Source organism: Nerophis lumbriciformis, linkage group LG11 (assembly GCF_033978685.3).
Source record: "Nerophis lumbriciformis linkage group LG11, RoL_Nlum_v2.1, whole genome shotgun sequence".
Taxonomy (NCBI): Eukaryota; Metazoa; Chordata; class Actinopteri; order Syngnathiformes; family Syngnathidae; genus Nerophis; species Nerophis lumbriciformis.
In genome coordinates this window covers 4,733,530-4,870,827 of record NC_084558.2, presented here as the reverse complement: position 1 = coordinate 4,870,827, position 137,298 = coordinate 4,733,530, and the positions used below count along the sequence as shown (strand labels likewise).

The window sequence follows — 137,298 nt, the reverse complement described above, 5'->3', positions numbered from 1 at the left end:
GGGAATAATTTTTGGTGATTTAACCCCCAATTCCAACCCTTGATGCTGAGTGCCAAGCAGGGAGGTAATGGGTCCCATTTTTATAGTCTTTGGTATGACTCGGCCGGGGTTTGAACTCACAACCTACCAATCTCAGGGCGGACACTCTAACCACAAGGCCACTGAGTAGGTTATAAGTCGGTATCCATTGTTGTGTACTTTAGCTTGTTTTCACATCTTACATGGAAGTAGAATTACTTGTATACGTTTTTCATAAGAGTGTTGTACCACTTTGTGAGACTCCTCCTGGATGGCACCATCAAGACCCAGCTGCCTCGTTCCCACCTTGTCCAGAGTGCTGACTATGATGGCAGACGTAAAGCCCAACACACACAAGAAGGCCCCTATGAAAACCAAAAGTCATGTGACATAAGCACCTAATCATGGTACTGTTTTATGACACAGATTCCTCCACTACTTACCTCCCCACAGGGTCCACTGCAAGCCAAAACTTTCTTCAAACCTTTGCGTAAAGAAGAAGTTGAGCACAGATCCCAAGCGAGAGAACGTTAATGTCAGCCCAAAAGCGAAGGCCAGTTCTTTCCCCTTGAACCAGAAGGCAGTGATGCAATTCTGAACAACTAAAGAGGATCAAAATAAACATATTACATATAGCTTTCAGCAAGTGTGGTTTTAACATTACACGCTTACTGGTCAGAGATCCGTTGCCGGATCCGAACAGAAATCGTCCTGTGAGCATGAGTGGCAGCAGGTATGGAGTTCCTCTGAAGTGGGAACCAAGGGCGAACAAAGAGGAACCCGAAACGCACAAGAAAGAGAAGAGGAATACCCCGACTGTGGAAAGAGAGAGAATTATAACTATAACCAAGTTGTCTACGAGCACAGAGTGTCCAACCTTGTCCACTGAGGGACGCATCCTGAAATATCAAAGAACTTGGAGGGCCGGTTTTCTTTTCTAATTGTGTTTCTAAAATGTGGCACAGGACAACAAAAAAACAGATTTTGGATTCCCCTGCACTTTAGACACTCCTGCCCTAGAACTAGTATGCTTTCTAGTAGCTGTGACCAGTATAGAGCTTTGCATCATTGTTTTTTCTCACAGATCTCATCTTGAACCTTATAGTAAGAGGTGGGTAGTAAGGCGCTTTTACATACAGTGCATCCGGAAAGTATTCACAGCGCTTAAATGTTTCTACATCTTGTTATAATACAACTTTATTCCAAAAGGGTGTGAAGTGAAGTGAATTATATTTATATAGCACTTTTCTCTAGTGACTCAAAGGGCTTTACATAGTGAAACCCAATATCTAAGTTACATTTTTAAGCCAGTGTGGGTGGCACTGGGAGCAGGTGGGTAAAGTGTCTTGCCCAAGGACACAACGGCAGTGACTAGGTTGGCAGAAGCGGGGATCGAACCCGGAACCCAATCCAATCCAATCCAACCAACTTTATTTATGTAGCACATTTAAACAACAAAATGTTTCCAAAGTTGCTGCACAACAATATTAAACACAATTAAAAACAATATAAAATAACTATGACTAAAAACGATTTTAAAGGGTAAAACCAATTAAAACAGTAAATAGAAATCAACATTTTAAAAACACAGAGGACAACAGAGGACCACACAACTCACGTAGTGTTAAAAGCCAGAGAATAAAAGTGGGTCTTAAGATGAGACTTAAAACACTCCACTGTGGGAGCAGTTGGAACATGGAGGGGCAGAGTGTTCCAGAGCTTAGGGCCGACCACAGAGAAGGCCCTGTCTCCCCTGGTTTTAAGTCTCGTCTTGGGCACCACGAGCTGGAACTGGCTCTCGGACCTCAGAGCGCGCGCAGGATTGTAAGTTTGGATGAGGTCCGAGATATAATGAGGTGCCAGTCCATGTAAAGCTTTAAAAACAAACAGCAAGGTTTCAAAATCAATTCTAAAATGAACAGGGAGCCAGTGCAAAGTCTCAAGAATTGGGGTTATGTGCTCGCGTCTCCTGGCCCCAGTTAAAAGTCGTGCTGCCGCATTCTGGACTAACTGCAACCGGGAGAGAGCTTTTTGGCTAATGCCAGCATAAAGTGCATTGCAGTAGTCCAGGCGACTACTGCAACCCTCGAGTTGCTGGCACGGCCACTCTACCAACCGAGCTATACCGCCCCCATGTGAATTCATTTTTGTCCTCAAAATTCTACAGACAATACTTCATAATGACAACGTGGAATTTTTGTTTGCAATTGTTTTGTTTTTTTTAAGTAAAAAAAAAATCACATGTACATAAGTATTCACAGTCTTTGCTTAATACTTTGTTGATGCACCCATCCATCCATCCATTTTTCTACCGCTTGTCCCTCTCGGGTCATGGGGGGGCCTTTGGCAGCAATTGCAGCCTCAAGTCTTTGAATACGATGCCACAAGCTTGGCACACCTATCTTTGCGCAGATTTACCCATTCCTCTTTGCCCATTCCTTTGTTCAGCACCTGTCAAGCTCCATTAGGTTGGATGGAAGCATTGTTTTTTATCCAGGATGTCTCTGTACATTGCTGCATTTATCGATCCCTCTATCCTGACTGGTCTCCCAGTTCCTGCCGCTGAAAAACATCCCCACAGCATGATGCGGCCATCACCATGCTTCACTGTAGGGATGGTGCTGGCCTGGTGATGAGCGGTGCCTGGTTTCCTCCAAACATGACGCCTGGCATTCACGCCAAAGAGTTCAATATTTGTCTCATCAGACCAGAGAATTTAGTTTCTCATGGTCTGAGAGTCTTTCACGTGCATTTTGGCAAACTTCTTTGGTGGAATGGCTTCCGTCTGGCCACTTACCATACAGGCCTGATTGGTGGATTGCTGCAGAGATGGTTGTCCTTCTGGAAGGTTCTCCTCTCTCCACAGAGGAATGCTGTAGTTCTAATACAGTGACAATCGGGTTCTTGGTCACCTCCTTGACGAGACTAAAATGAATGCAGCAATGTACAGAGACTTCCTGGATGAAAACCAAAACTTCCCATCCAACCTGAAGGAGCTTGAGAGGTGCTGCAAAGAGAATTTGGGCGAAACTGCGCAAAGATAGGTGTGCCAAGCTTGTGGCATCGTATTCAAAAAGACTTGGGGCTGTAATTGCTGCCAAAGGTGCATCAACAAAGTATTGAGCAAAGGCTGTAAACACTTACAGTATATACATGTGATATTAGTTTAGTTTTAATACATTTGCAAAACTTTTTACATTGTTATTATGAGGTATTTTCTGTAGAATTTTGAGAACAAAAATGAATGTATTCCATTTTGGAATAAGGCTGTGGAAAAAGAGAAGCGCTGTAAATAGTATCCGGATGCACTGTAACCCTCAGAGTTTTTACAAAGGTTGCTGGAATGACTGATCAACCTCCCCCCAGAACGACGGCCATGACCAGGATTTGACAAATACAGAGGTAAAAAAAAAAAGGTGTTCCAAGAGGAGCTTTGAAAAGGCTAAAATCATGGGTTTCCCCAGCACCATATAAATAATATTACCTTGAGCAACACAATGAACAATCCCCTGTTTTAATTACTATGCTCAAGTTAGGCGTATTAAAAAATGTCAACATCATCAAAACATAAGTTTGGGTACTTTACTTAAACTCGGACATGGATTTTAACTCATGACCTTCTGCTTTGAAGCGCATGTCCTAGTCACGCGGGCCACGAGGGCTACCGTAAGAGAAATGTATCTTAATATTCTAAGTGACAGAGCATGATGTGTCTAGGAATACTTTTGGTCTTAATTGTCATAAGAATGGCCTTGTCATTGAATATTTACATTTGACATGCGCTTCTTCACACAAAACGCCCCCACCCTGCGGTTAACGAAGCTCTATGCACAGCGAACCGAACGGGCACCTTCTCTCTCACACACACACCACTATGGTTGCAGTGCAAATACCAATTAAAAACAGCTACTGAATAAATTAGAAGTTGAGTGAGTGAAGAATGCTTGAAGAATGCACTACTGAACTGATAAGTTTGGAAGAGAAAGAGACGATAAAGTATCATCTGCTCACAGATGCTACCTGGTGGTTGTTACAGCACACTGCAGCTAGACCTGTAAATCCCACTCCTTAATGCTTCAGTCACACGCAGGATTCTCACAGGAGTGATGCAAAAATACAACCTTACCTACTCTACTCAGTACTCTTACTTTAGTGTTTTTTTGGCTACACTACCCACCTTTGCTTATAGAACAAAAAGATTAAAAATTGCATAATACATCCCTGTACTCAGTTTTTTTTTTTGGTTTTTTTAGAAATTAAGTGACACAATTTGTAAAATAATGTGAAAGCATCTTACAGCGGTTTCCCAATTTGTCAATAAGGAATCCAGCTAGGATCACCACTACTGCATTCCTGATGATAAAAAGTAATAAAGCCAAGTTTACGGTTCACACATAGCATTGCGTTCAAGGCATGTCAAAGTCTGCGTGCACTTACGTCCATGCACAGATAGCATAGAGAAGATTGTACTGCTGAGGGGTCATCCCCAAGCCCACCACACAGTCCACCGTCCCATTGATCACTGTCGCATTGGGACATGTCAGGTTCTGAGAGAAGAATGAGGACAACAATAAAGGTTATTATCGCGTGAGTAAAGTGTTAAAGGGGAACTGCACTTTTTTTTTTCCACAATCCCTATGTAAGACAAGAATTCTAATTCGTAAAATACGGCAAGTAAAAGGTGGCTAAGAATGCAGCGAATGGGAGCAGTCTATTTCACCCATAAAGCCCTCCAAAAATACATCCAAACTGCCAACAATACTCCATTTACATGTCATGACCTGAATACTAACCAAATATTAGCATTATTGTTATTGAACTATTTTTTAGCAGCGCCGTGATCACAGAGAGGTAACTAGCTCACGCAGCTACAGTATTGAGATACTGAGCTGCTGCTGCATCGCCTCTGAGTTGATGAAAGTAATTCTAGATTATAAATCATGCCTCTCACTTACATAGTAGAATGTTGTTGCCACAACCCGAGACGTTGGTCCACTTTGACATTCAATTTATACCCAACGATGGCGAGAAAGACACAAAGAGGCACTTTTTTTTTTAAACCTTATCATCAATTTTTCAACTAAACAGGAAGTAATAAACATACCATCAGTCGGCATCCCAGTAAGAGCAGACATTGTACAGTAAGGGCCTGATTTACTAAGATCTAATTACCCTGCACTAAACTGAGTTTACTTAGTGGCCTAGTGGTTGGAGTGTCCGCCCTGAGATCGGTAGGTTGTGAGTTCAAACCCCGGCTGAGTCATACCAAAGACTATAAAAATGGGACCCATTACCTCCCTGCTTTGCACTCAGCATCAAGGGTTGGAATTGGGGGTTAAATCACCAAAAATGATTCCCGGGTGCAGCCACCGCTGCTGCTAACTGCTCCCCTCACCTCCCAGGGGGTGATCAAGGGTGACGGGTCAAATGCAGAGAATAATTTTGCCACACCTCATTGGTACTTTAACTTTAGTGTGCAGTCAATAAAATAGTGAGTATTTGACCACAGAACATTCCTCCAGAAGGTCTTATCTTTGTCCATGTGATGTCAGATGAAACAAAAATTGAGCTGTTCGGCCACAATACCCAGCAATATGTTTGGAGGAGAAAAGGTGAGGCCTTTAATCCCAGGAACACCAAGCCTACCGTCAAGCATGGTGGCGGTAGTATTATGCTCTGGGCCTGGTTTGCTGCCAATGGAACTGGTGCTTTACAGAGAGTAAATGGGACAATGAAAAAGGAGGATTACCTCCAAATTCTTCAGGACAACCTAAAATCATCAGCCCGGAGGTTGGGTCTTGGGCGCAGTTGGATGTTCCAACAGGAAAATTACCCCCAAACACACGTCAAAAGTGGTAAAGGAATGGCTAAATCAGGCTAGAATTAAGGTTTTAGAATGGCCTTCCCAAAGTCCTGACTTAAACGTGTGGACAATGCTGACGAAATAAGTCCATGTCAGAAAACCAACAAATTTAGCTGAACTGCACCAATTTTGTCAAGAGGAGTGGTCAAAAATTCACCCAGAAGCTTGTGGATGGCTACCAAAAGCGCCTTATTGCAGTGAAACTTGCCAAGGGACATGTAAGCAAATATTAACATTGCTGTATGTATACTTTTGACCCAGCAGATTTGCTCACATTTTCAGTAGACCCATAATAAATTCATAAAAGAACCAAACTTCATGAATGTTTTTTGTGACCAACAAGTATGTGCTCCAATCACTCTATCACAAAAAAAACAATAAGAGTTGTAGAAATGATTGGAAACTTAAGACAGCCATGACATTATGTCCTTTACAAGTGTATGTCAACTTTTGACCACTACTGTATATAATGCCGAATTTGTCCCGCTTCATGCATCAGTGATGCATGGGGGCCATATAAATCTCTTTCCTACTGTACTTACATGTATACAAACCATTGATGGAGGTTTTTGGAGCGCTTCACAGGTGGAATAGCTCTAATCATATTACCTCCATTGTTAGCTGACTCTTGCTAGCAATTATTTATGATTTATAATCAGTGTTGGGTTAGTTACTGAAAACCAGTAACTAGTTACAGTTAATAGTTACTTTATTTCAAAAGTAACTCAGTTACTAACTCAGTTACTTACACCAAAAAGTAATGCGTTACTGTGAAAAGTAACTATTTAGTTACTTCTTTTTTTCTTCTTTTTTTTTTTAAAGCTCCCATTAATGCCCTTTTTGCCTTCATTTCAGTACTGTTATTGCACTGGAGAATAATACAATCTGTTGATCAACTTGACATACATTTTTATTTTCCTTTTAACATAATTAATGAAAAACAGTGCAACATAAAAAGGCATTCCTCCTTTCTTTAAACTTGGACCAATGACCATGAATAAAAAACAAGTTAAAGTGCAACATAAGAAGGCATATCATCTTCCTTGAAACATAAAGCCTGACATCTGGAGTGATGCTGCTGTCTTCCACACTTGGAGCCATGGATTGTAGAATCCTTGTTTTCAGTGGCAGGATCATTGACACAGATGGTGAAGTTTCAGTGCTCAGTAGAGATGGAACACTTTTGAGGGGTTTAAGCACCTGGAGGACCTCCTCTGCCACTCTCACATCATCATCAGACAGGGTGACATTTGTCTTCAGGGTGTTGTGGGTCAATGCAGAGTATATAGCTGCCTGCTGCTCCAACATATAAGTGGAGTTCCACCTCGTTGGGACATCATGTATGAGCAGGCAGCTTTAGCATTTCTTGCTTTGTCTTAAGCACATGAGCAGCTGTTGTGCTTGGGTGGAAGTAAGAAACCTTCCTTATCCTCCCAAAGAGGCGCTCCATCCTATTGACTGAGATTCCCTTCTGTGATGCCAAATTCACTACATGTGCAAAGCACCTATCTGTGGTCCCAGTCCTGCCTCATTCTCTGTAATTATTTGATTTTTGGCATTATCACGTGTGACTGGGATATCTTTATCTTCCATTCCTCCACTGCTTGTGTCAGTACCTGCGCAAGGTGACTCTCATAGAGGGGGCGTGTCTTCTCATCTCCCAGTCTGCTGTGATGAAGTGAGCGCTTATAGTTCCGCTGGACGTCCACCCGTCTGTCGTGAGCGCAACAGATGATGCTCGGGATAGTTTATCAACAACTTTTTTCTTCTCCTGCTCATAAAGATCTGGCACAATCTTATTGCTGAAGTGGGTGCGCGACGGGATGTCGTAACGTGGTTCAAGCACGTTCAGCATGTGTTTAAAACCCTCATTTTGCACAACCGAGTCTGCACTTATAAACACACCGATTCAATGGCGGGGCCGTTCAAGCTCCTCCGTTACTCCGCTCGCCATGACCACGCTGTGTGTGGACTGAACGTGCCAACAACTTTTTTTGTTTGTTTCATATATCAAACCGCGGATCAATTGTGTGCCTCATCCCCTCCCCACACCCACACACACACACACACATAGACCGCACCTCTTTTATTCTCTCCGGCTTGTGACAGAGGAAGATTCAGAAGAACGACACCGCAGCGCTTCTGTTTCTAGCCGATACTACATCAAAAGTAACGTAAAATAACGCAGTAACGCATCATGTAGTAACGGTAACTAAATTACTGAATAAAAAAAAATAACGCGTTAGATTACTAGTTACCGCCGAAACTAACGGCGTTACAGTAACGCGTTACTTTGCAGAGGTGGGACCAAGTCATTGTTTTGCAAGTCACAAGTAAGTCTCAAGTCTTTGCCCTCAAGTCCGAGTCAAGTCCCGAGTCAAGACAGGCAAGCCCCGAGTCAAGTCCAAAGTCAAGACTGGAAAGTCTCAAGTCAAGTCCTAAGTCCTGCATTTTGAGTTTCGAGTCCTTTCAAGTCCTTTTAACCACAGACTAATATATTAACACAGATTGTGTATGCTTTTCAAACGCTGTATTTATTTATTAAAACAAGTGCATTTTAAATTGCAGGAAAGAAAATTGTGCTGACATTGCACTTTATAATAGCACTATTAACCAGTCATTTTAAACATTAACTCATTCCTTTACAGAACAAACACATTGAAAAATAAAGTGCAAATGTACTTATTTGCACAAAAGTGTTAACATTGAAAAAACATGACATATACCTGAACATAACAAAAAAGTTGTACTTTTTATATGTCAGAGCCCTATGCTGCATTGCATTTGCAAAAGACCAAATTAGCCAAGAGTCTGTCAGTCATTTGTGCACGATGGGGGCGTAGTATGATGCCACCATGGCTGAAAACTCGCTCCACTGGAGCACTGGAGGCAGGCACTGCCAAGACTCTCATGGCCACTCGGAACAGTGAAGGAAGAGTCTTCATGTTCAATGCCCAGAACAAAAGGGGAGAGAGAGTTGTTTTGGGTTGGTGCACTACTTGTAAGTGTATCTTGTGTTTTTTATGTTGATTTAATTAAAAAAAGAGGAAAAAAATGTTTTATTTCTTGTGCGGCCCGATACCAATCGATCCACGGACCAGTACCGGGCCGCGGCCCGGTGGTTGGGGACCACTGAGGTAAACAACCAACAGTGTGTCAGAAAGCTAGCTAAAACGGTACACATATTCATAATATAGTATACATTTTAACTGACCTTTATTTTACTATTTTTGTCTTTTTTTAGGTGGCTAAAATACGCGGTGCTGCTGACCGCCGTCTAACGTTACGTGTGATATATTGACTAACGTAACCCTGCTTAAAAAAAATCACTGAACAAAAAGTATGAATAAGGTAGTGAACTGCAACAGATTCCCGTGTTTGCAATAACGTTATAACGTTAGCAGTGAGTTTACAGCCTCACTGATTTAACTACACAGCAAATAAAAGTCACGTTACTTAGCCAATAAACGTTATCTTACATTCAAAACTTACCGTTCTTTGTGCAACTTCAAATGCCGGACGAAGTTGGAAGTTGTTGCCTCTCCATCAGTAATTTTCGAACCGCATGTGTTGCATACTGCAAACCGTTTTGTGTTGACCACCTCGTAATTTTTATACCCAAACGAAATTATTTTAGGTATCATTTTTTGTTCACTGGCGTGTGGTTTGGACATGTCTTCTTTGTTGGTTGTCCTGCAATTTGATTGGATGAATGCTGTGTGATGAAAACAAATAGTAGATCTAATTTGATTGGCTGTTGTACTGAGACCACACCAGCTGACACACGCAACGCTGATAGACAAGTACACAATGAAAAATACGGAGCGCTCCCGAATAACTTTTTCATCTTTGGGTTTTGGGGAAAGTAGCAAGTCATGTCAAGTCATGTCAATTCAAAAGGCTCAAGTCCAAGTGAAGTCACAAGTCATTGATGTTAAAGTCTAAGTCGAGTTGCAAGTCTTTTTACATTTTGTCAAGTCGAGTCTAAAGTCATCAAATTCATGACTCGAGTCTGACTCGAGTCCAAGTCATGTGACTCGAGTCCACACCTCTGTTACTTTCTAACGCGTTAGTCCCAACACTGTTTATAATGCTTTAAAAAAGAAAGACATGTGTGTGCTTGTCTTACCTAAAGATTGTGAATGATGGGCAACCCCCCCCCCCCCCAAAAAAACGCAGTTCCCCTTTAAGGTAAAGTGGAAACCTCCACATACCCCTTGAAACTGATCCTGCAGAACACTGGGGATGTCAAAGCAGAAGTAGGAGCCAAACGACAGCAGGCAGTTGAAAAACAGCACCAAAAAGCGATAGCGTTCTAAAAAATAAAAATAAAAAGACACAATTATGACCTGTGATTTGCTGTAAAATGAAGATAACATGGAAAACATTACTCCTGCCAGAACAGTCAGTCTGGACTTCATTTCATTGTCAGTGTAGTTCAAGTTCATGCTGACTTTACAACAGAATTGCAGACAAAAAGCTTTAACATTAGCATGTACCCAGTCAGACATTAAACAAGCTAAACATGCTAATCGAGTGATGATGTCATGCCATTGATTGACCCACTTCTAGAAGAAACAGTAATGTCTGGCAGGTGAGTCCACGACAATTCAGTATTAAAAAGACAAAAGTTGTCATACTTACCGTTCAAAGCCATGCTCGGGACATGTACCTCAAACACAAAAACTGTTCATTCACATGATTGTGTGTTCTTTATCGTGGACATGACAGGATACGATTGTGATGACTGCGTGTCAACAGCACGATAAAAAAAAAAACAGATCTACAAAGCATGTGGATGCAGCGTGACAATGGAGCAGTGCGTGTACAAGTCTGCGCAGGCGGGGACTGAGCACAGGCAGCGCTCACGTGAACGTTTTCAATAATAAAACTTTATTGACAATTCAATTTGTATTGTTTTACTTTCTGTCGATGTGTATCAAACTAAGTGTTATCCGTGGTAAAATAGTTTAATGAACATCTGATAACTTTTTTATAGTGTAAATAGGGTCATGTTTAGTTGCTTTTGGTAATATGTTCAATATGTTGTTGTTGTTACAAGCACAACCACACGCGCAAATAGTCTGTAAAAAAAAAAAAACAGCATAAAAATAGGGAAAAAACATGTTTTCATGGTTTATTACAGGGGTCTGTAAACTACTCACAACAACAACAAAAAAATTAATTCTTCTTGGGAACATTTTTCAACCTGAGGTAGTAAAAAAAGATAGCTAAAAGATATATATATATATATATATATATATATATATATATATATATATATATATATATATATATATATATATATATATATATATATGTATGTGTGGGAAAAAATCACAAGACTATTTCATCTCTACAGGCCTGTTTCATGAGGGGGGGTTCCCTCAATCGTCAGGAGATTTTAATGGGAGCATTCGCATACCATGGTTTATATAGGGCACAGAGTGGGTGGGTACAGGCTGGCCTAGGGGCGTGGTGATTGGCTTATGTGTTACCTAGGAGGTGTTTCCGTCTATGGCGGCATGCTGTTACAATTTCGCTGCGCTTGTTGAGGGATGACAGGTCTGGACGGTAAATAATAAACAGTTTCTCTTTCAAGCATAGGTTGCATCTTTTATTACCACTATTGTAAGGTGTGCTGGATGCAAGAATTTGCCATGTTATTGAATATTCAACATTATTGTCTTTGAGGTCCCAAATGTGTTTGCTGAGTTCTGTGGTATTTCGCAGGTTTTTGTTCCTGAAAGAAGCCTTGTGATTGTTCCATCTGGTTTTGAATTCTCCCTCGGTTAATCCTACATATGTGTCGGATGTGTTAATGTCCTTGCGTATTACCTTAGATTGGTAGACAACTGATGTTTGTAAGCACCCCCCGTTGAGAGGGCAGTCAGGTTTCTTTCGACAATTACATCCTTTGTTGGTTTTGGAGTCGTTCTGTCTGAGGGCCGACGGCTCATTTGCAATTGTTTTGTTGTGGTTTGAGATGATTTGTCGTATATTGTTCATGCAGCTGTAGCTCAATTTAATGTTGTTCTTGTTGAATACTTTTCTTAGGATGTTGTCTTTGGGAAAGTGTTTGTCAATCAGATTGAGGAATTTGTGTCCAATGTTCGTTGAGACGTTTTTGCTGTATGGGGGGTTGTACCAGATGATGTCGTTCCGTTTTCTGTTCTTTTTTGGCTGGTTTCCTGGCGTGGGTTCATAGGTGAGGGTGAAATTGTATCCGCTTTCATCAAGGGCTTATTGGTACGGGGGGGTTGCTTGGTCAAATTCAGCTTTGCTAGATGACAGCATCGATAGCCTTTTATTGATTCCGGTAGGTATTCTTTTCGTGGTGGTGGGTGGGTGGTTGCTGTCATGGTGCACGTATTGGAGTGTTGTGTTGGGTTTCGTGAATGGTTGGTAGCTGTTATTTCTCAGGTTGAAAGTGACGTCAAGGAAGTTGACGGTTTGCTTGTTGGCTTCAATCGTGACATATATATATAAGGTAGATATATAAATAGATATAAGGTAGTTAAAAAAAATAAAAAAAAATATATTTTTTTTAACTTGGGACTTCCCGCTGGCCGGATTTTGGACGCTGGTTGCCAATCAAACAGCTTAACCTACTCAGTGGCCTAGCGGTTAAAGTGTCCGCCCTGAGATCAGTAGGTTTTTAGTTCAAACCCCGGCCGAGTCATACCAAAGACTATAAAAATGGGACCCATTACCTCCCTGCTTGGCACTCAGCATCAAGGGTTGGAATTGGGGGTTAAATCACCAAAAATGATTCCCAGGCGTGGCCACCGCTGCTGCTAACTGCTCCCCTCACCTCCCAGGGGGTGATCAAGGGTGATGGGTCATAATATTGCCACACCTAGTGTGTGTGTGTGACAATTATTGGTACTTTAACTTTTTACTGTAAGGTCGGCCGCCGCCTCCTTCCTGAAGCTTCTTTTTGGATCTACCTCAAAAAAAAAAAGTATTTTTATTTTATTTTTAAAAAATCTGTCCTGTCTAATCCATTTTCTACTGCTTGTTACTCTCGGTGTCTCCTAGCCGCTCAGGCAAATCATAGTCTAAAAATGCATTTTCCCATCGATAACGTGACATCATCGCGCCGCAGTGTCAGCAAGTGCGCGCTCTTTCTGTTAATTAGTGCGCGAGAAATATATATATATATATATATATATATATACAGTGGGGCAAAAAAGTATTTAGTCAGCCACCGATTGTGCAAGTTCTCCCACTTAAAATGATGATAGAGGTCTGTAATTTTTATCATAGGTACACTTCAAATGTGAGAGACAGAATGTGAAAAAAAAAATCCAGGAATTCACATTGTAGGAATTTTAAAGAATTTATTTGTAAATCATGGTGGAAAATAAGTATTTGGTCACTTCAAACAAGGAAGATCTCTGGCTCTCAGAGACCTGTAACTTCTTCTTTAAGAAGCTCTTCTGTCCTCCACTTGTTACCTGTATTAATGGAACCTGTTTGAACTTGTTATGTGTATAAAAAACACCTGTCCACAGCCTCAAACAGTCAGACTCCAAACTCCACTATGGCCAAGACCAAAGAGCTGTCAAAGGACACCAGGAACATAATTGTAGACCTGCACCAGACTGTGAAGAGTGAATCTACAATAGGCAAGCAGCTTGGTGTGAAAAAATCAACTGTGGGAGCAATTATCAGAAAATGGAAGACATACAAGACCACTGATTATCTCCCTTGATCTGGGGCTCCACGCAAGATCTCCTCCCGTGTGGTCAAAATGATCATGAGAACGGTGAGCAAAAATCCCAGAACCACATGGGGGGACCTGGTGAATGACCTGCAGAGAGCTGGGACCAAAGTAACAAAGGTTACCATCAGTAACACACTACGCCGACAGGGAATCAAATCCTGCAGTGCCAGACGTGTCCCCCTGCTTAAGCCAGTGCATGTCCAGGCCCGTCTGAAGTTTGCCAGAGAGCACATGGATGATACAGCAGAGGATTGGGAGAATGTCATGTGGTCAGATGAAACCAAAATAGAACTTTTTGGTATAAACTCAACTCGTCGTGTTTGGAGGAAGAAGAATACTGAGTTGCATCCCAAGAACACCATAACTACTGTGAAGCATGGGGGTGGAAACATCATGCTTTGGGGCTGTTTTTCTGCTAAGGGGACAGGCCGACTGATCCGTGTTAAGGAAAGAATGAATGGGGCCATGTATCGTGAGATTTTGAGCCAAAACCTCCTTCCATCAGTGAGAGCTTTGAAGATGAAACGTGGCTGGGTCTTCCAGCATGACAATGATCCCAAACACACCGCCCGGGCAACGAAGGAGTGGCTCCGTAAGAAGCATTTGAAAGTCCTGGAGTGGCCTAGCCAGTCTCCAGACCTCAACCCCATAGAAAATCTGTGGAGGGAGTTGAAAGTCTGTGTTGCTCGGCGACAGCCCCAAAACATCACTGCTCTCGAGAAGATCTGCATGGAGGAATGGGCCAAAATACCAGCTACTGTGTGTGCAAACCTGGTAAAGACCTATAGTAATCGTTTGACCTCTGTAGTATAACCTTTGTTGGCAATAACAAAGTATTGAGTTGAATTTTTGTTATTGACCAAATACTTATTTTCCACCATAATTTACAAATAAATTATTTAAAATTCCTACAATGTGAATTCCTGGATTTTTTTTTCACATTCTGTCTCTCACAGTTGAAGTGTACCTATGATGAAAATTACAGACCTCTGTCATCATTTTAAGTGGGAGAACTTTCACAATTGGTGGCTGACTAAATACTTTTTTGCCCCACTGTATATATATACTGTATATATAGTCAAGGTTTCTGTGGTTTATCTGTTATACAGTGCTCAATACCGGGGTAGAGCGAAATATACGTTAGGTCAGGAAAAAAACACAAGAAGCTATATCATCCCTACAAGCCTGTTTCGCAGGTTTCCCAGGCTTGTAGGGATGATATAGCCTCTTGTGTTTTTTCCGGGTCAAAAAGTTTGGGGACCCCTGGTTTATTCAGTGGGGAGATGTTCTGTTTAGCGCAATTGTGCACACAATTCCAAGTAGATAAGAATGTATTAGTTACAACTGGACTTTCTACTGTTTAAAAGTTTTACACATTGAAATGTTATGAGAAAAAAATATATATATTGACTGTTGTCGACTATGAAGCTATTTTACATAATTATACAAATAAATAGCAAAGGAGAATGAGGAGGTGGTGAGCCGCAAGGCAAAGCTCTCCAATTACCAGTCGGTCTACGTTCACAACTTCACCTATGGTCATGAACCTTGGGTTTATGACCCAAAGACAAAATCACGGGTAGAAGCGGCCGAATTGAGTTTCCTCCGTAGGGTGGAGGAGCTCGAAGTAAAGCCGCTGCTCCTCCACATAGAGAGGAGCCAGATGAGGCGGTTCAGGTATCTGATCAGAATGCCCCCAACCCGGATGTCTCCCTGGGAAGGTGTTTGGGGCACGTCCGACCAGTAGGAGGCCACTGGGAAGACCCAGGACACATTTTGGGAAGAATATGTCTCCTGGCTGGCCTGGGAACGCCTCGGGATCCCCCGAGAAGAGCTGGACAAAGTCGCTGGGGAGAGGGAAGTCTGTGCTTCTCTGCTTAGGCTGCTGCCCCCGCGACCAGACCTCGGATAAGCGGAAGAAAAAGGATGGATGGATGGATGGACGAATAGCTCAGATATATGTTGTTTCTTTTTTTCTTTTTTAGCATTTTTTAACTACCGTATTTTTCGGAGTATAAGTCGCACCGGCCGAAAATGCATAATAAATAAGGAAAAAAAACATAAGTCGCACTGGAGTATAAGTCGCATTTTTTGGGGAAATTTATTTGAGAAAACCGAACACCAAGAATAGATATTTGAAAGGCAATTTTAAATAAATAAAGAATAGTGAACAACAGGCTGAATAAGTGTACGTTATATGAGGCATAAATAATCAACTGAGAACGTGCCTGGTATGTTAACGTAACATATTATGGTAAGAGTCATTCAAATAACTATAACATATAGAACATGCTATACGTTTACCAAACAATCTGTCACTCCTAATCGCTAAATCCCATGAAATCTTATACGTCTAGTCTCTTACGTGAATGAGCTAAATATTATTATTTGATATTTTACGCTAATGTGTTAATAATTTCACACATAAGTCGCTCCTGAGTATAAGTCGCACCCCCGGCCAAACTATGAAAAAAACTGCGACTTATAGTCTGAAAAATACAGTACTTTGGATTGCTTTTCGCAGGTTTCATAAACAAAAAGGTGAAAAACATCAAATCTGCCCCCAGTCTTCCATTTTTCAACAGATGTCATAACTTTACCTAGTAGCAAAGGTATATGCTGACATACATAAACACACCAAATTAGTCAGTCTGGATGAATAAATAGTCCTTAAAACAGCATCTCTGCATAAAAGTTCAGTAAAATAATATCGTCGCAACTTTTTTTTAAACAGATGTATTTTTCCAAGAGTTATGGTTGCAAGAAATGTGTACAATACAAAACATTAAGTCCGTTTGTGCCTACAATACATGTGTGTAGTGTCCTACTTGGCCCAAATTATTTGGGCTACAAATGTTATGACAAATCCCTTCTTCAAAGACATATTTAAAACATTGGCCACGGTTTTAAAAAAATTGTCTTTAAAAGCCAGATTATTAAAAGAAAGATAAAAATCTCTCTAAAACTGGCATCGCGCTTAAAAAAAGCGGTATAATGAAACTTAAGACAACTTGGAGAAGTTAGGAGTTGATGGAGTGGGACGGGAGTGCTTCATCCCCCTCATCCTCGCTTTCCTCTTCCTCTTCTTGGTTGAGGGGCTCTCTGTCAGGCTCTCTCTCCGCCTGTCCTGATCTTTTGGTCATCTTGTTCAGCATCCCTCCCTAAACAAAAACATCAGTGCCAAATAGAATACGATTGAGGGAGAAAAACGGTGGCAGATGTGTGACCTGTCTGTGATCGACCACGTTGAGCAGCACTGAGGTGACGATGCAGCCGACGGTGTTGGCCAACATGAAGATCATCATCCTCTGCCAGCGCCACAATGGAATCTTAGTGTCACTAAAGTAGGCAGAAAATAAAAAAATAAAAAAGTCAAAAGACTGCGAGCGCTTACTGATGAGAGATATTTCCTACCTGGATTTTGTGCCTAAAATCTGCCCGACGACCAGATTGGAGATGCCGATCCCAACCATCTGGACGGAGGTAGCAAGGCCCATGGCGGTGCCGATGGTGGCTTGAGGCACCACGAGAGGGATGGAAGGCCACATGCTCGCCTGCGGTACAGCGCAGGAATTGAATGTACAAACTCCTCTCACAAATTGTGTTCCGATATAAAAAGGCAAACATTTCCAACTCACGGCAGCAAAGGAGTAGGTAACTCCCAGCCAGATGGTGGAGACCAGAGGAGGGACGAAGGTGAAGGCCAGGAGTCCAAACACGGGCAGCGTGAACACGGCGCAGGCCACGGCGAAAACCCCCCGTAGACCAACGTAATCCTGAAACACCGCGACTTTTTGTTTTGTGCTTTAAATCAACACTTCGACTGGCGTCAGGAGTCATGACTTACTATGAGGATGCCGACGCTGGCAGAGAGGACAAGGGAGCTGTCGTAAACGGCCCCGGCGATGTAAGCGGCCTCCTTCTGAGTGTAGCCAGTGTATTTATCCTGAATGAACTTACTGGACAGAGAATCACATGATTTACTCATCAAGTCTTCAAAAGCACATTTGCTATTTTACTGTTTACTACCTGGCATCGGCAATGAAGGGGAAGATTCCGTTGTAGAAGAACATGATGGTGAGAACCAGCAGCCAGTATCTCAGCGACAGCAGTTTTACATCCTGGATTTTCTGCGGACAAAAAATTCAGTACAGAGTGAATAATCACAATGTGGGAAGGCGGTTTTACGGAGACTGGAAGAGTGTTTGTACCACTTTGCGAGACTCCTCCTGGATGGCACCGTCAAGACCCAGCTGCCTCATTCCCACCTTGTCCAGACTGCTGACTATGATGGCAGACGTGAAACCCAACACACACAAAAGAGCACCTGCAAAAAAAAACAAAAAAAACAAAAGGTCTGCTATTATGCAAAATTTATTTTTAAGGATGCTCTAACAGAAACATGTTTATGAACACCAAACGTAAAAATAACAAAAAATCCAGAAAAAGGCAGGCTTCGCTACACGTCATAAATAAAGCCTTGCGCTCTGCCAAGTATCTTTCAGCCAGTTACAGCCTGGGAGCTGTAAGCTGTATCATTTTGTTCTTTGTCATTAAATAGGTTAATCGAGCACGATGTTGTTAGGACCCATAGAAGATAGATTGTTTTTAATGTATTTTTTGCTGCAGAAACTTAACCTGACCAGTCAGTTCTTATAATATTAATTGGTTTTTGAGTAATAGGTAGATAACTAACTCTACTTGCAAAGCCCCCTTTCCATTGCCAGACTGGATATGTCGCCCTGTGTTGGTGTGATGTCGTCTACAGAACTGGAGCCCATTTCCCCGCATAGACAGTGTGGATAAAGGCATACAGTATACAATTATAATTTTTCATCACTTATTGCATGTTTTTGTCACCCTGGTCCATGATTATTTTAAAACTAATATGGTTAACTTCATGACAAACGTACAAATATTAAAGAATTGCCATTTTCAGACATCCCTGCTCTTCCATCTTTTCTTCCGCTTTCAGCATTTCCTCAATCATCTTGAGGGAAAACATCAGTAGAAGAGGACGCAAAATAGAATACGAGCGGCTTACCCTCTTTTTCTCTCATTTCTGTTTTTCTGCAGGTTGTAACTCAGTCTTTCTCTCCTTGATGGTGCTTCCGATTTACAGGATCGCATTCGCTTGAGTCTTTTTTAATTTGTTACATCCGAAATCAGATCGAAACCCTTAAAATGATCGCTAAAAATTACACTCTTCTCGCTTGGTGCGTCCCATTTTGCGTGGAGAGGTCCATACATTCCTCATATTGCCATCATTTGTAAATGTATGCAAGCTGACCCCTTCTTTAGTTGTATTGCTATGACCTGCAACAATGCGTCTGGCAGACATTATTTGATAAATCCTTAAAAGAACATGATTCGGAATGAAGATGCCAAAACCCAGACTATGCAATATGAAATTGCCTCCAAAAATGGGCTGAACCTTGTTAGAAAATAAGCATGAAGTCACTACTTTATATATTTTGCAGGGATTTTTACCTGTGGACAATATTTGTAGGTGCATAACTGTGAAATAAGTGCCAATGTTGTCAGCATTAGGGGCCCTTTAGTAGAATGTACATACTGTAGCTATTCTAGTGCCGTCTTGTCCCGCTCCATTACGTTACGTTGTGGTCCATGATATATTTAATTTATAACGTTTCACAAAGTGTATATGTAAAAAGGCTAGAGATGTCCGATAATGGCTTTTTTGCCGATATCCGATATTCCTATATTGTCCAACTCTTAATTACCGATTCCGATATCAACCGATACCGATATATACAGTAGTGGGATTAATACATTATTATGCCTAATTTTGTTGTGATGCCCCGCTGGATGCATTAAACAATGTAACAAGGTTTTCCAAAATAAATCAACTCAAGTTATGGGGAAAAATGCCAACATGGCACTGCCATATTTATTATTGAAGTCACAAAGTGCATTATTTTTTTTAGCATGCCTCAAAACAGCAGCTTGGAATTTGGGACATGCTCTCAGCATGGGGAGGTTGAGGTGAGCGGGGTTGGGGGGGGTGTATATTGTAGCGTCCCGGAAGAGTTAGTGCTGCAAGGGGTTCTGGGTATTTGTTCTGTTGTGTTTATGTTGTGTTACGGTGAGGATGTTCTCCCGAAATGTGTTTGTCATTCTTGTTTGGTGTGGGTTCACAGTGTGGCGCATATTTGTAACAGTGTTAAAGTAGTTTATACCGCCACCCTCAGTGTGACCTGTATGGCTGTTGATCAAGTATGCATTGCATTCACTTGTGTGTGTGAAAAGCCGTAGATATTACGTGATTGGGCCGGCACGCAAAGGCAGTGCCTTTGAGGTTTATTGGCGCTCTTTACTTCTCCCTACGTCCGTACAGCGGCGTTTTAAAAAGTCATACATTTTACTTTGTGAAACCGATACCAATCATTTCCTATATTACATTTTAAAGCATTTATCGGACGATAATATCGGCAGTCCGATATTATCGGACATCTCTAAAAAAGGCTACTACATTTTGGACGACACAGTTTGTGGGACCTCTGAGACTTATGAAAAAACTGTTGATAAATAGTCTAATATTGCATTTTGCATCGGCTGGGAACATCTCTACGCTGCTGACCCGTCTCCGCTCGGGATGGTGTCCTGCTGGCCCCACTATGGACTGGACTCTTACTATTATGTTGGATCCACTATGGACTGGACTCTCACAATATTATGTCAGACCCACTCGACATCCATTGCTTTCGGTCTCCCCTAGAGGGGGGGGGGTTACCCACATATGCGGTCCTCTCCAAGGTTTCTCATAGTCATTCACATCGACGTCCCACTGGGGTGAGTTTTTCCTTGCCCGTATGTGGGCTTTGTACCGAGGATGTCGTTGTGGCTTGTGCAGCCCTTTGAGACACTTGTGATTTAGGGCTATATAAATAAAGATTGATTGATTGATTGATTTTTAAGCGCAGAGACCTAATTTTGACAGATTCCTCCACTACTTACCGCCCCACAGGGTCCACTGCAAGCCAAACCTTTCTTCAAACCTCTGCGTGAAGAAGAAGTTGAGGACGGACCCCAAGCGAGAAAACGCTAAGGTAAGCCCAAAAGCTAAAGCCAGTTCCTTCCCCTTGAACCAGAAGGCGGTGATGCGGTTCTGGACGACTAAACAGGAAGTTGATAAGAAAGGAGTTAAACAGTAGTTACTCAGAATGGAGAGTACGGCGGTAAAGTAACGTAATGCACGGCACTTACTGGTCAGAGAACCGTTGCCTGATCCGAACAGGAGTCGTCCTGTGAGCATGAGCGGCAGCAGGTATGGAGTTCCTCTGAAGTGGGAACCCAGGGCGAACATGGAGGAACCCAAGACGCACAGGAAGGAGAAGAGGAACACTCCGACTGTGGAGAGACAGCAAGAAAAATCAAATACAGAAAAAGCTAATTCATAGCAAACCTTGGATATCATAAAAATATGTACACACTTTGAATAGTTCAATATGTGTATTATCTATGGATGTTCTGATCAAGGTTCTAGGCTGCCGGTTCCAATACCAACCATATGTATCAATTGTACATTTTCCAATTTATGTATGGTGAGTGCTATTGACAGTTTAACAATATCAAAACAATATTTAAACCACTTCCTTATTGTCTTTTTTGGGGCGGTATAGCTCGGTTGGTAGAGTGGCCGTGCCAGCAACTTGAGGGTTCCAGGTTCGATCCCCGCTTCCGCCATCCTAGTCACTGCCGTTGTGTCCTTGGGCAAGACACTTTATCCACCTGCTCCCAGTGCCACCCACACTGGTTTAAATGTAACTTAGATATTGGGTTTCACTATGTAAAGCGCTTTGAATCACTAGAGAAAAAGCGCTATATAAATATAATTCATTTCACTTCACTTTTATTTCATACATTTTTTTCGAGCACTTGCCATGTTTATCCTTGTTCTCCAGTGATAATGATACATTCTATACTAAGAAATGCAGTTTATATGCTGTAATGGAGGTGATTGTTATTCGCTTAGGGGAGCGGCTCCACACTGTGTATGGACACACATAATTAGCTGCTAAACGCTCATCAGCCAAAGGACTAAATATTAATAATGTCAGCCAGAGGGGATTGGCGAATGTGATTGGCTTTAAAAAGGCATTCACAATGGCAATCACATACTTTCCAACCGATACTTGTGGTCGACCAATCAGCACATCCCTAGTATTATTTGATTTAGAGTTAAAAAAGAGACAGAAATTGACATTTATTTTAACAGTTTTAACAAGCAAATTGCTCAGGTGATTCAGTGATTCACCTGCTCTGTGGCCCAGTGGTTAGAGTGTACACCCTGAGATCGGTAGGTTGTGAGTTCAAACCCCGGCCGAGTCATACCAAAGACTATAAAAATGGGACCCATTACCTCCCTGCTCAGCACTCAGCATCAATGGCTGGAATTGGGGGTTAAATCACCAAAAATGATTCCCGGGCGCGGCTATCGCTGCTGCTCACTGCTCCCTTCACCCCCCAAGGGGTTATCAAGGGTGATGGGTCAAATGCAGAGAATATTTTCGCCACACCTTGTGTGTGTGTGAGACAATCATTGGTACTTTAACTTTAACTTTAAGGGTCCAAAAGTATTTGCACACTTCTCCTGCACCGGTTTGCTATGTTAAAATTAACAAGCATGACAAAAAATGTGAGCACAACCCCATTTTGTACTGTGAGATTGAAATGGCCTTACAGCGATTGCCCAATTTGTCAATCAGGAAGCCAGCTAGGATCACCACCACCGCGTTCCTGATGATGAGAGAAACATGATTAGTTTAACACTCTTGAACACCATTTACATAACAATGCGTGCACTCACGTCCACGCATAGATAGCATAGAGAAGATTGTACTGCTGGGGGGTCATCCCCAAGCCCACCACACAGTCCACCGTCCCATTGATCACCGTCGCATTGGGACATGTCAGGTTCTATCAGAGGGGGCAACACAGTAATTAGTGTTATCATTTGATTATATACATTGAATATATAAAGGGAAAATATCCAAAATAATTTATATGGTGTGGGCATTAAGGGCGCCGCCCTCAACTGGTTCCGGTCGTACCTAACCGACAGGAGTTTTTGTGTAAAAGTAGACAGTTTTATGTCGTCCACAGCTCCTTTACCACATGGGGTCCCCCAGGGCTCAATCCTTGCCCCAATTTTATTTGCGCTTTACCTTCTCCCCCTTGGTTCTATTTTTAGGAAGTACAGTATTGCATTTCATTTTTATGCCGATGATTGCCAGATTTATTTTCCCATGGCACAAAATAACACGGTTCAACGTCTTATTGACTGCCTGCACGACATCAAAGTCTGGCTTTCAGCTAACTTCCTGAGCCTAAATGAAGATAAAACAGAAGTTATGTTGTTCAGTCCAAGTCGCTCTCCCTCCCCCAACGTTGACCTCGGCACTCTGACCCCGTATCTCAGCGACTCTGTCACAAACCTGGGGGTAAAGTTTGACTCAGATTTTAAATTCGAAAAACAAATCAGCAGCGTCGTTCAAAAAAGCTTTTATCAATTACGCCAAATAGCGAAAGTGAAACCGCTTCTATCAAGACATGATCTTGAGAAATGAATCCACGCTTTTATCTCGACTCGTCTTGATTATTGTAATGCCCTGTATGTAGGCATTAGCCAGGCCTCCCTCGCCCGCCTGCAGCTCGTGCAGAACTCTGCTGCTCGTCTGCTAACACAGACCCGCAGACGTGAGCACATCACCCCTATTTTAGCGTCCCTTCACTGGCTCCCTGTGCGTTACCGAATACATTTTAAACTCCTTTTATTTGTTTTTAAATGTCTAAACAACCTCGCGCCAACCTATCTCTCCGACCTCCTTCAGCCTTACTGCCCCACCCGATCCTTAAGATCAGCCGATCAGCTGCTGTTGACGGTCCCTGACACAAGGCTGAAGCTTAGAGGTGACAGAGCTTTCGCCGTTGCTGCTCCCAAGCACTGGAACGACCTACCCCTGAGTGTTAGACAAGCCTCCTCTCTTCCTGTTTTTAAATCTCTCTTAAAAACATACTTTTATTCCATGGCTTTTAACACTGAGTGATATCCATCCTGCAATGGCGCCCCATAATACACCTGCTCTGATCCTGTTTTTATGTTTTTATTAATTCTATTTTAATTATTTATTTTTTATCGTGTTCTGTTTGTGTTGTGTTGTGTTTGCTCGGTACTTTTAACCTGCTCATTGTACAGCACTTTGGCTACCCCTGTGGTAAATTTTAAATGTGCTCTATAAATAAAGTTGATTTGATTTGATTTGATTTGATATTCTTTATAAAGTAAGACACATGCTGAATAAGAAATGTCTGCATGTTATATTATTCTTTTATTTTTCCATATCTAACATATTGTGTTGACGTTTGGGGAAATGTTTATAAAACAAACATAGACCCAATAGTTAAACTTCAAAAACGGGTAATTAGAATAATACACAAAGTGTGCTACTATGAACCTCTTAAAATGTTCAGATATTGTGTTTTTAGAAACAATGGAAAATATGTTTCGGGTAAAGAACAACAGCCTTCCAGCTTGTAGGTTATTTAAATTAAGAGGAAAAAATGATAATTTACGGGAGGTATTGATTTTTGAAATATGTAAAGTAAGAACGAATATAAAATACAAATGTATTTCAGTTTTTGGAGTTAAATGGTGGAACAAGCTCAGTGATGAGTGGAAGACAGGTCGTTCTTTCTTAAGGTTTAAGAAAGCCTTGAAAGGTGAAATAATGGAAAATTATCAAATACAGCAAAGATTACTTTCATTCAATTGATCTTTTCAACGTTGATGTTCCAGGCAATCTAATTATCAGTGAATGTATAGGATAGGCAAATATAAGCCTTGGCTTCAGCCTATTCCTTTTTCGGTCATTCTTTTTCTTTTTGTGTGTGTATGGGTATGATTGTCAGAGGTGGGTAGTAACGCGTTACATTTACTCCGTTACATCTACTTGAGTAACTTTTGGGATAAATTGTACTTTTAAGAGTAGTTTTAATGCAACTTACTTTTACTTTTACTTGAGTATATTTATAGAGAAGAAACGCTACTTTTACTCCGCTACTTTTATCTACATTCAGCTCGCTACTCGCTACTAATTGTTATCGATCTGTTAATGCACGCTTTGTTTGTTTTGGTCTGTCAGACAGACCTTCAAAGTGCCTGCGTTACTGGTGACGTTTCACTCCGTTCCACCAATAAAATGCAGTCACTAGTGACGTTTGACTCCGTTCCACCAATCAGATGCAGTCACTGGTGACGTTAGACCAATCAAACAGAGCCAGGCGGTCACATGACCTGACTTAAACAAGTTGAAAAACTTATTGGGGTGTTACCATTTAGTGGTCAATTGTACGGAATATGTACTGTACTGTGCAATCTACTAATACAAGTTTCAATCAATCAATCAAAAGTGTGAAGGAAAAAAGACACTTTTTTATTTCAAACGTACATCTCGTCACAAGCCTAAAGACTGACTGCACAGTTCCTGTCTTCACAATAAAAGTGCCGCTCCATCGCGCCTGCGCTTTCAAAATAAGAGTCTCCGAAAGCCAGCGCAAACAAGCTAGCAAGCTACGGAATTTGCCGCCAATGTATTTCTTGTAAAGTGTGTGAAAACGAAAATGGAAGCTGGACAAATAAGATACCAAAAACCAACCACTTTCATGTGGTATTAGACAGAAAGGAGGAACTTTTTTTCTCCTGCATTTGAAAACGTGGACGTTAAGCACTGCTGTCTGATTACAATCAATGCAAGTCATCAGAATCAGGTAATACACCAACTTATATTCTTGTCAACATGAAAGAAATGTGTTAAACATGCATGTATATTCATTAAAACACCTTTAACATGTAAACAAAAACTGCAAAATAAATACATATAAATGATATACTGTATATATCAATGTATGTGTATATATATATATATATATATATATGATATGTGTGTGTATGTTACTCATCAGTTACTCAGTACTTGAGTAGTTTTTTCACAACATACTTTTTACTTTTACTCAAGTAAATATTTGGGTGACTACTCATTACTTTTACTTGAGTAATAAATCTCTAAAGTAACAGTACTCTTACTTGAGTACAATTTCTGGCTACTCTACCCACCTCTGATGATTGTTAATATGTATTTTTTGATTGAAACTTTATTAGTAGATTGCACAGTACAGTACATATTCCATACAATTGACCACTAAATGGTAACACCCGAATAAGTTTTTCAACTTGTTTAAGTCGGGGGTCCACGTTAATCAAATCATGGTAATCATGGTATCATCTGTGCTGTTGAATTGATCACACAAAATTGTTGATTGTATGATCGAATTAAACTCATTTCATTCATTCATTTGATTACATTTATAATCTATTGGAAAGAACGTGATAGAAACAGGCACTATCTTTGCCATACTAACCCCTTGAAACTGATCCTGCAGAACACTGGGGATGTCAAAGCAGAAGTAGGAGCCAAACGTCAGCAGGCAGTTGAAGAACAGCACCAAAAAGCGATAATAACCTGCAAAATGTCAAAATGGAGATTTCTGTATTAGCAATAAATACAGTCACTGTCAAACACATTTATGGTACATTGATTCACTAACACAATGACTTAGTTTCATAAGTCCTTTCAGAATCAGAATCAGCATAGTTTTTATTAATATATTATTATTTAGATCCATTTTTTGTCTGAAATAATGACTGACTTGATCAGATATACAGTGGGGCAAAAAAGTATTTAGTCAGCCACCGATTGTGCAAGTTCTCCCACTTAAAATGATGACAGAAGTCTGTAATTTTCATCATAGGTACACTTCAACTGTGAGAGATAGAATGTGAAAAAAAAACTAGGAATTCACATTGTAGGAATTTTAAAGAATTTATTTGTAAATTATGGTGGAAAATAAGTATTTGGTCACTTCAAACAAGGAAGATCTCTGGCTCTCACAGACCTGTAACTTCTTCTTTAAGAAGCTCTTCTGTCTTCCACTCGTTACCTGTATTAATGGCACCTATTTGAACTGGTTATCTGTATAAAAGACACCTGTCCACAGCCTCAAACAGTCAGACTCCAAACTCCACTATGGCCAAGACCAAAGAGCTGTCGAAGGACACCAGGAAAATAATTGTAGACCTGCACCAGACTGTGAAGAGTGAATCTACAATAGGCAAGCAGCTTGGTGTGAAAAAATCAACTGTGGGAGCAATTATCAGAAAATGGAAGACATACAAGACCACTGATAATCTCCCTCGATTTGGGGCTCCACGCAAGATCTCATCCCGTGGGGTCAAAATGATCATGAGAACGGTGAGCAAAAATCCTAGAACCACACGGGGGACCTGGTGAATGACCTGCAGAGAGCTGGGACCAAAGTAACAAAGGTTACCATCAGTAACACACTACGCCGACAGGGAATCAAATCATGCAGTGCCAGACGTGTCCCCCTGCTTAAGCCAGTGCATGTCCAGGCCCGTCTGAAGTTTGCCAGAGAGCACATGGATGATACAGCAGAGGATTGGGAGAATGTCATGTGGTCAGATGAAACCAAAATAGAACTTTTTGGTATAAACTCAACTCATCGCGTTTGGAGGAAGAAGAATACTGAGTTGCATCCCAAGAACACCACACCTACTGTGAAGCATGGGGGTGGAAACATCCTGCTTTGGGGCTGTTTTTCTGCTAAGGGGACAGGCCGACTGATCCGTGTTAAGGAAAGAATGAATGGGGCCATGTATCGTGAGATTTTGAGCCAAAACCTCCTTCCATCAGTGAGAGCTTTGAAGATGAAACGTGGCTGGGTCTTCCAGCATGACAATGATCCCAAACACACCGCCCGGGCAACGAAGGAGTGGCTCCGTAAGAAGCATTTGAAAGTCCTGGAGTGGCCTAGCCAGTCTCCAGACCTCAACCCCATAGAAAATCTGCGGAGGGAGTTGAAAGTCCGTGTTGCTCGGCGACAGCCCCAAAACATCACTGCTCTCGAGAAGATCTGCATGGAGGAATGGGCCAAAATACCAGCTACTGCGTGTGCAAACCTGGTAAAGACCTATAGTAATCGTTTGACCTCTGTAATATAACCTTTGTTGGCAATAACAAAGTATTGAGTTGAATTTTTGTTATTGACCAAATACTTATTTTCCACCATAATTTACAAATAAATTCTTTAAAATTCCTACAATGTGAATTCCTGGATTTTTTTTTCACATTCTGTCTCTCACAGTTGAAGTGTACCTATGATGAAAATTACAGACCTCTGTCATCATTTTAAGTGGGAGAACTTGCACAATCGGTGGCTGACTAAATACTTTTTTGCCCCACTGTATATGTTGGCATCACAAACAAATGAGGCAACATTGAATTGAGGATTTATTACTGAACGAAATGTTGCCATTAAGTCATTTTGGTCACTTTAATAGCCGCGAAATCTGCTAACTTAACCATTGTTGTGAGCCAATTCTTAAAGGAAAAGCGAGAAATTCGCTAATATCACATAGCAGAATCGAGTTTTGTGGATAAAAACGTTAACAAATTGGAACAATTTCCCTTGTGGAGCTATAAAGCTCGTCTTAAATCTAAGTTGAGTCTAACAAACGTACCTTTCTCTGCGGGTTGTGCCATGCTGACGAATGCTTGAAGAAAAGTCAACACATTTAGTTTTGTTTACATGCGGACAAGCTAAATTAGCATGGGAGTTTTAAAAAAAACAACAACAAATCTGTCAAGTATGCGGATGGATCTTTTGTAGTAACATGGCTGGGCAGCACTTGTATACATCTGTTAAAACCGCGCAGGCGCAAACATGGCTGTTCCGGTCACGCGCTACCTTTTTCTCTTCGCCGAACTTTATTGACAATTTGTATTTGTTTTACCACATTTATGCCTCTTTGATGAAGAGTATCAAACGATTGGTGAATATTAGTGGATTACCCTTTGGTAGTTGGCTTATATAAGTATGTTTGTATAGTTTTTGATTGTATTAAGTGTTTTTATGCTGGTTTGTATGCTTGTGAATCATTAAGTAAGACTACTTATTATGTTGAAGGGGGCAGGGAATATAAGATTTTCTTCTTCCAGTTCCTTCTCAAGCATGGGTGTGTAAATGTGTGTTTATTTGCTAAAGTTTAATTGTCTATTGATCAAAAATGCACATCAATGAACGAGATAAAATTAAAATACAAAAATCACAGCTTTTGGACCCTCACCGGACACCGTCACCGGATAATGCTGCGTTCAGGGACAAGCGGTTGCACACACGTCGCTGGGAAGTGTGTTAAACGGGTAAAAATGACCACTTTGCCCACTCCTAAAATATGGGAAATATCAGATTCTGATAACGACGGCGACGAAGGGGCTCAAGGCGATTTAAAAGGTAGCAGTTGTGTAAAGTTCGCTTTAGCTCCGCCGCTATCTGATGGCTGTGAGCGGCCGAGTCCGTCCAAAAAACGCCGCTCCCGGGAGGAGCTGGAGGCGGACAAGGAGAAAGCGAGGGAAAGGAAGGACGCTAGGGAGAAGAAGCGAGCTGCAAAAGTGCTAGAAAGGGAGGAGAAGAGGAAGGAACTGCAGAAGAGGAAAGAAGCCGCAGAACATGTCAATAGTTTGAAGCCAGAAAATTTCATTAAATGTTTCACCGTCTGCATAGATCCAGGTATGATGCATTCAGGTGCTGACAGAAAGTTTGCATTGTTGTTTTAAACAATCTTTCTTTTCAGTTGTTCTGCAGCAAGAAGGCTCTGACATTCTGCTGGGCACCTTGTCGTCAAATGAGTGGAAATACAGAATTGAACAACAGCAACTTCCTAACAGCATCACCTGGACCAGGGATTTACCTCAGGTGAGTTTATCTCATTTGTGCTTACATTGCTTTTATGCTTATGTCACTGCTTCTTATAATTAGACTTCAACGTAAAAAATATAATTTTTAAATCTTCAATACATATTTTTTTCACATACACTACCGGTCAGATGTATTGCAACCGCTCATATACAGCAATACGAGTTTTACTTAGTTAAGTATGGTCTCTTGGCTAGTTATGATTTAAGTTACGAGCAAAAATTTGAGTTACCAGCATTAGTTGGCGTAGCGAATGTCACAGTGAAGCCTGTGAGATCCGACCAAAACATCCGATCTTACTCGCTAGCATTAACTTACAGCTATGTTTTCCAACCATGGGAAGGAAGGAAGTGAGTGTAAAGGACAGTGATGACAAGAAGAAGTGGATAATATTTATTGAATTAAAGAAAGAAATCATCAAAAACATGACCGAGTGTGTTTGGTCGAACGCGTCACCGCTAGTCTGCACCAGACTGAAACATAATGAGTCTAACACCAGCCAAGAATGTTAAAAATAATATTCAAACCACGGACATTTATCCATAAAAATATGGAAAAGCTGCTGATGGTGTGTTTGACTGCAAAGTAGCTGCAAGGAGATCTTATAAAAGTCCACTCTCCAAGGTAAATCTGTACATTATTATTATTAAATTACTTCAAAAACAGTATTGCATTGTTTTCATATTTATTTAAAAGTGTGTTTTTCGTTTTAAAGGGCATGTTACATGTTAAAATTGTGCTGTTTTTCAATTAAATTAATTTAAATTCATTTCAATAAGAGACGTTGATTTGAGATACAAGTGTTTTGAGTTAAGAGCTCCGTCACAGAACCAAACAAACTCGTAAGTTGTTTGGTTCTGTGTAAAGAACCAAATATAACCATCATTTTAATGCTGAATATCCACAGCTGTCAATGTTATTGTTTTGTAAACTCGGCTACTGCGAGGACCGCAAGTATTTGGACAGTGACAGTTTTTTTTTTTTTTATTATTTTGCCTTTTACAGTAAACACCACCACAAAGAATTTGAAATAAATCAGCATGCAAATGAAGTGGACACTTCGGCTTGAATTCAAGAACTGTGAATATAAATAACCATATCTAAACACTGACAAAGCTTAACCTATTGTTACTATAACAATCTACAAGGTTTTTATAGTTGGCTTCTCTTTCTTTCCCTCCATTTATCTGCTTTCTTTTGTATTTCAAGTTATCATTACATATATGTATTGTTGCATTTGAACAATTGTATTGTTGATAATAGAGGTAATTATTGTTTTGGGACAATAAGTCGCAGTTTTTTTCATAGTGTGGCCGGGGGTGCGACTTATACTCAGGAGCGACTTATGTGTGAAATTATTAACACATTGCCGTAAAATATCAAATAATATTATTTAGCTCATTCACGTAAGAGACTAGACGTATAAGATTTCATGGGATTTAGCGATTAGGAGTGACAGATTGTTTGGTAAACGTATAGCATGTTCTATATGTTATAGTTATTTGAATGACTCTTACCATAATATGTTACGTTAACATACCAGTTGGTTATTTATGCCTCATATAACGTACACTTATTCAGCCTGTTGTTCACTATTCTTTATTTATTTTAAATTGCCTTTCAAATGTCTATTCTTGGTGTTGGATTTTATCAAATAAATTTCTCCAAAAAATGCGACTTATACTCCAGTGCGACTTATGTATGTTTTTTTTCCTTCTTTATTATGCATTTTCGGCCGGTGCGATTTATACTCCGGAGCGACTTATACTCCGAAAAAAAACGGTATTTATTATCAAAAGTGCTATTTCTATTGGTATTTGTATTGCTCCATTTGTAGTGTAATAATGTTCATTGTCATTTCTGTATTATTTGTTTCACTAACTGCTTCTTTGCGATCACTTTTACTATCATATTTGCTGATGATGTTGTTATTAGGGCCCGCAATGGCCCATTGCAAAAGGACTCCCACAGGGAGTCCTTATGCAATGGGACATAAGGACCTATTGTTTTTCGTAGGTTTTATTATTCTTTCTTTCTTTCTTTCTTCTTCCGCCGCCTTTTTGAGCACTAATTTGACCCACTTAACATGCTTCAAAACTCACCATATTTGACCCACACATCAGGACCTGCGAAAATTGCCTTTTTTAAAAAAAACGAACCTCAAAAATTAAAATTGCGCTCTAGCGCCCCCTATAAAAACACAAAAAGTAGACTGCCTGTAACTCCCACTAGGAATGTCGGAAAAACATGAAACAAAAACCTTTATGTAGGTCTGACTTAGACCTACATTTTTCAATTGTACATCTTCGGGCTAAAATCAACAGGAAGTTGGCAATTCCCCCTTCAAGACAAAAAAGTACTAAAAACAGTCACTTTTGCCTCTTTGAGCTGTAATTTGACCCCCTTAACATGTTTCAAAACTCACCAAACTGAACACACACATTAGGACTGGCTAAAACTGTGATTTAATGAAAAAACCTAACCCCAAATCTAAAAATTGTGCTCTACAGCAATTTTTTTATAAAACGCACAAAAAACTGCTCCTCGGATGAAAAATCTGACTAAACTGCCTGTAACTCACACTGGAAAGGTCGGAGAGAGATGAAACAAAAACCTCTATGTAGGTCTCACTTAGACCTACATTTCATAAATTAACAACCCCCAGCAAAAATATACAGGAAGTTTGCTATTCCCCCTTCAACACAACATTTTTGTAAAAACCCGTCACCTTTCTTCAAAATCTATCTCCTCTGAGAGCGTTTGTCGTTTCGCCTTCAAACTAACACAGGTGAGAGATAAAACCCTTGTGATTAAAAGCATAGATGGGATTTTTAATACCTGCTCCGGTTTGGATTTTATGACCCTTCAAAGACCCGCTGCGCTGATGCTGCTGCAATGCTGTTTTTTTAAGATGGCTGCTTAAAAGCAGGAAGCACCAACGTGCCCACACAATGCAGACAAGGTAGGTACACTAGACAAAAGTATTGGGACACTTCAGACTAAAAGTAGACAAAAGTATTGGGACACTTAGGACTAGCACCTGCCAAATACGCGGGCCCAAACAACGCTGCTTGCAGCTTTAATTATTGTTGTGTTTGCTGTTGTTGTTGTCTCTCTGTCTTATTCTATCCTGTCTCCACAATTTCCCCCTCTGTCGTCCTTTTTTTGTCTTTCTACCACCTTCTGCTCCGGCCCGGCTGCACCAAATAATAATATAAATCCATTTAATAAAGTCAAATACAAATAAGGCAACAAGAGAAGTATCTCACACTTCTCTTTTGTAAAGTAAAATTGTACAGCAAATATGGGCATCTACATCAACTATATGATTTGCCTGAGTAGCTGGACAGGATAAAAAAAATAAAGAAATAACTAAATACATAAAAATATCAATATCATCATACACAATCTCAACACAGTCATGTTCACATATTTTTTTCATGTCATTTTTTAAATCTATATTTGTCGAATGACTAATGTGCTCTGTGTCAAACTAAGCTATTAGCATAAATATTTAATGTATCTGATCATTCTATGCTTAAAACTTACTCCGTTACTAAAATGGGTCAATGTTGCCACGGCAACCTAGTCCAAATAAAAAAGTGGCCTCACCCGTTTTGAGTTGTTCAATGTGTGCATTATCAGATTTAGAGTGGGTGATGAGGGGAGACAGGAATTTATTTTGAGAGATTTATAACATGCAAATTGCTGAAATGGTCGCTTTTATGAGCAAGCGTGTCCTCCGCAGGGTGAGGAAGGCGGAGAAACAGTGGAGGAGGACCAGGTGGTGCAGGTGTTAGGTGCAACAGAGTTCTTGGACATGCTTATCTCTGTGAAAACTGTAAGTTGCCCTAAAAATGGTATTTTGTTGAATGTCACATTTAATGTTTCAATATTGTGCATGACAGATTATTGACAGTAAAGGGGAGGATTCCACTCTATGTCGGGATGCTGCCAAGGTGCTTTCTGTCTTAGTAACAGATGCTCGGTCCAGTTACAAGTGGGTTTGTCTACCAGTAGAGATGTCACGTGTCTAATTGAATCATTTAATCATCGTTTATTGCATTCAGCAGGAGGCGTGGTTATGAAACAGTACAGTCCAAATATGGCGGGGAGAATGTGAATGTCGAAGAGGTGAGTGTACTGTAGCGCAGTGTTTTTCAACCTTTTTTGAGCCAAGGCACATTTTTTGCGTTGAAAAAATCCGGAGGCACACCACCAGCAGAAATCATTAAAAAACGAAACTCGGTTGACAGTAAAAAGTCGTTGGCGTAATTGTTGGCTATGACTTTAAACCATAACCAAGCATGCATCAATATAGCTCTTGTCTCAAAGTAGGTGTACTGTCACCACCTGTCACATCACGCCATGACTTATTTGGACTTTTTTTTCTGTTTTCCTGTGTGTAGTGTTTTAGTTTTTGTCTTGCGCTCCTATTTTGGTGGCTTTTTCTTTTTTTTTTGGTATTTTCCTGTAGCAGCTTCATGTCTTCCTTTTTAGCAATATTTCCCGCATCTACTTTGATTTAGCAATCAAGAATATTTCAGTTGTTTTTATCCTTCTTTGTGGGGACATTGTTGATTGTCATGTCATGTTCGGATGTACTTTGTGGACGCCGCCTTTGCTCCACAGTAAGTCTTTGCTGTCGTCCAGCATTCTGTTTTTGTTTACGTTGTTGCCAGTTCAGTTTTAGTTTCGTTCTGCATAGCCTTCCCTAAGCTTCAATGCCTTTTCTTAGGGGCACTCACCTTTTGTTTATTTTTGGTTTAAGTATTAGACACCTTTTTCACGCTGCCTACCGCTGTTTCCGACATCTACAAAGCAATTAGCTACCGGCTTCCACCTACTGATATGGAAGAGTATTACACGGTTACTCTGCCGAGCTCTAGACAGCACAGACACTCAACAACAACACATCATTTGCAGACTATAATTACTGGTTTGCAAAAAAATATTTAGATTAGATAATATCTCACGACACTAGTGCGCCGTGGCACAGTGGTTGAAAAACTACTGCTCAATGCTTAAATCCTCTAAAAGTCTTCCTGTGGTCTCTAGCGCAGTGTTTTTCAACCTTTTTTGAGCCAAGGCACATTTTTTGCGTTGAAAAAAATCCGGAGGCACACCACCAGCAGAAATCATTAAAAAACAAAACTCGGTTGACAGTAAAAAGTCGTTGTCGTAATTGTTGGCTATGACTTTAAACCATAACCAAGCATGCATCAATATAGCTCTTGTCTCAAAGTAGGTGTACTGTCACCACCTGTCACATCATGCCATGACTTATTTGGACTTTTTTTTCTGTTTTCCTGTGTGTAGTGTTTTAGTTTTTGTCTTGCGCTCCTATTTTGGTGGCTTTTTCTTTTTTTTTTTGGTATTTTCCTGTAGCAGCTTCATGTCTACCTTTTGAGCAATATTTCCCGCATCTACCGGTACTTTGATTTAGCAATCAAGAATATTTCAGTTGTTTTTATCCTTCTTTGTGGGGACATTGTTGATTGTCATGTCATGTTCGGATGTACTTTGTGGACGCCGTCTTTGCTCCACAGTAAGTCTTTGCTGTCGTCCAGCATTCTGTTTTTGTTTACGTTGTTGCCAGTTCAGTTTTAGTTTCGTTCTGCATAGCCTTCCCTAAGCTTCAATGCCTTTTCTTAGGGGCACTCACCTTTTGTTTATTTTTGGTTTAAGTATTAGACACCTTTTTCACGCTGCCTACCGCTGTTTCCGACATCTACAAAGCAATTAGCTACCGGCTTCCACCTACTGATATGGAAGAGTATTACACGGTTACTCTGCCGAGCTCTAGACAGCACAGACACTCAACAACAACACATCATTTGCAGACTATAATTACTGGTTTGCAAAAAAATATTTAGATTAGATAATATCTCACGACACTAGTGCGCCGTGGCACAGTGGTTGAAAAACTACTGCTCAATGCTTAAATCCTCTAAAAGTCTTCCTGTGGTCTCTAGCGCAGTGTTTTTCAACCTTTTTTGAGCCAAGGCACATTTTTTGCGTTGAAAAAAATCCGGAGGCACACCACCAGCAGAAATTATTAAAAAACGAAACTCGGTTGACAGTAAAAAGTCGTTGTCGTAATTGTTGGCTATGACTTTAAACCATAACCAAGCATGCATCAATATAGCTCTTGTCTCAAAGTAGGTGTACTGTCACCACCTGTCACATCACGCCATGACTTATTTGGACTTTTTTTCTGTTTTCCTGTGTGTAGTGTTTTAGTTTTTGTCTTGCGCTCCTATTTTGGTGGCTTTTTCTTTTTTTTTTTGGTATTTTCCTGTAGCAGCTTCATGTCTTCCTTTTGAGCAATATTTCCCGCATCTACCGGTACTTTGATTTAGCAATCAAGAATATTTCAGTTGTTGTTATCCTTCTTTGTGGGGACATTGTTGATTGTCATGTCATGTTCGGATGTACTTTGTGGACGCCGTCTTTGCTCCACAGTAAGTCTTTGCTGTCGTCCAGCATTCTGTTTTTGTTTACGTTGTTGCCAGTTCAGTTTTAGTTTCGTTCTGCATAGCCTTCCCTAAGCTTCAATGCCTTTTCTTAGGGGCACTCACCTTTTGTTTATTTTTGGTTTAAGTATTAGACACCTTTTTCACGCTGCCTACCGCTGTTTCCGACATCTACAAAGCAATTAGCTACCGGCTTCCACCTACTGATATGGAAGAGTATTACACGGTTACTCTGCCGAGCTCTAGACAGCACAGACACTCAACAACAACACATCATTTGCAGACTATAATTACTGGTTTGCAAAAAAATATTTAGATTAGATAATATCTCACGACACTAGTGCGCCGTGGCACAGTGGTTGAAAAACTACTGCTCAATGCTTAAATCCTCTAAAAGTCTTCCTGTGGTCTCTAGCGCAGTGTTTTTCAACCTTTTTTGAGCCAAGGCACATTTTTTGCGTTGAAAAAATCCGGAGGCACACCACCAGCAGAAATCATTAAAAAACGAAACTCGGTTGACAGTAAAAAGTCGTTGTCGTAATTGTTGGCTATGACTTTAAACCATAACCAAGCATGCATCAATATAGCTCTTGTCTCAAAGTAGGTGTACTGTCACCACCTGTCACATCACGCCATGACTTATTTGGACTTTTTTTTCTGTTTTCCTGTGTGTAGTGTTTTAGTTTTTGTCTTGCGCTCCTATTTTGGTGGCTTTTTCTTTTTTTTTTGGTATTTTCCTGTAGCAGCTTCATGTCTTCCTTTTGAGCAATATTTCCCGCATCTACCGGTACTTTGATTTAGCAATCAAGAATATTTCAGTTGTTTTTATCCTTCTTTGTGGGGACATTGTTGATTGTCATGTCATGTTCGGATGTACTTTGTGGACGCCGTCTTTGCTCCACAGTAAGTCTTTGCTGTCGTCCAGCATTCTGTTTTTGTTTACGTTGTTGCCAGTTCAGTTTTAGTTTCGTTCTGCATAGCCTTCCCTAAGCTTCAATGCCTTTTCTTAGGGGCACTCACCTTTTGTTTATTTTTGGTTTAAGTATTAGACACCTTTTTACCTGCACGCTGCCTACCGCTGTTTCCGACATCTACAAAGCAATTAGCTACCGGCTTCCACCTACTGATATGGAAGAGTATTACACGGTTACTCTGCCGAGCTCTAGACAGCACAGACACTCAACAACAACACATCATTTGCAGACTATAATTACTGTTTAGATTAGATAATATCTCACGACACTAGTGCGCCGTGGCACAGTGGTTGAAAAACTACTGCTCAATGCTTAAATCCTCTAAAAGTCTTCCTGTGGTCTCTAGCGCAGTGTTTTTCAACCTTTTTTGAGCCAAGGCACATTTTTTGCGTTGAAAAAATCCGGAGGCACACCACCAGCAGAAATCATTAAAAAATGAAACTCGGTTGACAGTAAAAAGTCGTTGTCGTAATTGTTGGCTATGACTTTAAACCATAACCAAGCATGCATCAATATAGCTCTTGTCTCAAAGTAGGTGTACTGTCACCACCTGTCACATCACGCCATGACTTATTTGGACTTTTTTTCTGTTTTCCTGTGTGTAGTGTTTTAGTTTTTGTCTTGCGCTCCTATTTTGGTGGCTTTTTCTTTTTTTTTTGCTATTTTCCTGTAGCAGCTTCATGTCTTCCTTTTGAGCAATATTTCCCGCATCTACCGGTACTTTGATTTAGCAATCAAGAATATTTCAGTTGTTTTTATCCTTCTTTGTGGGGACATTGTTGATTGTCATGTCATGTTCGGATGTACTTTGTGGACGCCGTCTTTGCTCCACAGTAAGTCTTTGCTGTCGTCCAGCATTCTGTTTTTTTTGTTTACGTTGTTGCCAGTTCAGTTTTAGTTTCGTTCTGCATAGCCTTCCCTAAGCTTCAATGCCTTTTCTTAGGGGCACTCACCTTTTGTTTATTTTTGGTTTAAGTATTAGACACCTTTTTCACGCTGCCTACCGCTGTTTCCGACATCTACAAAGCAATTAGCTACCGGCTTCCACCTACTGATATGGAAGAGTATTACACGGTTACTCTGCCGAGCTCTAGACAGCACAGACACTCAACAACAACACATCATTTGCAGACTATAATTACTGGTTTGCAAAAAAATATTTAGATTAGATAATATCTCACGACACTAGTGCGCCGTGGCACAGTGGTTGAAAAACTACTGCTCAATGCTTAAATCCTCTAAAAGTCTTCCTGTGGTCTCTAGCGCAGTGTTTTTCAACCTTTTTTGAGCCAAGGCACATTTTTTGCGTTGAAAAAATCCGGAGGCACACCACCAGCAGAAATCATTAAAAAACGAAACTCGGTTGACAGTAAAAAGTCGTTGTCGTAATTGTTGGCTATGACTTTAAACCATAACCAAGCATGCATCAATATAGCTCTTGTCTCAAAGTAGGTGTACTGTCACCACCTGTCACATCACGCCATGACTTATTTGGACTTTTTTTCTGTTTTCCTGTGTGTAGTGTTTTAGTTTTTGTCTTGCGCTCCTATTTTGGTGGCTTTTTCTTTTTTTTTTTGCTATTTTCCTGTAGCAGCTTCATGTCTTCCTTTTGAGCAATATTTCCCGCATCTACCGGTACTTTGATTTAGCAATCAAGAATATTTCAGTTGTTTTTATCCTTCTTTGTGGGGACATTGTTGATTGTCATGTCATGTTCGGATGTACTTTGTGGACGCCGTCTTTGCTCCACAGTAAGTCTTTGCTGTCGTCCAGCATTCTGTTTTTGTTTACGTTGTTGCCAGTTCAGTTTTAGTTTCGTTCTGCATGGCCTTCCCTAAGCTTCAATGCCTTTTCTTAGGGGCACTCACCTTTTGTTTATTTTTGGTTTAAGTATTAGACACCTTTTTCACGCTGCCTACCGCGGTTTCCGACATCTACAAAGCAATTAGCTACCGGCTTCCACCTACTGATATGGAAGAGTATTACACTGTTACTCTGCCGAGCTCTAGACAGCACAGACACTCAACAACAACACATCATTTGCAGACTATAATTACTGGTTTGCAAAAAAATATTTAGATTAGATAATATCTCACGACACTAGTGCGCCGTGGCACAGTGGTTGAAAAACTACTGCTCAATGCTTAAATCCTCTAAAAGTCTTCCTGTGGTCTCTAGCGCAGTGTTTTTCAACCTTTTTTGAGCCAAGGCACATTTTTTGCGTTGAAAAAAATCCGGAGGCACACCACCAGCAGAAATCATTAAAAAACGAAACTCGGTTGACAGTAAAAAAGTCGTTGTCGTAATTGTTGGCTATGACTTTAAACCATAACCAAGCATGCATCAATATAGCTCTTGTCTCAAAGTAGGTGTACTGTCACCACCTGTCACATCACGCCATGACTTATTTGGACTTTTTTTTCTGTTTTCCTGTGTGTAGTGTTTTAGTTTTTGTCTTGCGCTCCTATTTTGATGGCTTTTTCTTTTTTTTTTTGGTATTTTCCTGTAGCAGCTTCATGTCTTCCTTTTGAGCAATATTTCCCGCATCTACTTTGATTTAGCAATCAAGAATATTTCAGTTGTTTTTATCCTTCTTTGTGGGGACATTGTTGATTGTCATGTCATGTTCGGATGTACTTTGTGGACGCCGTCTTTGCTCCACAGTAAGTCTTTGCTGTCGTCCAGCATTCTGTTTTTGTTTACGTTGTTGCCAGTTCAGTTTTAGTTTCGTTCTGCATAGCCTTCCCTAAGCTTCAATGCCTTTTCTTAGGGGCACTCACCTTTTGTTTATTTTTGGTTTAAGTATTAGACACCTTTTTCACGCTGCCTACCGCTGTTTCCGACATCTACAAAGCAATTAGCTACCGGCTTCCACCTACTGATATGGAAGAGTATTACACGGTTACTCTGCCGAGCTCTAGACAGCACAGACACTCAACAACAACACATCATTTGCAGACTATAATTACTGGTTTGCAAAAAAATATTTAGATTAGATAATATCTCACGACACTAGTGCGCCGTGGCACAGTGGTTGAAAAACTACTGCTCAATGCTTAAATCCTCTAAAAGTCTTCCTGTGGTCTCCGTCCAGGTTCTGGTGTACCTGCAGTTGTACAAGAACGTGTCCGTGGTCTTCCTAGACGGCTGGCAGGAAGTCACCGATCACATCTGTGCTGTCACCAAGTCCTTGTCCAAGCGGCCGTCAAAGTACGCGTCTACCGCGGTTGGAAGCGGCACGTTTCGCTGCGTGATAGAATAGAAAGTACTTTATTGATCCCTGGGGGGAAATTCAGCACCGCAGTTCGCTCACAATAGACAATAAATACTATACAGCATTATTCACATAATATAAATATATTATGTCACCTTTTCCCGTCTCGCCAGGTTGCTCTCGGAGAAAGTGGAGCTGCCCTTCTGTGTGGACGGCTCCTGGGGCAGCGGGGCCCGCGTGGAGAAGGACGGCTCCGGGTTGAAACACGTGTGGAGCAAACAGATCCAACAGCTGAACAGAGTGAGTCCGGCTGTGGCGTCTTGTGTGAGCGCCGCCTACCCGTCGCCTCAACTGCTGCTGCAGGTACGTCCGCACCCCGCCGAGTCTTTGAAGCTGTTTTATATACTTTTATCTCTTAAAAAAACTATATGAGCCTAATAAACATATCATACATTCTTGTGAGAATTAAATAGAGTGGTATTACTTTATGGACACCAATATAAGACAACCCCCTTTTTTTTCTTCAATTGTTTTAAAAATAAATGTTTTCCAAAGTATAACTAAACATTTTTACATAAAGAGAAGTGTATAACTGTATGAATATAGGACGACAACTTTTTGATCTTGATCTGTTTTTGGGAAATTATCTTTAAAAGACTAAATCAACAGTATCACACAGAGTGGTATTATATAGATCCGAATATAAGACAATCACCTATTTTTGTTGAATTGTTTTAAAAATAAATGTTTTCCAAAGTATAAATAAACAGTATCACATAGAGAAGTATAACTATTGACCAGACTGTGAGACCACACTAAATATAGGACGACAACTTTTTCATGACCCGCTTTTGCAAATGGGTATCAACTTTTAAGACAAAATCAACAGTCTTCCAAAGAAAGGGATGCATTACCGTGCTGCCCCGAATATAAGACAATGTTGAGTGTAAGACAACTGTTTTTCATGACTGGTTTTTGAGGAATTATCTCTTAAAAATAAAATCGACAGTATTACACAGAGATAGGTATTATCGTATCAGTCCGAATATAAGACAACCACTTATTTTCTTGATCTGTTTTTGGGAAATTATCTTTAAAAGACAAACCAGCAGTATTATATCGATCCGAATATTAGACAACCCCCCCCCTTTTTTTATTGTTTTAAAAATAAATGTTTTCCAAAGTATAAATAAACAGTATCACATAAAGAGAAGTATAACTGTATTGACCAGACTGTAAGACCACACTGAATATAGGACGACAACTTTTTCATGACCTGCTTTTGCAAATATGTATACAATTTTAAGACAAAATCTTCCAAAGAAAGAGATGTATTACCGTATTGCCCTGAATATAAGACAGTGTTGAGTGCAAGACAACACCTGTTTTTCGGGAAATTATCTCTTAAAAATGAAATCGACAGTATTACACAGAGAAAGGTATTATCATATCATTCCGAATATAAGACAACCACTTTTTTCCCTTGATCTGTTTTTGGGAAATTATCTTTAAAAGACAAAATCAGCAGTATCACAGAGCGGTATTATATCAATCCGAATATAAGACAATCCCCTTTTTTTCTTGAATTGTTTTAAAAATAAATGATTTCCAAAGTATAAATAAACAGTATCACATAAAGAGAAGTATAACTGTATTGACCAGACTGTGAGACCACACTGAATATAGGACGACAACTTTTTCATGACTCACTTTGGCAAATATTTATAACATTTTAAGACACAATCAACAGTATTCCAAAGAAAGGGATGTATTACCGTACTGCCCCGAATATAAGACCGTGTTGAGTGTAAGACAACTCCTGTTTTTCGGGAAATTATCTGTTAAAAATAAAATCGACAGTATTACACAGAAAGGTATTATCATATCAATCCGAATATAAGACAACCACTTTTTTTCTTGATCTGTTTTTGGGAAATTATCTTTAAAAGACTAAATCAACAGTATCACACAGAGAGCGGTATTATATAGATCCGAATATAAGACAATCACCTAGTTTTGTTGAATTGTTTAAAAAAATAAATGTTTTCCAAAGTATAAATAAACAGTATCACATAAAGAGAAGTATAACTGTATTGACCAGACTGTGAGACCACACTAAATATAGGACAACAACTTTTTCATGACTCACTTTTGCAAATATATATATAATTTTAAGACAAAATGAACAGTATTCCAAAGAAAGGGATGTATTACCGTACTGCCCCGAATATAAGACAGTGTTGAGTGTAAGACAACTCTTGTTTTTCGGGAAATCATCTCTTAAAAATAAAATCGACAGTATTACTCAGAGAAAGGTATTATATCAATTTGAATATAAGACAACCACTTTTTTTCTTGATCTGTTTTTTGGAAATTATCTTTAAAAGACTAAATCAGCAGTATCACACAGAGCGGTATTATATCGATCCGAATATAAGACAATCCCCTTTTTTTTCTTGAATTGTTTTAAAAATAAATATTTTCCCAAAGTATAAACAAACAGTATCACATAAAGAGAAGTGTAGCTGTATTGACCGACTGTAAGACCACACTGAATATAGGACGACAACTTTTTCATGACTCACTTTTGCAAATATGTTTAAGATTTTAAGACACAATCAACAGTATTCCAAAGAAAGGGATATATTACCGTACTGCCCCGAATATAACGCAATGTTGAGTGTAAGACAACTCCTGTTTTTCATGACTGGTTTTTGGGAAATTATCTCTTAAAAATGAAGTCGACCGTATGACACACAGAGCGGTATTATCATATTGATCCGAATATAAGACAACCGCTATTTTTCATTACATGGTTTTTTAAATATGTGTTTTTAGGACAAAATCAACGGTATTACACAGAGGGTAGTATTACCGCACTGAGCCAAATATAAGACAACCCCTATATTTTAAGATAAAATAAACAGTATTGCACAGAGGTATTTTATCAATCCAAATGTAAGACAACTACTCTTTTTTTTTAATGACCTGTTTTTATAAAATTGTCCTTCAAATACAAACCCAACAGTATTACACACAGGATAATGTATCAATACGAATATAAGACAGCCACTATTTTCCGGACAACATCAAGAGAAGGAAGTATTACCGTACTCACCCAAATATAAGACAACGTGGATTGTAAGACAACACCTATTTTATAAGACAAAATCAGCAGTATTTTTTTCTTTTAAATAGACAACAGTGTTACACAGAGATGACTTGTCGTATTGAACTAAATATAAGACGACCTCTCCTTTGCACGACCAGTTTTTTTTCCCAGAAAACATTTTTTTAAGTTCAAATAATAGTATTACGCAAGGAGAGGGATTACCGATTACCCTCTTTTTCAAGACCTGTTTCTGCAAAAATATTTGTCATTGATAAAATCAACAGTATAGCATCACGCTATTGATTTGAATATAAGACAACTCGTTTTTGGAACATTATATATTATGCATTTTAAGTAATACCAGTGTTACACTAAGTATTACCGTATTGACGACCGGAATATAAGACGCTGAATAAGACGACACTTTTCCACAACCTGTTTTTTGTTTTGTTTTTTTAACAGTCAACAGTAGTACACAAAGAATATTACAGTTTTAAACCAAATATAAGACAGCATCTCCTTTCTAAAACCTGTATTTGGAAAAAAAAATTGGAAGTAAAAATAGTATTACACAAAGAAAAGGATTACCGTGTTAAATATATTTTTTAAAGTAGTAATACTGTTATACTGTATTGTCGACCGGAATATAAGACAACTCTCCATGTTTTTTTATAAGCAACATTACACGGGGAGATGTATTACTGTACTGACCCAAATATAAGACAATGCTGACTGATGATAGAAATAAGCCCTATTTTTCATTCCTTTTTGTGTAAAAAAATATTGAAGTAAAAAGAAAGTATCATATCTGTAATGATTCGAATATAAGACGACCTCAAATGTTTTTTGTTAAAAAAAAAATCTCATTGTGCAGATGTCCTGAGTAAAATATTCAAAGCCACGACACAAACATGAATTGTTTAGTGACTTCCTGCGTTGTGTTGCAGGCGTACACAGCCTCAAGCTCGGAGGAGGACAAAAAGAAGCTGCTGGCCGATCTGGTAATAAAGGGCGAAGGAAAAGACCGGCGGATCGGACCGGAGATATCTGCCAGACTTTATCGCTGCTTCACTACTCAGAACCCTGAGCTGGTCCTGGACTAACTGGAAACTCTGCTCTTATGGCTGCTGAACGTCAAAAGTGGATTATTTGGCGCTAATGTAAATGTACACACAGATCATGTGACCAGGAAGTCTAATAATCATGAATAAATTAATAATACATGTGGAGCAGAGCTTGTCTTTAGAGGCCTACTGAAATGCGATTTTCTTATTTAAACGGGGATAGCAGGTCCGTTCTATGTGTCATACTTGATCATTTCGCGATATTGCCATATTTTTGCTGAAAGGATTTAGTAGAGAACATAGACTATAAAGTTCGCAACTTTTGGTCGCTGATAAAAAAGCCTTGCCTGTACCGGAAGTAGCAGACGAGTAGCGTGACGTCACAGGTTGTGGAGCTCCTCACATCTGCACATTGTTTACAATCATGGCCACCAGCAGCGAGAGCGATTCGGACCAAAAAAGCGACGATTTCCCCATTAATTTGAGCGAGGATGAAATATTCGTGGATGAGGAAAGTGAGAGTGAAGGACTAGAGGGCAGTGGGAGCGATTCAGATAGGGAAGATGCTGTGAGAGGGGGGTGGGACCTGATATTCAGCTGGGTAAATAAACACAAGACATATACAGGTAAAAGCCAGTAAATTAGAATATTTTGAAAAACTTGATTTATTTCAGTAATTGCATTCAAAAGGTGTAACTTGTACATTATATTTATTCATTGCACACAGACTGATGCATTCAAATGTTTATTTCATTTAATTTTGATGATTTGAAGTGGCAACAAATGAAAATCCAAAATTCCGTGTGTCACAAAATTAGAATATTACTTAAGGCTAATACAAAAAAGGGATTTTTAGAAATGTTGGCCAACTGAAAAGTATGAAAATGAAAAATATGAGCATGTACAATACTCAATACTTGGTTGGAGCTCCTTTTGCCTCAATTACTGCGTTAATGCGGCGTGGCATGGAGTCGATGAGTTTCTGGCACTGCTCAGGTGTTATGAGAGCCCAGGTTGCTCTGATAGTGGCCTTCAACTCTTCTGCGTTTTTGGGTCTGGCATTCTGCATCTTCCTTTTCACAATACCCCACAGATTTTCTATGGGGCTAAGGTCAGGGGAGTTGGCGGGCCAATTTAGAACAGAAATACCATGGTCCGTAAACCAGGCACGGGTAGATTTTGCGCTGTGTGCAGGCGCCAAGTCCTGTTGGAACTTGAAATCTCCATCTCCATAGAGCAGGTCAGCAGCAGGAAGCATGAAGTGCTCTAAAACTTGCTGGTAGACGGCTGCGTTGACCCTGGATCTCAGGAAACAGAGTGGACCGACACCAGCAGATGACATGGCACCCCAAACCATCACCCAACCATGCAAATTTTGCATTTCCTTTGGAAATCGAGGTCCCAGAGTCTGGAGGAAGACAGGAGAGGCACAGGATCCACGTTGCCTGAAGTCTAGTGTAAAGTTTCCACCATCAGTGATGGTTTGGGGTGCCATGTCAACTGCTGGTGTCGGTCCACTCTGTTTCCTGAGATCCAGGGTCAACGCAGCCGTCTACCAGCAAGTTTTAGAGCACTTCATGCTTCCTGCTGCTGACCTGCTCTATGGAGATGGAGATTTCAAGTTCCAACAGGACTTGGCGGCTGCACACAGCGCAAAATCTACCCGTGCCTGGTTTACGGACCATGGTATTTCTGTTCTAAATTGGCCCGCCAACTCCCCTGACCTTAGCCCCATAGAAAATCTGTGGGGTATTGTGAAAAGGAAGATGCAGAATGCCAGACCCAAAAACGCAGAAGAGTTGAAGGCCACTATCAGAGCAACCTGGGCTCTCATAACACCTGAGCAGTGCCAGAAACTCATCGACTCCATGCCACGCCGCATTAACGCAGTAATTGAGGCAAAAGGAGCTCCAACCAAGTATTGAGTATTGTACATGCTCATATTTTTCATTTTCATACTTTTCAGTTGGCCAACATTTCTAAAAATCCCTTTTTTGTATTAGCCTTAAGTAATATTCTAATTTTGTGACACACGGAATTTTGGATTTTCATTTGTTGCCACTTCAAATCATCAAAATTAAATGAAATAAACATTTGAATGCATCAGTCTGTGTGCAATGAATAAATATAATGTACAAGTTACACCTTTTGAATGCAATTACTGAAATAAATCAAGTTTTTCAAAATATTCTAATTTACTGGCTTTTACCTGTATATACTCTATTAGCCACAACACAACCAGGCTTATATTTAATATGACACAAATTAATCCCGCATAACAAACACCTCCCCCCTCCCGTCCATATAACCCGCCAATACAACTCAAACACCTGCACAACACACTCAATCCCACAGCCCAAAGTACCGTTCACCTCCCCAAAGTTCATACAGCACATATATTTCCCCAAAGTTATGTACGTGCAAGCGATCAAATGTTTGGAAGCCGCAGCTGCATGCGTACTCACGGTACCGCGTCTGCGCATCCAACTCAAAGTCCTCCTGGTAAGAGTCTCTGTTGTCCCAGTTCTCCACAGGCCAATGGTAAAGCTTGACTGTCATCTTCCGGGAATGTAAACAATGAAACACCGGCTGTGTTATCCGGCACAACAGTCAAGGGGTGCATTCTACGGCGGGGGTGCGTTATCCGGCACAACACCTGCCGCAATACACCGCTTCACACCTACAGCTTTCTTCTTTGCTGTCTCCATTGTTCATTGAACAAATTGCAAAAGATTCACCAACACAGATGTCCAGAATACTGTGGAATTTTGCGATGAAAACAGACAACTTAATAGCTGGCCACCATGCTGTCCCAAAATGTCCTCCACAATTCGTGACGTCACGCGCTGACGTCATCACACCGAGACGTTTTCAGCAAGATATTTAAAATTGCATTTTAGCAAGCTAGCCGTATTGGCATGTATTGCAATGTTAAGATTTCATCATTGATATATAAACTATCAGACTGCGTGGTCGGTTGTAGTGGGTTTCAGTAGGCCTTTAGGCTTTTATTTTCTTGGATTGCCTGAGTAAGAAAGTTGATAACAAACTTGTCAGATACAAAAAGTATAGTATCAAAAAGCTTTTGATTTTCTTAGTTTTTGGTATAAACTGTCAAGTACGCCTTATACTGTACAATTATTACAAAACATGAAGATGTGGCCTAGCTATAACCGTATTGACCCGGATATAAGACGGTCTATTCCCTTAGAAAAAAATATTTTTTTTAAAACCGCAAACCCACCGGCAGCCACGACGTATCTCCAAGAAAGTGAGCTTTTCTTCCTGTCACATTTTTTTTTTCTTAAAAATATTTTTTGGGTCGTCTTATATTCGGGTCAAACTGGTAGCTAGTATTTGACATTGCAAGTTCAGATGTGCCATAAACATAAGATTGACCGTCTTAGTTCCAACAGAGTTTAAAAGGTGCAGTTCATGTAGGTCGTGAGTTCAAACCCCGGGCCGAGTCATACCAAAGACTATAAAAATGGGACCCATTACCTCCCTGCTTGGCACTCAGCATCAAGGGTTGGAATTGGGGGTTAAATCACCAAAATGATTCCCGGGCGCGGCCACCGCTGCTGCTGCTCACTGCTCCCCTCACCTCCCAGCGGGTGAACAAGGGTGATGGGTCAAATGCAGAGGATAATTTCACCACACCTAGTGTGTGTGAGACAATCATTGGTACTTTAACTTTATGTCCATCGGCATCGTTTGCTCTGGTAATCTTCTGGCTCAGAGCCGCAGCTGTCGTAGCCGCAGCTAGGGGGCGTCGGGGGGCAGCGGCAAGTACAAGAGGACGTAGAACAGGGACACGGCTGAAGGGCGACGTCAGGGAGCGGACTGGGGGGGCGTGTGTCGTCGCTGTGTCGCTCAGAAGCTTCCATGCTGCTGCTGCTGCTGGCGCTTGCGACGGTGTTGGAGATGGCGAAGACCCAGCCGAGCTGCGAGCGCAGGAGGGTGCACAGCCCCGGCGGTAACTCCAGAGCAGCTGCTATGTCAGGGCAGGCGGGGAACATTTGGCGAAGCCGCGTGCAGCAGAGGTACTGCAAGGAGGTGGGCGTGTAACAGGCGCGGATCACCTTCATGCTGCTCTTGGCTGCCGTGGAGCACACCATGGGGTACAACTTCTTGTTCTGCAGCCTGGTGGCAGCCACACCTGTGCACACGTGCCAGCCAACAATGTTCAATTATCTAAATGCAGTACATTTATCAAGGAAAGTATGAAAAAAGCTGCTGATGTCGTGTTTGACAGAAAAGCAGCTGAAAAGAGATTCCTTAGAAGTCTTCTCTTCAAGGTGAATGCTGTACAATATTAAAATTACTTGATCAAACTACTGTAGTTATTAGTAGCACATTCTATTGTATTGTTTGCATACAATATTTATTTTGTTTTTTTCTTTTTAAAGGGTATGTTAATACCAAAATGGTGGCGTTTTGGGGGCCCGACACCAATTACATGGATTTCCATTGATTTGACATACAAGTGTTTTAAGTTAAGTCCCATAACCAATTAAGCTTGTAAGTTGAGGTACTACTGTAATACTTCTACATCCATGGTGGCCATTGCAAAAGTACACCGCACATACAGGTAAAAGCCAGTAAATTAGAATATTTTGAAAAACTTGATTTATTTCAGTAATTGCATTCAAAAGGTGTAACTTGTACATTATATTTATTCATTGCACACAGACTGATGCATTCAAATGTTTATTTCATTTAATTTTGATGATTTGAAGTGGCAACAAATGAAAATCCAAAATTCCGTGTGTCACAAAATTAGAATATTACTTAAGGCTAATACAAAAAAGGGATTTTTAGAAATGTTGGCCAACTGAAAAGTATGAAAATGAAAAATATGAGCATGTACAATACTCAATACTTGGTTGGAGCTCCTTTTGCCTCAATTGCTGCGTTAATGCGGCGTGGCATGGAGTCGATGAGTTTCTGGCACTGCTCAGGTGTTATGAGAGCCCAGGTTGCTCTGATAGTGGCCTTCAACTCTTCTGCGTTTTTGGGTCTGGCATTCTGCATCTTCCTTTTCACAATACCCTACAGATTTTCTATGGGGCTAAGGTCAGGGGAGTTGGCGGGCCAATTTAGAACAGAAATACCATGGTCCGTAAACCAGGCACGGGTAGATTTTGCGCTGTGTGCAGGCGCCAAGTCCTGTTGGAACTTGAAATCTCCATCTCCATAGAGCAGGTCAGCAGCAGGAAGCATGAAGTGCTCTAAAACTTGCTGGTAGACGGCTGCGTTGACCCTGGATCTCAGGAAACAGAGTGGACCGACACCAGCAGATGACATGGCAACCCAAACCATCACCCAACCATGCAAATTTTGCATTTCCTTTGGAAATCGAGGTCCCAGAGTCTAGAGGAAGACAGGAGAGGCACAGGATCCACGTTGCCTGAAGTCTAGTGTAAAGTTTCCACCATCAGTGATGGTTTGGGGTGCCATGTCATCTGCTGGTGTCGGTCCACTCTGTTTCCTGAGATCCAGGGTCAACGCAGCCGTCTACCAGCAAGTTTTAGAGCACTTCATGCTTCCTGCTGCTGACCTGCTCTATGGAGATGGAGATTTCAAGTTCCAACAGGACTTGGCGCCTGCACACAGCGCAAAATCTACCCGTGCCTGGTTTACGGACCATAGTATTTCTGTTCTAAATTGGCCCGCCAACTCCCCTGACCTTAGCCCCATAGAAAATCTGTGGGGTATTGTGAAAAGGAAGATGCAGAATGCCAGACCCAAAAACGCAGAAGAGTTGAAGGCCACTATCAGAGCAACCTGGGCTCTCATAACACCTGAGCAGTGCCAGAAACTCATCGACTCCATGCCACGCCGCATTAACGCAGTAATTGAGGCAAAAGGAGCTCCAACCAAGTATTGAGTATTGTACATGCTCATATTTTTCATTTTCATACTTTTCAGTTGGCCAACATTTCTAAAAATCCCTTTTTTGTATTAGCCTTAAGTAATATTCTAATTTTGTGACACACGGAATTTTGGATTTTCATTTGTTGCCACTTCAAATCATCAAAGTTAAATGAAATAAACATTTGAATGCATCAGTCTGTGTGCAATGAATAAATATAATGTACAAGTTACACCTTTTGAATGCAATTACTGAAATAAATCAAGTTTTTCAAAATATTCTAATTTACTGGCTTTTACCTGTACTGCTCTAATGTAACAATATTTGTTATCCTTGTACAGAACCTGCATCACAATCCCCACTTCACGTTTCAAGTTTTGATTCTTTACTTTAACACGTTTAAAAAAAAAAAAAAAAGTCATTACACGTCCTCTGTTTTTATAAGTGAACAATCTGCATATATTTATATATACAAACCCCGTTTCCATATGAGTTGGGAAATTGTGTTAGATGTAAATATAAACAGAATACAATGATTTGCAAATCATTTTCAACCCATATTCAGTTGAATATGCAACAAAGACAACATATTTGATGTTCAAACTGATAAACATTTTTTTTTTTTTTTGCAAATAATCATTAACTTTAGAATTTGATGCCAGCAACACGTGACAAAGAAGTTGGGAAAGGCGGAAATAAATACTGATAAAGTTGAGGAATGCTCATCAAACACTTATTTGGAACATCCCACAGGTGAACAGGCAAATTGGGAACAGGTGGGTGCCATGATTGGGTGTAAAAGTAGATTCCATGAAATGCTCAGTCATTCACAAACAAGGATGGGGCGAGGGTCACCACTTTGTCAACAAATGCGTGAGCAAATTGTTGAACAGTTTAAGAAAAACCTTTCTCAACCAGCCATTGCAAGGAATTTAGGGATTTCACCATCTACGGTCCGTAATATCATCAAAGGATTCAGAGAATCTGGAGAAATCACTGCACGTAAGCAGCTAAGCCCGTGACCTTCGATCCCTCAGGCTGTACTGCATCAACAAGCGACATCAGTGTATAAAAGGATATCTCCACATGGGCTCAGGAACACTTCAGAAACCCACTGTCAGTAACTACAGTTGGTCGCTACATCTGTAAGTGCAAGTTAAAACTCTCCTATGCAAGGCGAAAACCGTTTATCAACAACACCCAGAAGCGCCGTCGGCTTCGCTGGGCCTGAGCGCATCCAAGATGAACTGATACAAAGTGGAAAAGGGTTCTGTGGTCTGACGAGTCCACATTTCAAATTGTTTTTGGAAACTGTGGACGTCGTGTCCTCCGGACCAAAGAGGAAAAGAACCATCCGGATTGTTATAGGCGCAAAATTGAAAAGCTAGCATCTGTGATGGCATGGGGGTGTATTAGTGCCCAAGACATGGGTAACTTACACATCTGTGAAGGCGCCATTAATGCTGAAAGGTACATACAGGTTTTGGAGCAACATATGTTGCCATCCAAGCAACGTTACTATGGACGCCCCTGCTTATTTCAACAAGAGAATGCCAAGCCACGTGTTACATCAACGTGGCTTCATAGTAAAAGAGTGCGGGTACTAGACTGGCTTGCCTCTAGTCCAGACCTGTCTCCCATTGAAAATGTGTGGCGCATTATGAAGCCTAAAATACCACAACTGTTGAACAACTTAAGCTGTACATCAAGCAAGAATGGGAAAGAATTCCACCTGAGAAGCTTCAAAAATGTGTCTCCTCAGTTCCCCAAACGTTTACTGAGTGTTGTTAAAAGGAAAGGTCATGTAACTACTTTGGCACGTGTTGCAGCCATGAAATTCTAAGTTTATGAGTTTGAACATCAAATATGTTGTCTTTGTAGTGCATTCAATTGAATATGGGTTGAAAAGGATTTGCAAATCATTGTATTCGTTTATATTTACATCTAACACAATTTCCCAACTCGTATGGAAACAGGGTTTGTATATAAATGTATCTTCTTCAAGCATAAAATGGCTAGATTACCTTAAATGTAAGATACTGTATTGCACAGCAGGTCATTAAAGAAGTTGCTATATTTTCACAGGTTAGTGTTCTAGTGTGTGTGACGAAGTGAAGTGAAGTGAATATTTATATAGCGCTTTTCTCTAGTGACTCAAAGCAATTTACATAGTGAAACCCAATATCTAAGTTACATTTAAACCAGTGTGGGTGGCACTGGGAGCAGGTGGGTAAAGTATCTTGCCCAAGGACACAACGGCAGTGACTAGGATGGCCGAAGCGGGGATCGAACCTGGAACCCTCAAGTTGCTGACACGGCCACTCTACCAACCGAACTATGGCGCCCCGCCACGTTATTGTACAGTATGTCTTAAATCAGGGCGGTGTAGCTCAGTTGGTAGAGTGGCCGTGCCAGCAACTTGAGGGTTCCAGGTTCGATCCCCGCTCCCGCCATCCTAGTCACTGCTGTTGTGTCCTCGGGCAAGACACTTTACCCACCTGCTCACAGTGCCACCCACACTGGTTTAAATGTCACTTAGATATTGGGTTTCACTATGTAAAGCGCTTTGAGTCACTAGAGAAAAGCGCTATATAAATATGATTCACTTCACTTCACAAAATGTATTACAGTACGGTATTGGTCTTATTTTCTAGTATGTCTACTATACAGTAGGCCTTCTCAACACAGTTTTCATCACCAGGGTCGAGACCAGTGATTCTCAAACTGGCACGTGGGCTCCATCTAGTGGTATGCTGAAGATTTGACTCATTTAAGTACAGTGTTATCCATCCATCCATCCATTAAAATATTAAAACGCAGTGTTACTGTTCGAATTGTGTGTAATGTTGCAGTGGCCAAAATCTAAAATATATTAGTTAAATAAAACCTCTGCCTTGTTTTTAATAAATACTTAGGCCCACTACTCTACTGTATTTTAAAGGTGATACTTGGGGGGCCAAATGTTTTCTCAGGCGATACTTGGTCAAAAAAGTTTGACAACCACTGTGTTAGACGTTAAATAACACCCTTTAGTCACAATTTTACACTATTTTCATCCAATATTATAATGCTGTCTGAGGCTGAGCCAATCAGTGGCCACAATACTGAACAGTGCATCTTTATTGGTTTGGGTTCCCCTAGTGGCCAATACAGTACTACTGTAGTGTTGATATTTTTAATTTATTGAACCATTTTGTGCATGAAAATGCTTAATTCAGTCCAAAAATGTTTTTTTTTTATTTTTTTAAATACTGGATGTTATGAAGCCGCAATATTTAAAGCCAGATGTGGAGAGGGATGAGTGTAAAGGTGCCAATAATATAATAATGTATCTACGACGGATACTGCAATACAAAATAGTCTCTCTCTTTTTGATGAAATAACATTAGAGGAACTATTACAGCGTGTAAGTGGGATAAAACAAACAACATGTTAACTTGACCCACTTCCTGGGAAACTTATCAAGGAGCTTTTTGTATTATTAGGTCCATCAGTGCTAAATATTATAAACTTATCACTTTCCTCTGGCACTGTTCCCCTAGCATTTAAGAAAGCGGTTATTCATCCTCTGCTCAAAAGACCTAACCTTGATCCTGACCTCATGGTAAACTACCGACCGGTGTCCCACCTTCCCTTTATTTCGAAAATCCTCGAAAAAAATTGTCGCACAGCAGCTAAATGAACACTTAGTGTCTAACAATCTCTGTGAACCTTTTCAATCCGGTTTCAGGGCAAATCACTCTACGGAGACAGCCCTCGCAAAAATGACTAATGATCTACTGCTAACGATGGATTCTGATGTGTCATCTATGTTGCTGCTTCTTGATCTTAGCGCTGCTTTCGATACCGTCGATCATAATATTTTATTAGAGCGTATCAAAACACGTATTGGTATGTCAGACTTAGCTTTGTCGTGGTTTAACTCTTATCTTACTGACAGGATGCAATGCGTCTCCCATAATAATGTGACCTCAGACTATGTTAAGGTAACGTGCGGAGTTCCTCAGGGTTCGGTTCTTGGCCCTGCACTCTGTAGTATTTACATGCTGCCGCTAGGCGACATCATACGCAAATACGGTGTTAGCTTTCATTGCTATGCTGATGACACCCAACTCTACATGCCCCTAAAGCTGACCAACACGCCGGATTGTAGTCAGCTGGAGGCGTGTCTTAATGAAATTAAACAATGGATGTCCGCTAACTTCTTGCAACTCAACGCCAAGAAAACGGAAATGCTGATTATCGGTCCTGCTAAACACCGACATTTATTTAATAATACCACCTTAACATTTGACAACCAAACAATTACACAAGGCGAATCAGTAAAGAATCTGGGTATTATCTTCCACCCAACTCTCTCCTTTGAGTCACACATTAAGAGTGTTACTAAAACGGCCTTCTTTCATCTCCGTAATATCGCTAAAATTCGTTCTATTTTATCCACTAGCGACGCTGAGATCATTATTCATGCGTTCGTTACGTCTCGTCTCGATTACTGTAACGTATTATTTTCGGGGCTCCCTATGTCTAGCATTAAAAAATTACAGTTGGTACAAAATGCGGCTGCTAGACTTTTGACAAGAACAAGAAAGTTTGATCATATTACGCCTATACTGGCTCACCTGCACTGGCTTCCTGTGCACTTAAGATGTGACTTTAAGGTTTTACTACTTACGTATAAAATACTACACGGTCTAGCTCCGTCCTATCTTGTCGATTGCATTGTACCATATGTCCCGGCAAGAAATCTGCGTTCAAAGAACTCCGGCTTATTAGTGATTCCCAGAGCCCAAAAAAAGTCTGCGGGCTATAGAGCGTTTTCTATTCGGGCTCCAGTACTATGGAATGCCCTCCCGGTAACAATTAGAGATGCTACCTCAGTAGAAGCATTTAAGTCCCATCTTAAAACTCATTTGTATACTCTAGCCTTTAAATAGCCCCCCTGTTAGACTAGTTGATCTGCCGTTTCTTTTCTTTTCTCCTCTGCTCCCCTTTTCCTTGAGGGGGGGGCACAGGTCCGGTGGCCATGGATGAAGTGCTGGCTGTCCAGAGTCGGGACCCGGGGTGGACCGCTCGCCTGTGCATCGGCAGGGAACATCTCTGCGCTGCTGACCCGTCTCCGCTCGGGATGGTGTCCTGCTGGCCCCACTATGGACTGGACTCTTACTATTATGTTGGATCCACTATGGACTGGACTCTCACAATATTATGTCAGACCCACTCGACATCCATTGCTTTCGGTCTCCCCTAGAGGGGGGGGGGGGTTACCCACATATGTGGTCCTCTCCAAGGTTTCTCATAGTCATTCACATCGACGTCCCACTGGGGTGAGTTTTTCCTTGCCCTTATGTGGGCTTTGTACCGAGGATGTCGTTGTGGCTTGTGCAGCCCTTTGAGACACTTGTGATTTAGGGCTATATAAATAAAGATTGATTGATTGATTGATTGAATAAGGGGGATAATTGCTGTCTCGAGGGCTCTAATCGTGTTAAAAACATATTTAGAATTTCACCTGCAAGTTTGTGTTTCCTCTAACAATGACAATTTTTCATTTATCGATAAGAATCATATTTCACAGAAATTCACTTTTACACACGCACACACCTCATTGCAATGTGTTTTCTTTATTTACATTGTAGATTGTCACTGAAGGCATCAAAACAATGACACCTGTGAAGTGAAAATCCTTTCAGGTGACTACCTCTTGAAGCTCATCAAGAGAATGCCAAGAGTGTGCAAAGCAGTAATCGGAGCACAGGGTGGCTATTTTGAAGAAACTAGAATACAAAACATGTTTTTAGTTATTTCACCTTTTTTTTGTTAAGTCCATAACTCCACATGTGTTCATTCATAGTTGTGATGCCTTCAGTGACAATCTACAATGTAAATAGTCATGAAAATAAAGAAAACACATTGAAGGTGTGTGCAAACTTTTGGCCTGTACTGTATATATAAAATGTAACACTTTTTGGACCATTGCTGCTGTAACAGTAATTCCTGAAATAAGGGTCAATAAAGTGTAATTTTATAAAGTCCCCTGGAAGACCACTCACCTATGCATCGCCGATTTTTGTAGAAGGTCAAAGTACCGTGCCAGGTGTCCAGGTGCATTCCAATGATGGAGCCTTGGCCGAACTGCGAGGAGAACTTGGTTTTGTTTCCTTTGTGCTGGAAGAGACCTTTGAAGAAGACAGAATCTTGAAGAACGATGCAAACGTCTACGCGAGCATGCCAGCACTTTACGGTACAAAACCAGTCAAGTTGGCACATTGTGTAATTCGTAAATAAAAATGTAATACAATGATTTGCAAATCCTTTTCAACGTATATTCAATTGAACAGACTGCAAAGACAATATATTTAATGTTTGAACTGAGAAACGTAATTTTAAAATATAATAAAATAAAACAAATCGTTAACTTAGAATTTAATGGCAACAACACTTTGCAAAAAAGTTGGCACAGGGGCATTTTTACCACTGTGTTACATGGCCTTTCCTTTGAACAACACTCAGTAAACATTTGGGAACTGAGGAGACCAATTTATGAAGCTTTTCAGGTGGAATTATTTCCCAATCTTGCTTGATGTACCGCTTAAGTTGTTCAACAGTTGTGGTATTTTAGGCTTCATAATGCGCCACACATTTTCAATGGGAGACAGGTCTGGACTACAGGCAGGCCAGTTTAGAACCCGCACTCTTTTACTATGAAGCCAGGCTGTTGTAACACGAGCAAGAATGTGGCTTGGCATTGTCTTAATAAATAAGCAGGGGCGTCCATGATAACGTTGCTCCAAAACCTGTATGTACCTTTCAGCATTAATGGTGCCTTCACAGATGTGTAAGTTACCCACGTCTTGGGCACTAATACACCCCCATACCATCACAGATGCTGGCTTTTGAACTTTGCGTCTACAACAATCCGGATGGTTCTTTTCCTCTTTGGTCCGGAGGACACGACGTCCACAGTTTCCAAAAACCATTTGAAATGTGGACTCATCAGACCACAGAACTCTTTTCCACTTTGCAGCAGTCCATCTTAGATGAGCTCGGGCCCAGCGAAACCGGCGGCGTTTCTGGGTGTTGTTGATAAATGGCTTTCACTTTGCATAGTAGAGTTTTAATTTGCACTTACAAATGTAGAGACCAACTGTAGTTGCTGGCAGGGGTTTTCTATAGTGTTAAAGAGCCCACGTGGTGATATCCTTTACACACACGCTTTTTGATGCAGTACCCCCTGAGGGATCGAAGGTACGTAATATAATCGCTTACGTGCATTGATTTCTCCAGATTCTCTGAACTTTTTGATGATATTACAGACCATAGATGGTGAAATCCCTAAATGATTTGCAATAGCTGGTTGAGAAATGTTGTTCTTAAACTGTTCGACAATTTGCTCACGCATTTGTTGACAAAGTGACATACTTGCCAACCTTGAGACCTCCGATTTCGGGAGGTGGGGTGGGGTGGGCGTGGTTAAAAGGGGAGGAGTATATTTACAGCTAGAATTCACCAAGTCAAGAATTTCATATATATATATATATATATATATATATAAGAAATACTTGACTTTCAGTGAATTCTAGCTATATATATATAAATGTATATTATATATATATATAAGAGAAATACTTGAATTTCAGTGTTCATTTATTTACACATATACACACACAACACTCATCTACTCATTGTTGAGTTAAGGGTTGAATTGTCCATCCTTGTTCTATTCTCTGTCACTATTTTTTCTAACCATGCTGAACACCCTCTCTGATGATGCATTCTGCTTCGTCTCCTTGTTGTGTGCGCAGTTGTGCACTGCACTCTCTAAAAGCCCTAGATGTTATTGTCACATATGCATGTACAGTAGATGGCAGTATTGTCCTGTTTAAGAGTGTCACAACATTGCTGTTTACGGCAGACGAACTGCTTTACGGTAGACGAAAATATGACTGCTGTTGTTGTGTGTTGCTGCCGCGCTGGGAGGACGTTAATGAAACTGCCTAACAATAAACCCACATAAGAAACCAAGAACTCGCCCTCGATCATTCTACAGTTATAACGTCATTGGGCAGGCACGCTGTTTATATTGTGGGAAAGTGGACGTGAAAACAGGCTGTTGACACGTCACTCAGGTCCGCCTGAATTTCGGGAGAAAATTTGTCCCGGGAGGTTTTCGGGAGAGGCGCTGAATTTCGGGAGTCTCCCGGAAAATCCGGGAGGGTTGGCAAGTATGCAAAGTGATGACCCTCACCCAATCCTTGTTTGTGAATGACTGAGCATTTCATGGAAGCTGCTTTTATACCCAATCATGGCACCCACCTGTTCCCAATTTAGCCTGTTCACCTGTGGGATGTTCCAAATAAGTGTTTGATGAGCATTCCTCAACTTTCTCAGTCTTTTTTGCCGCTTGTGCCAGCTTTTTTGAAACATGTTACAGGCGTCAAATTCCAAATGAGCTAATATTTGCAAAAAATAAAGTTAAGTATCTTGTCTTTGCAGTCTATTCAATTGAATATAAGTTGAATATGATTTGCAAATCATTGTATTCTGTTTTTATTCAGCATTTACACAACGTGCCAACTTCACTGGTTTTGGTGTTTGTAGATGTAGGATTCTCACCTGTGTAGGAGAGCCCCCAGCTGTCTTCATCGTGACCCAGCAGGCTTCCAAAGTTATATTTGAATTTCTCCAGGTTGACCTCGGAGGTTCCTACTCCCACCATCTATGCGAACAATGCAAATCAGACGTGGAAAAAAGCCGGCATATTGTTTGCAATCGCCGCTTCCTGTGTACCATGTCCGTTCCATAGACGGGGGACGTCATCTTGACTTCCCAGAAGTGTTGCCCGTCGCTCAGCTCCCTGGTGCCTCGGATGGCGGCGGTGCCGCAGCTGTAGTCCGAGTGGAAACTCACCTTCCTGTCATCGCAGCTGAGGAAGGCGCCTGACGACTTGACGTTGCCGTCCCACACCCAATGGAAGCCTGAGAGCGACATGTTTGTTATTTAGGGCCGCCCACTGAGACCAGGTCACTCGTGCTCTCCTGACCGTGGTCCTCCTCGCCGCACAGGCATTCTGTGGTGATGCCCGAGCCTGGTCTCAGCTCCTCTTCTTGGACGCACTTGCAGAAGGACTCCCCGACCACCGGCACCAGGCTGGGCGGGACCTCCGCCGCCTCCTCCTCCGCCGCCGCCTCCCTCGTCACCTCAGGGACAGTCTGGGAGCACGTCAGCTGATCCGCCTCAGACTTGACGCAGAATAAAAGTGTAACCATGATCCAGAGAAAGCAGGACAAAAAGACTTTTCTCATAGGATATTTTGGAGGCGTTCTCTTATTGGTCGAGAGTCACATTTAGACCCCTTCCAAAAATATCAATCAATCAATCTTTATTTATATAGCCCTAAATCACAAGTGTCTCAAAGGGCTGCACAAGCCACAACGACATCCTCGGTACAAAGCCCACATACGGGCAAGGAAAAACTCACCCCAGTGGGACGTCGATGTGAATGACTATGAGAAACCTTGGAGAGGACCGCATATGTGGGTAACCCCCCCCCTCTAGGGGAGACCGAAAGCAATGGATGTCGAGTGGGTCTGACATAATATTGTGAGAGTCCAGTCCATAGTGGATCCAACATAATAGTAAGAGTCCAGTCCATAGTGGGGCCAGCAGGACACCATCCCGAGCGGAGACGGGTCAGCAGCGCAGAGATGTTCCCAGCCGATGCACAGGCGAGCGGTCCACCCCGGGTCCCGACTCTGGACAGCCAGCACTTCATCCATGGCCACCGGACCTGTGCCCCCCCCCCCCTCAAGGAAAAGGGGAGCAGAGGAGAAAAGAAAAGAAACGGCAGATCAACTGGTCTAACAGGGGGGCTATTTAAAGGCTAGAGTATACAAATGAGTTTTAAGATGGGACTTAAATGCTTCTACTGAGGTAGCATCTCTAATTGTTACCGGGAGGGCATTCCATAGTACTGGAGCCCGAATAGAAAACGCTCTATAGCCCGCAGACTTTTTTTTTGGGGCTCTGGGAATCACTAATAAGCCGGAGTTCTTTGAACGCAGATTTCTTGCCGGGACATATGGTACAATGCAATCGACAAGATAGGACGGAGCTAGACCGTGTAGTATTTTATACGTAAGTAGTAAAACCTTAAAGTCACATCTTAAGTGCACAGGAAGCCAGTGCAGGTGAGCCAGTATAGGCGTAATATGATCAAACTTTCTTGTTCTTGTCAAAAGTCTAGCAGCCGCATTTTGTACCAACTGTAATTTTTTAATGCTAGACATAGGGAGACCCGAAAATAATACGTTACAGTAGTCGAGACGAGACGTAACGAACGCATGAATAATGATCTCAGCGTCGCTAGTGGATAAAATAGAACGAATTTTAGCGATATTACGGAGATAAAAGAAGGCCGTTTTAGTAACACTCTTAATGTGTGATTCAAACGAGAGAGTTGGGTCGAAGATAATACCCAGATTCTTTACTGATTCGCCTTGTGTAATTGTTTGGTTGTCAAATGTTAAGGTGGTATTATTAAATAAATGTCGGTGTTTAGCAGGACCGATAATCAGCATTTCCGTTTTCTTGGCGTTGAGTTGCAAGAAGTTAGCGGACATCCATTGTTTAATTTCATTAAGACACGCCTCCAGCTGACTACAATCCGGCGTGTTGGTCAGCTTTAGGGGCATGTAGAGTTGGGTGTCATCAGCATAACAGTGAAAGCTAACACCGTATTTGCGTATGATGTCGCCTAGCGGCAGCATGTAAATACTAAAGAGTGCAGGGCCAAGAACCGAACCCTGAGGAACTCCGCACGTTACCTTAACATAGTCCGAAGTCACATTATTATGGGAGACGCATTGCATCCTGTCAGTAAGATAAGAGTTAAACCACGACAAAGCTAAGTCTGACATACCAATACGTGTTTTGATACGCTCTAATAAAATATTATGATCGACGGTATCGAAAGCAGCGCTAAGATCAAGAAGCAGCAACATAGATGACGCATCAGAATCCATCGTTAGCAGTAGATCATTAGTCATTTTTGCGAGGGCTGTCTCCGTAGAGTGATTTGCCCTGAAACCGGATTGAAAAGGTTCACAGAGATTGTTAGACACTAAGTGTTCATTTAGCTGCTGTGCGACAATTTTTTCGAGGATTTTCGAAATAAAGGGAAGGTGGGACACCGGTCGGTAGTTTACCATGAGGTCAGGATCAAGGTTAGGTCTTTTGAGCAGAGGATGAATAACCGCTTTCTTGAATGCTAGGGGAACAGTGCCAGAGGAAAGTGATAAGTTTATAATATTTAGCACTGATGGACCTAATAATACAAAAAGCTCCTTGATAAGTTTCCCAGGAAGTGGGTCAAGTAAACATGTTGTTTGTTTTATCCCACTTACACGCTGTAATAGTTCCTCTAATGTTATTTCATCAAAAAGAGAGAGACTATTTTGTATTGCAGTATCCGTCGTAGATACAGTTGTATCTACGACGGATACTGAATATGTCTTTCAAACAGCCATGCTGCCACACAAGGAGCTTTCAGCAAGCATCTTATCGTCCTAAGGTATTTTAGAGTAGTCTGTGTACAGCATCTATCAATTTACTAGTCACTGAAAAGGGGTCAGCATCACAATTTTGGTCTAAATGTCGGTAGGTCGTGAGTTCAAACCCCGGCCGAGTCATACCAAAGACTATAAAAATGGGACCCATTACCTCCCTACTTGGCACTCAGCATTAAGGGTTGGAATTAGGGGTTTTGGGATTACTACATGATTTCTTATATAAAAGTTTTTCTTTTTAAAAGACATGTTACATTTTAAAATTGTGCTGTTTTGGGGACCAAGCATTGATTTAAATTCATTTCAGCAGGGGACGTTGATTTGAGGTACAAGTGTTTTGTGCCCTGAGATGGGTAGGTCGTGAGTTCAAACCCCGGCCGAGTCATACCAAGGACTATAAAAATGGGACCCATTACCTCCCTGCTCGGCACTCAGCATCAATGGTTGGAATTGGGGGTAAAATCACCAAAAATGATTCCCGGGCGCGGCCACCGCTGCTGCTCACTGCTCCCCTCACCTCCCGGGGGGGGAGGGTAATGGGTCAAATGCAAAAGATAATCTCACCACACCTAGTGTGTGTGTGACAATCATTGGTACTTTAACTTTAACTTAAATCAGTGGTTCTCAAACTTTTTTTCACCAAATACAACCATTGACATACAGTAGCGTAGTAGGCCCAAGTATTCATTAAAAACAAGGCAAAGGGTTTTATTACCATACCATGCCAACTTTATTTATAAAGCCCTTTAAAGACAAGCACAGTTGAAAAACAAAGGGCTGTACACCACAATGAAATGGAGGCAAAGGACAGACTAAAAAAATAACATTTAAAACAGAAATAAAAATACACATTTAAAAAGCAAATATAAATTACCCTAAGAACAGTTTGTTAGATAAAAACAGTTTAAAAGTTAAAAACAGTTCAAAGTCTCATGCTGGGTTAAAAGCCAGTGAATAAAAATGGGTTTTAAGAAGGGTCTTAAAAATAGCCAAAGAAGGGGCCTGTCTCACATGGAGAGGGAGATCGTTCCAGAGTTTTTAATTATTCAACAATTATATTTAATATTTTGCCCACTGTAACATTACACAGTTTGAACAGTAACACTGTGTTTGATAATAGGAAAGTAAAACACTGTACTTTAATCAAGGGATTTTTTTTGGGCATACCACTAGATGGAGCCCGTGTACCACTACCACAGAATCTCACTGGCCTAAATTGTTGGCAACGCAGGTGAATAATGTGTCCAAATTTAGTGTAAGCATCACTATGTGGCCTAGTTTTTCTTTTAATGAACCACAACTACATTGTGCCGGCAGCACTCATGTAGCCCCAGACTAGACAATAATGACTAGGAATTAGGGGTGTGAGAAAAAAATCGATTCGAATTCCATTCGCCATTCTCACGTTGTACGATTCAGTATCGATTCTCATTTTTCAAAAATCGATTTTTTTATTTTCGTTTTAATTAATCAATCCAACAAAACAATAATATCAACCACAGTATCAATATTAGTAACTATTTCAACATAGCAGTGATTAAAAATCCCTCATTGACATTATCATTAGACATTTATAAAAAAAAAATTAAAAATTAAATATTTTGTGTCCAATATTTTCACAAAGACAAAATAAGTCATATTTTTGGTTCATTTAATAGTTGAAACAAATGTACATTATTGCAATCAGTTGATAAAACATTGTCCTTTACAATTATAAAAGCTTTTTACAAAAATCTACTACTCTGCTTGCATGTCAGCAGACTGGGGTCGATCCTGCTGAAATCCTATGTATTGAATGAATAGAGAATCGTTTTGAATCGGAAAAATATCGTTTTTGAATCGAGAATCGCGTTGAATCGAAAAAAATCGATTTATAATCAAACCCTGACCCCAAGAATCGATATTGAATCGAATCATGGGACACCCAAAGATTCGCAGCCCTACTAGGAATCAGAGGTGGGACCAAGTCATTGTTTTGCAAGTCACAAGTAAGTCTCAAGTCTTTGCCCTCAAGTCCGAGTCAAGTCCCGAGTCAAGACAGGCAAGCCCCGAGTCAAGTCCAAAGTCAAGACTGGAAAGTCTCAAGTCAAGTCCTAAGTCCTGCATTTTGAGTTTCGAGTCCTTTCAAGTCCTTTTAACCACAGACTAATATATTAACACAGATTGTGTATGCTTTTCAAACGCTGTATTTATTTATTAAAACAAGTGCATTTTAAATTGCAGGAAAGAAAATTGTGCTGACATTGCACTTTATAATAGCACTATTAACCAGTCATTTTAAACATTAACTCATTCCTTTACAGAACAAACACATTGAAAAATAAAGTGCAAATGTACTTATTTGTACAAAAGTGTTAACATTGAAAAAACATGACATATACGTGAACATAACAAAAAAGTTGTACTTTTTATATGTCAGGGCCCTATGCTGCATTGCATTTGCAAAAGACCAAATTAGCCAAGAGTCTGTCAGTCATTTGTGCACGATGGGGGCGTAGTATGATGCCACCATGGCTGAAAACTCGCTCCACTGGAGCACTGGAGGCAGGCACTGCCAAGACTCTCATGGCCACTCGGAACAGTGAAGGAAGAGTCTTCATGTTCAATGCCCAGAACAAAAGGGGGGAGAGAGTTGTTTTGGGTTGGTGCACTACTTGTAAGTGTATCTTGTGTTTTTTATGTTGATTTAATTAAAAAAAATAAAAAAATAAAAATGATTTCTTGTGCGGCCCGATACCAATCGATCCACGGACCAGTACCGGGCCGCGGCCCGGTGGTTGGGGACCACTGAGGTAAACAACCAACAGTATGTCAGAAAGCTAGCTAAAACGGTACACATATTCATAATATAGTATACATTTTAACTGACCTTTATTTGACTATTTTTGTCTTTTTTTAGGTGGCTAAAATACGCGGTGCTGCTGACCGCCGTCTAACGTTACGTGTGATATATTGACTAACGTAACCCTGCTTAAAAAAAATCACTGAACAAAAAGTATGAATAAGGTAGTGAACTGCAACAGATTCCCGTGTTTGCAATAACGTTATAACGTTAGCAGTGAGTTTACAGCCTCACTGATTTAACTACACAGCAAATAAAAGTCACGTTACTTAGCCAATAAACGTTATCTTACATTCAAAACTTACCGTTCTTTGTGCAACTTCAAATGCCGGACGAAGTTGGAAGTTGTTGCCTCTCCATCAGTAATTTTCGAACCGCATGTGTTGCATACTGCAAACCGTTTTGTGTTGACCACCTCGTAATTTTTATACCAAAACAAAATTATTTTAGGTATCATTTTTTGTTCACTGGCGTGTGGTTTGGACATGTCTTCTTCGTTGGTTGTCCTGCAATTTGATTGGATGAATGCTGTGTGATGAAAACAAAGTAGATCTAATTTGATTGGCTGTTGTACTGAGACCACACCAGCTGACACACGCAACGCTGATAGACAAGTACACAATGAAAAATACGGAGCGCTCCCGAATAACTTTTTCATCTTTGGGTTTTGGGGAAAGTAGCAAGTCATGTCAAGTCATGTCAATTCAAAAGGCTCAAGTCCAAGTGAAGTCACAAGTCATTGATGTTAAAGTCTAAGTCGAGTTGCAAGTCGTTATACATTTTGTCAAGTCGAGTCTAAAGTCATCAAATTCATGACTCGAGTCTGACTCGAGTCCAAGTCATGTGACTCGAGTCCACACCTCTGCTAGGAATGTCCCCATACAACTTTTTCACACCGATATTGGCGCCTTGAGTGTTGGCCGACACCGATACGTTATCAGCACGGATCATAGTACATACTTTTATTATTTTGTAGAGTGGAATGTCAGAAAAGGTTTGATCAAGTGGAATTACTTAAAAAGGTAGGTATGGAAAAACATTAACCTTATGAAAGATCTATGCTTTTGAATTAAAGTGTAGCCACAATAATTCATGGCGTTAAGCTCATGGTGGAGGAAGTTGAATGATGCGAACACGTTTGTTACTGGATACTTTCTAATACGCTTCTCCCTTGGAGACTTTGGATGTGTAGGTAATATGCAACTTCAATTTGATACTTGTTTATATTGACAAATGGTGTTTGACACTGCAATATTATTCAGTTAAGGACACTAATTACGAATGTCTGGCTTGTGTGCTATTGTTTACTTAGCTGTTGTGTAGCTCCTAGTAGCCTATAGGCCATACCTGGGCAAATTAAGGCCCGGGGGCCACATGCGTCCAGTTAAGCTTTTTAATCTGGCCCGCCGGACATTCCCAAATAATTGTTTTAGATCTTTAAGATGGAAAGTGTAGCTGCCATTATGATGTGCAGTGATGTTTTCTAATGACCGTAAGTCTTGAACTATACAAAGTATTTCAATGCTTGGAATCTGCAATTTTGCATGATATACTAGTTACTATGGTAATCTAATTAGTTACTATGGTAATCTAACTAGTAACTGAGTGTTTCCAGAGCGGCCAGCCTGAAATGTGGGTGTCAGGGACAGACGCGGAAGGAGATTTTTACAACAAAGTTCTAAAGCTTAGTGATGTATCAGATATATTAGATTGTAGGTGGGTTTACTTTTGTTATTTCGCGTTCATATTTCGCAATGTTTGTTGCATTTTTGTTGCGTTTCGCTTGATTGTAAAATATGTGGATGGAGAGGGGGGGTGACGTTCATATGTTGTCAATTTTCAGTGTTTTATCCTTCATAGTTAATATTGTAAATACCACATTATTTTCATGTACATTCTGGGTGTCTTATTCAGTAAAAAAAAATGTAAAATTCCATTCCGTTCTTTAAGGTGGTCTGTCATAACTAGAGATGCGCGGATAGGCAATTATTTCATCCGCAACCGCATCACAAAAGTCGTCAACCATCCGCCATCCACCCGAACTAACATTTAATCAAAACCGCACCCGCCCGCCATCCGCCACCCGCCCGTTGTTATATATCTAATATAGACGATGCAAGGCATTAGTGAGGTTATAAAGATTTTGCCTGTTAAAGAAAGGAGACTTATCCAATGCAGCAGAGACATTCAATGCGTGCCACGCTGTCACGGCCCAGACGGACACCAGTGCGCAATCATCTGGGAGCCGCGCTGAGCGCACCTCCAAGCGCGCTCGCGCCACTCAAACTGCTGCAGGCAGCTGCGTTCTATCTTGTTTTAACATCCTGTGGCACTCTTCTGGGATCACGGCGGACGAAACTGCTCATGCTCAGGGTGTTTGTGGAGGTTCGGGGTTTTGCACAAATGTGATGCACCATGTTAGATGTCCCGGTTTTGTGACTGTCGTAGACATAAACAGCGTCGCAGCTCTTGCAAATCACGTAGCCAGCATTACTATCATCCTGATTTACAACCTCATAAAAACGAGTCCACGCTGAACTTTTGTGGCCTTTTTTTCCCCTGGTCTTTAGTATTCCCTTTTTTAGTTTGTCGCGTACCATTTTTGCTGCCGGCGTTGCCATCTCTTTTTTTTTTTCTTCTTCTGTTGTGGCATGCTGCAGGTGCCTGCTCGTTTTTCGTATGTGGGTAACAACATTTAACTATGTATATATATTTCCGAATTGGTTTAACTGCCACCCGCCTGAATCTATTTAAAATCTAATTTTTTTTTTTATTTCAACCGCCCGACCCGACCCGCGGATAAAATCAAAAATTTTTTTATTTCAACCGCCCGACCCGCGGATAATCCGCGGACTCCGCGGTTGTGTCCGCAAACCGCGCATCTCTAGTCATAACATTTTTAGCATTCAATCAGACATTATTGTGAGGTTTTGTATTAGTCTTCCTAAAAATAAGATATACCGGCCCCCAGACACATTTTTTTCCTCCAAATTTGGCCGCCCCCAGTCAAAATATTTGCCCAGGCCTGCTATAGCCTACCATGTTTACCTTTTGCAAATGACTTGACTAAAATACAAGACAAGACCAAACGTGCTGCAGGACTGCTTGTATAAGAACTTAAATCTGAGATTTTACATGCACATTCAATGCTTGTTTTTTAGCTGACATCGGACCGATATCCGTTGACGCGTGTTCAGTGCATGTTCAATCAATATACAAGCTATACACCAGGGATACTCAACTAAATTTTTCTAGGGGCAACCTTTTTTAGAAAACTAATGACAGTGGCGCCAAGCTTCTCCCTTCACTGTTATTCTTACGTTGAGAACCAGTATTCTACGTAGTAGACATTCTTTTGGTCTGTTTCTTTAGTCAGAGTTACATATTTCAGAAAAAAAAATAGTCTTGTTAGCAGAGGTGGGACCAAGTCATTGTTTTGCATGTCACAAGTAAGTCTCAAGTCTTTGCCCTCAAGTCCGAGTCAAGTCCCGAGTCAAGACAGGCAAGCCCCGAGTCAAGTCCAAAGTCAACACTGGAAAGTCTCAAGTCAAGTCCTAAGTCCTGCATTTTGAGTTTCGAGTCCTTTCAAGTCCTTTTAACCACAGACTAATATATTAACACAGATTGTGTATGCTTTTCAAACGATGTATTTATTTATTAAAACAAGTGCATTTTAAATTGCAGGAAAGAAAATTGTGCTGACATTGCACTTTATAATAGCACTATTAACCAGTCATTTTAAACATTAACTCATTCCTTTACAGAACAAACACATTGAAAAATAAAGTGCAAATGTACTTATTTGTACAAAAGCGTTAACATTGAAAAAACATGACATATACGTGAACATAACAAAAAAGTTGTACTTTTTATATGTCAGGGCCCTATGCTGCATTGCATTTGCAAAAGACCAAATTAGCCAAGAGTCTGTCAGTCATTTGTGCACGATGGGGGCGTAGTATGATGCCACCATGGCTGAAAACTCGCTCCACTGGAGCACTGGAGGCAGGCACTGCCAAGACTCTCATGGCCACTCGGAACAGTGAAGGAAGAGTCTTCATGTTCAATGCCCAGAACAAAAGGGGGGAGAGAGTTGTTTTGGGTTGGTGCACTACTTGTAAGTGTATCTTGTGTTTTTTATGTTGATTTAATTAAAAAAAGAAAGAAAAAAAAATTATTTCTTGTGCGGCCCAATACCAATCGATCCACGGACCAGTACCGGGCCGCGGCCCGGTGGTTGGGGACCACTGAGGTAAACAACCAACAGTATGTCAGAAAGCTAGCTAAAACGGTACACATATTCATAATATAGTATACATTTTAACTGACCTTTATTTTACTATTTTTGTCTTTTTTTTAGGTGGCTAAAATACGCGGTGCTGCTGACCGCCGTCTAACGTTACGTGTGATATATTGACTAACGTAACCCTGCTTAAAAAAAATCACTGAACAAAAAGTATGAATAAGGTAGTGAACTGCAACAGATTCCCGTGTTTGCAATAACGTTATAACGTTAGCAGTGAGTTTACAGCCTCACTGATTTAACTACACAGCAAATAAAAGTCACGTTACTTAGCCAATAAACGTTATCTTACATTCAAAACTTACCGTTCTTTGTGCAACTTCAAATGCCGGACGAAGTTGGAAGTTGTTGCCTCTTCATCAGTAATTTTCGAACCGCATGTGTTGCATACTGCAAACCGTTTTGTGTTGACCACCTCGTAATTTTTATACCCAAACGAAATTATTTTAGGTATCATTTTTTGTTCACTGGCGTGTGGTTTGGACATGTCTTCTTCGTTGGTTGTCCTGCAATTTGATTGGATGAATGCTGTGTGATGAAAACAAAGTAGATGTAATTTGATTGGCTGTTGTACTGAGACCACACCAGCTGACACACGCAACGCTGATAGACAAGTACACGATGAAAAATACGGAGCGCTCCCGAATAACTTTTTCATCTTTGGGTTTTGGGGAAAGTAGCAAGTCATGTCAAGTCATGTCAATTCAAAAGGCTCAAGTCCAAGTGAAGTCACAAGTCATTGATGTTAAAGTCTAAGTCGAGTTGCAAGTCTTTTTACATTTTGTCAAGTCGAGTCTAAAGTCATCAAATTCATGACTCGAGTCTGACTCGAGTCCAAGTCATGTGACTCGAGTCCACACCTCTGATACTTAGGCCTACTACGCTACTGTATCTTAAGGTTGTTCACTATGGTGTTTGAGAACCACTGCTCTGAAGTATAAAAACACTTCTATAGTACCGTCCCTGCAGAAGATATTGCAGTAAAAATGGTATTGATGTAGGTTTATTTTTTATCGTGTTCTGTTTGTGTTGTGTTGTGTTTGCTCGGTACTCGTTTTATCTTTTAACCTGCTCATTGTACAGCACTTTGGCTACCCCTGTGGTAAATTTTAAATGTGCTCTATAAATAAAGTTGATTTGATTTGATTTGTTTTCGAACATGCAGAACAATTTACATGGACGTACATCCCATGTTTACAGTTACCTGTACACTATTCAAACGAAAAGGAGTAAGAGGAAGCGGATCTTTTTTTAATCCTGCCTCTTTCCTCCGTGTAGCAGTTAGTGCCAGTTTGGTGCCTTCCTGTGTTCAACATGTACCAGTTATTTTAATAGTAAAAGGATAACGATGCATAACCGTTGAAACCTTATTCAGTGATGAATAATAAACAGATAAATAAAGGAGTGTCGTTTACATAAATAAAATATTTGCTCGGTAAAAAAAAAAGCAAAATAAGTACAGTATTTGTAAAAACATTAGCCTCAATAAATACTGAAAAAAAAGAAGATGAATTAGTAAATACTGGATTATAACTATAATAATAAATAAATAAAAAGTATTATAGTATTGATAAAATGGACACACTGTACAGTAAACCAATGTTTTTCAACCTTTTTTGAGCGTTGCAAAAAATCCAAAGGCACACCACCAGCAGAAATCATAAACTCAGTTGACAGTTAAAAGACATTGTCACAATTGTTGGATATGACTTTAAACCATAAGCAAGCATGCATCAATATAGCTCTTGTCTCAAAGTAGGTGTACTGTCACCACTTGTCACATCATGCCGTGACTTATTTGGAGTTTTTTTTGCTGTTTTTCTGTGTGTAGTGTTTTAGTTCTTGTCTTGCGCTCCTATTTTGGTGGCTTTTTCTCTTTTTTTGGTATTTTCCTGTCGCAGTTCCACGTCTTCCTTTGAGCGATATTTCCCGCATCTACTTTGTTTTAGCAATCAAGAATATTTCAGTGACTTTTTATTAGAGATTTTTAAATGTTTTAAAATGTGATATCGGAAATTATCGGTATCGGGTTGTTTTTTTTTTGTTTTTGTTTTTTAAATCGTTATCGTTTTTTTTATTTTTTTATTTTATTAAATCAACATAAAAAACACAAGATACACTTACAATTAGTGCACCAACCCAAAAAAAAACCTCCCCCATTTACACCCATTCACACAAAGGGGTTGTTTCTTTTTGTTATTAATATTCTGGTTCCTACATTATATATCAATATATATCAATACAGTCTGCAAGGGATACAGTCCGTAAGCACACATGATTGTGCATGATGCTGGTCCACTAATAGTACTAACCTTTAACAGTTAATTTTACTCATTTTCATTACTAGTTTATATGTAACTGTTTTTATATTGTTTTACTTTCTTTTTTTATTCAAGAAAATGTTTTTAATTTATTTATCTTATTTTATTTTTTTAAAAGGACCTTATCTTCACCATACCTGGTTGTCCAAATTAGGCATAATAATGTGTTAATTCCACGACTGTATATATCGGTATCAGTTGATATCGGTATTGGTAATTAAAGAGTTGGACAATATCGGAATATCGGATATCGGCAAAAAGCCATTATCGGACACCCCTACTTTTTATCCTTCTTTGTGGGGATATTGTTGATTGTCATGTCATGTTCGGATGTACATTGTGGACGCCGTCTTAGCTCCACTGTAAGTTTTTGCTGTCGTCCAGCATTCTGTTTTTGTTTACTTTTTGTTTTTGTTTACGGCGTGGCGCAGTGGGAGAGTGGCCGTGCGCAACCCGAGGGTCCCTGGTTCAATCCCCACCTAGTACCAACCTCGTCATGTCCGTTGTGTCCTTGAGCAAGACACTTCACCCTTGCTCCTGATGGGTCGTGGTTAGGGCCTTGCATGGCAACTCCCGTCCTCAGTGTGTGAATGTGTGTGTGAATGGGTGAATGTGGAAATAGTGTCAAAGCGCTTTGAGTACCTTGAAGGTAGAAAAGTGCTATACAAGTATAACCCATTTACCAATATAGGAGTTTTCCTTTTAAAATAACATTGTGACAACTGACCCCATCACCTCTTTGTCACAATGGGTTGGAAAATAAGTGGGATAAACATTCCAAGCTTCAATTTCATGCAGGAATGACTAATGAAAGATGCTTGGATGATCAGCAATTCTCACTATAGACCAGTGGTTCTTAACCTTGTTGGAGGTACCGAACCCCACCAGTTTCATATGCGCATTCACCGAACCCTTCTTTAGTGAAAAATACAATTATTTTTTTTTTCAAATTCAAGACAAAGTTACATGTTGTTTTTTTTTACTGGTGCACAACATGAACAGTGCATGAACATCGCCTTGTTCAAAGAACAAAACCAACACAGTGCATGAACCCACAACAAATTACACACCTGCAAATCAGATGGAAAAGTAGAGGGAACATTGTTTGGTGGTATCCATAATACGCCGATAGGGAGAAGTTTTTATTTACACGATGAGTCGGGTGTGTCTTGACCTCCGGGGTGGAGGCTCCGTCGAACCCCTGAGGCCGACTCACCAAACCCCTAGGGCAGTGGTTCTCAAATGGGGGTACGCGTACCCCTGGGGGTACTTGAAGGTATGCCAAGGGGTACGTGAGATTTTTTTTAAATATTCTAAAAATAGCAACAATTCAAAAATCCTTTATAAATATATTTATTGAATAATATTTCAACAAAATAAGAATGAAAGTTCATAAACTCAGTGAAGCACAAGCTCAGGTTTCTCACAAAAATGTCTGTCAAAAAGAACTGTGAAAAGAAATGCAATATTCAGTGTTGACAGCTAGATTTGTTGTGGATATGTTCCATAAATATTGATGTTAAAGATTTATTTTTTTGTGAAAAAATGTTTAGAATTAAGTTCATGAATCCAGATGGATCTCTATTACAATCCCCAAAGAGGGCAATTTAAGTTGATGATTACTTCTATGTGTAGAAATCTTTATTTATAATTGAATCACTTGTTTATTTTTCAACAAGTTTTTAGTTATTTTTATATCTTTTTTTCCAAATAGTTCAAGAAAGACCACTACAAATGAGCAATATTTTTGCACTGTCATACAATTTAATACATCAGAAAGTGATGACATAGTGCTGTATTTTACTTCTTTATCTCTTTTTTTTCAACCAAAAATGCTTTGCTCTGATTAGGGGGTACTTGAATTAAAAAAATGTTCACAGGGCGTACATCACTGAAAAAAGGTTGAGAACCACTGCCCTAGGGTTCGATCGAACCCAGGTTAAGAACCACTGCTACAGACTAAAAAGTGTGACATAATCAGGGGCGCCGAAAAGGGGGGGTAAAGGAGACGGATTCTAGGGGCCCATGATGGAGGGGGGCCCAGAGAGGCCCCTAATGATGATGAAATTGTAATACAGAAAAAATAATGACACTGTGTTGGGGGCCCTGTAAAGATTCTTTTCATGGGGCCCAAAATCCCTAGCGGCGCCCCTGGACATAATAATGCCTTGTGTTGGTCTACCTGCGTTGTTGTCCGGCTTTCCCGGTCGTCCCCTCCGCATGTCGTCGTCATAACCGCCAAGGAATCCATCCCGCGCCGCATTTCAGTCCAGGCCAAATGTCGAGCCCGGCCGCTCCGTCCTCTCCTCAGCATGGAAGCTCTGAGTAACCAGCAGACCGTGAAGGCACCTCACGACCTACTTTCTCTGTGTTTTATTCTCATTGGTGTATTGTTCTTTATCCTGGATCAACTGTATGGATTTTTTTCCCCTTTACGTTTAGCCAGCATATGTAAGGGGAGCACCATGTGTACCGGGTAGGTCTATTTCCACCTCCCCCATATGCCACAATTGGCAGCAGGACGCGTGCGTATTTGTGCAACCTCTAAAGCCAACCTTCTGCTTTGCTACTGGGGCAAGATGTCTGCTAGTGCAAGTGCACATGTGCAGGAATGAGGTCAAGCGTGCATGAACAGCCATACTTTTAACTCTCATTTTAACTCTTTATGTTTGCATTTTGGTATACATGCCTGGCAATACACGCATGTCTTGCTCGGACAGCAGCTGGTGGCTGCTTTGCTTAACAGGTGCAGAAGATAATTGCCAACAATTTAGATTAGTTAGTCTGGAGCCAGTTTTGCTTTAAGTGGGCTTTGGCCTAAATACTCTAAATGCATCATCTGGACAGCTGACTCGTGAACAGGGAATATGAGCGAGGTAAATAATATAATTCAAAATAGTATAATATATGACTTTAAATAACCAAAACAAATGTGTATGCTTAGCACATGTTGCACTACATTGCATTATATATGAGACTAATGGCTGGTTGGCTTGTGCCGCATTTTAAAAGAGCGTTTAATTATTTAGAAGCAGTCCTACCTCACTGAAGTCTTCTTGTCGCCTGTCTTGCAGTGACTCATCTGACTATCCGGGTGCCTCTTCTGTGACAGGTGCTCTTTACACTGAGGTGGCCCACTTCTCAAGCTCTGCAGGCCAGACGTAAACATTACTTGGCCACGCCTCCGCCTTCACCTCATTGGATAACACCAAAGGGGTGGAGAGGGTGCGTTTGAGTGACTCGTTTTCTGCAATATTTCGGTTAGGTTAAATTCGATTTTTTTTTAAATAAACTAGATGAGGCAATTCCTGAAGGAATTGCGTGTGAATGCTCCAATGCTTAAGTTGAACTTGAAATCCTGGAATTTTTTTTAATTTTTTTAGAATTGTTGAAGTAGAGCAGTGTTTTTCAACCTTTTCTAAACCAAGGCACATTTTTTTCATAGAAAAAAAATCCCAAGGCACACCACCAGCAGAAACCATTAAAAATTAAACTCAGCACCCGATATTGGCAGTAAAAAGTCGTTCTCGCAATCGTTGTATAACAATTCAAACCATAACCAACCATGCATCTCAAAGTAGGTGTGCTGTCACGACCTGTCACATCACGCTGTGACTTATTTGGAGTATTTTGGTGTTTTCCTGTGTGTAATTCCTGGTTTTCCCGAAATTCTAGGAATTCCGTAATACCATTTTTCAATTCAACATACTTCAACATTTCTCGACCGATTTGACAAATTCCAACACCAACTACCCAGGTAACACCTAACGTTAGCGTAACGTTACTGTATGGTTCTCGTTTGGTTATGCAAGATGAGAACATTCTAAGAACATTCTCAGAACATATCAAAACCTATGACACACAAAATATTTGCCTGCAATGGAAACAGCAACCGTTAGGCTTTTCAAAGTGTTTTTTTTCGCAAATTTACTTTATATACATTATGTAGTAACGTTTCCCTAACGTTCCGCGAACGTGTTGTGTGACGCGCATGCGCGTAGAATCTTCCCTAAGACAAAGAAGGACTACCAAGCTCGACAACGTACGCTCGACAACGCTGCAAATTCCAGAATCCCGATAAATCAGGCAATTGCATTGATCACATGTAAGTAGATAGAAAGAGTGAAATACGAAGCACGTTTTTGTGTAACAATTTCTACCCTATGTAACGGAGTTAAAATACACCTTTGTTATTTATTATATTTTGTTTGTGAATTTTATCTCCAAATAGTTATCTTGTCTGCTCGTCTATGAGAGGGCGGTTTGATATCTTTTTGTCCCTCCTGAGCTCCTGTAGTTCTCCTGGGTTGTGTAGCCCCTCCCTTCTCCCCTCACACAAAAGTTCCACATGTTGAGGGTGAGTCTTGCTCGGACGGTGCCACCGACCTTCTCCTTGTTTTTCGGTAGAAATTAGGTCTTTAATTAATGAATGTGTGTACCAAGAATGTGAATATGTTTACCTGTGTTGTCCTTTAGTTTTAAGTTCAGATTACAGGTAACATGTGGAACTTTTCTGTGAGGGGAGAAGGGAGGGGCTACACAACCCAGGAGAACTACAGGAGCTCAGGAGGGACAAAAAGATATCAAACCGCCCTCTCATAGACGAGCAGACAAGATAACTATTTGGAGATAAAATTCACAAACAAAATATAATAAATAACAAAGGTGTATTTTAACTCCGTTACATAGGGTAGAAATTGTTACACAAAAACGTGCTTCGTATTTCACTCTTTCTATCTACTTACATGTGATCAATGCAATTGCCTGATTTATCGGGATTCTGGAATTTGCAGCGTTGTCGAGCGTACGTCGTCGAGCTTGGTAGTCCTTCTTTGTCTTATGGAAGATTCTACGCGCATGCGCGTCACACAACACGTTCGCGGAACGTTAGGGTGCCACTACGTTCTCCTAACGTTCTCATAACGTTCGCGTGTTACCTGGGTATTTCAACTCATTCAAACCATTGAAGTTTGTTTTTTTATCATTTTCAAAAATAATTCCCGCTTTTCCCGAAATTCCCACATTTTGGGGAAATTCCCATTGAAATCAATGGGACATTCTTCAAAGTTTCACAACTCCCCACGTTTTTCATCTGATTCAAACTGTTCCAACTTCAAAATATTCGGCCTGTTCAGGAATTGATCTACTTCAACAATTCAAAAATTCCCAGATTTCCCATAATTCCTTTTTTGAGGGGGCATTTTCCCCATTTAAAATGAATTGGCCATTTTTCAAACTTCCACAATTCCCACATTCTTCAACCCCATTATCCACCTTTAACACATTCCACCATTCTGGAAATTCAAACTACCCTTTTTCCAAGTTCCGATTTTTTTGAAATCCCCTAATACCATTTACTACTTCAACACTTCAACCAATTCAGCTCATTTTCAAAAAAATCCAACTTTTCCCAAAATTCCCAAATTTCCAGAAAGTTGCCATTGAAATGAATGGGACATTTTTTCCAAGTAGCACAATTTCCACATTTTTCAACCTATTCAAATCATTCCAACATTAACACCTTCCACTCATCCTGGACATTCAAACTAACACGGCATCTCTATCCTCCTTCAAAACCGCAATAAGAATATGAGTTTAAACATGCAGTGGTACGACCTCTACTTAAAAAACCCAGCCTCGACCCCTCTCTCCTCTCTAACTTCAGACCTATCTCTAATCTTCCATACATTTCCAAAATATTAGAGAAGGTTGTCTACAGTCAGTTGTTGCCCTTCTTAGAGGATAATGGTATCACTGAGCTGTTCCAGTCCGGTTTTAAAGCCCTCCACAGCACAGAGTCAGCGCTTCTAAAAGTTTTTAACGATATCCTCCTGTCCACTGATTCTGGTAAATATGTTGTCCTGGTGCTTTTAGATCTGTCTGCTGCGTTCGACACCGTCGACCACGCCACCTTAATCACTCGTCTTGAGAACTGTGTGGGCATTAAGGGCACCGCCCTCAACTGGTTCCGGTCGTACCTAACCGACAGGAGTTTTTGTGTAAAAGTAGACAGTTTTATGTCGTCCACAGCTCCTTTACCACATGGGGTCCCCCAGGGCTCAATCCTTGCCCCAATTTTATTTGCGCTTTACCTTCTCCCCCTTGGTTCTATTTTTAGGAAGTACAGTATTGCATTTCATTTTTATGCCGATGATTGCCAGATTTATTTTCCCATGGCACAAAATAACACGGTTCAACGTCTTATTGACTGCCTGCACGACATCAAAGTCTGGCTTTCAGCTAACTTCCTGAGCCTAAATGAAGATAAAACAGAAGTTATGTTGTTCGGTCCAAGTCGCTCTCCCTCCCCCAACGTTGACCTCGGCACTCTGACCCCGTATCTCAGCGACTCTGTCACAAACCTGGGGGTAAAGTTTGACTCAGATTTTAAATTCGAAAAACAAATCAGCAGCGTCGTTCAAAAAAGCTTTTATCAATTACGCCAAATAGCGAAAGTGAAACCGCTTCTATCAAGACATGATCTTGAGAAATTAATCCACGCTTTTATCTCGACTCGTCTTGATTATTGTAATGCCCTGTATGTTGGCATTAGCCAGGCCTCCCTCGCCCGCCTGCAGCTCGTGCAGAACTCTGCTGCTCGTCTGCTAACACAGACCCGCAGACGTGAGCACATCACCCCTATTTTAGCGTCCCTTCACTGGCTCCCTGTGCGTTACCGAATACATTTTAAACTCCTTTTATTTGTTTTTAAATGTCTAAACAACCTCGCGCCAACCTATCTCTCCGACCTCCTTCAGCCTTACTGCCCCACCCGATCCTTAAGATCAGCCGATCAGCTGCTGTTGACGGTCCCCGACACAAGGCTGAAGCTTAGAGGTGACAGAGCTTTCGCCGTTGCTGCTCCCAAGCTCTGGAACGACCTACCCCTGAGTGTTAGACAAGCCTCCTCTCTTCCTGTTTTTAAATCTCTCTTAAAAACATACTTTTATTCCATGGCTTTAACACTGAGTGATATCCATCCTGCAATGGCGCCCCATAATACACCTGCTGTGATCCTGTTTTTATGTTTTTATTAATTCTATTTTAATTATTTATTTTTTATCGTGTTCTGTTTGTGTTGTGTTGTGTTTGCTCGGTACTCGTTTTATCTTTTAACCTGCTCATTGTACAGCACTTTGGCTACCCCTGTGGTAAATTTTAAATGTGCTCTATAAATAAAGTTGATTTGATTTGATTTGAATAAAAGTACACCTCCAGGCAACTTCAACCCTAAACTTACACCCTGAAGTAAAAGTTAAAGTACCAATGATTGTCACACACACACACTAGGTGTGGCGAAATTATTCTCTGCATTTGACCCATCACCCATGATCACCCCCTGGGAGGTGAGGGGAGCAGTGGGCAGCAGCGGTGGCCGTGCCCGGGAATCATTTTTGGTGATTTAACCCCCAATTCCAACCCTTGATGCTGAGTGCCAAACAGGGAGGTAATGGGTCCCATTTTTATAGTCTTTGGTATGACTCGGCCAGGGTTTGAACTCACAACCTACCGATCTCAGAGCGGTCACTCACCACTAGGCCACACAATCCGGGCCACCTCCCCGGATTGTTAATAATCAAATGTAGATACTTTTTCTTATGCTTTCTGATCTGTCTCTCTCTCTCTCTCTATGTCCACTACTTGCTGTCCATATCCTACCAAGTCAGACCTACACTGTTTCAATGTCCATTTCTCTGTTCTCAATTGTTGATGACTGAAGTGATGATAATAACCAAACCTAACCCCCCCCTCTACATCCCACACCCCGAATTGTAAATAATGTAAAGAATTCAATGTATATACCCTGATGATTATCTTGTGTGATGACTGTATTATGATGATAGTATCTGAACCCGATAGGAGTCCTATCGGGTTCTTTTGGCTCATGGGACTCCTGAGGCAGCGGACAGGTACCGACAGGCCAAGCGGTGTGCGGCTTCAGCGGTTGCGGAGGCAAAAACTCGGACATGGGAGGAGTTCGGGGAAGCCATGGAAAACGACTTCCGGACGGCTTCGAAGCGATTCTGGACCACCATCCGCCGCCTCAGGAAGGGAAAGCAGTGCACTACCAACACCGTGTATGGTGCGGATGGTGTTCTGCTGACCTCGACTGCGGAAGTGGTGGATCGGTGGAGGGAACACTTCGAAGACCTCCTCAATCCCACCAACATGTCTTCCTATGAGGAAGCAGTGCCTGGGGAATCTGTGGTGGGCTCTCCTATTTCTGGGGCTGAGGTTGCTGAGGTAGTTAAAAAGCTCCTCGGTGGCAAGGCCCCGGGGGTGGATGAGATCCGCCCGGAGTTCCTTAAGGCTCTGGATGCTGTAGGGCTGTCTTGGTTGACAAGACTCTGCAACATCGCGTGGACATCGGGGGCAGTACCTCTGGATTGGCAGACCGGGGTGGTGGTTCCTCTCTTTAAAAAGGGGAACCGGAGGGTGTGTTCTAACTATCGTGGGATCACACTCCTCAGCCTTCCCGGTAAGGTCTATTCAGGTGTACTGGAGAGGAGGCTACGCCGGATAGTCGAACCTCGGATTCAGGAGAAACAGTGTGGTTTTCGTCCTGGTCGTGGAACTGTGGACCAGCTCTATACTCTCGGCAGGGTCCTTGAGGGTGCATGGGAGTTTGCCCAACCAGTCTACATGTGCTTTGTGGACTTGGAGAAGGCATTCGACCGTGTCCCTCGGGAAGTCCTGTGGGGAGTGCTCAGAGAGTATGGGGTTTCGGACTGTCTGATTGTGGCGGTCCGCTCCCTGTATGATCAGTGTCAGAGCTTGGTTCGCATTGCCGGCAGTAAGTCGGACACGTTTCCGGTGAGGGTTGGACTCCGCCAAGGCTGCCCTTTGTCACCGATTCTGTTCATAACTTTTATGGACAGAATTTCTAGGCGCAGTCAAGGCGTTGAGGGGATCCGGTTTGGTGGCTGCAGGATTAGGTCTCTGCTTTTTGCTGATGATTTGGTCCTGATGGCTTCATCTGGCCAGGATCTTCAGCTCTCACTGGATCGGTTCGCAGCTGAGTGTGAAGCGACTGGGATGAGAATCAGCACCTCCAAGTCCGAGTCCATGGTTCTCGCCCGGAAAAGGGTGGAGTGCCATCTCCGGGTTGGGGAGGAGATCTTGCCCCAAGTGGAGGAGTTCAAGTACCTCGGAGTCTTGTTCACGAGTGAGGGAAGAGTGGATCGTGAGATCGACAGGCGGATCGGTGCGGCGTCTTCAGTAATGCGGACGATGTATCGATCCGTTGTGGTGAAGAAGGAGCTGAGCCGGAAGGCAAAGCTCTCAATTTACCGATCGATCTACGTTCCCATCCTCACCTATGATCATGAGCTTTGGGTTATGACCGAAAGGACAAGATCACGGGTACAAGCGGCCGAAATGAGTTTCCTCCGCCGGGTGGCGGGGCTCTCCCTTAGAGATAGGGTGAGAAGCTCTGTCATCCGGGGGGAGCTCAAAGTAAAGCCGCTGCTCCTCCACATCGAGAGGAGCCAGATGAGGTGGTTCGGGCATCTGGTCAGGATGCCACCCGAGCGCCTCCCTAAGGAGGTGTTTAGGGCATGTCCGACCGGTAGGAGGCCACGAGGAAGACCCAGGACACGTTGGGAAGACTATGTCTCCCGGCTGGCCTGGGAACGCCTCGGGATCCCCCGGGAGGAGCTGGACGAAGTGGCTGGGGAGAGGGAAGTCTGGGCTTCCCTGCTTAGGCTGCTGCCCCCGCGACCCGACCTCGGATAAGCGGAAGAAGATGGATGGATGGATGGATGGATGGATGGTATCTGTATCATGGACGCCGACTTAAACAAGTTGAAAAACTTATTCGGGTGTTACCATTTAGTGGTCAATTGTACGGAATATGTACAACACTGTGCAATCTACTAATAAAAGTCTCAATCAATCAATCAATCGATCAATCAATTCCCAAGTTCCAAACCAAATTCCGCTTTTCCTGGAAATTCAAACTCTTCATCATGCAAACCATTCCAACATTCAAACTATTCTTACATTCATACTAAATTATGTCAGCATTTCAGTTAAACTCCAGCATTGGAGCGTTCACACGCAATTCCTTCAGGAATTGCCTCATTTAGTTCTTCTTTAGTTTGCATTTAAAATACGAGCATCTTCAGAGCACTTGAACGCACCGTAAGGCACTCTCTCATTGGTGGAGTTGGTGTTGCCTGCGCCATGTGATTGGCCGAGTCAGGCGACCATTTACGGAAGTATTCGGCTACTACTATAATGCGCATGGATGCAGTTTAATGGTGAAAATAACAGTTATGGAACAAAACAATGGTAGGTTGCTATTAACTTATTGATTTGTGTCAATATTTTGTGTTCCAGTAGTTAATAACATGAAAATAAGACGCACAACTTATAGTGTGCACAGTAAGTTAAGAAATCGGGTAGTGTTAGCTAACAGTAACAGGAAATGTGTTTAAATATATATTCATGTCAACCCAACGGATAAAATTAGGGTCATTGGCTGTGACACACTTTCACAAGGACTTGAAATAAACTTCAACCTACTTTTGTGGAACTTGTGGTGTCCGGTGACAAAAACGTGACGGTGGTGCTTCACTGCCTTCTTCAAACATTAAAAACAGGGGTGTCAAACTCCTTTTATAGTGAGGACCCCACTCTAGTTATGGCTGCTCTCGGGAGGGCCACTTTATAAATATAAATGTATAATAGCCTCGTTTGCAAAGGCAATTGTGTTTATTATCATTTACCAACAGTTTGATGGATAACTTGCTTTGAAATTGCAAGTCACGGTGACAAAAGCAGATATTTATGTATTTTGTTTTTTAATAACCCCCAAAATAATGCTTGGTCTATTTTGTTGCATGTGAGATAATTACAAAAATAATTGTATCAATTCCGCTTCTAAATCGATTCCAATTTTCGAGAATCGATACATTTTTATTTTTTTCGACCAATTATGCTTTTATTAAATAATCTTTTTTCTTTTTTTTTTGTCATTGAATTTTTATTGACATCCAGCATCAGACATTCCTATCCATTACATCATATTTGCATAAATCATATATCTACTGTCTGCCCTAAATGTCAAAATATTTCGACAATAAATAGAAAAAAAACAGCTAGAAAACAAAACAAAGTAATAATAATGTTTACAGATAAATCATTTAAGTAAATAAAAAATAAATAAAATTAAAGCTGCAAGCAGCGTTGGACGGGCCCGCGTATTTGGCAGGTGCTAGTCCTAAGTGTCCCAATACTTTTGTCTACTTTTAGTCTGAAGTGTCCCAAGACTTTAGTCTAGTGTACCTACCTTGTCTGCATTGTTTGGGCACGTTGGTGCTTCCTGCTTTTGAGCAGCCATCTTAAAAAAACAGCACCGCAGGAGCATCAGTGCAGCGGGTCTTTGAAGGGTCATAAAATCAAAACCGGAGCAGGTATCACAACTCTTTCACCAACTTTTAATCAGAAGGGTTCAATGTATCTCCTGTGTTAGTTTGAAGCCGAAACAACAAACGCGCTCAGAGGAGATAATGTTTGAAGAAAGGTGACGGGTTTTTACAAAAATGTAGTGTTGAAGGGGGAATAGCAAACTTCCTGTTGATTTTTGCTGGGGGTTGTCAATTTATGAAATGTAGGTGTAAGTGAGACCTACATTGAGGTTTTTGTTTCATGTCTCTCCGACCTTCCCAGTGGGAGTTACAGGCAGTTAAGTCAGTTTTTTCATCCGAGGCGCAGTTTTTTGTTCGTTTTATTAAAAAATTGCTCAAGAGCACAATTTTGAGATTTGGGGTTAGGTTTTTTTTATTAGATCACAATTTCTCCCAGTCCTGATGTGTGTGTTCAGTTTGGTGAGTTTTGAAGCATGTTAAGGGGGTCATATTACAGCGCAAAGAGGCAAAAGTGACTGTTTTTAGTACTTTTTTGTCTTGAAGGGGGAATTGCCAACTTCCTGTTGATTTTAGCCCGAGGATGTACAATTATGAGAACTAGGTCTAAGTCAGACCTACATAGAGGATTTGGTTTCATGTTTTTCCGACCTTCCTAGTGGGAGTTACAGGCAGTCTAGTTTTTTTTTTTCCTAGGGGGCGCTAGAGCGCAATTTAGATTTTTGCGGTTCAGTTTTTTTATTAAAAGACAATTTTCGCAGGTCCTGATGGTTGGGTCAAATATGGTGAGTTTTGAAGCATGTTAAGTGGGTCAAATTAGTGCTCGAAGAGGCGGCGGAAGAAAAAAAAAAATAATAATAATAAAACCTTAGAAATACAATAGGTCCTTATGTCCCATTGCATAAGGACTCCCTGTGGGAGTCCTTTTGCAATGGGCCATTGCGGGCCCTAATAATCCATCCATCCATCCATTTTCTACCGCTTATTCCCTTCGGGGTCGCGGGGGATGCTGGAGCCTATCTCAGCTACAATCGGGCGGAAGGCGGGGTACACCCTGGACAAGTCGCCACCTCATCGCAGGGCCAACACAGATAGACAGACAACATTCACACTCACATTCACACACTAGGGTCAACTTAGTGTTGCCAATCAACCTATCCCCAGGTGCATGTCTTTGGAGGTGGGAGGAAGCCGGAGTACCCGGAGGGAACCCGCGCAGTCACGGGGAGAACATGCAAACTCCACACAGAAAGATCCCGATGCCGGGATTGAACTCACGACTACTCAGGACCTTTCGTATTGAGAGGCAGACGCACTAACCCCTCTGCCACCGTGAAACAAAACAAAGTAATAATAATGTTTACAGATAAATCATTTAAGTAAATAAAAAATAAATAAAATTAAAGCTGCAAGCAGCGTTGGACGGGCCCGCGTATTTGGCAGGTGCTAGTCCTAAGTGTCCTAATACTTTTGTCTACTTTTAGTCTGAAGTGTCCCAAGACTTTAGTCTAGTGTACCTACCTTGTCTGCATTGTGTGGGCACGTTGGTGCTTCCTGCTTTTAAGCAGCCATATTAAAAAAACAGCAGTGCAGCAGCATCAGCGCAGCGGGTCTTTGAAGGGTCATAAAATCAAAACCGGAGCAGGTATTAAAAATCCCATCTATACTTTTAATCACAAGGGTTTTATCTCTCACCTGTGTTAGTTTGAAGGCGAAACGACAAACGCTCTCAGAGGAGATAGATTTTGAAGAAAGGTGACCGCTTTTTACAAAAATGTTGTGTTGAAGGGGGAATAGCAAACTTCCTGTTGATTTTTGCTGGGGGTTGTAAATGAATGAAATGTAGGTCTAAGTGAGACCTACGGAGAGGTTTTTGTTTCATGTCTCTCCGACCTTCCCAGTGGGAGTTACAGGCAGTTTTGTAATTTTTTTCTTCCGAGGAGCAGTTTTTTATCAGTTTTATTAAAAAATTGCTGTAGAGGGCAATTTTTAAATTTGGGGTTAGGTTTCTTTATTAGATCGCAATTTTTGCCAGTCCTGATGTGTGCGTTGAGTTCGGTGAGTTTTGAAGCGTGTTAAGGGGGTCCAATTACAGCTGAAAGAGGCAAAAGTGACGGTTTTTAGTACTTTTTTGTCTTGAAGGGGGAATTGCCAACTTCCTGTTGATTTTTGCCCGAGGATATACAATTATGAAAACTAGGTCTAAGTCAAACCTACATACAGGTTTTTGTTTCATGTCTCTCCGATCTTCCTAGTGGGAGATATAGGCAGTCTAGTTTTTTTTTCCCTAGGGGGCGCTAGAGCGCAATTTTGAGTTGTGGGGTTCGGTTTTTTAAAAAAAGGTAATTTTCGCAGGTCCTGATGTGTGGGTCAAATATGGTGAGTTTTGAAGCATGTTAAGTGGGTCAAATTACAGTTTGTTGTGGCGGCGGAAGAATAAAGAATAATAATAAAACCTTAGAATAACAATAGGTCCTTATGTCCCATTGCATAAGGACTCCCTGTGGGAGTCCTTTTGCAATGGGCCATTGCGGGCCCTAATAATAATAATCAGAAATAAAATACAACAATATAAACAGATAATAATAATTTCAAAAATATATATAGACCTATAGGGAGTAATCTATTTTCTTTTTTTTAAAACAGTACAATCACTAATTTGAGAAAATACAATTTTGCAACATAATTGACCCAGTTTTCCCAGTATGAAGTACATTTCTCCAATTTATAATTGATAAAAACAGTTATATTCTCCATTTGATATTTGTCCATTGTGATTTCCATCCATTGCTTCAAAGTTGGGATATCCATTTCCTAGTAATGCTCTTTTTACAAGCTTTTTACAATAATCCTTTTTTTTTAAATTAAAAACATTAAATAAATATTATTGATACTGTTGTTTAGCAAATTTAGTTTTTCCTTTTTTTAGTATGATATTTTTATGTTTTCTCAATAGCTTTGTAAATTTGTACCCTGAGTATTTTGAAGCTCGGATTGGGTTGGGAGTTTGGTTTGCTCTATTTTCTTTAATTAGATTAACATTCTGGAATTTTTGTAAATAAAAAAAATTCAAAACACATTTTTAAAAAGACGTTTTTAACACTGTGCGTATACATCATATGTCAGCAGCCAAGAGGAGCTTTTGTTTCGAAAAGGTTTGAGTAAAATGTAAATAATATATTACAAGAAATGTGTTGAATCGAATCACCATTCCAAAAATCGAATCGTGAGGTGCCCAAAGATTCCCGCCTCTAATATAATTGCAGTATTTTTTTTCTGTCAAAATTAAAATAACAAATACATTTAGCCAGAATGTACTTTAATACAGCACATTATTTCCAGCCTTTAGCAGGCCACATCTGGCCCCCGGGCCTTGAGTTTGATACCTGCGCATTAAAACATATTAATGATGCAAATAATAATAAAGACACAACCTGTGTTTATCTTCCAGATGGCAGCCTGGCCCAAGTGCGGCACATCGTCTTGGTTCTGTCAGGAAAAGGAGGCGTGGGGAAGAGCACCATAACCTCTGAGCTGGCTCTTGCCCTGAGGCATGCTGGGAAAAAGGTCTGTAATAGTTCATTATTTCACTCCAGGTGGTAACTAGCCATTCAATAACAACGAACATCTAAACTTCACAGGTTGGCATCCTGGACGTGGATTTGTGCGGCCCTAGTATTCCACGCATGCTGAGCGTGGGTCGACCCGATGTGCACCAGTGTGACTCGGGGTGGGTGCCGGTCTACGCCGATGCGGAGAAAAACCTCGCCCTCATGTCCATTGGCTTCCTATTGGATGACCCGGATGAAGCTGTGGTGTGGAGAGGCCCCAAGAAAACAGGTATTTACAGGTATGGATATGATGGCTAATAGAACTATACCTAATCCTAGTCTTTTGCCCCTTTAGCTATGATTGGCCAGTTTGTGTCAGATGTGGCATGGGGCGAGCTGGACGTGCTGCTGGTGGATACGCCACCGGGGACCTCTGATGAACATTTGGCCATCTTGGAGAACATCAAGAAGCACAAGCAAGTGGATGGAGCTGTTTTGGTCACCACACCACAGGTACACAGCGCATCTTACATGGCGTCTTCTGACATTATGACTATGTTTACACTGCAGGCTTAAGTGACGGGAATCAGATTTCTTCCTATACTGCAAGTAAAATGTGATCCGTATCACAATGTGGCCTCGACGTCACTTGCATGCGCTCTTCAATAAAGTAAAAACAAAGGAAGTTGACAGGATTCTGTAAATGATCAAGGAAGTCGCTACTACTACTTCCACAAAATAAAAGTTGCCACCATTGATATGATCGCCACACCTAAAAATAACTTTTTTTTTTAAATGTGAAAAGCAATTAAAGAAATATAATGTATGAATGGATATACAGGTAAAAGCCAGTAAATTAGAATATTTTGAAAAACTTGATTTATTTCAGTAATTGCATTCAAATGGTGTAACTTGTACATTATATTTATTCATTGCACACAGACTGATGCATTCAAATGTTTATTTCATTTAATTTTGATGATTTGAAGTGGCAACAAATGAAAATCCAAAATTCCGTGTGTCACAAAATTAGAATATTACTTAAGGCTAATACAAAAAAGGGATTTTTAGAAATGTTGGCCAACTGAAAAGTATGAAAATGAAAAATATGAGCATGTACAATACTCAATACTTGGTTGGAGCTCCTTTTGCCTCAATTACTGCGTTAATGCGGCGTGGCATGGAGTCGATGAGTTTCTGGCACTGCTCAGGTGTTATGAGAGCCCAGGTTGCTCTGATAGTGGCCTTCAACTCTTCTGCGTTTTTGGGTCTGGCAATCTGCATCTTCCTTTTCACAATACCCCACAGATTTTCTATGGGGCTAAGGTCAGGGGAGTTGGCGGGCCAATTTAGAACAGAAATACCATGGTCTGTAAACCAGGCACAGGTAGATTTTGCGCTGTGTGCAGGCGCCAAGTCCTGTTGGAACTTGAAATCTCCATCTCCATAGAGCAGGTCAGCAGCAGGAAGCATGAAGTGCTCTAAAACTTGCTGGTAGACGGCTGCGTTGACCCTGGATCTCAGGAAACAGAGTGGACCGACACCAGCAGATGACATGGCACCCCAAACCATCACCCAACCATGCAAATTTTGCATTTCCTTTGGAAATCGAGGTCCCAGAGTCTGGAGGAAGACAGGAGAGGCACAGGATCCACGTTGCCTGAAGTCTAGTGTAAAGTTTCCACCATCAGTGATGGTTTGGGGTGCCATGTCATCTGCTGGTGTCGGTCCACTCTGTTTCCTGAGATCCAGGGTCAACGCAGCCGTCTACCAGCAAGTTTTAGAGCACTTCATGTTTCCTGCTGCTGACCTGCTCTATGGAGATGGAGATTTCAAGTTCCAACAGGACTTGGCGCCTGCACACAGCGCAAAATCTACCCGTGCCTGGTTTACGGACCATGGTATTTCTGTTCTAAATTGGCCCGCCAACTCCCCTGACCTTAGCCCCATAGAAAATCTGTGGGGTATTGTGAAAAGGAAGATGCAGAATGCCAGACCCAAAAACGCAGAAGAGTTGAAGGCCACTATCAGAGCAACCTGGGCTCTCATAACACCTGAGCAGTGCCAGAAACTCATCGACTCCATGCCACGCCACATTAACGCAGTAATTGAGGCAAAAGGAGCTCCAACCAAGTATTGAGTATTGTACATGCTCATATTTGTCATTTTCATACTTTTCAGTTGGCCAACATTTCTAAAAATCCCTTTTTTGTATTAGCCTTAAGTAATATTCTAATTTTGTGACACACGGAATTTTGGATTTTCATTTGTTGCCACTTCAAATCATCAAAATTAAATGAAATAAACATTTGAATGCATCAGTCTGTGTGCAATGAATAAATATAATGTACAAGTTACACCTTTTGAATGCAATTACTGAAATAAATCAAGTTTTTCAAAATATTCTAATTTACTGGCTTTTACCTGTATATATAGTTAGATATATTTTGGAGGGTTCTAATCTTTTTATGGCTGTTAAGTAGATCAACGTTAGCTTTATTTTTCAACTCACATGTAAGCAAATGCGCCACAGCGTCAATTCCGGTCCTATAACAATCGCTATTTCTTCTGAATCAAAATATATATTCCTATATTACATGTAGCATATTATTTTTGCGCACTTTTGGTCTTTACCCTCGCACAATGACGTAGCTAGCCCAAAGCTGACTAAAAAGTCACATATGGGTCTCATTCAGGTCTCATTGTGTTGAGACTGAAGTTTGAAGGGATCAGATTACAAATCAGATCTGGACTACTTTCTGATGTGGTGTGAATCGGATGCAAACAGATCAGATTTGAAGCATTTTTGGATTTACCCTCGCACAATGACGTAGCTAGCCCAAAGCTGACTAAAAAGTCACATATGGGTCTCATTCAGGTCTCATTGTGTTGAGACTGGAGTTTGAAGGGATCAGATTACAAATCAGATCTGGACTACTTTCTGATGTGGTGTGAATCGGATGCAAACAGATCAGATTTGAAGCATTTTTGGAGAGTTTTGACTGGCTGTGTCGCTTGTGGGGGGAAAAAAAATCCCATTTGGTGTGCAGTGTAAAGGGGGCCCATGTTGTCTTACAGGCGGTTTCGACGGGGGATGTGAGACGAGAGGTCACTTTCTGCAAGAAAACAGGAGTGCGGGTCCTCGGCATCATAGAGAACATGAGCGGCTTTGTTTGCCCGCATTGCTCTGTGAGTTAGCTTTTTAAGGTCTTTGTCAGAGCATTTTTTTAATCTATTTGTTTTTATTTTATTTATTTTTTTAGGAATGCAGCAATATTTTCTCCAAAGGTGGTGGTGAGGAGTTGGCCAAACTCACAGGCTCAGTTTTCCTTGGTGAGATGTAATGTCAGCTTCCAGCCACTAAGTGTCACTACTCCTTAATTATTAGCCACACTTTTACAGTGCAGCAGTTCTCAAATATTTTTTGTTGTGCCCCCTCTCTCCACACAACTACAAATAGTATCATTTGTCTATAAAATGGGTTATAAGTACACCTCTGCAAAACATTAAAGAAAAAATAAATATAGATCAACTTACAAATAACTAAGACAGGGGTGCTCATTACGTCGATCGCGAGCTACCGGTCGATCTCGGAGGGTGTGTCAGTCGATCACCAGCCAGGCATTAAAAATATAGTCCTAAAAATGAGCGATCATAAATCTTCACTATGACGTCACTTTCGTCACTTGATTGACATTCACGGCACCCGAGGGTCTTCTGAGATGACGCTGGCTGCTGCCAGCTCATTAAAATTACCGACTGGAAGGCGAGAAACACTTTATTTCAACAGATTCTGGCGCCGTACCTGTCGTCAAAACTCCAAAGACCGACTGCACAGTTGCACAGTTGCGCTAACAAAATAAGAAAGCTGGCGTGCACAAGCTAGCAAGCTACGGAGTTTGCCGACAATGTATTTCTTGTAAAGTGTATAAAAAGGAGTACGGAAGCTGGACAAATAAAATGCCAAAAACCAACCACTTTCATGTGGTATTGGACAGAAAGGAGGACTTTTTTTCTCCTCCATTCGAAAATGCGGACATTATCATCACTACGGTCTGATTCCAATCAATGCAAGTCATCAGAATCAGGTAATACACCAACTTATATTCTTGTCTTCATGAAAGAAAGGAATCTATATGTGTTAAACATGCTTGTATTATCTTTAAACACCTTTAACTTATTAACAATATTAACTATATGTGTTAAACATGCTTGTATTATCTTTAAACACCTTTAACTTGTTAACAATATTAACTATATGTTAAACATTCTTGTATTATCTTTAAACACCTTTAAGTTGTTAACAATATTAACTATATGTATTAAACATTATTGTATTATCATTAAACACCTTTAATTTTTTAACAATATTAACTATGTGTTAAACATGCTTGTATTATCATTAAACACCTTTAACTTGTTAACAATATTAACTATATGTGTTAAACATGCTTGCATTATCTTTAAACACCTTTAACTTGTTAACAATATTAACTATATGTATTAAACATACTTGTATTATCATTAAACACCTTTAATTTTTTTTAACAATATTAACTATATGTGTTAAACATGCTTGCATTATCATTAAACACCTTTAACTTGTTAACAAAAACATATATTTCATAAATAAGTAAATAAAATTATATATATGAATGAGGTAGATCCCCACGACTTGATCAATTGAAAAGTAGCTCGCCTGCAGAAAAAGTGTGAGCACCCCTGAATTAAGATTTAATATTCATGGATTTGCCTGAAATTCCCCCAGAATATACTTTTTATTAAACTACAAACATGTTTGACCCACTTAAACCATTTAATACTGACAAATTCAATTAAATAAACTCAATAAAAATTCCAATTGATCAGCATCATTAATCAGGAGCGCAATATATAAAACACTTTAACCTACAAAACAAAAAGGAATAAAACCATCTGTGCTAACTTTTATTCATCAAAATAAGGAAGTCGGGATTAATGGCTACAACAAAAACGTTTTGTAGTGCACATCTTTTTGAAGTGGGGTGACACTGATAACACACCCCGAGGGTCACATGCGCCCCAGAATTTAAGGACTGCAAGGCAGCAACAACTTGGAAATGTATAAAAGTACATCCATCCATCCATTTTCTACCGCTTATTCCCTTTTGGGGTCGCTGGAGCCTATCTCAGTACATATATAATGTATATATGTTTATGTCTGCTGCTAAGGAAGACCAGTATTTATCCTTTTAAGTACAATAGAAATATTTTAATTATATGACGCTGTAAGAAATTAGCATCACCGTACTTGTTTTAAGTCATCACTATCCCATCCAGGTTCCGTGCCCTTGGACCCAAAGCTCAGCACCTGCATAGAGGAAGGCAAAGACTTCCTAAAGTCATTCCCAGACAGCGCCACCTTCAGTGCTATTAGCAGCATTACGCAGACTCTCCTCAGCAGCCTGCAGGCCGCCTAAGCAAGCGTCACTCAACACTGCATTGTTAATAATTGATGGACCATGACTACTGTGCAGATATGTCAATCTTAACAGTCTTGCTCACCAATAAATGTGTAATTAATTTATGTATTGTGTTGTAGAATTAAAAGGACACATTTAATTACTGCAAAGTGAAAATATAACTTGAAAAACTTAGATTCAATATAGTAATTTGATTACATTTTCACAACTGAATTATTTTTTTTAATATATTTTATTTCATTTTCTAAAGAGCTATTATCATGGCTATATATTACGTTTTGCTACCAAGAAACATTCTAATAGAACAGGTGCAGCTACAGTGCTAAAGGTGTGAATCACTACGGTGTGAAATCTAACAGATCCTACAATGGTGTGGAACAATTGCACTGTGGAATAGTCGAGCCTGAACAAGAACACAAAAGGGAATATTTAACAAGCTTTGACTGTGTTGGGAAGCCACGCAAATCTAAGTTGGATTCTTTAATTTGCTTGTGGACACATGAGGATAATAGCAGTGGGCAGTACAGGATTGTAATGACAATTGAGAACAGCTCCAAATGATCCAAACAGTTTTATGGGGGAGAGTAAACTGGAAAACATTTCCTGCAACCCTTCAGCTTTACATCCAATAATAGTAAGGAAACACTCAAATCCATGCAGGACAGCTGGAATGTAAGGAATAGAAGAAGAGGACAAGAGAGAGCGCTGAAGGGGAGATGCAATGTTTGGAAAATATGCTTGAGACCCAAAACTGGGCACACACCCCTTTAATGCAAACAGCAGTACTACAGCAACACACAAGTTTGGAGAATGTTTGCGTCAAAGATTTTGAATACAGCTACACACACCTGCCACCCAGACAGCGACACACTAAAAGGCATTTGTAATGATTTGAAGCAATTACATCCAGAATATTTCCAACCACTTAGCACAAATAACCCACAGTGCAGAAAATCTATCTAGTTATCTTTACGTTATTTATATATATATATATATCCTGGGAAGTTAAAGACTTGATGCATTTCAACAATTTAATGGACATTTTTTTTTATAAATAAAATCAGTGGCGGAAAAAAGAAAAGAAAAGGTCCATACATTTGTACAAATAGATCCTCAAGATTTATGCAACTCCCAGTTTGGAGGAGAAAAGCTGCACGGCCCTTTGGTCAGCTCTATAAGACAGAGCTGCCGCAGTCAGCCTCGAGGCCCCAAATAAGTGGTGTGGGGGGGAAAGGAATCTTTATCATACAACTATTTTGAAACAAACTTGCGCACGCACACACACACAACAGACAAATCACTACATTGCGCATTTACAAGTTGACTATCAAATTTGTACACATTGAGACCCTATCATGAGACATCTTCATTTAGTCCCTGCCAACATCTTCTCTTCTTCCAACTAGTGTTGCAGACATTTTACAATTTTTTTCTCCCCCCCCCCCCCCCCCCACACACACAATTTACACTTTTTATTCCCCGGCAGCGACACGTCAAGAACAGATCTTGTAGTGGAGATGTTGGGGCTGGGTTTATTTCGTGGACAGAATGAGGGCGACGATGAGCCCGTAGAGACCCAAGACTTCGGCGAAAATCAAGATGAGGATCATGCCCACAAAAAGCCGCGGCTGCTGAGCCGTGCCCCTGACGCCCGCGTCACCCACTATGCCGATGGCAAAGCCGGCTGCCAGCCCGCTCAGGCCCACGCTCAACCCGGCTCCCAAGTGGAGGAAGCTCCTTGAAGAGAGACAAGATATGCAGGAGGTCAAATCAGCCATTTTGAGAATTAGCAGTAACAGTAATATTGAGGGGACGGGTTGTGGGGTTAAACGTTATGACTGCCACAAAACTGACATTACATTCATAATGCAATATAGAGCGTTCTGAAATATTTAAAATATGTATAAACATTCATCCAGAATTCGATTCATAACATGCAGTATGTCATTCTGCTGTAAGTTATTTACTGTAAGTGCTCTTCTTATAGCCGGGGCATTCATTACCTGAGCTAAGAGGACGAGGGGTTTACTGGAAGCAGGCGATAATTGGAGTGATGCTGTTACCGTATTTTCCGCACTATAAGGCGCACCTAAAAACCACAAATTTTCTCAAAAGCTGACAGTGCGCCTTATAACCCGGTGCGCTTTATATATGGATAAATATTAAGATTCATTTTCATAAAGTTTAGGTCTCGCAACTACGGTAAACAGCCGCCATCTTTTTTCCCCGTAGAAGAAGCGCGCGGTGCATGCTGGGATATGTGACGTTTCATTTCCATTTGTGTGTTTATGTAAAGACCCCAAAATGGCTCCTATTAAGTGTGTTGTCTGTCTAATTATAAATAATGCAGACGAGGCGTGTTAACTGAGGTCTCAACGTTTACTCACAGCGTGCTCATAACCACATTCTAACTCCCAGCATACAACGCTTCTCAGGGCTACCGCGCATGCTCGTAACTATCGTTGCATGCTGGGTAGTGTAGTTGTTATATTTGCTAGCTCATAACAGCACATTGAGAGACACGCTTACGCGCTTAATTCAATACTCGCCGTCATTCCGGGTGGATTGACAAAAGACCTCCAGCCGCTAGATATTGGTGTCAACAGGGCATTCGAAGCTAGACTGCTAACTGCGTGGGAACAATGGATGACAGAAGGCGAACACACCTTCACTAAGACGAGGAGGCAGCGCCAGACGACGCCAACATCTGCCAGTGGATCGTAAATTTGCCCAACTTTTCACTTCGGACACCGAAGACGAAGGATTTACGAATGAAGAATAACTTCAGAAAGTGAGCGCTATGTTTATTTTGTGTGTTGTGACATTAACGTTCGAGCAACATTATGTTGCTATTGCTCTGCACTATTTTGAATTTGACTATGTTTGTGATTGCACATTTGCGTACATTTTGGGAGTGACCAGAGTTGTTAGAACGCTGGTTTTTAATATATTATTAAAGTTTGACTGACCTATCTGACTGTTTTTTTGACATTCCCTTTAGCGCAGCGTAGGCGCGGCTTATAGTCCGGGGCGGCTTATTGGTGGACAAAGTTATGAAATATGCCATTCATTGAAGGTGCGGCTAATAATCCGGTGCGCCTTATAGTGCGGAAAATACGGTATTTCCTAAAGTTAGAAACTCGTTACTTCTATTTTCAACTTTAATAAAGGTTTACAATGCTCTAACTAAAATTATTCCAATACAAATGGCTAATTAGAATTTATGTAACACCGGCAGAATCAAATATAACAACATATCCCTTATACCAGTTTTTAATATGCAGAAGCTAAAGGAACATTATTTCAGGTCATGTAGGGTGATTAAAACATTTTGGGAAGAGATACATTATGTAATTGAAGGACTTCTTTAAAAAAAAACTTAAGAAAATAAAATCACACTGGATCCAATTTTTTCTCTCTTGGGATTATATCCAGATAAGCGTAAATATAGTAAAAATTAACAACATAACTTGGTGTAGTGACTGCAAAGAAATGTGTTGCATTGATAATGAAAGTCTAGCCACAAACATATTAGGCAATGGATGAATCAAAAGTTAGTGCTACCTTCGGCAAGAGTAACATACAGTTTAAAGAACATATTGCATATAAAAGTGAACTGATAGTGTTTGATTTGTTCCCTCATTTTCTTGTCTTATGTTTGTTCAAAGAAAAAAAATGTTTTAACTACAACTATTTGTTAAATGAGAAATTTTCTTGTGTTTATTTTGTCTTATTTTTTCGTTGATGTGCTACAAACATTGTAAATAATAAATAAATAAAATAAATCTAAACATTGATGGGGAAAAATAGTTTAGAGTGCATGAGAAAGTTGTTATCTTGGAGCAACAGAAGCAATGTTGTAATAGCAGCAAGTAGCAAACTGCTCAGTCAGCATTCCTACTATGGTTGATGAGTTGATTCAAATATTGGCTGCACTACTCAAAGGTGTGTTACACTTGCACTGTTATAAAAGTTTTTTTTAATTTTGTCTATCATCCACAATCTTTATGTGAGACAAGGACACGTGTTTTTATTTGTTTATGTATTCTAGATAAATGCTAGCTAGAGTCAGCTAACAATGGAGGTAATGGGATTCGCTCTATTCTACGTATTAAGCGCTCTAAAAACCTCCATCAAGGTTTTTTATAGGTGGGTTGAAATCACGTGACCTGGAGGCACATCCGGGTAATTCCAGGTTTTAAGCGATGGTCAAAGCCCCATTAGGCTACTGTTTATCTGAATCAGTGCAGATTTGGGCATATTTTGAAAGGTTTAGAGGCAAATATAAAAGTGATCATGAAAAAATATTTAAAATGGGATGGAGTGGATTTTTACACTCTTAAGGAAAATATATTTTTTAAAGATTTAAATCATTTATCATCACCAAGAGGTTACTGCTACCTCACTTTGACACTTGTGGTATATACAAAAGAGAAGATTGGAGGCACATCATGTCTTCACAACTGGAGAGGTCCACAAATTAAGCAGTAATCCATGAAAGACAAAGGTGAACTTATAATAACGTTTTGATTGACATAACGATTGCTGAGCTGCTGTGATCGTGACGCTAATGAGAAAAATGATACGTTTGTTTGCAGTTTAATTCCTACGACAAATATTAGTCTCATCGACAATTCATGTCTGCAGTTTTTATGGTTTGAAGTTCATATTTTGTCTCATTTAGCTATAAACGTCCCTGTTGTTCAGCAATGTTTGCTAGCGATATCAAGATTCAGTATATGAATGAGCCCACGGTAGATTTATTCATCTACTTTATCAATACTAATGATATTTTCTTGATGCTAACAAATATCACCAAGGACGCTATAATGTGGTCTTCTGTGTCGAATAAAGCACTTGGTTTTCCTGCACAACAACAACTAAGCTTTTAGTTTCTGTTATGAAAATCGACAACAAAAATATGGTGTATTGGACCAACAATCACAATATTTATTACCAAGACTTAACATGACGTTAGTTTATTTGCACAACCAGGTCTTTCTAGTTATATTTAGGCATAGCAACCACAAAAGAACACAAACTAATGCGATCTATTGTCACTTCCTTAGATTTAATTCTGCTATCAAACACTAATATGGTAGAGAACAAACTTGATTGCATCACAGACAAATATTTTACAAAGTGATTGCTGTAGACACGAGCATGGTCTGATTGTATTCCACAAGATGATGAAAGTGATATTTTTAAGAGCAATTTCCTTCGACGCACTTTCGTTATTTCCTGACTTTATTACCTTTATGACCCACTTCTTTCGGGACTCTGTAAAAGCTATTTCCAATCTCTCTATCTGGACTGGAACACCTAAGAACAGAACAGCAATGCGGCATTTTCTGATCAAATTCTGCACTCTGACTTGTTTGATGCTACGCACAACCTGCTTGACCATCGTGTGAATTAAGCCGCTAAGAAGAAAAACGAATGTAACGTCATGCAACCCTAATATGTAATATTTACATATTTTGCTAATTTTAAGCATACGGTGGCGCATTCATTTCACAGACGCATCACAACGTTCGCTTTTTCCTTAAACAACAACACATCTGCTCATGACAGATTTCATGCGAGACAACAACGGCAGCAAGTAGCAGTATTGCCAAGTGCTAAACATGAAATGAAAACTTCGAACATAATAAAACAATCACTTACTCTACAATATGTGATCTCACTGGGATGTCGACTGATGCGATGTTCAATTCCTTTCCGTTTAGATAAAATAAGTTATCATAATCCTCACAGGTATCCAAAAAAAAGGTGGGCGCAAACAGGCGTCTTTTCGTCTTTCTCACCATCTTTGGGTCTAAGTTGAATGTCAAAGTTGAACAAATTCTCGGTTTATAGCAACAACCTTGTAGTATAAAAGTGAGAGTCAATGCATTAGCTAACTGTCTCAATATGTCAATATTGCAGCATAAGCTTATTACCTCTCTGTGATCACGGTGCCGCTAGAAAAAGTTCCTTAACGTTATCGCTTATAATAACAATATAGCTAATACTTGGCTAATATTTAGGTCACGACATGTAAATGGAGTATTGTTGGCAGTTTTTAGATGTTTTAAGACAGTTTTATGGGCACAATCGATGACTCCCATTAGCTTAATTGTTAGCCACCTCGTAATCAGAATGCATTAAAAAAGACAGACATGTGTATTCTTGTCTTACATAGGGACTGTAAATGATAGGCAACATTGTGCAAAGCTATTGGGGAGCTTTTTTATTCCATTATTTACAAACCAGACATAAAATTACATATTTACCTCATGTATGCTTTTTGTACACAAATGAACATGTTTACTGGTTTTAAAGGGGAACTGTACTTTTAAAAGGGCTTCTTTTGGAATTTTGATTAGCATTCACAACCCCCTATGTAAGACAGGAACACGTGTGTAGAGTGCCCTATAGGTGGAATAGAGCAAATATTACTACCTCCATTGTTTGTTGACTTGTTTTTTTAACGTTGATTTACTTGTTAAAATACATTTTTTTAAATTTAAAAGATGTGTTCTTGTCTTGCATAAGGATTGTGAATGATAGGCAACATTCCCCCCAAAATTCCCCCTTTAACAACAATACAAGGGTAACACAGTTGTGCAACCAATATCTTAAAGCGCACAGAAAGGAGCTAAATGCTGACCAGTCATGATAGCACCATCTTGTGGTGTTATTAAAAACACAAAGCAGCCGGCGACTCCTATGGTCTTACTTGGTGGTGAATTGACTTAAGGTGTTGATTGGTGCATTTTCAATAGTATCTAGTGTACGATGTGTGTTTTGTGTGACAGGAGTACTCACTTGTAGAGTGTGACCTGCTCGTTAATGTTGTTGGCAATCAGCACTGCTACAACGAGGCCATAGATGGCGATGATACCCGCCATGACCACGGGGATGATGGACTTCATGATGAGCTCTGGCCTCATCACGGACATGGCGGCGATGCCTGTGCCGCTCTTGGCCGTGCCGTACGCTGCTCCCAAGGCTGGCAGAGAGAGGGAAGCAGAAACACAGCGATGTGAAGTAACCATTATAGTTTCAATTCCCCTCAAAAAGTTGGTCATGACGACATATGGGACATTTTTCACCGCATCAGTCTGCGTCTCGTTTCCTCTATCGATTTTACTGTCAAAACTTAACGGACTTTACAGTGTGCTATAATATGAAGAATCGACAAAGATGAACTAGCAAACTGCCAGAAAAATACACACGCATGGATGAGCGAGAGCTGCTTCAACACAATTTTGTCATTAAATGGTGCCACAGTGTCAGAGCGACACTACAACAAAACCAGAAATAAGGTAAAGGGGTTTTGATCACATTTTCCATCATCTTTTTAAAGCAACAAGCAAGCAAACATGTTTGTATTTACTAACGCAGGCTGCATCATTTGCTTGGCATATGTACAAAAGAAGGTGGTTTGCGGTTTCCTCTTAATTTTATCTGAAAGGCCCCCGGAGACGTCTTAGGGAAGCAGCCTGAGGCCTGCTGTTGCCGGTTAACTCGTTTATTGGGACAACGTGCTGAGCGCAAGCTTGGACGTGTAGCAGAGTCGATGCTAAGATTAGCAATAAAGCTTTCTAACAAATGACGCACACCAAGCCTGCCAATCTATAAAATGTATGATTAAATTGATGTGGTCGGTAAAAGGCTGTCCATTTAGAAATGAGTAGGACTGGCCAATAATAGGAATATTGCCAAACGTGTCCCTGAACTACCCTTTTTTTAAACCGAGGTACCACGATCGTAACCTTGAACCAAAAGAATAGCCAAGATCTTCATTTTTATCCTGCAAGGTGATAAATTAGCTCGAAAATCCCTGCCACTCATTATTTCTAGGTATGTGTGTGCATGACAGGAGACAACACGGAGTCCTTAAAACATTTGTTCACGGTCTATGAAATGTGTCACGTCTGGCAGCTCCTGCAGTGGTGTGCAACTACAACCTCTGGATTTTTAATCCTAATCCCTTCAGATCAGGCTAAGAGCTTTTACATTTTTTACTCCGTGGCAATGATTTGCTATGTGGGAAGCCCCTGTGACGTCACGGCACGGGTGGTGCCTGGAGCTACACAGGCGGCCGGCTGTAGATTGGTCGGTAGTGCAGAGGCGGTTGAAAAAAGGGAAACACTGGTCCAAATGTAAGAATCAGTAGTAAAAATAAATCATTGTGCTTTTATTTAACGACGTGCTGCCGGCTGTGCAGAGATTAGGCTGCAGCATTTATGTGTCACACTGAACGCTTGCGTCTGAATCTGCTGCCACATGCATATTTTGTTTCAAACAAATAAAAAATAGATGCTGCACATCTTTGATGGAATTGTCAAATAGCTAAATAACTGATCGCCAAGACTGTTGATTGTGTGGATTTGACCGCATCATGAAGCCAATGAAAAGAAATGGAGTGCAGTTTTTGGCTGCAACCAGCAGAGGCGCTGTTGATTCAGCCTCAACAAGTTAGGATCTAAGCAGCTATGGATCTCTCTCTCTCTCTCAGAAAGTACCACCTCAGAAAACACTTGGCTCTCCAAGTACCACCATAATGACCAACATTAAAATACAGTAGTGTAGTAGGCTTAAGTATTCATTAAAAACTGGGCAGAAGTTTTATTCAACGAGTATATTGAATCTTTTCGCCACTGTAACACATGGTTTGAACTGTAACACTGTTTAAATATAGGAAAATAAAACACTGAACTTTAATGAATGGGCATCTACCACAACACAGAAAGTAACATTACCATAGCTGTGGCTGTATTGTGAGATTAGCTTGACATCAAAAGATTGTTTTGTTCCAAAGAAAATTTGACATGTAGGGACATAATCTTTCACAAACTATTCCCAGCTGTGCCAAAAGTCGTATCACCAAAGTGAGAATGAACGCAACACAACCTTATAATAAATCTAAGTGTAATAAAAACAAACATGAAACAAGCATTATTAAGTGTTACACATCAATGTCAAACTTGAAAACTTTGCTCTCATTGATAAATTGCCATTTTTGTGTGCGTCTGTTTTCTTCATATCAAGAGGGTTCACTCGTTGCTATCAGCACCTGACCGCGTTTATTAAAAAGCAGAATTAAATGGAGTGAATCGTCTTGTCAGCCATTTGCAATCTTTGTCTCTGGGGGAGGAGGTAGGACAGCAACAGAGAGACAGAAACAGAAGTGAGAAGCACTGCAAGGTAATTAAAATTAAGAGGGAAACAAAGTTGATTGCAACGCCAAATGTCCACTATTTATTGAAGTCTATTTTGTGCTAAGAGATTGAGAGTCAAATTTATTTGTACTGTTTGGTTACTTATTTAAGATAATAAAAGTTGACGTTCCAATTACAATGGTAAAAATACTCATTCAAAATCAATGTTTATTGCATTTGAAATACATAGTTGCATTATAATTATATATTATGATTACATTCGTGCTTTATTTAAAGTTAAAGTTAAAGTACCAATGATTGTCACACACACACACACACTAGGTGTGGCGAGATTATTCTCTGCATTTGACCCATCACCCTTGATCACCCCCTGGGAGGTGAGGGGAGCAGTGGGCAGCAGCGGTGGCCGCGCCCGGGAATCATTTTTGGTGATTTAACCCCCAATTCCAACCCTTGATGCTGAGTGCCAAGCAGGGAGGTAATGGGTCCCATTTTTATAGTCTTTGGTATGACTCGGCCGGGATTTGAACTCACAACCTACCGATCTCAAAATGACACTGACAATGTTGCGATAATTTGGCGTAGGGCTTGGCGATACATCGAGTTTGCAAAATATATCGATATATTTTTAAACAAGATATGAATTAAGAACATATCGTAATATCGATATAATTTATTTGGGCGGTATAGCTCGGTTGGTAGAGTGGCTGTGCCAGCAACTTGAGGGTTCCAGGTTCGATCCCCGCTTCCGCCATCCTAGTCACTGCCGTTGTGTCCTTGGACAAGACACTCCCAGTGCCACCCACACTGGTTTAAACGTAACTTAGATATTGGGTTTCACTATGTAAAAGCGCTTTGAGTCACTAGAGAAAAGCGCTATATAAATATAATTCACTTCACTTCACTTATTTCACTTTAAAATGACCAAACGCCACTTATTTGTTGTGTTCCTTGTTTCCCCCGCTTCCCTCCACGGGATACTAAACCCCTCCCCTTCCTCCTTTCAAGAAGTGCTTGCACATAAGAACATGTTTACTATGATGGGTCACAATTGGTTGAGATTAGGCCAATCAAAGGCAACATAGGGCGCGTCATCGAGCCAGGAAGGGAAATCACAACAGACATCCCAAATGACGACAAGATAGAAGAGAAGAGGGAATTTCCAGCGAGTGATTTATATACTAAAAAAAACTAGTGGAAGATGGCAGAGGATTCTCTTCCTTAGATTTTTCTTTCAGCGATGTAAACGACGTCCAGGAAACCCACAATGCGTCTATTTAGCACATTTGGACAAATGTATGTGTCTGGATAATACATTAATTTGAGTTGTTCACCATGTAAACCCAAATCAAAACTGGAAGAGGTGGAATACACATTTAAGAACACACATGATTGTGGCAGGCATGTGATGACTTTTGCTACACAGTATAGCCTGTCTAAATACTACATTTAATTTTCATTGGTGTTTTACAACAAGACAGTAGCTGACATTTTGTTCATTATTTCTACTCTTTATATTTCAACATTGAATAGAAAATGGATGGAATAGTTGAATCATTTTGAAACAAACAGCAAGATCATAGTCGCACAATTAAGTCAAGTCACTTACTTGGCGCTGACCACAGACATGTGGTCTAGTAGGACCACAGAACCGTAAGTGTGTGACAGTCCATTACATCGTCGACTTGGAATTAAAAAGTGCCTGTCTGCAAATTTATTTTTTTATCTGAGTTTGATACATTTTGTATTATTTGCACAGCTATGTTATTTAGTTTACGTAGAAATAATATTTTTCTACCATCCAAGACACTTCACCCCTTGCTCCTGATGGCTGCTGGTTAGCGCCTTGCATGGCAGCTCCCGCCATCAGTGTGTGAATGTGTGTGTGAATGGGTGAATGTGGAAATACTGTCAAAGCGCTTTGAGTACCTTGAAGGTAGAAAAGCGCTATACAAGTATAACCCATTTATTATTTATTTATGTTATAAATAACATACTGGGCCACCTACTCAGTGGCCTAGTGGTTACAGTGTCCGCCCTGAGATCGGTAGGTTGTGAGTTCAAACCCCCGGCCGAGTCATACCAAAGACTATAAAAATGGGACCCATTACCTCCCTGCTTGGCACTCAGCATCAAGGGTTGGAATTGGGGGTTAAATCACCAAAAATGATTCCCGGGCGCGGCACCGCTGCTGCCCACTGCTCCCCTCACCTCCCAGGGGGTGAACAAGGGGATGGGTCAAATGCAGAGGACACATTTCACCACACCTAGTGTGTGTGTGACAATCATTGGTACTTTAACTTTATGCAATTCTGTGCTACCCAGTTTTTTTTTTCTGTGCTGTTAATACCCATCTTGACTAACTTGGTTAATAAAAGTTCCACTGACTGTTTACAGTACAGTTGTCACTCACTTCAATTTAAGTAAATTCCCCTCAAAAATGAATATCTTTATATAAATATTTTCACCGGAAAATATATAGAGATTCATATCTAATATAGAGTTTAAGTATGGTACTTTAACTTTATGCAATTCTGTGCTACCCAGTTTTTTTTCTGTGCTGTTAATACCCATCTTGACTAACTTGGTTAATAAAAGTTCCACTGACTGTTTACAGTACAGTTGTCACTCACTTCAATTTACCGTATTTTCCGCACCATTAGCCGCACCTAAAAACCACAAATTTACTCAAAAGCTGACAGTGCGCCTTATAACCCGGTGCGCTTTATATATGGATAAATATTAAGATTCATTTTCATAAAGTTTCGATCTCGCTACTTAGGTAAACAGCCGCCATCTTTTTTCCCGGTAGAACAGGAAGCGCTTCTTCTTCTACGCAAGCAACCGCCAAGGTAAGCACCCGCCCCCATAGAACAGGAAGCGCTTCTTCTTCTACTGTAAGCAACCACCCGCCCCCGGAAGAAGAAGAAAAAACGCGCGGATATCACCGTACGTTTCATTTCCTGTTTACATCTGTAAAGACCACAAAATGGCTCCTACTAAGCGACAAGGATCCGGTTAATGAAAAGACGCAATCTCTCCATCCGCACACGGATTACTACCGTATTTCACAGCAACTGATATTCCTGTGAACCGCACTGTGGAACGGGAGCACGTACGGTGAATATTCGCACCACAGGGAATGAGAAGTCATCCTTCACTGTGGTTCTAGCTTGCCATGCTAACTTCCACCCATGGTGATATTCAAAAGGAAGACCTTGCCAAAAGAGACCTTTCCAGCCGGCGTCATCATAAAAGCTAACTCGAAGGGATGGATGAAGAAAAGATGAGCGAGTGGTTAAGGTAAGTTTACGTTTACGCGAAGAGGCCGGGTGGCTTTTTTCACGCAGCTCTGTCCATGTTGATATACGTATGTTTGTGATTGCACATTTGCGTACATTTTGGGAGTGAACAGAGTTGTTAGAACGCTGGTTTTTAATATATTATTAAAGTTTGACTGACCTATCTGACTGTTTTTTTGACATTCCTTTAGCGCAGTTAGATGCGGCTTACAACACGGGGCGGCTTATTGGTGGACAAAGTTTTGAAATATGCCGTTCATTGAAGGCGCGGCTTTTAACCCAGGGCGCCTTATGATGCGGAAAATACGGTAAGTAAATTCCCCACAAAAATGAATATCTTTATATAAATATTTTCACCGGAAAATATATAGAGATTCATATCTAATATAGAGTTTAAGTAAAAATATATCAAGAGGTGGCGACTTGTCCAGGGTGTACCCCGCCTGTAAGGGACAAGCGGTAGAAAATGGATGGATGGATACTTTTTCGTCCGTATCAGCCCTAACTTGGCGGACAATACATCGTCCAGCAAAATGGACTATCTGCCCAGGCCTATCATATATGTATGTGCATTAAAATGGAAACTTCACTAGACAAGTCAGATGGTTACTCCAAGTCAGAAGGCACGTCATGTGACTGTCATGTGACCAAGTGTCATTCCTTTCAACAATAAGGAAGTCACCCATTGAAATTGATTTACAAATGGTTTCCTAAAGACAACGTTACGTCCAAAGATGGAATTACATTTAATGGCAGGTAACATTAAAAAGTAAACAGGGGCGGGGGGAGAGGACAATGCGTAAAAACGGTGTCAAATAAATAAATAACACCTCGTAACTGCTTGTTAGCTTCATTGCATCACAGGCCGTGTTGCAATCACCGCAATGAAGCCTAAAGGCTCGATGGTGATCTCGTTCAATAATTTTGGTTTACTTATCAAGTCAATGTGAAAAGACAATGATACAAATACGTCATAAAGCACATTAATTCATGTGACGTCATCGAGCTAGCCCGGCGCCTTTAGCACAATGGCTATAACCACATCAATGAAAATGTACGCGCGACCATTATTTAGACACCGTTCAAATAAACCAAAAGCGGTTTAATTTTTTTTTATAAAGACGTCATCTACGGGAAGTAAAAAAAAAATGGCGTTTGCAACAAGGTGACATTTACGAGCTAGCTTAGAGGGAAGAGCTCGCCGTTAGCGTGCCAAATGACGGATGAAACACATATATAGACTCGTAGCCATCTTTGATGGGGAAAAAATACAAAAAGATAAATCAAATGAATTTGTGGAAGATGAATAGAGACTGATAGTTACCGCTAAACACCATGGCAGCAGAGGCACCCATCACCGCGAAGAACGGGGAGTATTCGGGACTTGCGGCCGACATTCTTCCTCACGCAAGAAGATAAATATATACTTGTATAAAAATATTAACTACAAATTAGTCAATAGCGTCGACTAAAGGGGGGTAACCCGTAAACTGGGAATGTGAGGACACGAAGGAAGCTGTGGCTAACTAAACTAGCATTTGAGTGGACACGCGATCGAGTCACGACTCGGCGATAAATACTCGGCACAAAATGGCGACGGGGGGGGGAAAAATCACCTGACGAGCCTGGAACATACCAAGTCTCCTCCTAAAGAGGGTGCGCTTGGCTGAACATCCACGTTCAATCCACTCTTCTACACAACACACGCTTTACATTTCACATGTATTGATTGTTTTGTCTGCTTTGGGAAGAACATATACGTTGTTTGTGTGCTTAATCTCCCGAAGCCACCCCCTTCTTTGAGTAGTCCACTTGGTACGGTCCGCTGCGGGCTTCCTTTTGATGGAGGGTTCAAAGATTTGACGCCTTTACTGGCAAAACATGATCAAATCCATTCAATTGATAGTCTGTCATGTTTAAATAACACGCAAATATGGATATACGCAATAATACATGTATACACACCGCCGAAGTAAACAGTATGATATTAGAACGGATGTAAAGTCAAGTGCATATGTGTCAGCTGGGTTAGGCTCCAGCATCCAGCTCACCCTGTGACCATAACAAGGACAAAATGGATGGATGGGTGGATGGATGGACATTTTGCACCAGTGCTCGACTGTGCATTTACATCGAGCTGTGACATGCTGCAAGGCGGGCCACAAGAGTGAGAGAATTGAAGGCAGCCATGTGCATGGATGGAGGGGAGGGGGGCGAGTGCAGAGAATCCCCCCTTCTCAAACACCAGGTAGCAGGCGAGGGAGAGAAAAAAGAAGAAGAAAAAAAAGCACCATCTCCTCTTCCTCAATCCATCCCTCCATCCTTCCTCCTCTGCAGTCCAGTCATCACTAGGAATCCCCCATCCCCCTCTTAAAGTGACACGTGATGCCATTTCTACACCTTTGGCATATTGGGCCTCTGTACAGAATTGCATTGCAAGGTTCATTCAATATTTGGTTAGGATGATCATGCACACAACATTTGTTTGTGTAAACAGTCCTCGTTTAAAAGAAGCTGTTTGCAGCCAAATGTGACAAATTCTCACCAAGGCAGTGAGGTAACAGCATTGCTCCAAATGCAGCATAAGCTTGTTTTTTTGTGTAAAACTCTGGATTGTCTCCTATCACCTTTATAAGCCCTTGTTTACTAACATGAAGGGGCCGGGGGGCTGGTGGAGAATGGACTCAGCATGGGTTAAGACATAAGCATCTTACTGAGTGTGGTCTTCTAGAGATGCACCAACCAGACCAACACCCCAAGCATGGAGGCTAAATATAGACGTGCATGTGTGATTAGCCGAATCCTGAATGAACGGCACAGCCTTGGCAGGCCGGAGTCAATGCCACTTATCGTAAAGAGGGAATTACTACGGCACTTTGTCGGATGTTTGCAGACTGCAAATGAAGTAGATGTTTTAACAATGATTTAAATGGATGCATTAACTGTCATGTCTTATACATGAAAATTATAATCAGACACATTTTTTAAAAGAAAAAAAATGGACTGATCTATTAAAAAAAAAAAAAAAATTGAATGTAAAATGATTTAATAATTAAAATAATTTAGTAATATTTATTGAAATATTTGTATATATTTTTACATTTTTTAATGATTTGTAATTGTGTCAAAAAAAACTTTTAAAAAGATGCTGTATTTTCATCACCGTCGTCCAGTATGGCATATTCGATGTATTTTTGGCCTTAATTAAGCATTTACAAGTGTAAAAAACATCAATACTACAGTAGTATCGACCGATTACCAATCATTAGTGTCCGCCCTGAGATCGGTAAATTGGGAGTTCAAACCCAGGCCGAGTCATACCAAAGACTATAAAAATGGGACCCATAACCTCCCTGCTTGACACTCAGCATCAAGGGTTGGAATTGGGGGTTAAATCACCAAAAATGATTCCAAGTGCAGCCTTCGCTGCTGCTCACTACTCCCCTCACCTCCCAGAGGGTGATCAAGGGTGATGGGTCAGAGAATAATTTTGCCACACCGAGTGTGTGTGTGACAATCATTGGTTCTTTAACTTTAACTATAGCACACTCTTCAGTATTAGACTCACTGATTGGCTCAGCCTTAAGCAGCATTACTATATTTCTTTGTACTTTGTGAACACTTGTAGTTTTGATTAAAACAAGTGTAAAGGTGACTATGTGGGTGTGGAGATGTCTAGAGGGCTTCCATAATGTTCAAAAACGTACTTAGAAGGTACCGTAGTTAACAGTGTTCTTAATGCTCTAACTATGAAAATATTTAATTTATAATGAAGTATTTCTACTTTGCGGAAATTAATTCATACAGTCATGCTCAAAACTAATTAGCGATAAACTTTCTACACCGTAGAACCCCCCCCCGTTCCCCCCCAAAATTGTCAGGGATGTAAACATATGTAAAAAACAAAATTAAATAATGAAATAAAATATGATTAAAAAGATGAATACCGGTACATGTATCTGTATATAGAGTATAAAAGCAAAAACCAGTAGTTTACGATATTTTTTTTTAAACAATATTTCCTATTTTACAAGATACTGTCAATATACTGTATATTCAAAATGTAAAGATATATAAAAAACAAGAAATATAATTTTAATATATTTTGCCACTTTTATGTGAGATACACCGCCCCTCAAAACGTCCTGTGTAAAAAATTCCAGTCACGCAATTCAAAGTCAGAAGCTTCCCCAAAGACAACAAAAATAGACAAACCTCTGTGACTAATATTTTCCCCTGATGTCCATTTATTCTGCTTAAAAAATGTATTAAAACAAGAAGGTATTTAGATTGTGTATTGTTTTAAAAAAACTATGCAGTAATAGTGAAGGAAAAATGAGCCGAAACAAACACAACGATGAGGATTAGATGGTTAGATTCCTGGTCAGCTGACTTCAAAAGGCATCTGGCATACTTCTGTAAGTTTGAAGACGTGATCTTGGCAAAAAGAAAAAGAAAAAAAGAAGTGAGCCAACAAGACAAGACAGCATGAATCTGTACATTCACATGAAAATTACACCTGTGATGTTTTAATTGTCATTTAATCATACAGATGAATATGAAAAAGTTGTGTGAGAACATTTTGCCACCATTGTGGAAACTTTTTTTAAACTCATAACGGACGGAAAGTGATAAGATACGTCACATTGTTTGTTAACCAAAAACACACTTCACAAATTATAGAAAAAAGCGCAAACAAGGCTTGCTAGTTAGCTCAGTCAATTGACAACCTTGGCATGAACAAAGTGCAAAATTGCAACGCTCCATTTCACTACATTGTTTTCACAAACACACATCACATATATGAATTTAAAGCTCATAGGTATATGAACCACAAAGTGACAAAGTTTTAGCTGACTTGGAAGAAGAGATTAATGCAACATCATAACAATATCTGATATTTAGGACCGTGGTGGTTGTTTTACTCACAATACCACTGTGCACCTGAATGCACCACAGCTGACAAAACTGTACACTCACGCTGGAAAAACAACATACAGGTACAAAAACAAAACATTTTTTAATGATGAAATGAGGTTAACAAATAACATCTTGTATTCATTTGCAGGACGGTTTCAGGTATGTTTTGTAAAACACATTTCCGGACTTAGATTATGTTTGAGTAAGTGCTAATCGCTGTGTGAAGTGCATGCCATTAAGTGGCCATGGTGTCCTGGAAGCCCCACACTTCCAGCAGGGACACCTGGAAGCTCTCGGCGCACAGGGGCGGGTTGTCGAACGTGGTGCACCGACCAGTGCGCCCGTGGTTCAGCTCCGAGTCAATGTACAGAGCGTTGCCTTCGCCGCCACCTGATCGGCGATAAGAGGGCACACGTAAACATTAGTAGGGCTGTAAATCTTTAGGCACCACACGATTCGATTAAGAATCGTTTGATTCAAAACAGGTCTAGATTCAAAATCAATACTTATATTAAAATAAAATTGTGTGCCAGTTCTATGATTGACTACATTCCTCCATTAAATAGATAAACAGCTATGATATATTTCTAAATAATTTAAAATAAAACTGATTTTGTTTAATAAAATTCTACCCAAACCCATTTAATAAAGTCAAATACAAATAAGGCAACAAAAGAAGTGTCCCACACTGTACAGCAGATATGGCCATCAACATCAACAACATGACTTGCCTGAGTGGTTGGACAGGACAAATAAACATATATATATATACACAGTCATAATGTCATGGCTGTCTTGAGTTTCCAATAATTTCTACATCTCTTATTTTTTTGTGATAGAGTGATTGGAGCACATACTTGTTGGTCACATAAAACATTCATTAAGTTTTTTTTTTAATGAATTTATTATGGGTCTACTGAAAATGTGACCAAATCTGCTGGGTCAAACGTATACATACTGCAATGTTAATATTTGGTTACATGTCCCTTGGCAAGTTTCACTGCAATAAGGCGCTTTTGGTAGCCATCCACAAGCTTTTTGTTGAATTTTTGACCACTCCTTTTGACAAAATTAGTGCAGTCCAGCTAAATTTGTTGGTTTTCTGACATTGACTTGCTTCTTCAGCCATTCTAAAACCTTAATTCTAGCCTGATCTAGCCATTCCTTTGTATGACCACAGAACTTTCCTCCAGAAGGTCTTATCTTTGTCCATGTGATGTCAGATGAAACAAAAATTGAGCTGTTTGGCCACAATACCCAGCGATATGTTTGGAGGAGAAAAGGTGAGGCCTTAAAACCCAGAAACACCATTCCTACCATCAAGCATGGTAGTGGTAGTATCATGCTCTGGGCTTGTTTTGCTGCCAATGGGACTGGTGCTTTACAGAGAGTAAATAGGACAATGAAAAAGGAGGATTACCTCCTAATGCTTCAGGACAACCTAAAATCATCAGCCCGAAGGTTGGGTCTTGGGTGCAGTTGGGTGTTCCAACAGGACAATGACCCCAAACACTCGTCAAAAGTGGTAAAGGAATGGCTAAATCAGGCTAGAATTAAGATTTAAAAATGGCCTTCACAAAGTCCTGACTTAAATGTGTGGACAATGCTGAAGAAACAAGTCCATGTCAGAAAACCAACAAATTTAGCTGAACTGCACTAATTTTGTCAAGAGGAGTGGTCAAAAATTCAACGAGACGTTTGGCAGAAGCGTGTGGATGGCTGCCAAAAGCACCTTATTGCAGTGAAACTTGCCAAGGGACATGTAACCAAATATTAACATTGCTGTATGTATACTTTTGACCCAGCAGATTTGGTCACATTTTCGGTAGACCCATAATAAAGAACCAAACTTTATGAATGTTTTTTGTGACCAACAAGTATGTGCTCCAATCACTTTATCACAAAAAAATAAAGAGTTGTAGAAATGATTGGAAACTTAAGACAGCCATGACATTATGTCCTTTTATTTTTAATTTTTAAAAAACTGATTAAGAATTGTTACAAGCAAGAATTGTGATTAATTCAAAAATCTATTTTTATCTTTTAAACCCCTAGTAAAGAGTGTTGCGTTTTAAGTGGCTTCTCCTTCTTTCTCCTTCACTCACCTACAATGATGGAGTCAAAGTTCCCTGCCATGAACATGGAAGTATTCTTTGAGTTGAGGTTAAAGTGGCGGGCGGACAGGAAAGGTGACAGCTCGCCAAGCGGCTTCTCTGGCTGCGGCAAGATATTGCTGTCCGAGTTTTGCCCCTCGGAGGCGCCCGTGTCCTCGTGGCTCTGATTTTTGACGGCGGAGGCTAACTCGGGATGGCGGATCACCACCCACTCATAGCGCTCCATCTCTGGCTTCAGCTAGCAACAAAGGGGAAGGCTTCAGTAACAGCAAGCACTCATAGAACACGTCATAAACCCGCATGGTGTGACCTGATAAACAAACATGCATTTTAACACCGAGTACACTAGACGTCATCTTTACACTGCTACTTCAGGTGTCAGGTGATGCCCCACTGAAATACAACCGGATCAGGTTACGGCAGTTTCCTATACGGACGTGCCTGAATATGCGAGGATGTTTGCTCATGTGCAGAGAGCTCAAAAGTCCACACAGAGAGTACGTGTAAATAATTCACACACACAGGGCTTCTGAGAGATAATATGTTCTATTTATAGCACGGCAAAGTTTGAAATGCACCACAACAACAGACAAAACTGGTAAATAGTTGTTGTTTTTTAAAGCTGGGAAATACAGGAAAACATAGTAAATGTGATTCACCAAATTTGAGGCCAATGATGTTGAAGTCATCGTGCCATGTAAAGCAATAGCATCCCCTGCTGGCAATAATCCGGCATTGCAAAAAAAGACCCTTCCTCATACAGGGTGGCAAAAACTAAAATTTTTAAGCTAAAGAAAATATGTTTTTTAAGCAATATCTGAAGAGCATGGAAAAAAACATTTCACTGTGGTGTACCCTGCATGTGACAAATAAAACTTGAAACTTTTGGCCCGTGAGTTAGGATAAAAAAAAAAATTTTTTGAGTAGGAAACGGATGGATGGATGGATAGTATTATTATTCAACTTTATTCAATACATCGATGTATATAAATGCATTTGTATTATTTTATAATAAAATAATATAAATAAACCAAAAATTAAAATAACAATTGCGGTTTCAAATCAAAACTAAAGAAAATACCATTTTGTAGCATAGCCAAAACTAAAATCTTTAAGCAAGATAAACTTTTTTTGGGCTTGTGAGTAAAGAAAAATATATATTTAAAAAAAATATTATATATACTATTTTAATATTATTACTCATCTTTATTCAATCACTTTTGTAGTCCTTTTAGATATTTATTCATTATTACATTTATTTAGAAAAAAATAGATTTCTACTATCAAATTAAAAAATAATACTAATGATAAATAGCCATTGCTGTTTTAATAAAAACTCAAAATAACTCACCATAAAGACGAAGCACTCCCCTGTGCCGAAGAAACTTAGCTTATTGCCACCTCGCTTGCGTTCTTCCCAATCTGTTGACAGGAAGGCTCCACATACCTGAGGCCAAAAGAGCGGAGCCATTGTTCTTTCTGCAGCGTTTTTAACCATTTTTGCAAACCCAAGTTCTTTTATTTGCTTGCTTACATCGCCATCTGTGGTTCGGATGAGCAGCAGAGTGGGCTCGTAGCCTTCGCAGTGCGAGTAGAACCTGGGTGAAGATGTCACAGTCGATATTCACATGTAATTCAAGGCAGTATGAAAATGCACATGAGTGATGAAAAATAGTGCACCTGTTCAGGCTGCAGCCGTGTGTGGAGGTGGTGAAGAGGAGCTGAGGTTGGCACAGAGCGAAGCGCTCTGGGATCCACGACCAGATGTCTCGCATCTCCTTGGCGCTGACAATCTCTGAGGAGAAGGTCTCTGGGTTGAGTGCCAGCTGCACGTTATTCCTGATGATGCGGGAAGGAATATATAGCATCTCACCAAGGGACAACACACTACCAGAATATACTTTAGAGTAGTCAGTGTACAGCAGTATCGATTTGCTACCCACTGTAAATGAGTCAACACAGCCATCATTGTCAAAATAGCTGGCAACACAAGTGAGCACCATGGTAATTGTATCTTGGTAACAGTCAAACGTGATGGGGCTGCATGAGTGCACTGTTAAAGTGCCAATGATTGTCACACACACACACACACACACTAGGTGTGGCGAAATTATTCTCTGCATTTGACCCATCATCCTTGATCACCCTCTGGGAAGTGAGGGGATCAGTGAGCAGCAGCGGTGGCCGCGCCTGGGAATAATTTTGGTGATTTAACCCCCAATTCCAACCCCAGATCCCACCTCACTCCTACCCACTTCTCCAAAGTGGGCTGGCTCAGGGTGGAGGACAGAGTAAAACAACTTGCACTGAGCCTAGTCTATAAAATCCGCTACACCTCCCTGATACCGAAGTACATGTCAAACCACTTCCTGAACCGCCATAACTACAACACCAGGGGGAGCTCAACTAACCACGTTAAACCCAGATTCCTATCTAACAAAGGTCTTAACTCATTCTCTTTCTATGCCACATCAATGTGGAATGCGCTCCCAACAGGTGTCAAAGAAAGGGCATCTCTATCCTCCTTCAAAACCGCAATAAAAGTACACCTCCAGGCAACTTCAACCCTAAACTAACACCCTCCCCGGATTGTAAATAATCAAATGTAAATACTTTTTCTCATGCTTTCTGATCTCTCTCTATGTCCACTACTTGCTGTACATATCCTACCAAGTCAGACCTACACTGTTTCAATGTCCATTTCTCTGATGATGCAATTGCTGATGCTGATTGTTGACAGAAGTGTTGATACCAACCAAACCTAACCCCCCATATCCCACACCCCGGATTGTAAATAATTCAATGTATATACTCTGATGATTATCTTGTGTGATGACTGTATTATGATGTTAGTATATATATGATAGTATATATCTGTATCATGAATCCATTTAAGTGGACCCCGACTTAAACAAGTAGAAAAACTTATTCGGGTGTTACCATTTAAAGTTAAAGTTAAAGTACCAATGATTGTCACACACACACTAGGTGTGGCGAAATTATTCTCTGCATTTGACCCATCACCCTTGATCACCCCCTGGGAGGTGAGGGGAGCATTGGGCAGCAGCGGTGGCAGCGCCCGGGAATCATTTTTGGTGATTTAACCCCCAATTCCAACCCTTGATGCTGAGTGCCAAGCAGGGAGGTAATGGGTCCCATTTTTATAGTCTTTTGTATGACTCGGCCGGGGTATGAACTCACAACCTACCGATCTCAGGGCGGACACTCTAACCAGTAGGCCACTGAGTAGGAGCTGCAGTTCATTGAGATAAACCATGCACAAGTCCAAGAAGATCCAGTACCTTGCCAAAAAAGCGGAAGATGATGGAGTGACAAAATATGCCTCCTCCAGACCTGTACCCACTTAGAATTAGGAGGACGGTGAAGGAGTGCAAGGTGTCTAACATCCAAAATTTCAGGAATGATGCAGTGCGAGATGGTTCGCACACTGAATATCGATGACCACCTGTGTTGCAAGCTATTCATTCAATAATGGCAGTCTTATGTCTCATTTTCAGTGCTTAGTATATATATCCTGCAATACAAGCTGCACAAGGACTACTCTAAAGCACAGTACATCCCCACCTATTCGTGGTTCAGGATTCACAAGCCCCGCATATTCACAAGTTTTCTTTTCATCGCTATAAATTGCAAATAATTAGATTTACTTATGTGCAGGGAGGCAGGGAGCAAAAGAGAGTGCTGCAGCTATAAATATAGCAGAGGGCGCTGACTCAAGTCAATTCACTCAACATTTTCTAGCAGGAAGACACTTTGAGGAAATGTGTACCTCATGTTTTGCAAGTACAATACAGTATACGGTAATTGTTTAATGTGTAAAGCTACATTTATAATGTATTTACTGTGAGTCATATTACAGGGTTTAGAGCACAGCTGTCAAATTCAAAGGCCGGGGCCAAGACCTGGTCCACCACATCATTTTATGTGGTCCACACATTATCTCATGTGGCCCACCATCTCATTTATATGTAGTCTGGCACATTATTTCATGTGGCCCATCATGTCATTTATATGTAGTCTATGTGGCCCATCATGTCATTTATATGGAGTATGGCACATTATTTCATGTGGCCCAGCACGTCATTTTATGTGATCCGGCACATTATTCTATGTGACCCGGCAAATTATTTAAACTGGCCCACCATGTAATTTATGTGGTCCAGCACATTTTCATGTGATCCGACAAATTATTTCATGTGGCCCAACATGTCATTTACAGGTTATGGGGTCTGGCACATTATTTCAAGTGGACTGCCACATCTATTTAGCTGACCCACCACGTCATTTTATGTGGTCCAGCACACTATTTCATGTGGCTGATCACGTCTTTTTTTGTGGCCCAGTACATTAATTTATGTGGCTTGCCACGCCATTTTATGTGGTCCAGCACATCATTTCATGTGAAAAGATGGAAATAATAAAGCACTTTTTTGCTAAATGTACTGTATGTTAATTAATTTTTGCTCGAAAAATGTATGCATGCTGTTGCATATGTTCTACACTTGCATATTAACTGATCATGCAACAATAAATTCCAGGCGTTTGTTTTGTTATCCAAAATAAATACTTAAATATCTGCATGTTGCTTTGACTTATGATTTTAAAGCAAATTATCCATCAATCAAAAAATATCTAAAAAATATACATCAAAAACAGTTGCCTTTGCAAAACAAGACTATTATACTTTTAAATACATCTATTTGCGATAACAGGCGGCCGTTTGAGGTCAGCCATAATTGCAATGTGGCTGTCAATGAATAACAGTTTGACAGCCCTGGTTAAAACGATCAAAAATAGGTATTTTCTTAGGCTTTTAATTGGGGCGCCCATTATCCGCGGCTTTTCGACATTTGTGGAGGGTTATGGAACGTAAGCCCAGCGAAGAGATCTACTATACGTGTATCCTGTAAGGGAAGACGATGTAACAGACAATGAATATAGATGGTAGAAGAGAGGATAGAACCCACCTAATGCTGAACCAAAAGGGGAAAGGAGTGAAGATGAGATGCATGGAAGGAGGCACAAACCAAATAAAGATGAAAGAGAATGTGAGTGAGTGAAACCAAAGAAATATGAACGTAAAAGATTTGAGAGCACCTCTTCTGCTTGACAGTGATGCCTTTTTGCTGCAGGGACTTTTCATTGGTGAGCTGCAGCAGAGTGATTTCCTTGCGACTCAACAGACGAATGGAGAAGGCTTTCTCCAGGAGTTTATCAGGCGTGACGACGGAGGCGATTCCTTTGATAAATGCCTGAATGTCCGACCTGACTTTGCTGGAATCCTGCTGCTGGTTCGCCGGCCCTGCCGCCGCCGCCTTGTGCTTACGGTAGAACTTTAGTAACGCTATGGCCACACGGTACAGAATCTTGTAGCCCTCCACCATGAAGACATCCAGCACACGGACCATGTGGCTGAAGGGCAGGTCGCCGATCACCCAGCGCTGCCAGTCCGAGTACACCTTCAGCACGTCCTGCGCCGTGGCAACGATCAGCTTGTGAGCCGGCGCGCAGTACTTGTTGGCAAGGTCCCCGAAGGTCATGCACCCCGACTCGTAGGCTAGGAAGGTCTGATCAAGGAGCCGCTTGCCTGGCTCGTTGCAAGCCAGCATGCGGCTCACGTGCTCAAAACACTGGGCTTCGTCGGCGCTGAAGTGCAGGAGCAAGGACGTGATGGCCGGAAGGGACGGGCAGTAGGAAATGTCGGGAAACTGGCCAGCCACACAGTTAATTATGCGGTGGGCGGAGCCTACTGCGTCTGCTTTCAGACAGTAGAGAGGCACGCAGGCCCCATCCACAAACTCCGGCAGCGAGATGTTGGAGGACGGCTTTTTAGTGGTGGCGCTTCCCATCAGGTCTCGATACACCTCAGCATCCGGCGTCACTGTGCGACAGGGAATGCTTTTGATCAACTGCTGGTACACCTGCGCCCGGAGTTTATGATTCTTAGCCCAGTAACCCTGGCGAGCCATCTGCTTGAACTCTCTCAGGTCCTTGCAGTCCACCTTGGTGGGACCGCCGCTTTTCGCCAGATCCCCCATCTGGTTCCAGTCCACAAAGGTGCCATAGTCCTCTTCAGCCATGGTGGGAAACTGTGACGTTGGGATTGAAGGTGTTAATGAAGTCCTCCTATTTTACATAGCAGCCCATGGCAGCCACTGGACTGAAAACAGGGGGTGAAAGGGAGAAATTAGCACAAAAATATAGTATTGCGATATAGCAGCATGCCTAATACAGCATGCAATGGTAAAAAATTACTTCCTAGTTGCTGCAAAACATTATCCCATTCTTTAACCAAGTTCTCATGTCTACATTCTTGATGCTGTACTAAAGCTTGTCACATGGTTCGAGGCATGGGGGCAAAAAGCATGTCCAAAGATCAATGGCAATATACTGAAAATAACCTTCAGGTTTATTCGTTAACGCTGCTCGTTTAATTTAATCGGTTGCATTTGAACTACTTACATAGAACCTTTTGCACATTCAAATGTACCAAAAAGATGAAAATGTATTTTTTCCTGTATCATACTATTTTTTTTTTGTTTCAACCAGACTAATTTGACGTGCAGCTATAGCCAGCGTATAATTCAATTAAACAAGAGTACCCACCCTACGTTGCTAAGGAAAATGCCTGCCCATAATTCCGAACAGTTACTAAACATAACAAGTCAAGTCTACGGGCTGATCCAGATGAAGGTGTTTGAATTTCATGCAGTTAAAAATATGGAAATAAAATCTTGAGTCAATGTCAAGTAGTAGCTGCATATTATAGTACAATACAAATAAAAGCAGATCTTGCCCCAAGTGGAGGAGTTCAAGTACCTCGCAGTCTTGTTCACGAGTGAGGGAAGAGTGGATCGTGATATCGACAGGCGGATTGGTGCGGCGTCTTCAGTAATGCGGACGCTGTATCGATCCGTTGTGGTGAAGAAGGAGCTGAGCCGGAAGGCAAAGCTCTGAATTTACCGGTCGATCTACGTTCCCATCCTCACCTATGGTCGTGAGCTTTGGGTTATGACCGAAAGGACAAGATCACGGGTACAAGCGGCCAAAATGAGTTTCCTCCGCCGGGTGGCGGGGCTCTCCCTTAGCGATAGGGTGAGAGGCTCTGCCATCCGGGAGGAGCTCAAAGTAAAACCGCTGCTCCTCGACATCGAGAGGAGCCAGATGAGGTGGTTCGGGTATCTGCTCAGGATGCCACCCGAACGCCTCCCTAGGGAGGTGTTTAGGGCACGTCCGACCGGTCGGAGGCCACAGGGAAGACCCAGGACACGTTGGGAAGACTATGTCTCCCGGCTGGCCTGGGAATGCCTCGAGATCCCCCGGCAGGACTGGACGAAGTGGCTGGGGAGAGGGAAGCCTGGGCTTCTCTGCTTAAGCTGCTGCCCCCGCGACCCGACCTCTGAAAAGCGGAAAAAATGGATGGATGGGATATTTGTGGAATATATATACAGTAGTTCACTGATCCCTGCTACCTCACCACCATACCCCTTCACGCAGCCTCCGCTCTTCTGATGCCAACCTCCTCTCCCCACCACTCAGAACCAAGCTCCGGACCTGGGGTGATAGAGCCTTCTCCATCGCTGCTCCCACCCTCTGGAACTCTTTTCGCAAACCCATCCGTGACTGCTCAGACCTTCCTACCTTCAAAAGCCTTCTCAAAACACACCTCTTCAGATCTGCTTTTAACCAGTGATTAGTGTTCTGTGTCTTGTAACGTCCTGTCTTGTAAATGTCCAGAATTATTGTGTATCATCATCATCATCATTCATCATCATCATCTATTTTTATTCCTTTCATGAAAATATATATACAAGCCATATACAGTTGACACTTTCATTGTTTTTTGTTTCTTATACATTTCCATGATCAGAAAGGAGCAGATGGAAGAATACTATTCTTATATTTATCTGCCCCCTTTTTAACACAAATTATTTAGATGACTTTATAACTGTTCCCTCCACCAACACCCGAACTCCAACATACTTTTAATTTTCGTTTAAGCATTTTCAAAATGACACGTTCCAATCAAAATCAAAAATCAGTTTGATATAATTCCAGTTGTTTCTTTTTGTAACTCCTTTTAAATTCAAAGATATTCTTGCAGCTTTTTAAGTCTTTGTTTAGAGAATTCCATGCTTTCACACCAACTACAGATAAGCACATTTGCTTCAAATTTGTTCGCACTCTTGGATATTTAAAGTCATACGGGCTGCAGGATTAGGTCTCTGCTTTTTGCAGATGATGTGGTCCTGATGGCTTCATCTGGCCAAGATCTTCAGCTCTCACTGGATCGGTTCGCAGCCGAGTGTGAAGCGACTGGGATGGGAATCAGCACCTCCAAATCCGAGTCCATGGTTCTCGCCCGGAAAAGGGTGGAGTGCCATCTCCGGGTTGGGGAGGAGATCTTGCCCCAATTGGAGGAGTTCAAGTACCTCGGAGTCTTGTTCACGAGTGAGGGAAGAGTGGATCGTGAGATCGACAGGCGGATCGGTGCGGCATCTTCAGTAATGCGGACGCTGTATCGATCCGTTGTGGTGAAGAAGGAGCTGAGCCAGAAGGCAAAGCTCTCGATTTACCGGTCGATCTACGTTCCCATCCTCACCTATGGTCATGAGCTTTGGGTCATGACCGAAAGGACAAGATCACGGGTACAAGCGGCCGAAATGAGTTTCCTCCGCCGGGTGGCGGGGCTCTCCCTTAGAGATAGGGTGAGAAGCTCTGTCATCCGGGGGGAGCTCAAAGTAAAGCCGCTGCTCCTCCATATCGAGAGGAGCCAGATGAGGTGGTTCGGGCATCTCGTCAGGATGCCACCCGAACGCCTCCCTCGGGAGGTGTTTCGGGCACGTCCGACCGGTAGGAGGCCACGGGGAAGACCCAGGACACGTTGGGAAGACTATGTCTCCCGGCTGGCCTGGGAACGCCTCGGGATCCCCCGGGAGGAGCTGGACGAAGTGGCTGGGGAGAGGAAAGGCTGGGCTTCCCTGCTTAGGCTGCTGCCCCCGCGACCCGACCTCGGATAAGCGGAAGAAGATGGATGGATGGATGGATGGCCTTCTGTGATTCTCATCTTCCGACGTGAACACACATAACTTTTGTATGTCCTTTGGAAGAACTTTATATCTAACTTTGAACATCACTAATAGAGTATGCAATTCTACAATGTCTTTTAGTTTTAATAATCCTGACCTAATGAAGAGTGGATTTGTGTGGTCTCTATATCCTACTGTAAAAATGATACGTGTATTTTACAATGTATTGCTTTTATATTTCCTGTATTTTATATTATTACTTTGAACTGTTTTATATTTTTAATTTTTTATCCTGTAAAGCGTCTTTGAGTACTCTGAAAAGCGCTATACCAAATAAAATGTATTATTATTATTAGTAGTATTATTATAAGTGTCACAAAAAATTGCAAGGAAATTACAAATTTAAGACTTTACAGCATATTAAATCAATTATTTTTCACTTGGTTGCACGTGTTAGAGTACAAAAAAATATCCAGATTTAATTAAAATTGACGTCATCAAATCTGACAATTGCTTTTCCATTCATTATTGCAGAGTTAGCATTAGCTAGCCGCCGCTGCAATACAGAACCTAAAACAATACCAGCCGTACTCTCACAACTAACGACAACTCGCCCACAAAAAGAGACATACAGCCCAAATTAAAGAAATATTCTAAAATAATTTCAATGTAAAAAAACGAGGTAGATAACGCTGGCTAGCATACATGCTAACCTACCTCCACATTATTTTGCAGGGCGAAGCTATCCCGTCTGAATTTGTGAGAAAGCGACATTTGCACATCTCGCTGACGGAGTCAGGAATAAGCCAAAGTGCTTATTTATGACACCGAATGTCGGTGAGAATGTGTTAAATCGGTATCACTATTGCTGATGTTGCCCCTACCTGGATGCATGAAATGTCTTGAGACGTGAAGCGACATTCATTCACGGGAAGCACTCGCGCATGCGCACTTGCGCCAAAGCCACACAGCACAAACAGACTGATTAGAATTGGAAGAAAAAAAACCTCTTAAATGACCCCCTGAGGTACATACTAATAAGGAAAGTTTTATTTTAATATAAGAATGCATAAAACATATTGACTTGTTTACCTCCGGTGGTGGCAGCAGGACAGGAAGAACCCTAACAAACATGTCTTTGTGCTGTGGTCAAAGCCATCACCAAGACACATGACACTTATTACAGATGATTACATTGTGGGAGCCTCGTTTGCCTTTTGTGTGCACCCAAGCAGTTACTCGCTTGCACATTTTAAAACGTTTTGCACCCAGATAACATCCTTTGCAATGTGCATGCAATGTGCATGCATTTGGGGTTTGTTAGTGATTGTGAAACATTTGAGGTAAAATACAGAAGTAGGTATGTGTCAGCATGAGTGTGTGTGTGTGTGAGAGAGAGCAGGAGAGAGAGAGAGAAACAAACAGATGGGTCTAAAGCCAGTAAGCCTTTAGGGCCTAGCTTATGCAGGTTTATGCTCATCAAATCTTTCACTCCCACACATTGCGTGACATCACCGCGTCTTCCTACCATTTCATGTAGTAGTGCACAAACAAAAACACTTTGTTATTGAAATATTCGGAGTGCCTTGTCCAATAAAGCACTTTTTTTCTCCTACAAGTTTTCCTCACTAGAAAACCCCCAGGCTCAAAATCTTTCATCCCATTTGACTTAAAGAAATCGGTGCTCTCTGCCAATCAGAGTTCAGCGTGCTTAATGGTGCTTACATCCAGGAAAAGAAGGTGTGCTATAATGGACCTGTGCAGAGGTGTGGACTCGAGTCACATGACTTTGGACTCGAGTCAGACTCGAGTCATGAATTTGATGACTTTAGACTCGACTTGACAAAATGTAAAAAGACTTGCAACTCGACTTAGACTTTAACATCAATGACTTGTGACTTCACTTGGACTTGAGCCTTTTGAATTGACATGACTTGACATGACTTGCTACTTTCCCCAAAACCCAAAGATGAAAAAGTTATTCGGGAGCGCTCCGTATTTTTCATTGTGTACTTGTCTATCAGCGTTGCGTGTGTCAGCTGGTGTGGTCTCAGTACAACAGCCAATCAAATTAGATCTACTTTGTTTTCATCACACAACATTCATCCAATCAAATTGCAGGACAACCAACGAAGAAGACATGTCCAAACCACACGCCAGTGAACAAAAAACGATACCTAAAATAATTTTGTTTGGGTATAAAAATGACGAGGTGGTCAACACAAAACGGTTTGCAGTATGCAACACATGCGGTTCGAAAATTACTGATGGAGAGGCAACAACTTCCAACTTCGTCCGGCATTTGAAGTTGCACAAAGAAGGGTAAGTTTTGAATGTAAGATAACGTTTATTGGCTAAGTAACGTGACTTTTATTTGCTGTGTTGTTAAATCAGTGAGGCTGTAAACTCACTGCTAACGTTATAACGTTATTGCAAACACGGGAATCTGTTGCAGTTCACTACCTTATTCATACTTTTTGTTCAGTGATTTTTTTAAGCAGGGTTACGTTAGTCAATATATCACGCGTAACGTTAGACGGCGGTCAGCAGCACCGCGTATTTAGCCACCTAAAAAAAGACAAAAATAGTAAAATAAAGGTCAGTTAAAATGTATACTATATTATGAATATGTGTACCGTTTTAGCTAGCTTTCTGACATACTGTTGGTTGTTTACCTCAGTGGTCCCCAACCACCGGGCCGTGGCCCGGTACTGGTCCGTGGATCGATTGGTATCGGGCTGCACAAGAAATATTTTTTTTTTCTTTTTTTAATTAAATCAACATAAAAAACACAAGATACACTTACAAGTAGTGCACCAACCCAAAAAAAAACTCTCTCCCCATTTTGTTCTGGGCATTGAACATGAAGACTCTTCCTTCACTGTTCCGAGTGGCCATGAGAGTCTTGGCAGTGCCTGCCTCCAGTGCTCCAGTGGAGCGAGTTTTCAGCCATGGTGGCATCATACTACGCCCCCATCGTGCACAAATGACTGACAGACTCTTGGCTAATTTGGTCTTTTGCAAATGCAATGCAGCATAGGGCCCTGACATATAAAAAGTACAACTTTTTTGTTATGTTCACGTATATGTCATGTTTTTTCAATGTTAACACTTTTGTACAAATAAGTACATTTGCACTTTATTTTTCAATGTGTTTGTTCTGTAAAGGAATGAGTTAATGTTTAAAATGACTGGTTAATAGTGCTATTATAAAGTGCAATGTCAGCACAATTTTCTTTCCTGCAATTTAAAATGCACTTGTTTTAATAAATAAATACTGAGTTTCAAAAGCATACACAATCTGTGTTAATATATTAGTCTGTGGTTAAAAGGACTTGAAAGGACTCGAAACTCAAAATGCAGGACTTAGGACTTGACTTGAGACTTTCCAGTCTTGACTTTGGACTTGACTCGGGGCTTGCCTGTCTTGACTCGGGACTTGACTCGGACTTGAGGGCAAAGACTTGAGACTTACTTGTGACTTGCAAAACAATGACTTGGTCCCACCTCTGGACCTGTGTGACCTTTGCAATGATCTCATGTGGTATATATTTTTTTAGATTTTCTAAAATTCTAAAAGACCAATTGCAAAACAAATAGTTTAAGATCCTCTATATACAGTGTGACAGGAGCGCTCTCTAGTCAAAGATCCTCTAAATCACGGGAGCGCTCTGCTGTTTTTTCATTCATTCATTCATTCATTTTTATTTATCTCCTTCATTGATGTGCATATTTGATCGATAGACAATTAAACCACAATTATTCAATTTTACAATTACACACCAATGCCTGAGAAGGAGCAGGATGAAGAAAAATCTTATCTTTTCCTGCCCCCTTCAACATAATACGTAGTCTTACTTAATGATATCATATAAACCAACAATTACATCCAAATATAACGAAAACAAACAAAAGAACACACAAAAAAACACAACAAGTGCAAAACTTCAATATGTACAAACCGAACATAAAAAACTAAAGTAATATACACCTCACGGGATGATACAAAACAAATACAAAACCAGGCAAAAGATAAGTAAAATAATAAATATAAAGCAAAATGTAAACATGTCCATATGATCTTATTGTTCTGTCTTTATATATATTTTTCAATTGGAATATATTTTTACAATCTTTTATCTCATTGTGAAGAGAATTCCATAATTTAACCCCCACCACTGATATACACATTTGTTTTAAAGTTGTCCTTGAATACTGATGTTGGAAATGACCTTTTCTTCTACGCTATTCATTCTCAGAAGTGATGACAAACATTTTTTGTAAATTTGCTGGTAATGTTTTACTTTTAGCCTTAAACATGACACATAATGTCTGTAACTTTACTAGCTCCTGTAGTTACAATAAACCCGAATTAATAAATAATATGTTAGGGTGTTCTAAGTAATCTACTTTATGAATAATCCTTATAGCTCTTTTCTGTAGTTGATACAATGCCTTTATGTTACTCTCATATGTGTTCCCCCACACTTCCACACAGTAGCTGATATATGGCAATATAAGTGCACAATACAATATACGCATTGCCTTTTAATCTAACACATATTTTACCTTATTTAATATAAAAATACGAGATTTCCATGTCAGACCGTCATCCAGTATCACTCCTAAAAATCTAAATTCAGAAACCCTTTCAATATCAATTCCATCTATTGACAGTTTGATCGTTTCCTCCCTTTTCCTCTTACAACAAATCATGAACTTTGTTTTTTTTACATTTAATGATAATTTATTGACATCAAGCCATCTCTTAAGTTTAATCATTTTTGAGGACCTATTGCAAAAATAATAGTCGAAGATCCTCTGTATATGACAGGAGCACTCTCTATAGTCAAATATCCTCTTTACAATAGGAGTGGTTTGCTGTTTTTAAGGAGCTATTGCAAAAACTAGTCAAATATCATATGACAGAAGCGCTCTCTAGTCAAAGATCATCTATATGATAGGAGCGCTGTGCTGTTTTTGAGGACCTATTGAAAAAAGAATAGTCAAAAGTCATCTATGACAGGAGCACTCTCAAGTCAAAGATTGTCAATATGATGGGAGCTCTATGCTGTTTTTAAGGAGCTGTTACAAAATTTACAGTCAAATATCTTTTATATGGCAGGAGCACTGTCTTGTCAAAGCTCGCCTATTTGACCAGAGAACTCTCTGGTGAAAGATCCATAGTTTATATGAGAGGAGCGCTGTGCTGTTTTTAAGGACCTACAGCAAAAATGATTGTAAAGATCCTCTATATAAAAGCAACACTCTGCTGTTTTTTAAGGAACTACTACAAAAATGATAGTTAAAGATAATCAATAGGACAGGAGCGCTGCGCTGTTTTTAAGTACATACTGCAAAAATGATGTTCAAAGATCCTCTATATGACGGCAGCATTCTGCTGTTTTTTAAGGACCCATTGCAAAAACTCTAGTCAAAGATCCTCCATATAACAGGAAAGCTCTGCAGTCTTTTTAAGGATATTTTGCAAAAATAAAGATACTCTACATTACTGAAGCACTCTGCTGTTTTTAATGAGCTACTACAACATTGATAGTCAAAGATAATCTTTCTGACCGGAGCGCTCTGATGTTTTTAAGTACCTACTGCAAAAATTATGATCAAAGATCCTCTATAACAACGGCAGCATTCTGCTGTTTTTAAGGACCTATTGCAAACATATTAGTCAAAGATCCTCTAAATGACAGGAGCGCTCTGCTGTTTTTGAGGACCTATTGCAAAAATAATAGTCGAAGATCCTCTGTATATGACAGAAGCACTCTCTAGTCAAATATCCTCTTTACAATAGGAGTGGTTTGCTGTTTTTAAGGAGCTATTGCAAAAACTAGTCAAATATCATATGACAGAAGCGCTCTCTAGTCAAAGATCATCTATATGATAGGAGCGCTGTGCTGTTTTTGAGGACCTATTGAAAAAAGAATAGTCAAAAGTCATCTATGACAGGAGCACTCTCAAGTCAAAGATTGTCAATATGATGGGAGCTCTATGCTGTTTTTAAGGAGCTGTTACAAAATTTACAGTCAAATATCTTTTATATGGCAGGAGCACTCTCTTGTCAAAGCTCGCCTATTTGACCAGAGAACTCTCTGGTGAAAGATCCATATGAGAGGAGCGCTTTGCTGTTTTTAAGGACCTACAGCAAAAATGATTGTAAAGATCCTCTATATGACGGCAGCATTCTGCTGTTTTTTAAGGACCTATTGCAAAAACTCTAGTCAAAGATCCTCTATATATTACGGGAAAGCTCTGCCGTATTTTTAAGGATATTTTGCAAAAATAAAGATATTCTACATTACTGAAGCACTCTGCTGTTTTTAATGAGCTACTACAACATTGATAGTCAAAGATAATCTTTCTGACAGGAGCGCTCTGATGTTTTTAAGTACCTACTGCAAAAATTATGATCAAAGATCCTCTATAATAACAACAGCATTCTGCTGTTTTTAAGGACCCATTGCAAACATATTAGTCAAAGATCCTCTAAATGACAGGAGCGCTCTGCTGTTTTTGAGGACCTATTGCAAAAATAATAGTCGTAGATCTTCTGTATATGACAGAAGCACTCTCTAGTCGAATATACTCTCTACAATAGGAGTGGTTTGCTGTTTTTAAGGAGCTATTGCAAAAACTAGTCAAATATCATATGACAGAAGCGCCCTCTAGTCAAAGATCATCTATATGATAGGAGCGCTGTGCTGTTTTTGAGGACCTATTGAAAAAAGAATAGTCAAAAGTCATCTATGACAGGAGCACTCTCAAGTCAAAGATTGTCAATATGATGGGAGCTCTATGCTGTTTTTAAGGAGCTGTTACAAAATTTACAGTCAAATATCTTTTATATGGCAGGAGCACTGTCTTGTCAAAGCTCGCCTATTTGACCAGAGAATTCTCTGGTGAAAGATCCATATGAGAGGAGCGCTTTGCTGTTTTTAAGGACCTACAGCAAAAATGATTGTAAAGATCCACTATATGACGGCAGCATTCTGCTGTTTTTTAAGGACCTATTGCAAAAACTCTAGTCAAAGATCCTCTATATATTACGGGAAAGCTCTGCCGTATTTTTAAGGATATTTTGCAAAAATAAAGATATTCTACATTACTGAAGCACTCTGCTGTTTTTAATGAGCTACTACAACATTGATAGTCAAAGATAATCTATATGACAGGAGCGCTCTGATGTTTTTAAGTACCTACTGCAAAAATTATGATCAAAGATCCTCTATAATAACAACAGCATTCTGCTGTTTTTAAGGACCTATTGCAAACATATTAGTCAAAGATCCTCTAAATGACAGGAGCGCTCTGCTGTTTTTGAGGACCTATTGCAAAATTAATAGTCGAAGATCCTCTGTATATGACAGGAGCTCTCTCTAGTCGAATATCCTCTTTACAATAGGAGTGGTTTGCTGTTTTTAAGGAGCTATTGCAAAAACTAGTCAAATATCATATGACAGAAGCGCTCTCTAGTCAAAGATCATCTATATGATAGGAGCGCTGTGCTGTTTTTGAGGACCTATTGAAAAAAGAATAGTCAAAAGTCATCTATGACAGGAGCACTCTCGAGTCAAAGATGGTCAATATGATGGGAGCTCTATGCTGTTTTTAAGGAGCTGTTACAAAATTTACAGTCAAATATCTTTTATATGGCAGGAGCACTGTCTTGTCAAAGCTCGCCTATTTGACCAGAGAACTCTCTGGTGAAAGATCCATAGTTTATATGAGAGGAGCGCTGTGCTGTTTTTAAGGACCTACAGCAAAAATGATTGTAAAGATCCTCTATATAAAAGCAACACTCTGCTGTTTTTTAAGGACCTACTACAAAAATGATAGTTAAAGATAATCAATATGACAGGAGCGCTGCGCTGTTTTTAAGTACATACTGCAAAAATGATGTTCAAAGATCCTCTATATGACGGCAGCATTCTGCTGTTTTTAAGGACCTATTGCAAAAACTCTAGTCAAAGATCCTCTATATAACGGGAAAGCTCTGCAGTCTTTTTAAGGATATTTTGCAAAAATAAAGATATTCTACATTACTGAAGCACTCTGCTGTTTTTAATGAGCTACTACAACATTGATAGTCAAAGATAATCTATATGACAGGAGCGCTCTGATGTTTTTAAGTACCTACTGCAAAAATTATGATCAAAGATCCTCTATAATAACAACAGCATTCTGCTGTTTTTAAGGACCTATTGCAAACATATTAGTCAAAGATCCTCTAAATGACAGGAACGCTCTGCTGTTTTTGAGGACCTATTGCAAAAATAATAGTCGTAGATCTTCTGTATATGACAGAAGCACTCTCTAGTCGAATATACTCTCTACAATAGGAGTGGTTTGCTGTTTTTAAGGAGCTATTGCAAAAACTAGTCAAATATCATATGACAGAAGCGCTCTCTAGTCAAAGATCATCTATATGATAGGAGCGCTGTGCTGTTTTTGAGGACCTATTGAAAAAAGAATAGTCAAAAGTCATCTATGACAGGAGCACTCTCAAGTCAAAGATTGTCAATATGATGGGAGCTCTATGCTGTTTTTAAGGAGCTGTTACAAAATTTACAGTCAAATATCTTTTATATGGCAGGAGCACTCTCTTGTCAAAGCTCGCCTATTTGACCAGAGAATTCTCTGGTGAAAGATCCATATGAGAGGAGCGCTTTGCTGTTTTTAAGGACCTACAGCAAAAATTATTGTAAAGATCCTCTATATGACGGCAGCATTCTGCTGTTTTTTAAGAACCTATTGCAAAAACTCTAGTCAAAGATCCTCTATATATTACGGGAAAGCTCTGCCGTATTTTTAAGGATATTTTGCAAAAATAAAGATATTCTACATTACTGAAGCACTCTGCTGTTTTTAATGAGCTACTACAACATTGATAGTCAAAGATAATCTATATGACAGGAGCGCTCTGATGTTTTTAAGTACCTACTGCAAAAATTATGATCAAAGATCCTCTATAATAACAACAGCATTCTGCTGTTTTTAAGGACCTATTGCAAACATATTAGTCAAAGATCCTCTAAATGACAGGAGCGCTCTGCTGTTTTTGAGGACCTATTGCAAAAATAATAGTCGTAGATCTTCTGTATACGACAGAAGCACTCTCTAGTCGAATATACTCCTACAATAGGAGTGGTTTGCTGTTTTTAAGGAGCTATTGCAAAAACTAGTCAAATATCATATGACAGAAGCACTCTCTAGTGTAAAGATCATCTATATGATAGGAGCGCTGTGCTGTTTTTGAGGACCTATTGAAAAAAGAATAGTCAAAGTTAATCTATGACAGGAGCACTCTCGAGTCAAAGATTGTCAATATGATGGGAGCTCTATGCTGTTTTTAAGGAGCTGTTACAAAATTTACAGTCAAATATCTTTTATATGGTAGGAGCACTCTCTTGTCAAAGCTCGCCTATTTGACCAGAGAATTCTCTGGTGAAAGATCCATAGTTTATATGAGAGTAGCGCTGTGCTGTTTTTAAGGACCTACAGCAACAATGATTGTAAAGATCCTCTATATAAAAGCAACACTCTGCTGTTTTTTAAGGAACTACTACAAAAATGATAGTTAAAGATAATCAATAGGACAGGAGCGCTGCGCTGTTTTTAAGTACATACTGCAAAAATGATGTTCAAAGATCCTCTATATGACGGCAGCATTCTGCTGTTTTTTAAGGACCTATTGCAAAAACTCTAGTCAAAGATCCTCTATATAACGGGAAAGCTCTGCCGTATTTTTAAGGATATTTTGCAAAAATAAAGATACTCTACATTACTGAAGCACTCTGCTGTTTTTAATGAGCTACTACAACATTGATAGTCAAAGATAATCTTTCTGACAGGAGCGCTCTGATGTTTTTAAGTACCTACTGCAAAAATTATGATCAAAGATCCTCTATAACAACGGCAGCATTCTGCTGTTTTTAAGGACCTATTGCAAACATATTAGTCAAAGATCCTCTAAATGACAGGAGCGCTCTGCTGTTTTTGAGGACCTATTTCAAAATTAATAGTCGAAGATCCTCTGTATATGACAGGAGCTCTCTCTAGTCGAATATCCTCTTTACAATAGGAGTGGTTTGCTGTTTTTAAGGAGCTATTGCAAAAACTAGTCAAATATCATATGACAGAAGCGCCCTCTAGTCAAAGATCATCTATATGATAGGAGTGCTGTGCTGTTTTTGAGGACCTATTGAAAAAAGAATAGTCAAAGGTCATCTATGACAGGAGCACTCTCAAGTCAAAGATTGTCAATATGATGGGAGCTCTATGCTGTTTTTAAGGAGCTGTTACAAAATTTACAGTCAAATATATTTTATATGGCAGGAGCACTGTCTTGTCAAAGCTCGCCTATTTGACCAGAGAATTCTCTGGTGAAAGATCCATATGAGAGGAGCGCTTTGCTGTTTTTAAGGACCTACAGCAAAAATGATTGTAAAGATCCTCTATATGACGGCAGCATTCTGCTGTTTTTTAAGGACCTATTGCAAAAACTCTAGTCAAAGATCCTCTATATATTACGGGAAAGCTCTGCCGTATTTTTAAGGATATTTTGCAAAAATAAAGATATTCTACATTACTGAAGCACTCTGCTGTTTTTAATGAGCTACTACAACATTGATAGTCAAAGATAATCTTTCTGACAGGAGCGCTCTGATGTTTTTAAGTACCTACTGCAAAAATTATGATCAAAGATCCTCTATAATAACGGCAGCATTCTGCTGTTTTTAAGGACCTATTGCAAACATATTAGTCAAAGATCCTCTAAATGACAGGAACGCTCTGCTGTTTTTGAGGACCTATTGCAAAAATAATAGTCGTAGATCTTCTGTATATGACAGAAGCTCTCTCTAGTCGAATATACTCTCTACAATAGGAGTGGTTTGCTGTTTTTAAGGAGCTATTGCAAAAACTAGTCAAATATCATATGACAGAAGCGCTCTCTAGTGTAAAGATCATCTATATGATAGGAGCGCTGTGCTGTTTTTGAGGACCTATTGAAAAAAGAATAGTCAAAGTTAATCTATGACAGGAGCACTCTCGAGTCAAAGATGGTCAATATGATGGGAGCTCTATGCTGTTTTTAAGGAGCTGTTACAAAATTTACAGTCAAATATATTTTATATGGCAGGAGCACTCTCTTGTCAAAGCTCGCCTATTTGACCAGAGAATTCTCTGGTGAAAGATCCATATGAGAGGAGCGCTTTGCTGTTTTTAAGGACCTACAGCAAAAATGATTGTAAAGATCCTCTATATGACGGCAGCATTCTGCTGTTTTTTAAGGACCTATTGCAAAAACTCTAGTCAAAGATCCTCTATATATTACGGGAAAGCTCTGCCGTATTTTTAAGGATATTTTGCAAAAATAAAGATACTCTACATTACTGAAGCACTCTGCTGTTTTTAATGAGCTACTACAACATTGATAGTCAAAGATAATCTTTCTGACAGGAGCGCTCTGATGTTTTTAAGTACCTACTGCAAAAATTATGATCAAAGATCCTCTATAACAACGGCAGCATTCTGCTGTTTTTAAGGACCTATTGCAAACATATTAGTCAAAGATCCTCTAAATGACAGGAGCGCTCTGCTGTTTTTGAGGACCTATTGCAAAATTAATAGTCGAAGATCCTCTGTATATGACAGGAGCTCTCTCTAGTCGAATATCCTCTTTACAATAGGAGTGGTTTGCTGTTTTTAAGGAGCTATTGCAAAAACTAGTCAAATATCATATGACAGAAGCGCTCTCTAGTCAAAGATCATCTATATGATAGGAGCGCTGTGCTGTTTTTGAGGACCTATTGAAAAAAGAATAGTCAAAAGTCATCTATGACAGGAGCACTCTCGAGTCAAAGATGGTCAATATGATGGGAGCTCTATGCTGTTTTTAAGGAGCTGTTACAAAATTTACAGTCAAATATCTTTTATATGGCGGGAGCACTGTCTTGTCAAAGCTCGCCTATTTGACCAGAGAACTCTCTGGTGAAAGATCCATAGTTTATATGAGAGGAGCGCTGTGCTGTTTTTAAGGACCTACAGCAAAAATGATTGTAAAGATCCTCTATATAAAAGCAACACTCTGCTGTTTTTTAAGGACCTACTACAAAAATGATAGTTAAAGATAATCAATATGACAGGAGCGCTGCGCTGTTTTTAAGTACATACTGCAAAAATGATGTTCAAAGATCCTCTATATGACGGCAGCATTCTGCTGTTTTTTAAGGACCTATTGCAAAAACTCTAGTCAAAGATCCTCTATATAACGGGAAAGCTCTGCAGTCTTTTTAAGGATATTTTGCAAAAATAAAGATACTCTACATTACTGAAGCACTCTGCTGTTTTTAATGAGCTACTACAACATTGATAGTCAAAGATAATCTTTCTGACAGGAGCGCTCTGATGTTTTTAAGTACCTACTGCAAAAATTATGATCAAAGATCCTCTATAACAACGGCAGCATTCTGCTGTTTTTAAGGACCTATTGCAAACATATTAGTCAAAGATCCTCTAAATGACAGGAGCGCTCTGCTGTTTTTGAGGACCTATTGCAAAATTAATAGTCGAAGATCCTCTGTATATGACAGGAGCTCTCTCTAGTCGAAAATCCTCTTTACAATAGGAGTGGTTTGCTGTTTTTAAGGAGCTATTGCAAAAACTAGTCAAATATCATATGACAGAAGCGCCCTCTAGTCAAAGATCATCTATATGATAGGAGTGCTGTGCTGTTTTTGAGGACCTATTGAAAAAAGAATAGTCAAAGGTCATCTATGACAGGAGCACTCTCAAGTCAAAGATTGTCAATATGATGGGAGCTCTATGCTGTTTTTAAGGAGCTGTTACAAAATTTACAGTCAAATATCTTTTATATGGCAGGAGCACTCTCTTGTCAAAGCTCGCCTATTTGACCAGAGAATTCTCTGGTGAAAGATCCATATGAGAGGAGCGCTTTGCTGTTTTTAAGGACCTACAGCAAAAATGATTGTAAAGATCCTCTATATGACGGCAGCATTCTGCTGTTTTTTAAGGACCTATTGCAAAAACTCTAGTCAAAGATCCTCTATATATTACGGGAAAGCTCTGCCGTATTTTTAAGGATATTTTGCAAAAATAAAGATATTCTACATTACTGAAGCACTCTGCTGTTTTTAATGAGCTACTACAACATTGATAGTCAAAGATAATCTATATAACAGGAGCGCTCTGATGTTTTTAAGTACCTACTGCAAAAATTATGATCAAAGATCCTCTATAACAACGGCAGCATTCTGCTGTTTTTAAGGACCTATTGCAAACATATTAGTCAAAGATCCTCTAAATGACAGGAGCGCTCTGCTGTTTTTGAGGACCTATTGCAAAATTAATAGTCGAAGATCCTCTGTATATGACAGGAGCACTCTCTAGTCAAATATCCTCTTTACAATAGGAGTGGTTTGCTGTTTTTAAGGAGCTATTGCAAAAACTAGTCAAATATCATATGACAGAAGCGCTCTCTAGTCAAAGATCATCTATATGATAGGAGCGCTGTGCTGTTTTTGAGGACCTATTGAAAAAAAGAATAGTCAAAAGTCATCTATGACAGGAACACTCTCAAGTCAAAGATTGTCAATATGATGGGAGCTCTATGCTGTTTTTAAGGAGCTGTTACAAAATTTACAGTCAAATATCTTTTATATGGCAGGAGCACTCTCTTGTCAAAGCTCGCCTATTTGACCAGAGAACTCTCTGGTGAAAGATCCATAGTTTATATGAGAGGAGCGCTGTGCTGTTTTTAAGGACCTACAGCAAAAATGATTGTAAAGATCCTCTATATAAAAGCAACACTCTGCTGTTTTTTAAGGACCCACTACAAAAATGATAGTTAAAGATAATCAATATGACAGGAGCGCTGCGCTGTTTTTAAGTACATACTGCAAAAATGATGTTCAAAGATCCTCTATATGACGGCAGCATTCTGCTGTTTTTAAGGACCTATTGCAAAAACTCTAGTCAAAGATCCTCTATATAACGGGAAAGCTCTGCAGTCTTTTTAAGGATATTTTGCAAAAATAAAGATACTCTACATTACTGAAGCGCTCTGCTGTTTTTAATGACCTACTACAACATTGACAGTCAAATATAATCGATATGACGGGAGTGCTCTGATGTTTTTAAGAACCTACTGCAAAAATGATTGTTAAAGATCCTCTAAGACAGAAGGGATTTGCTGTTTTTAATAATCTACTGCTTTAACTGTAATCAAATATAGGACACACAAAAAACAAAAAAAAACTAATCAAATATATTCAATGTGACAGGAGAGCTCTGCTGTTGTTAGTCATAAATTGTATTGCATTGCATTGCATTGTATTGTATTGTATTCTATTCTATTGCATTGTATTGTATTCCACTCTGTAGGACTGCATTGCATTATATTGCATTTTATTGGTCATATTGTATTGATTATATTGTATTCTTTTGAATTGTACTTTATTCTAATCTATTGCAATTAATCACAAATTATTTAGCCCTCAATCAAAAGTACCTCAAAGGGCTTCACAAACCCAGATGACATTCCCTGATCCGGACCGACATCCGGGCGAAGAAGATTGTATCGTAATGGATTCTATTATATTGTACAGTACTTTATTCTATTTGTGGCATCACTACTTCTTGGCACAACAAAGCTGTAAAGTCCTGCTTAGCAATCAACTTGGGCTATTATTCATAAAAGTAATATTATTGGTATATGACGTCACACTTTATAGAGTGCATCTTAAAATAAACTACATCATTATTTCATACACACGTCATAGTTTAGATTTCAATTGGCAGCTTTTTACAGTCATAATGGCGCCCTCTGTAGGAACCTTATAGTATGTCGTGGTTATACTATGATGCCAATACTTTGGAGGGACTCTCGATGCACAACTTAATACAATTGCTTATGGTCTGAATAAATGTGTATTCAATTTATTTGTGGAAATTATTGTTTTGTTGAACAGTTTTTCTCTATAGCAATTTATATCCACTTGTAAATGCAAAGCTATATGTAAAAAAAACAAAAACTCTCCAGCACATAACAAATCACTTTTTTTTTTTTTTAATTTGAATTCATTTAGAATTTTTTTTTCTCACCAGCTATTTTTCATAAATACTATGCAACTATAAATATGGGTTCACATGCTGTGTTATTTTCATTCATACTTATTTTTATTACGATAGTTAGTTGTATGAACTAATAAATTATATTACATTATTATTTTTACTATTTTTTATTTTGCTATTATGTTATCTTAGGGCGCATAGTGCAGGGACAGGGGTTATTGCACGTGCCTCACAATAGAAAAGTCCTGGATTCGATTCCCAGGCTCGGGGGTCTTTCTGTGTGGAGGTTGCATGTTCTCCCCGTGACTGCGTGGGTTCAATCAATCAATCAATCAATCTTTATTTATATAGCCCTAAATCACAAGTGTCTCAAAGGGCTGCACAAGCCACAACGACATCCTCGGTACAAAGCCCACATACGGGCAAGGAAAAACTCACCCCAGTGGGACGTCGATGTGAATGACTATGAGAAACCTTGGAGAGGACCGCATATGTGGGTAACCCCCCCCCTCTAGGGGAGACCGAAAGCAATGGATGTCGAGTGGGTCTGACATAATATTGTGAGAGTCCAGTCCATAGTGGATCCAACATAATAGTAAGAGTCCAGTCCATAGTGGGGCCAGCAGGACACCATCCCGAGCGGAGACGGGTCAGCAGCGCAGAGATGTTCCCAGCCGATGCACAGGCGAGCGGTCCACCCCGGGTCCCGACTCTGGACAGCCAGCACTTCATCCATGGCCACCGGACCTGTGCCCCCCCCCCCCCCTCAAGGAAAAGGGGAGCAGAGGAGAAAAGAAAAGAAACGGCAGATCAACTGGTCTAACAGGGGGGCTATTTAAAGGCTAGAGTATACAAATGAGTTTTAAGATGGGACTTAAATGCTTCTACTGAGGTAGCATCTCTAATTGTTACCGGGAGGGCATTCCATAGTACTGGAGCCCGAATAGAAAACGCTCTATAGCCCGCAGACTTTTTTTGGGCTCTGGGAATCACTAATAAGCCGGAGTTCTTTGAACGCAGATTTCTTGCCGGGACATATGGTACAATGCAATCGACAAGATAGGACGGAGCTAGACCGTGTAGTATTTTATACGTAAGTAGTAAAACCTTAAAGTCACTTCTTAAGTGCACAGGAAGCCAGTGCAGGTGAGCCAGTATAGGCGTAATATGATCAAACTTTCTTGTTCTTGTCAAAAGTCTAGCAGCCGCATTTTGTACCAACTGTAATTTTTTAATGCTAGACATAGGGAGACCCGAAAATAATACGTTACAGTAGTCGAGACGAGACGTAACGAACGCATGAATAATGATCTCAGCGTCGCTAGTGGATAAAATAGAACGAATTTTAGCGATATTACGGAGATGAAAGAAGGCCGTTTTAGTAACACTCTTAATGTGTGATTCAAACGAGAGAGTTGGGTCGAAGATAATACCCAGATTCTTTACTGATTCGCCTTACCCTCCGGGTACTCCGGCTTCCTCCCACCTCCAAAGACATGCACCTGGGGATAGGTTAATTAGGAACACTAAATTGGGCCGAGTGTGTGAATGTGAGTGTGAATGTTGTCTATCTGCACACTAAAAAAATGTTGGGTTAAAATTGGGTTAGTTTTTAACCCAAAAATGTTGGGTTAAAAACTAACCCAATTTTAACCCAACTGCTGGTTCAGAAAAGGACAAACCCCTTATTTGAGTTATTTTAACTCAACATTTTGGGTTAATTTTTTCAACCCAACTTTTGCGTTGAATTATTTAACCAAGAAGTCGAGGTATGATAACTCAATGTTGGGTTATTCCCAACCAAACTATTGGGTTGAATTATTTAACCCAAACGTTGAGTTATGCTAACTCAATGTTGGTTGATTCATAACCCAACTATTGGGTTTAATTTATTTAACACAAAAGCTGAGTTATGCTCACCTAGGGCCGGCCCGTGGCATAGGCCGTATAGGCAAATGCTAAGGGCGCCGTCCATCAGGGGGCGCCACGCCAGTGCCACAAATGTTGGAGAAAAAAAAAAGAAAAGTTGGTACTATTAT

General features: G+C 40.4%; 7 protein-coding genes across 18 annotated transcripts in view; 2 read left to right on the top strand and 5 right to left on the bottom strand.

The window, feature by feature from the left end:
- Positions 1-10,695, bottom strand: part of LOC133610127 (lysosomal dipeptide transporter MFSD1-like) — a 15,833-nt gene extending 5,138 nt beyond the window's left edge. Inside the window, exons 1-7 of one of the 2 annotated variants that reach the window (XM_061966205.2) lie at positions 10,526-10,695; positions 10,096-10,196; positions 4,456-4,565; positions 4,316-4,371; positions 691-834; positions 462-620; positions 268-383 (exon numbers count right to left, since the gene is read on the bottom strand). In XM_061966205.2, the coding sequence (XP_061822189.1) occupies positions 268-383; positions 462-620; positions 691-834; positions 4,316-4,371; positions 4,456-4,565; positions 10,096-10,196; positions 10,526-10,538 (699 nt within the window). In that variant the 5' untranslated portion in view covers positions 10,539-10,695. Of the gene's footprint in view, positions 1-267; positions 384-461; positions 621-690; positions 835-4,315; positions 4,372-4,455; positions 4,566-10,095; positions 10,197-10,525 lie in introns of those variants that run through there. The other variant, XM_061966206.1, reaches the window with a different exon arrangement.
- Positions 10,696-16,349: 5,654 nt separating this feature from the next.
- mfsd1l (major facilitator superfamily domain containing 1-like) lies at positions 16,350-28,418 on the bottom strand. Its single transcript, XM_061967659.2, has 13 exons — positions 28,231-28,418; positions 26,052-26,152; positions 22,441-22,550; positions 22,315-22,370; positions 20,838-20,981; positions 20,589-20,747; positions 17,822-17,937; positions 17,640-17,740; positions 17,458-17,569; positions 17,249-17,386; positions 17,025-17,164; positions 16,838-16,949; positions 16,350-16,771 (listed from the first exon to the last, which is right to left on the bottom strand). The coding sequence occupies exons 1-13, from the start codon at positions 28,250-28,252 to the stop codon at positions 16,631-16,633; spliced, it is 1,452 nt and encodes a 483-aa protein (XP_061823643.1). The 5' UTR covers positions 28,253-28,418; the 3' UTR covers positions 16,350-16,630.
- Positions 28,419-28,637: 219 nt separating this feature from the next.
- LOC133610911 (probable crossover junction endonuclease EME2) lies at positions 28,638-44,468 on the top strand. Of its 4 annotated transcripts, none has more exons than XM_061967660.2 (8): positions 28,643-29,279; positions 29,344-29,465; positions 33,214-33,306; positions 33,374-33,465; positions 33,536-33,599; positions 40,010-40,125; positions 40,303-40,492; positions 44,189-44,468. In XM_061967660.2, the coding sequence occupies exons 1-8, from the start codon at positions 28,787-28,789 to the stop codon at positions 44,342-44,344; spliced, it is 1,326 nt and encodes a 441-aa protein (XP_061823644.1). In that variant the 5' UTR covers positions 28,643-28,786; the 3' UTR covers positions 44,345-44,468. The 4 variants fall into 4 exon arrangements, with proteins under 4 accessions (XP_061823646.1, XP_061823647.1, XP_061823644.1 ...); XM_061967661.2 differs by having other exon boundaries at positions 28,652-29,279; positions 33,539-33,599; XM_061967662.2 differs by lacking the exon at positions 40,010-40,125 and having other exon boundaries at positions 28,638-29,279.
- Positions 44,469-47,030: 2,562 nt separating this feature from the next.
- Positions 47,031-81,841, bottom strand: spsb3b (splA/ryanodine receptor domain and SOCS box containing 3b). 2 transcript variants are annotated; one of them, XM_061967666.2, is made up of 8 exons: positions 81,741-81,841; positions 74,255-74,361; positions 73,396-73,534; positions 59,224-59,422; positions 58,971-59,158; positions 58,797-58,899; positions 56,234-56,359; positions 47,031-48,464 (listed from the first exon to the last, which is right to left on the bottom strand). In XM_061967666.2, exons 2-8 carry the CDS (start codon positions 74,293-74,295, stop codon positions 48,001-48,003), a joined length of 1,260 nt encoding a protein of 419 aa, XP_061823650.1. In that variant the 5' UTR covers positions 74,296-74,361; positions 81,741-81,841; the 3' UTR covers positions 47,031-48,000. The 2 variants fall into 2 exon arrangements, with proteins under 2 accessions (XP_061823650.1, XP_061823649.1); XM_061967665.2 differs by lacking the exon at positions 81,741-81,841 and having other exon boundaries at positions 74,255-74,474.
- nubp2 (nucleotide binding protein 2 (MinD homolog, E. coli)) lies at positions 81,361-92,644 on the top strand. The gene is made up of 7 exons (XM_061967667.1): positions 81,361-81,506; positions 86,034-86,149; positions 86,224-86,422; positions 86,489-86,646; positions 89,212-89,322; positions 89,397-89,466; positions 91,453-92,644. The coding sequence occupies exons 1-7, from the start codon at positions 81,473-81,475 to the stop codon at positions 91,590-91,592; spliced, it is 828 nt and encodes a 275-aa protein (XP_061823651.1). The 5' UTR covers positions 81,361-81,472; the 3' UTR covers positions 91,593-92,644.
- atp6v0cb (ATPase H+ transporting V0 subunit cb) lies at positions 92,063-105,662 on the bottom strand. Its single transcript, XM_061967668.1, has 3 exons — positions 105,392-105,662; positions 98,406-98,589; positions 92,063-93,332 (listed from the first exon to the last, which is right to left on the bottom strand). Exons 1-3 carry the CDS (start codon positions 105,462-105,464, stop codon positions 93,128-93,130), a joined length of 462 nt encoding a protein of 153 aa, XP_061823652.1. The 5' UTR covers positions 105,465-105,662; the 3' UTR covers positions 92,063-93,127.
- Positions 105,663-108,589: 2,927 nt separating this feature from the next.
- tbc1d24 (TBC1 domain family, member 24) lies at positions 108,590-134,832 on the bottom strand. 7 transcript variants are annotated; one of them, XM_061967672.1, is made up of 7 exons: positions 134,697-134,832; positions 116,220-117,282; positions 112,782-112,940; positions 112,636-112,699; positions 112,453-112,548; positions 111,093-111,339; positions 108,590-109,377 (listed from the first exon to the last, which is right to left on the bottom strand). In XM_061967672.1, the coding sequence occupies exons 2-7, from the start codon at positions 117,200-117,202 to the stop codon at positions 109,223-109,225; spliced, it is 1,704 nt and encodes a 567-aa protein (XP_061823656.1). In that variant the 5' UTR covers positions 117,203-117,282; positions 134,697-134,832; the 3' UTR covers positions 108,590-109,222. The 7 variants fall into 7 exon arrangements, with proteins under 7 accessions (XP_061823656.1, XP_061823654.1, XP_061823659.1 ...); XM_061967670.2 differs by having other exon boundaries at positions 116,220-117,211; positions 134,697-134,815; XM_061967675.2 differs by lacking the exon at positions 134,697-134,832 and adding an exon at positions 121,244-121,315.
- Between the last annotated feature and the right edge of the window lie 2,466 nt (positions 134,833-137,298).

Bases quoted from the DNA above. Each gene is read 5' to 3' on its own strand.
- mfsd1l (XM_061967659.2), bottom strand. From the start codon at position 28,252: ATGGCACAACCCGCAGAGAAAG. The intron at 26,153-28,230 runs GTACGTTTGTTA...GACATTTTGCAG, and splicing joins GGCACAACCCGCAGAGAAAG to GTTATTATCGCTTTTTGGTG. The intron at 20,982-22,314 runs GTAAGGCCATTT...GTCTCTCCACAG, and splicing joins TGACAAATTGGGCAATCGCT to TCGGAGTGTTCCTCTTCTCC.
- LOC133610911 (XM_061967660.2), top strand. From the start codon at position 28,787: ATGAACGAGATAAAATTAAAATACAAAAATCACAGCTTTTGGACCCTC. The intron at 29,466-33,213 runs GTGAGTTTATCT...TGTCCTCCGCAG, and splicing joins GGACCAGGGATTTACCTCAG to GGTGAGGAAGGCGGAGAAAC. The intron at 33,307-33,373 runs GTAAGTTGCCCT...TGTGCATGACAG, and splicing joins TGCTTATCTCTGTGAAAACT to ATTATTGACAGTAAAGGGGA.
- spsb3b (XM_061967665.2), bottom strand. From the start codon at position 74,382: ATGTTTACGTCTGGCCTGCAGAGCTTGAGAAGTGGGCCACCTCAGTGT. The intron at 73,535-74,254 runs GTAGGACTGCTT...CTGGTTACTCAG, and splicing joins GACAAGAAGACTTCAGTGAG to AGCTTCCATGCTGAGGAGAG. The intron at 56,360-58,796 runs GTGAGAATCCTA...TCTTCTTCAAAG, and splicing joins CTGGGGGCTCTCCTACACAG to GTCTCTTCCAGCACAAAGGA.
- nubp2 (XM_061967667.1), top strand. From the start codon at position 81,473: ATGGTGAAAATAACAGTTATGGAACAAAACAATG. The intron at 81,507-86,033 runs GTAGGTTGCTAT...TTTATCTTCCAG, and splicing joins AGTTATGGAACAAAACAATG to ATGGCAGCCTGGCCCAAGTG. The intron at 86,647-89,211 runs GTACACAGCGCA...GTTGTCTTACAG, and splicing joins TTTTGGTCACCACACCACAG to GCGGTTTCGACGGGGGATGT.
- atp6v0cb (XM_061967668.1), bottom strand. From the start codon at position 105,464: ATGTCGGCCGCAAGTCCCGAATACTCCCCGTTCTTCGCGGTGATGGGT. The intron at 98,590-105,391 runs GTAACTATCAGT...TCTCTCTGCCAG, and splicing joins TGCTGCCATGGTGTTTAGCG to CCTTGGGAGCAGCGTACGGC. The intron at 93,333-98,405 runs GTGAGTACTCCT...TCTCTCTTCAAG, and splicing joins GAGCAGGTCACACTCTACAA to GAGCTTCCTCCACTTGGGAG.
- tbc1d24 (XM_061967669.1), bottom strand. From the start codon at position 120,925: ATGTCGCTTTCTCACAAATTCAGACGGGATAGCTTCGCCCTGCAAAAT. The intron at 112,941-116,219 runs GTGCTCTCAAAT...CCGCATCATCAG, and splicing joins ATCACTGTCAAGCAGAAGAG to GAATAACGTGCAGCTGGCAC. The intron at 109,378-111,092 runs GTGAGTGAAGGA...ATCGCCGATCAG, and splicing joins CTTTGACTCCATCATTGTAG to GTGGCGGCGAAGGCAACGCT.